Source organism: Panthera tigris, chromosome F3 (genome assembly GCF_018350195.1).
Source record: "Panthera tigris isolate Pti1 chromosome F3, P.tigris_Pti1_mat1.1, whole genome shotgun sequence".
Taxonomy (NCBI): Eukaryota; Metazoa; Chordata; class Mammalia; order Carnivora; family Felidae; genus Panthera; species Panthera tigris.
The window spans coordinates 64,851,978-64,957,010 of NC_056678.1; the positions used below are offsets into that span (position 1 = coordinate 64,851,978).

Below are 105,033 nucleotides of genomic sequence, written 5' to 3' on the forward strand. Positions count from 1 at the left end.
AGTCGTTTTAAGGCAGATCACCGATCTCAACTATTTTCTGACGACACTCAGTGCAACCCCTTGTTCATGGGGTTCGTGGGCAGCAGGTGGTGCCACAGGGTGGAGGGCCCCCTCCACGCCCACCGGTGCACCCCTCCCCCATGTCTCTCTGCAATCCCAGGCCCCCTCCCTCCTGTCTCAGCCGGCCTTCCTCCTTTCTCCGCTCACAGCTCCACAAGCATCAGCCAAGGCGTCAGTCAGGTGGGCCTGTGTGGCTTTTTAGGGGCCACCCGGGGAGGGTACAGGGGCACTCTCCCTCCTACAGGGTGCGTCCCTCCCCCGCAGCGCGGGCGCCTGTGTTGTGTGCATGTGTCTGTGCGTCGCTCTGTCGCGGCGTGTGAGTGACGTCTGCCTCGGTACGAAGCTGCGTTTCTGTGTTTTGGCGGGTGCGGGCGTCTGTCTGCTGCGCGACGCGCCCCGGTGCTGGGCCTGCTCTCCTCCCCCTCAGCGCTGCCGGTTACATAAGCGGGACTCGGGCCTGGGCCCTGGGCGCCCCCTGCTGGCGGCCTCCGGAACTCCCGGTCCAGGGAGGGGCTCGCGGAAGAAATGGGTTCTGGCTTCAGCCCCACCGGGAACAGCAGTCCTGCCCTCAGCATCTACCTGCGCCGGCTCCCTCCCAGCCCCAAGCCATAGGATGTTCTCAGCAACCCGAGTGTCCCCTCTCATAACGCTCACATTGGGGGTGGGTTATTACTTGCTTATGGCCTGTCTCCCTGGCACGGCCCTATGTTCCCTGAAGGCAGGCGACTGGGTCTGCCTCGCTTGTCGCAGCATCTCCGGTGCCCAGCACCATGCCTGGCTTAGTCAGTGTTTGTTGACTAAGTTTATAGGCTGCAGAAGCTTGAGAAGGGAGACAGTGGGATGTGGGAAGATTTGGGGCTCTGGGGACAGACAGGCCTGAGCTCATCAGACACTGGCCACTTAAAAGCTGTGCGGCCTTGGCGAAAACGCTTAACCTCTCTGAACCTCCAGTTTCTCATCTGTTAAATGACACCATCTGGCAAAATATGCTGTAAAGACTAGAAACGATACCCGGGAGGGCCTACTGTGTAGGCATCCCATAAACGGCATTGGGACGATCGGATGGGCAACGTCTCCCAGCTCTCAAGCATCAGGAAGGCAGAGTAAGTGCACTCTGCTCCCCCCCCAAAAGGGAGAGCGGTTTTCCTTTAAAGCTTCCCTATGCCTTTCCGTTTTCACATAGCTCAGTCCCACCCAGGGATGGATTTAGGTGAAATGGATCTGGAGAAATCAGGCTGTGAATATCTCAGAGTGGGAGGGAACAGGCACCCTGGGCCAGTCCTGGAAGTCTTGGGAGGGAGGGCTGTCCTTGGTGAGATCCGCATTCTGCTAAAGAGTTTCTCTGATCTCTGAATGTGGCTTCAACTGAGCACCTCCTCTGAGCCAGGCACTGACTGTATCCAGGGAAGATCTGGTCTGACCTCTGTCACTTCCCCTCTTGGGGCCTCAGTTTCCTCCTCTGTAAAAGGACTGGGAGGGCGTGGGGACTGGGAGGGGCATGGGCTGTGGGGTCACTTCCCGGGGACGGCTCCTTTGACAGCCTAAGCTTTGCAGACCTGGCTGTCCCTTCTCCTACCTGGCCCCATCCTTCCTGCACCTGCCCATGCCCCACCTGCTCCGTGGCTGGGAAGAGACCCTCTTCCCATCCTCCCGCCTCCTGGGCAGGCCCCACCGTTCCCAGTGCCAGCGGAGTCCAGCTCTCCTCGCTGGAGACAGACTCCTTCATGCAATCGCCTCGCTGCTCCTATAAACGCTAAGCAAAACCTCTCTCAGGAAGCGGTTTAAATAATCATTCAAAAACGAAAACTAAACCCCATAAACACCCTATCTCCTATTCCGTGTCATCTGTGCCAAGAACCTCGTGTACATTATGTCAATTAATCGTCACAAAAGCGCCTTGGGGTGGATGTCTCAGTCCAGTGTGCCACCAGGGAAACAGGGTGAAGGAAGTTAACCAACTGGACGGGATCCCCAACCAGGAAGTGATGGCGCCCAGACGGCGCACCCTCCTAACCCACTCCCTCTGGTTCTGCCCGGAGGGGGTGGCAAACAGGTCTCCCGCGACCTTGTGCGGCCTCGCTGCGCCCTTCAGCCCCGGCCCTCCGCATTCCGGAACTCCTGGGTCCCGCCCATCCTCACTTGAGCGGGGTTTGCAGCGAGGCCTAACGGCCCACGGCAAGTGATTGGATCCTAAGTGCGTGGCCAGTCACCTGACTGACCCCAAGGCCCCCTCACCCAACTCTCAGGGAGAGGCCGGAAGGTGCGGGGCGGTGGGACCATGCGGGGTAGGGATTTGGCTGAGCCCAAGTGCCGCCCCCTGGTGCCGGCCGGGGGTCGGGGCGGAGCCCGGACCCAGGTAGGCGGGTCGGGCCCGGGTCCCGGCGTCGGGGCGGGGCTGAAGTCGGGGCTGGGGCGGAGCCCGGACCGAGAAGGGCGGAGCGGGGCCGGGGTCAGAAGTCAGGTTAGTTCTGGGACCGGGGTCTGGGAGGCTCTGAGCGGGTCCGGGGTCCGGGGTCTGAGGGGGCCCAGGGTCCGGGTACGGAGCGGAGACGGGACGGGTCCAGGGTCCGGGGTCTGGGAGAGTTCGGGATGAGGGGTTGGGGTGGGGCTGGGACCGAGATCGGGGCGGGGCGGGGCTAGGGGCGGGGTGGAGCCCGGGCTCCGGGGCGGGGCCAGGGGCAGGCGGGGGCGGGGCGGGGCTTGGGGCGGGGCGGGGCGGGAATGGTCTCCGCGGAAGGAGGGAAAGCGGTAGGAAGAGGAAGGCGGAGGGAGGGGACTTGGAAGCGCCCGCGCCGCTCGGCTCCGTTGCGTGCACCCGCGCCTCGCTGCTCCGCTTCGTGCCCCCTACCCGGGCATGCGCCCCCCGAGCCCCCGTCCACTCAGAGCCCGCGCCGACCCCCGGAGCCTCCCCAAAGCCGGCCGCGCAGGATGGGCGCCCTCGGTCTCTCGCCGCGGCTCCCGCTGCTGCGGCTCCTGCTGCTGCTGATGCTGGGTAAGCCGGCCCCCGCCCCGGCCCCCAACCCTGCCGGCAGGTGCCTGCCACCTGGCGCTCGGCCCGGCCCACCTCCCCAGCGTTTCGGGGCCGCTCGCACCCGTTTCTCCGTCAGGGGCGCCTCGAGCCTCCCCGAGCTCGGCGCCCAGCTGCCCGCCGAGCCAGACCCCCAGCTCTAGGCCCCGGGCTGGGGCCCAGTGAGGACCCACCGAGGTGCCACCCCCAGGCCGCGGGGTCGGCCCCACCTCTCAGTCGGCGTACTCAGGTCCTGGGGTCTCTGCGCCCAAATGCTACGTCTCCCTCCGCCTCACACTGCGCTTCAGGCCCAGCTCTGAGTGCCCTCCCTGCGTGGGCAGTGCTCGCCCGTCTTCGTAATTGCCCGGAGTTGGCTGGAGGCCCAGGGGCCGGTTCTGCCCATAATCTTTGAAGTTCAGTCTCCCCTGATGGTTCCCCTCCGCCCCACTTCATCATCTGATGTTTGGGGCACTTCCGCCTCTTACGCCGCCTCCGCGCGGGGCTGGGTCTCTCTTTGCCCACTTTCTCTCTCTCAGGTCGCACTTGACTCTGTAGCCCCCCCACCGCTGGTCACACCCCCTTAGTCCCCCGACCTTCCCCGCCTCAGGGGAAAGCAGGCTCCGTGGACTGATGCTGGGATCTCCAAGCACCCTGCATCCGTGGGGGTGGGTGATCATGGCGAGGTGTTCTGGCCACCGCTGGGTGGATGCATCAGGGCCCTGACAGTGCTGTTGTTTTGGGCCTGAACTGGAGGGTTCCCTTAGGAGCTTGTCTGGGGAGGAGCGTGGCTTCCAGACAGGGAGGCTGCCTGTACAGATGTTGGGGAGACTCAAGCCCTTGAAGCAAGAAAGAGCACCGCGTGGGGGTGGCCTTGCCACCCGGATTCAAAGCTGCCATAGTCAAGGCGCAGGCTGACGACGTAGCCCCAGCAGCCTGTTTCCAGACCAGAGCCCCACCGCTGTGCCAAGCAGAGCCTCGCCCCTGGCTGCATAGGTCCCTGGGCCCTGGGGAAACAGAATGAGGCCTCTCCTTGGAGCCCTGGGTGGGAGGCAGGAGGGAGTTGCTGTGGGGCCCGGTTGCCTAGCAGTTGGCCCGTTGTCCCCAGTGGGCAGCGTGGAGTGGAAGGGCCCAGAGGAGGTGGGGAGGGGTGGGGCACAGACTTGGAAGAGACCACAGAGATCTGCCTGCCCACTGCGTGCGGGTATTTCCATTCATTCCGAAGATGAGGAAAGTGAAGTGACTTGCCCCAGAGAACACATCTAGTGAGCGCTAGGGCTTGGATTCGAACCCAGATCCGATGGACCCCAAAGCAGGTGTCTGCCCCTCCTCCCTGCTCTGGCTGGGAAGGGAGCTGCCTGGCAGCTGGTTTCCTAAGGCGGCTGGCTGACTTTCCCATGGGGATCTCCAAGCATCAGCAGCTGTGGAGCCAGGAAGGTGGGAGGGGGCCCTTCTGAGCAGAGTCTGCCCGGAGGCCCAAAGGTGTCAGCTCAGCTGTCTCCACCGTCACCTAGATTATGAAATGCCCTAGGGTAGGGCCCTCCTGAGTCACAGGCTCACTCATTGTCAGAATGGAAGCTCTTAGCTCTCCTCCAGTGTGGAAACCAGCTTGGGAGAACAAGGGATGTGTCCATGCAGCTGGGCACGGGACACGGGGCACGGGGCTGGGGCCGGGACCCAACCTGCTGAACCCAAGCGACCGCAAGTGCCTCCCTCCTCCCTGGACTCAGCCACAGGAAAGGGCTAAGAGCCCAGCTTCTGGAGGAGCCAGAGAGCAGAGCTTGACCACAAACTTGGTGTTTTTCTCCAGCCTCTGCAGAAAGGCCCTGGGTATGCCCCTGGGAGTGATGGGAATTCTGGTTAGTGAGGTCAGTCTCCCCGGGCCTCTGCTAGGATTTCCCCCTTTTCTTCTCTGGCTTTGTCGCTCTGCAGGGACCTGTGGAAGCCATCTAAGGATAGTAGGGTCTTGGTCAAGACATTATACTTCTGCCTGAACATTTCTCATGTGTGAAATGGAGGCAGGGGGCTGGCCCAGCCCTCCTTACTGGAGTTCTGTGATCTTATCCAGTGGGGCTACGGAAGGATGGATGCAAGGAGAGAAGGAAGAAGCAGAGCCCTCCAAGGGCCTCAGGAGTATCTGCTGGGGGCAGCGTAGGGCCTGGAGGTGGGGGCAGCATGGGGAAGAAGAGAATTTTGGCCTGTCTGAGGAGAGAAAGACAGGAAGGGGCGGCCCGAGTTTGCGCCTCCCAACACAGAGGGAACCTTATGTAAATGAATGCACACCGTATGCAAATGAAGGCTTTTGTTAGGGAGTTGGGAGGGGGGCTTTGTGCATCCACTGGGTCAGCCTAGAAGATTGGGGGTGGGGGTGGGGCTGGGGGAGCGATCTTCTGCCCCCAGAGGCCAGGGCAGAGGCTGGTTCTTGCCCCATAAGCCTCAGCTGCCTCGGCAGCCCTGTGGGATGGGAGAAGCAGTGAGCTCATGGCACAGCTGGACGGGGTGGGGAGGGCATTGTGTGGTGAGAACTGACTGGGTCTGTGCCCTGTCCTGCTTGGGCCACTGGCTCCATTGTCTGGAGTCCCCTGGTCCAGGTGACACAGCTGAGCCAACCCGCCCTTCTAAGCAAGATTTTGCCAGCTCCCCTCCAACAAAGGAGAGGGACGTGGGGACTGAGTCCCTTAGCTGGAAGGCTCCGCTGACCGGGCCCAGAACGCACGAGAGCGGGGAAATGGGGGAGGGAATCCAGGTACAGCTGGAATCAAGGAGCGGAAGCAGATAGACTTCTTTCTGCCCGTAGGGGCCTTACTTCTGACCCGCCGGAAATGGGGTGTTTCTGGGTCCTGAGGCAAACCCGGGTCCGTGACCAACTCGAGATCCAGGTGTCTTACCTCCCGGCATCCTTTCCCTGGGTCCCAGCTGGGTCCCAGCCTGGGTCCCAGCTGGGTCCCAGCCTTCCCCAGGTTTCCGGTCCTTCATTGGGCAGGGGTCAAGAGCGGGGCTGGTAGTGGGCGATGCGGTGGGGACCCAGGCATCTCCGGCATCTCCCGTCCTTCCCTACAGGAGCCGAGTGCTTCGCCCGGGAGGTGCTGGTCCCACAGGGGCCCCTGTACCGCGTGGCTGGCACGGCCGTCTCCATCCCCTGCAACGTCAGTGGCTACGAGGGCCCTGCCCAGCAGGACTTCGAGTGGTTCCTCTACAGGCCTGAGGCCCCAGAGGCCGCGCTGGGCATCGTCAGCACCAGGGATGCCCGTTTCTCCTACGCTGTCTTCGGGCCCCGTGTGGCGGCCGGTGAGGTGCAGGTACAGCGTCTCCAGGGGGACGCCGTGGTGCTCAGGATCGCCCGCCTACAGGCCCAGGATGCTGGCATTTACGAGTGCTACACCCCGTCCACGGACACCCGCTACCTGGGCAGCTACAGCGGCAAGGTGGAGCTGAGAGGTAGCGGCCCCGGGTGGGGGGGCGAGGCCCACCCACGCAGAAGGCGCAGCGTCGGGGCCAGGAGGGACCTGTCTAACCACCCCTCAGGTTTTGCAGCTGGGGAAACTGAGGCCCAAAGGGGTTACGGGACTCGCGCAACATCGCCCACAGGCCGGTGGCCGGTCTGGGCCTCTAACCGAGGTCTCTTCGTTCCAGCTGCTGGCTCTTCCTGTTCTATGGAGCTACCTCCGGGGAAAGGGGGAGCCAGTCCCCTCCATTCCCGGGTGGGGGGAGCCTGCTGGGGTGAATAGAGGCCATTCCTGGAGATTCCAGGGTCCAGATCTGGGGGCGGAGGGGGAGGAAGTGGAGGTAGGGTAGGAGGAGTGAGGCCACGTGACATTCTTGCTCTCTTATATTTCTTTGTGTTCTGGGAAGGAGGACAGAGCCACTTTTCTGTAGTTCAAACAGGGGTCGGCTCCACACATACGGGTGAGTGGGCGACGGGCTGGGCTGTGAACTTTGACAAGTATTTATTGAGCGCCTGTGGGGTGCCCAGCACCGTCCCTGGCACCACTGGGTTAGAGAAGAGATCACCCGGCCCGGTAGGAGCTCACCACGGTCTATTTCAGGAAGCAGGTGGTACACGGGGAACGGCAACGAGGGCCACCGGCTCCCGGCCCCTCCCCCACTCCGGCCGTTCTCTCCAGTTCTTCCAGATGCGCTGCAGGTGTCTGCCACCCCCCCGGGGCCCCGAGGCCGCCAGGCCCCCACTTCACCGCCTCGCCTGACGGTGCACGAGGGGCAGGAGCTGGCGCTGGGCTGCCTGGCGCGGACGAGCACGCAGAAGCACACGCACCTGGCCGTGTCCTTCGGGAGAGCGGTGCCCGAGGCGCCCGTAGGGCGAGCGACGCTGCAGGAAGTCGTGGGGCTCCGGCCCGACCTGGCCGTGGAGGCTGGGGCTCCCTATGCCGAGCGGCTGGCTGCAGGGGAGCTGCGGCTGGGCAAGGAGGGGGCCGAGCGCTACCGCATGGTGGTGGGGGGCGCCCAGGCCGAGGATGCGGGCACCTACCACTGCACGGCTGCCGAGTGGATTCAGGATCCCGACGGCAGCTGGGCCCAGATCGCGGAGAAGAGAGCTGTCCTGGCCCACGTGGACGTGCAGACGCTGTGTGAGTGCCACGGGCCCACGGTGGGAGCTGGGGGCTGTGGTGTCGCAGTGGGCCCCGTGGCCGAGGGCGGGCACCGGACGGTCCCTGCCCGACTCCAGGGAGCCCGTGTTCCCCAGTGAGCCGTCCCGTTTGCATCACTTCCCTCCCGTGGTGGGTTTTCTCTGCTCCGAAGTTGGGTGTGGAGATGGGAGGGCCATGGCCAAGGGCCGAGAGTCAGGCCCTGGGTGGGCGCCACGGTCCTACCCTGTGACAGTGCCGCTGTCCAGGAGAGAACTACAGGTGGGGAGTCAGGAGCTCTGTGCCCCCTGCTGCCTCCGTGACGCCCCTTCCCCGTCCTGTGTTGCAGCCAGCCAGCTGGCAGTGGCCGTGGGGCCCGGGGAACGGCGGATCGGCCCCGGAGAGCCCTTGGAACTGCTGTGCAACGTGTCCGGGGCGCTGCCCCCGCCAGGCCGCCACGCTGCGTACTCTGTGGGCTGGGAGATGGCCCCTGCCGGGGCCCCTGGGCCCGGCCGCCTGGTGGCCCAGCTGGACACAGAGGGTGTGGGCAGCCTGGGCCCCGGCTATGAAGGCCGGCACATCGCCATGGAGAAGGTGGCGTCCAGAACCTACCGGCTCCGGCTGGAGGCTGCCAGGCCAGGTGACGCGGGCACCTACCGCTGCCTGGCCAAGGCTTACGTCCGAGGGTCTGGGGCTCGGCTTCGAGAAGCGGCCAGTGCCCGCTCCCGGCCGCTCCCGGTGCACGTGCGGGAGGAAGGTGAGGGGGTGGCTGGGGCCTGGCCAGGGTCCGGGGCTGGTGGGACCTCTTCCTTCTGCTTCTGTGCATCCCCCCCTGCTCCGCCCCGGCTGCTGCCATGCCTCGGTCTCCCCGCTTCTCTTCTTCAGGACTGGGGTGTCGCTCGGACAGCAGTCCCGACCCCACACCCCTCTGACCCCACGTCCTCGTCCTCGTCCTGCAGGCGTGGTGCTGGAGGCCGTGGCCTGGCTGGCGGGAGGCACCGTGTACCGTGGGGAGACGGCGTCCTTGCTCTGCAACATCTCTGTGCGCGGTGGCCCCCCGGGGCTGCGCCTGGCTGCCAGCTGGTGGGTGGAGCGACCCGAGGAAGGGGAGCTGAGCCCTGCACCTGCCCGGCTGGTGGGCGGCGTGGGCCAGGACGGCGTGGCAGAGCTGGGCGTCCGGCCTGGAGGAGGCCCGGTCAGCGTGGAGCTGGTGGGGCCCCGCAGCCACCGGCTGAGGCTGCACGGCCTGGGGCCCGAGGACGAAGGCGTGTACCACTGCGCCCCCAGCGCCTGGGTGCGGCATGCCGACTACAGCTGGTACCAGGCCGGCAGCGCTCGCTCGGGGCCCGTCACGGTGTACCCCTACACGCACGGTGAGTGACCCCTGCCCGGCCCCCGCTTCGGCCGGGGCCCTTGTTCTGCCCCTCCCATGTGCCCCTCATGCTCCCGTCCCCCCTTCTCCTGCGTGAAAACCCGCTTTCGTCCCATTCTGGCCCCAGCATCCCCGCTGAACCTGGTCTGGGAGGAGAGGGCAGGGGGCACCGTCTGGGAATGGAGGAAGGGGGCCCGCGACCCGGCAGCGAGGGCGCTGGGATGCGGGCGTGGCAGGGTAGTGGCACCCTGGGCTGAACGGAGCCGTCCGCTCTCTCCCAGCCCTGGACACCCTGTTTGTGCCCCTGCTGGTGGGCGCTGGGGTCGCCTTAGTCACGGGCGCCACTGTCCTTGGTACCATCACCTGCTGCTTCATGAAGAGGCTTCGAAAACGGTGACCCGTTGCTCCCCAGGTGAAGGCAAAGAACCCCCGACCTTGCTGTCTCCCTCCCCCCCCCCCCCCCCCCCCGGCCCCGGCCTCCCCGCCACCGCGTGCTGGGGTGAGTGCCCCTCCCCGGCCCCGCCTGGGGGAGAAGCGGGCACCGGGGCTCCGTCCTTAGCGCACCCCGCGCTCTCTCTCCCCAGTTCTCGCAGGTGTGGACTGTCTTCCAGCCCAGCTCCAAGAGCACTTCTGGCTGCCTGGCTCCCCTCTCCCTCTGTCCCCGCTTCCTTTAATTTATTTGACCTCCCCACCCAGAGTGGGGGCCGTGGCCCCCAGCCCCCACTCCTCCCTTCCTGGCTCCCCGCTCTGGCCTTCTGTCGTTGATCTCGTGCCCATCCCACGGGGAGACCATCCTCTGTCCTAGAATTAGTTTTTCTAAAATGTGAATAAACTTGTTTTATAGAACCCAGGGCTGGCGTGCCTTCCTGCCCTGGGGCCGAGGGGTGTGGCCAGGCGGTCTGTTGGGGGGCTGATCGCCTATTCTGGACGACTCAGGCCTTCCTTCCCACCATAAACACCATCTGGCCTCTGTGGGCCGAGCCACCCACCCCAGGAGGGGACACCTGGGTCCCATCTGCTGCCTGAGCTGTCAGTGCCCTGCCAATCCCTGTCGGGGCTCCTCCTCGGGGAGGGGAGCACAGAGAGGGGGTGAGTGCACCGAGCCGGGCCCCCTCTCCCAGCCTCCTCCCATGTTGCAGGGTAGGGGCTTCTGATGAGCCCTTTTTTGAGCTCCCCACACCCCTCTGCCTTCTCATTCTTGGTCCTCAGGGTCTCGGACCTGACTCCTCCCATTTTCCCTCCGGATCTTCCTTATTCTGTCTCGCAGCCCAACAGATGCCCCAGAGCACAGCCCCCTGGGGGGTGGGGAGGACGGCAGCCAGGCGAGGGCCTGTGTCCACAGAGCACCCCCATAATGTCCCCCACAGCCTGCCTGTACCCCCCAGGCCTTGGCCCATCTCCCTTCCAGTGCCCCAAGGGCCCCTCAAACTTGTCTTTGCTTCAAGAGTCTCCGATCTGAAAATTCTTAGCTGCCCTGCACCTTCGGGGGCACCCAGTTTACCTCTTTTAATGCAGCTGTTTAAACAGTTATCGAGTTTTCTCGACATTACTAGTTTTCTAAGTGTTATTTTTACAGGAGGGGAAACTGAGGCCCAGAGAAGGGGTATAACTTGCCCAGAGTCCCAGAGCTAATTAGCGACCGTGTCGGGAGTACAGTCCAGGTCCCCTGACTCCCTGCGCCGTGCACGGTGGTGCCCTGAGCGGTCACCGGGTGGCCTGGATACAAACGGCCCGCCCCTCCGGTCCAGACCCCGCCCCCCCCCCGTTTCCCCGAATTAAACCCAGCGACCCTATCCCACACCCCAACCTTTGTTCTTGAGGGGACAGCCGAGGCCAGGGCTCAGGGACCTCGTCCTTGACCCGTGGTGACCCAGGTGGCCCTGTGACGTGAGGCAGACGTTTCTCTGAGCGGACCCACACCGGCAGCTCCCTCCGACCCCCTTCCCGGCTTTCCGGAGGCACGGGGGCCCACGGGATCCTGCTTCCCAGCCTGGAACGGAACAGACTGGGGTGCTTTCCTCTGAGGGGTTCAGTCTTTTATTAAAGGACAGGAGCAGGGTGTGGCCAGGACCAAGGGGTGGAGGTCACCGCCGGACCGGTGTCGTGGGAGCGCACGCTTGCCTGGACAAACACTCCTCTCCCAGGAGGCCAGCCTCAGGTCCCCTCCACCTCCACCCTGTCCCAAGCTGCCCCTGCTCTCCCCTCGCCGTCCTGCTGGGCTGCCCCCGGCGACTCGGATGACGCCAGGCAGGGGGTGGAGGTGGGATGGGAATAGCGTTTCCGGGGGCGGCTGGCCCAGCTGGGTGGACAACAGGCCACAGACACATCCGCTGTCTGACCTTCTCGCTTCTCCCTGCAACGGTCACCCACGTTCATCCTGCCTCTTAAGTCAGTCCTACAGGGATTCAGTCTTGGGCCACTGATGCCCTTTCCCCCCAGCACCCCCCACCCCCACCCCCCACCCCCACCCCCCCCCCCCCCGCCGCCCCCGGGACTCCTGACGGCTTCGTCTTCCCCGAACGCCATCTCCAGCTCATCACTGCGGCGTTTCCACTGAGAGGTGAGTTCCCGGGCCCAGGGTTAAACTTGTCAGCCTGCATTTCAGGGTCCCTTTGCCCAGTCATGATAGCCCGCCCTTTGTATTCAGTCTCCTCCTGCTGCGATCTTCAGTTTTTCCTCAGCTACTCCTCAGCTTAGCTACTCCTCCTCAGCTCAGCTACTCCTCCTCAGCTCAGCTACTCCTCAGCTTCCCCTCAGCTCAGCTACTCCTCAGCTTAGCTACTCCTCCTCAGCTCAGCTACTCCTCAGCTTCCCCTCAGCTTCCCCTCAGCTCAGCTTCCCCTCAGCTCAGCTACTCCTCTGCTTCCCTCAGCTCTTCAGCTCAGCTACTCTTCAGCTACTCCTCAGCTTCCCCTCAGCTTCTCCTCAGCTTAGCTACTCCTCATCTCAGCTACTCTTCAGCTTCCTCTCAGCTCAGCTTCCCCTCAGCTCAGCTACTCCTCAGCTCAGATACTCCTCCTCAGCTCAGCTACTCCTCAGCTTCCCCTCAGGTTCTGCTCAGCTTCTTCTCAGCTCAGCTTCTCCTCAGCTTAGCTACTCCTCCTCAGCTCAGCTACTCCTCAGCTTCCCTTCAGCTTCTCCTCAGCTTAGCTACTCCTCCTCAGCTCAGCTACTCCTCAGCTTCCCCTCAGCTTTGCCTCAGCTCAGCTACTCCTCCTCATCTCAGCTACTCTTCAGCTTCCTCTCAGCTCAGCTTCCCCTCAGCTCAGCTACTCCTCAGCTTAGATACTCCTCCTCAGCTCAGCTACTCCTCAGCTTCCCCTCAGCTTCGCCTCAGCTCAGCTACTCCTCCTCATCTCAGCTACTCTTCAGCTTCCTCTCAGCTCAGCTTCCCCTCAGCTCAGCTACTCCTCAGCTCAGATACTCCTCCTCAGCTCAGCTACTCCTCAGCTTCCCCTCAGGTTCCGCTCAGCTTCGCCTCAGCTCAGCTACTCTTCAGCTTCCTCTCAGCTCAGCTTCCCCTCAGCTCAGCTACTCCTCCGCTTCCCTCAGCTCCTCAGCTCAGCTACTCTTCAGCTATTCCTCAGCTTTCCTCAGCTTCTGCTCAGCTATTCCTTAGCTGCCCTCAGCTGCTCCTCAGCTTCTCCTCAGCTCAGCTTCCCCTCAGCTTCTCCTCAGCACTCCTTAGCTACCCTCAGCTACTCAGCTTCCCCTCAGCTCAGCTACTCCTCCTCTTCTCAGCTACTCCTCAGCTTCTCAGCTCAGCTTCCCCTTAGCTCAGCTACTCCTCAGCTTCTCCTCAGCATTCCTTAGCTACCCTCAGCTACTCAGCTTCCTCAGCTCAGCTACTCCTCCTCATCTCAGCTACTCCTCAGCTTCCCTCAGCTCTTCAGCTCAGCTACTCCTCAGCTTCCCCTCAGCTTCTCCTCAGCTTCTGCTCAGCTACTCTTCAGCTTCTCTTCACCTATTCCTTAGGTACTCTCAGCTTTTGCTCAGCTACTCCTCAGCTCAGCTACTCCTCAGCTTCCCCTCAGCTTCTCCTCAGCTTCTCCTCAGCTTCCCTTCAGCTTCTCCTCAGCTTCCCTTCAGCTTCTCTTCACCAATTCCTTAGCTACTCTCAGCTTTTGCTCAGCTACTCCTCAGCTCAGCTACTCCTCAGCTTCCCCTCAGCTCAGCTACTCCTCAGCTTCTCCTCAGCTTCCCTTCAGCTTCTCTTCACCAATTCCTTAGCTACTCTCAGCTTTTGCTCAGCTACTCCTCAGCTCAGCTACTCCTCAGCTTCCCCTCGGCAACGCCTCAGCTACTCAGCTACCCCTAAGCTACTCCTCAGCTTCCCTTCAGCTTCTCCTCAGCTATTCCTTAGCTTCCCTCAGCTACTCCTCAGCTGCTCCTTAGCTTCCCCTTCAGCTTCCCCTCAGCTACTCCTCAGTTTCTTCTCGGCTCCCCCTCAGCTTCTCCACAATTCCCCTTCAGCTCCTCCTCAGCTCAAATGCCCTACCTCCTGACGTGACTTCCAAGTCTACGTAGAGCAGTGGTTCTCAAAGTGTGGCCCCCATACCAGCAGCATCGGCATGACCTGGGAACTTGCTCGAAATGCAAGTTTTTGGTCTCTACCCCACACCTGTCGAGGCCGAAACTCCGGGAGCGGGGCCCAGCCGTCTGCGTTTCCACAAGGTCTGCAGGCGACTCTGATGGACCCGCCAGTTGGCAAGCGCTGGCTTACTCGTTCTCTGTCGTTCTCTGGGCCTTACTCAGCCCCCAGCTTTCCGATCACCGAACCCTCCCGCCCTCTGCTCCGAGAGACGGTCGGGTTCCGTTTGAGCCACACCTGGTGCGGTTGCCTCAGGGACACCGTGTCCCGAGGACGGGAACCAGGTCTCCGAACGCCCGCCCCGCCTGTGCTGGGTCAGTGCCCTGTACCCAACGTGCACCCGGTGAACCCCGCCAGTGGCGCCCGGCTCGCCGTGCCCCAGGACAAACTCCGCTTTCCCACGGGCCCCTCTACCCTAGCTCGAGCGAACTCACTTTCCAGACCTCTCCTGGCCCTTCTTCTTCCCCGGAGCGTCCCTCTTCCTCTCCTGCCGCTGCAGTGCTATTTATGAGCTCTCGTCCCGCTGTCAGAAAATAGCCGTCCCTGCTCCTCCTTCCCCGGGCCCTGTCTCCCTGCACGTGGGGGCAAGGTCACTCACACCCGGCCGAGCCACCCCCGCAGCCTTCCGCCCTCCTGCTCCGGTCACAGTGGTGGGGGCGGGGCGGGCACCCTCGGCCCGGCCCACCTCCGCCCGCCCGGCGTTCTCTCCTCGGGGTCAGCTCGGGCCACCGTGTCCAGCGAGACAGGTGGGCCGCAGCACGGGGAGGCTGGCCGGGGAGGTGAGTGGGGACTAAAACCCAGCCCGCACTCCGCTCCCCAAGCCGTGCCCTCTGGTTCGGGACGGCACCGGTTCCGGAGGGAAAGGGCGCCTTTCCAGAATTCGCACAGAGATGCCCTAGGGCCGAGCAGCGGCCCCGGGCCCGCCACCTGCGTCAGTCCGTCCGTCTACCTCCCCGCCAGCGTCCGTCCGTCTGCTCCCGTCTCCCCATCCAGCCCCGCATAGATCCATCCTTCTGCCCATCCGTCCACCCGTGAACAGACGTGAGGGCCGAACACAGACAGGCTGGCACGTTACCCGTCCCCACCGTCCGTCCTCCCGAAACCAGGCCCCGCGCCGTCCGCTGGATTCTGGGCTTGCCATTCTGAGGGGGCTCTCCGGCCTCAGCGCGTCCCCGGGGGGGGGGGGCTTTGCCTGCCTCCTCCTCCGCCCGCGCCATCCAGCTCCCAGGTACCGGTGTCTGGCCCTGCCACAGGGGTCTGGAGGAAAACTGGTCACACCTTGGACTCGCTCTCCGGGGGCGGCAGGCAGCCGTTCTGCTCCTTGTCCGCGCCAGCCCCTCCGCCCGCGCCCTCCCCGGCCCCCTCCTCCTCCACCTTCTCATCCAGCCGGCTGGGGACGGACCAGTAAAGATGGGCGTCTAGGCGGGCGGCGGCCTCGGCCAGCTCCCGGGCGCTGCACGACGGTGTGGGCACCTCGAAGGTCTGGTGGAAGCTGGCATAGTCCACCTCGTAGAAGCCGTCCTCCAGCGTGAGCACCGACGTGAACCGGTGGCCCCACAGCACCTCGTCCACCAGGTAGGAGCTCCGAGCTTGGCACGTCATTCCTGCGGGGAGGGACGCGCATCGTGGCCGGGGTGGGGGAGGGGCGGGGATCTCAGCCCCAGGCTTCCCTCTCCTGCCTCTCATTCCACGACCCTATTCCACACTCTTCTCTCTGTCCCTCCCCACCCCTCTCTGGCCCAGCCCATCTTCTCCCCCTTCTCCACCCCTGTACCCGCCCAGCTTCCCCTCTTCTGCATCCGCCCTCGCTCTCTGGACCCCCCAGCCCACGCTCTCCCCTCCTCCCTGCCGGAGGTGCCCCATCAGAGAAGCTTAACCTTGAGACTGACCTTGGGGACCATCTATCCAACTTCCCTCTGCACACAGGCCGTCCCACTGGAGCCTGACGACGGGCATCGAGCTTCTACTTCCCACTACCCGGGATGGGGCGCTCACCGCCTCACAAGCGTTGACGCCCCCAACAGGTTGTTTCTAATAAGAGCTAAACTCTGCCACTGGCCATTTCACACCCCTTCAAGTATCTGAAAACAGGAGACTCGGGGCCCATCGCGTCTTTTCTTCAGGCTGCACGTCCCTGGCTCCCTCCATCCTTCCTCATGCGACCTGGCTCCCCCCGATTTTGCCGTCTTGATTGCAAACCTGAATGGCCGAGGGGACCCCTTTCGGCACTTTGAGCGTGATACGTGTCCGGCTGTGGCCCGCGCCACGCATGGAGAGGGCTCACCACCTCTCTCCCGGCCATGAGGCTCTCGCTAATAGGGCCCAAGACTACGTTACATAAGCGTTTTTGGAAGCTGGATCACACTGCTGCAACATTAAGCCTGTGGCCAACTGAAACCCCCGGTTCTTTTTTCGCCCCAGCTCTTCAATGCGGTGCTTACATAAGTGATTTTTTTAAAGCCTAAATGTAGAATTTTATATTTATTCCTTTTAAATGTCATCTCGTTGGGCTTTGGCTCATTTTACTTGGCTTTTCAAAAGCGTTTTGAATCCTGACTCTCTCACCCAAAATATTACCGTCCTCTCCAGCTCTGTCTCTCTAGAAACGTCTGACAAGCTCCCCTCCCGATCTCCTCCAGGCCACCCTCCCCAGTCCTGCTCGCCCTGGGGCTGTGTCCCGTCTTCCCTGGTGGGTAGGCACACCCACCAGGGCAGGCGACCCTCCTCTAGGGTCTCTCCCCCAGCTCCTGTCCACCTCAGGACAAGGGGGAACGGGAGACGGAGCGTTAGCTAGCCAGGGACCGGCTCTCCACATTGCAAGCACTGCCCTGAGACACCTTGGGGACACTGGCATTCTGACTCCTCTGGCCAAGGCTGGAATAGGAAGTGTCCAGTGGGGGAGGGGAAGAAGAGGCAGAAGGGACCCTGGGGGGGAGAGCGGCTGTGAGGGAGGGAAGGCGCAGCAGGGACCTCTCTCCTTAGGGCTGTTGCTCAGGGCCCGGCAGGCGAGTGACAAGTGGCTGGACAGCAAGGAAAGGGACCGGGGTGAGGAGGGGAAGGGGCAAGGGCTAGGGCAAGCATGGCGGGGGGGGGGGGGGGGGGCGCGGTGAGGAAGCCATGGGGCGCATGGGGGCGGAGGGTGGTGCAATAGAGGCTTGGCAGGAAGGGCCAGGAAAGGGGTTTGAGGGCACCAGCCTGGGAAGCCAGCAGAGGCCGCCGCGCAGGCCATACCCCGCAGCCTTCTGCGGCTTTCGTATCCTCCTCCGGCTTCCAGATCCGAGGCCTGGAAGGACCTCATCTGCGCCCCTGCGCTGGCCTCTTCCTACCTGCTCCCAAACCCTTCACTATGTAGGCCTGAGTCGAAGGTCCGGACATCACCCAGGCAGGGGGTGTTGACAGCTCCTTCTGGAAAGGGGCTAGCAATGCTAAGATCATCTAGTTCCTTGGTCCGTGGAAGTTGAGTCTTTGGCTGGCTGGGGAAGCTGAGGCGGAAGTGAGCCCAGCTGTCAGCCTGTTCCTAAGCTCCAGCCCAGGAATAGCTCAAGCCATGGAAGGCCCTGGCCACCAAGTTCAGGGGCCCGGACGCTCTCAGCGATGGAAAAAGCCCTGAAGGTACCCCTTCTTCCACCTTCCAACTCTGGACCACCAAACCCGGGAGCCGGGCTACCCCTGCCCTATCCGCTTATTACACCCGCGACTATGGACACTCGTCTGAACTTCTTGCCGGGCAATGTCCCGTCTGAAAAATGGGCACGGTAAAGAGAACGGGCCCTCCCGGGGTCAGGAGCGTCGCCGGGACCAGAGGACCTCGGGGCCGCGCGGGCCACGCAGCAAGTGTGAGCTCCGTGACCGTGCCCCCACCCCCACCCCGCTCCCGGTGACCCCGACCTCGCGGCCCCCCGGCGGGGGGGGGGGTCGGCCCTCCGTCCGGCCCGCCCCCGCACCACCCCCGGTCCCTCCCCGGGCCCCCCGCGCCCGCGCACCGGTGGCCTCCACCATGCCCTCGAGGATGACGACGATCTCGAAGTCGTCCCTCTCCAGGGCGCGGCGCGACGCCTCCCAGAAGGGGCTGGCGGCGTCGATCTCGTGGCTGATGACGAGCGGCGACACGAGGAAGAGGCGGTCGTCGCCCGTGTCGAAGCCCACGCTCAGGTCGGTCTGGTGCAGCGGGATGAACTCGCCCTCCAGCGTCTGGCGCGAGCGGATGAGCTTGGCGCGGATGGAGGCCTCGACGATGTGCGACGAGCGCAGGTCGCCCACGCGGAACATGAGGCACAGGCGCCCGTCGCGCAGCGACACCACGGCGTGCGACGAGAAGACGAGCGTGGCGGCGCGCTTGTTGGGCTGCGAGATCTTGACGAACATGCAGCCCACCATGAAGGCGTTCACCATGGAGCCCAGGATGGCCTGCAGCAGCAGCAGCGCGATGCCCTCGGGGCACTGGTCGGTGATGACGCGGTGCCCGTAGCCGATGGTGGTCTCCGTCTCGATGGAGAACAGGAAGGCGGCCACGAAGCCGTTGAGGTTGTTGACGCACGGCGTCCACGCCGCGTCGCCCAGGTGCTCCAGGTCGCCGCGGCCGTAGGCCACCAGCCACCAGATGGCGCCGAAGAAGAGCCAGGTGAGCGCGTAGGCGAGCACGAAGAAGAGCAGGCTGAGGCGCCACTGCAGGTCGGCCAGCGTGGTGAACAGGTCGGTCAGGTAGCGGCCCGGCTCGCGCACGTTGCCCTGCTGCACGTTGCACCTGCCGTCCTTCTCCACGTAGCGCTGGCGGCCGCGGCGGCGCGGCGGCTCGGGGCCCGGGGAGCGGGGGGCGCCGGCCCGCGCCATGGCGGCGGCCGCAGGGGGCCTGCGGGACGGGAGCGCCGAGCCTCAGCCCCCGCCGGCCGGCTCTAGGGGGCGCGGCCCCGGCCCCGCCCCCAGCCCCAGCCCCAGCCCCGCCCCCAGCCCGGGGCGCCCCGCGGCCCCCGCCCCGCCCCCAGACTCAGACACAGCCCCGCCCCCAGCCCGGGGCGCCCCGCGGCCCCCGCCCCGCCCCGCCCCCAGACCCACCCTCAGACACAGCCCCACCCCCAGCCCCAGCCCCGCCCCCAGTCCGGGGCGCCCCGCGGCCCCCGCCCCGCCCCCAGACCCACCCTCAAGCACAGCCCCAGCCCCGCCCCCAGCCCCCGCCCCGCCCCCAGCCCGGGGCGCCCCGCGGCCCCCGCCCCGCCCCGCCCCCAGACCCACCCTCAGACACAGCCCCAGCCCCGCCCCCAACCCGGGGCGCCCCGCGGCCCCCGCCCCACCCCCAGCCCCAGCCCCACCCCCAACCCGGGGCGCCCCGCGGCCCCCACCCTGGGGCGCGGTGGGGGCTGCCTCACACCCTGAGCCGGCCCGCTGCCCTTCCCCCCCCACCGGGCAAGGACCCCGGCCCCGAGGACCGTCCCCACTCCCCCACTCCGCTCCGCGCGCGCTCCAGACTGCGCGGGCCCCGTGCCCTCCACCCCCACCGTCCCGTCCCAAGTTCACCGCCCCCCCTCCCAACCCCGCACGCAGCCCTCCTCCTTGGCCCCCGCGCCCCTCGCTCGCTCCGCCCCCTCCCACATCTGTCGTCTTCCCCCCACCCCCACCCCCCCGCTGCTGCCCGAGAAGACGTGGAAGGGGCGGAAGGTCAGGGCAGCATCTCCAGGGGGCAGGGGCTGAACGTTCCCACGTTAGGACGTTCCCACTGGCAGTCCTCCCGGAGGACTGAGCCCGCTCATCGCTGATGGGTGTCAGCCCCACGTCCCCCGGGTTCGTTCCACCGTGGGGACGGCCTGAAAAGGGGCAGCAGGGCTGCAGGGTATGAGGTCAACACGGACCGCCGGGGTAGAGGAAGCACAAAGTTCACGAGGAGTTAGGCTTGTATACCCCTCTAGTCCCCGTCCCCCCTCGAGCCCTGTTCAGTCGCATCCAGTGCAGCACTAAGCACCCACATTTACCTCCCCGCTCCCTCCCGTTCTTTGGCGGCAGCTTCCCACTGGCTACCCTAAGCACAGCCCCCCCACCATATGGCCCAGGGCTCACATTCCAAGGGAAGCCCACCTGATTTCGCTTCAGATTCTTCCCCCCAGGAGCAATCTGGGCTGCGGTGTGCTGAGAGAGAGGTCCAGAGCCCCTCCCCCGGCCCCAGACCCCTGCAAGGAAAGCTTTAGAAGAAGGACGTGGTCCTGTTCAACCTTCCCTTCTTCCTGGGACTCGTTCTCTCCGCCCACTCCAGGGAAACCTGGGTTGGCTGGGATGGGGGAGGGGCGGCTGGACAGGAGGAAGGCGACAAGGATCACAGATGGCCTGGATGTTTGACCAAGGGCCCCGGGGAGAGACTGCTCGGATATACAACTCCAATCCCGGCGCTCCAGAATTTAAGTTCTGGAATGAGGTGTTCGGCTGGAGTCTGTGTGTGTGTGTGTGTGTGTGTGTGTGTGTGTGTGTGTTTGGGGTAGAGGGCAGGAGGAAAAATAAAAAAAAGACGCCTTGGAAGTTAGGGACACCTCCCCCACATTGATTTTCCAAGAGGAGTCAGGGGACACAGGGTCCAGTGCAGATCAGGGTCTTTCCCTCCCCCCACAATGGGCTTCCCTTTCCCTCCTTGCAGCCAGGGACGCCCGCTAGAAGTTCTCTCTAAGCACTGACTGGCTCAGAGACCCCAAGTCATGCAAAAAAGTACCTGGTTCCCACTTTTCCTAGCGTCAGCCCCAGGGAGGCTTCCAGATGTTCTCTCGGGGTCTTAGGTCATCTGAGCCCCCATCTGCCTGCTTAGGCAGATCTCTCTGCACAGGGGTGGGCAGGAACCCCAGGGCCTGATCACCCCCAGAATTCTCTTGCTTTCCACCGCCCCAGGGATCTAGGCGAGCCTCACTTTGTGTCCCCTCGCCTGTCTTCCTGAGCGGAGGCTGCATATTTCTCAGTGGGGAAGTAAAGGTGTGAAATAGACTTGATTTCTGCACCTTCCCTCCAGAGACTCCTGTTCCTCCAGCTTACTCCTTATTTCTTGTGCATGCTGTGACCCCTTTCCGGAAGACCCCAGTGCCACATTTTCCTGGATCTCCCTTTCTCCCCCTGCGGCGTGCTGGCCAGCAGGGGGAGGTTATTTTTTGGAAGGGGCTCTGGTGCAAGCTCCCTCAGGAACGAGCTGTTCCCAAGCCCCCGCTTGCCTTGGATTTAGGGGCCCAAACCCCAGTCCCCCGCAACTCAACTCACAGCGCGTGGAGAGGAGAGTAGCCGGCAGCAGAGACCCCTGGGGGGTAGCGTCCATGCCCCTGACACCACCCCTTCCCCGGCCCCCCTGGAGGGTGGGAGCCACAGGACACCGCTGTTCCTCCTAAACGTAGCGGCAGCTCCGACTAGGGCTGGCCGTCCGTGTCATCCTCACTTCCCAGGCTCCCCTGCTCCTCTCCTGTTTCCACAGCAACCAGTCTGGCGACAGCTCTAGAGCATCCCCCTCCCCTCCCCAGTCCTGGGTACCACTAGAGGCTGAGCCACACGCCATAGCTATTTTTAGCCCGAGTCCCTCCTCCTGGACAACTCAGAGCTCGCCTCCTCACCCCCTCAGGAAAAAAAAAAAAAGAGAAGAGGAAAAAGCTGGCACGCTCCCCGAGAAGCTTTTTGCTCTGCGAAAATACGGGCCCTGGCGTGTTTGGGAATAAGGCGTTTGATCTCCTGGGGATTCGAGCCCCCCACCCCCACCCCCGGGAGCTGGCTGGCATCTCATCACCTCCAGCAGGGGTCTCTGGGTGCAGGCATGACCCTCAGGCAGGCACCATCATGTCGCCCCCTTTCGGAGAGGCCATCCCGATCCAGGAGGAGATCGCTGGAGAGAAAAGAGGTCCACCCAAGGAAGGGAGGCGGGGTCAGGGGCTCTAATCTTTGTCACTGGTTTATGGCGTGACCCAAGGAGTTGCTTCCTTCCTCGAACCACCAGCGATCCACTTTTCACAGGGTACAGACGCAGACAAACCTCCCCTTTGAACCTGCTTCACGGGGTGTGCGGATCACACGAGGCAACCCAGATAGAAGGGCTTTAAAAGTGTATTTTGCTACTAGCGAAAAGTCTGGAAACAACGCAAACCTCCAACGGAGAGAAAAGCCTAGGTGAGGGCTTAAAATTCTCCGTGCAACAAACTTCCGCAGAGCCCGGGTGCTGGGCACAGTGCTAGGTGGGGGTGGTTACAGAAATGACACTTAGTCGCTGCCCACGGGGAGCACGTGGTCCAGTGGGGGAGAAAGACAGGCAGACACAGAATGCGAATATCACTACCGATAATTCCTTGAGCGCCAGCTATGAGCTGGCCACACACCTCTAAAGACCCCGGGAGACACCCTCCGAGAGGGGTATGGTGTTCTCCGTTTAGGGACGAGACACTAAAGCAGAAAGGGGAAGAGAGTTGCCAAGCGTCACAGAGGCAGAGAGAGCAGCCACAGTCCTCCACGTGTGTCCCCGCCTCACTGCGGGGCCGCGAAGATGTAGAAACGGACACTGGAGGCTTAGAAGTTGCTGGAATGATCTGGGGAGGTGGAAAAGGCGGTGACTGAGTAGTATAATCTCGGGAGGCAGTGTCCCGGGTTCAAGTCCCGGCTCTGTCCACTGCTAGCTGGGTGACTTCGAGCAAGTCACTTGACCTCTCTGATCGCTTTCTTCACCTGAGAAATGAGAATTATCCATCTCCAAGAGATTATCCTCCTTTTGGGGGTTGTCATGAGGCAGCGCCTGGAACCGTGTAAATGCTCCGCAGATGCTGGCTACGTCTCTCTTCTCCTTGTTACCCTCATCCGGGGCATCTCCTGATACCCCCACCCTGCGCCGCCTTCCTCTGTTTTGGTGCCACCCAGTGAGGCCTGCAGGGGGCGCTGCGGGTACACCGCCCTCCTCTCCCCAGCCCTCCTGCCCACGTTTCTTGTTCCAAGTGGAAATACCGAGTTTTCAGCCCGAGATTGGCATCAGGAGGGCTGTTAAAGCCCCAGTCAACATCCCCGTCTCCTGGGCCCGGCCCTGTCACCTGAGCCTTGGGACTGCTAGCCTGCCCTTCTCTGTCCTGCCAAGCAGCTGCTCACGTTGGTTCTGCTGTGCCAGGAGCTCAGAGGGAGGAAACCGGACCCCTGGGCAAGAGAGCATTTGCATAGAACTGGCCCCATTTCCTGAGGGTGGGGGGGGGGGCGGGGGCGTCACAGGGCTGGCAGGCCCATCCGGAGGGTGTCAGCCAGCCCCCTGCCTCAGTCCCGCTGACCACCACCCAGCTCCTGAGGTGCCTCCCCCCTCTCCCCAGTGCAGGGCCTGGACTTCACCTGGTCTCTAACTTCAATCCCTTGTTTCTCATTGAGCTGGAGCAGAGGGAGGGAATCAAGTTTTCTTAGGTTCCAGGGTGCAAGATCCCAGCTTTCTGGTATCCCGACAGGGAAAGCAACTTTACGAGGAGTTGGTAAAACATGTCAGTACAGTGGTGATGGTGGGAGACTGGGTTTGGAACTTGAGAATGTGGAGGGCGGGAGGGGCACGGCCGGGGCCACGTAGGTGGTCCCTAAAGAACCTCGTTTCAAGGTAGAAAAAGGAGCCTGCTCTGGGCAGGTGCATTCCTTATGGCATGTGGCTTGGAGAGTTAAGTGGTACTTTGGGGCAAAAATAAAAATAAAAAGAGGAATCCTTCTAGTAGATACAGCTCTGAGTTAGGGTGCAAGGATTGGCAAGCCGAATGCCGTTCAGTTCTCAGCTTGCCCCCTCAGTGAGTGCCTTTGTGCAGTCCACAGCCTGTACAGCTGTATGTGGGAGCCCTGGGACCAACCAGTCTGGGAAGGTTTCCTTGAACGAGATCATGAGACTTCTTGGGTAAAATCTTGGAGGTGGGAGAGGAAGTATGATGGGAAAACAGGAGATGGTTGAGGATATGAATTTAGTGGAGCAGGGAGGCCAATCTGGCAGAAACGATAACAATTGTCATAAATTCAAGGGAGCTGGGGCCCGAGAAAACTCAGAGCAGAGGGAGAATACGATTGAAGCAATGGATGGGGGTGGAGGTCAGAGGGAATGGGGGGAGGGGAGCAGAGCACAGCACCAGGACAGGGGGGACCCCACTGGGCACCCCAGGCTGAGGCACATCCTGGCCTTCTGGCTCTTTCCAGCACAGCTAGGGGATCAGAGCCTTCTCATCAACAGGTCTATTTTGCTTGATAGGATTGGTGCAGATTGCTCGGGATTTAAAAGTCCTGGCATTTAGAGGTGGTCCAGGATTAGTCCTCACCTTCCAGGTCTGGGATGGGTCCTCAGGCAGGATTAAGACCAGGCATCCCAGCTCCTGGTCCCTGGTTGTTTCTTTATTCCCTGTAGTCTCCCCACTACCACAGTGTATTGGGTGTTGATGGGATTTTAATCCGTGGGACCCAACTGGAAAGGTACGAGAGGAGCCACCTAGGTAAAGGAATTCTGGGAAGACTCCGTTAGCAATGTGATCAAGCACCCGTCAACTTCCGTCCTATAAATGTGGGTTTATGTACACTGCATTTCACGGAGGGAGGGGGTATGTATACCTAAACAATAATCCTTTAGTGACTGGGGCGATGTAGCCTCGTCCCTCCGTCTCGCGGTTCTCTGTGGTCTGGATCATCCAGCTACGAGGTGCCCACTACTGATGGAAATTCGTTGAGCTCAAATGTTGCTCGGAGCCCCATAGTGGGCAATGCAATCAATGATCTCCACTCTTTCCAGAGCAAGGTCAAAGAGGAGACGAGGCCTTTGTCAGAAGGAATGAATCTGAAAGGAGCAATCGAGAAGACAGTTGGCTACACTGAGAGAAGAGGGGAGGTCTTCAGAGAAAGATGGTTCCCCTACCCACCACGGAGGGGTGGTCCAGAATTAGTCCTCACTTCACGGGGAACGGATGGGTCCCAGGAGAAGGTGGTGGTCATGGAGGTCACAACCGTGGCAAATTTTTCATACTAACCTGCGTGCCTGTTGACAAGATTACGTTTAACCTACGCAAATTCACTCTAGTGAGAGGAGCTTTGGAGCCAAACACGTGTGGATTCAGGTTCTGAAACTAACACCTTCTAACTATGTAACCACAGGCAAGGCAAGCCACTTCACCTCTCCGAGCCTCGGTTTCCCCATCTCAAGTGATATACATATCTTCTATGAAACAGGCTCCAGGCTCTGAGCTGTTAGCACAGAGCCCGACGCGGGGCTTGAACTCACGGACCGCGAGATCATGACTTGAGCCGAAGTTGACGGCTCAACCGACGGAGCCACCCAGGCGCCCCCCCCCTTTTTTTTTTAATGTAAGCCTTACACCCAGCATGGGGCTTGAACTCACAACTTGGAGATCAAGAGTTGCATGGTCTACCGACTGAGCCAGCCAGGCGCCCTTAGGACCTCTTTTCCGTAAAAAGATTTGAGAAAGTGAGAACTGTTGTTTGACAATATGTACAAAGGAATGTATGCGATGGGTACATGTGTATATATGTTGTAACACATGACTTCAGAACAAAAACTCCATTTAAGTCACTCTTTTAAAATTCGAAAACCACAGTTCCATTTGAGCTATCTGTACTTCTCCACAGTCTTGCACCCTTGCTGTTCTAGAACTTCTGAGCTCTTTCTAGTTGCCCGGTGCCGCCCCACACCGTGATTTTTAGCAAATGGCCCTTCTGCTTTCCAGGGAAGGTGCAGGCCATTTGGAAAGAACTCCTCCAGAGACCTCTCCTTCACCACGAGGTATCTCTTCTGCTCCCGTCCTTGGCTCTTTCCTCCCTGGCCTCTCTCAGGCATACCCTAAAAGCGTCGAGCTGAGGAGCTTGGACCGTGCCCAGGAAGCAAGGGGCACCCTGTTTGGGGGTTGATAGAGGGATGCAGGGACTGACATGGTGAAAACAGGTTGTCTCTTCCTTTGAGAATGGAGAGAAGGGGGAAGGGTGGGTCCAGGGCCTGGGCTGTCAGTGATCTTCCTGATCCTGGCTGTGGCCACGAAATGAGAAGGGACATCCTAGAGAAACATAACAAAGGGAGACCTGGCAGGATTTGGTGGCTTAATTGACGTGTCAAGGGGTGGAGCAGAGGGAAGGGCGAAGAGTGGAGATCAGTTTCAGTTTTTAAATCTGATCGACAGGGAGGGGCGCCTGGGTGGCTCAGTCGGTTAAGCCTCTGCCTCTTGATTTCAGCTCAGGTCGAGATCTAACAGGTCGAGAGCTCGAGCCCCACATTGGGCTCAGCACTGAGAGCATGGAGGCTGCTTGGAATCCCCTCTCTCTCTGCCCCTTCCCTGCTCATGTGTCTCTCCTCAAAATAAACCAATAAACTTAAAAAAAAAATGTGATTGACCAGGAGAAACACAGAAATAAAGAAGTCACGAGGGCTGCCAGCCTTGAGGAGGAAGAAGATAAGCTCGGTTTGGGGCCTGTCCGGGCGGAGTGGAAATCCCCCGCCAGCAGCTGGAACTGAGATGCTCTAAAGAAAGCCCAAGGCTGAACACAGAGATCTGAGTGTAACTTGGAGATGAGAGGCAGAGCGATGTCAGTGATGAAGGCTCCACCTCAGACACAGAAAGAGATCAAGGACACGAAGAGAACACAGGACCAACCCTTCGGCATTGGAGGAGCGAGCGGCTGTAGGTTTGGGCGCGCAGGGCCAGTGGAGGCGGACGGGGCTGGAAGGACACCAGGTCTAAGTCGTAGCGGGCCTTCTGTCCCACGGCGAGGAATCTGGATTTTACTTCTGGCCGACGGGCAGCCACTGAAGGCTTTTACACTGGGAAGGGACACAGTCAGGTTTGTGTTTCAGAGAGCTGGTACCTTGCAGGTGTTCAGCCTTAAATGTAGGAGCTCACGATCTGCAGGACTGTTCGAGTGACGGAAACTGGAGGTAGGGATGCTCGTGAGAGGGCAGCTGCAGAGATCCTGGCCAGAGAGGGGCGGTGTCCTGGGGCACAGCTGAAGGATGCGGCAGAGAGGAGGGGGCAGGCTCTGGTTAGCTCAGATGAGGTGAGAAAGAGAAAAGAATCAAGGCTCTGGCATTGCCGTCTGCCGGCCCCTCCCTCCAAACCATCTCGCTCACCTCCAGATTTATCTTCCTAAAATTCTGCCAGGGCTTCGTCTGTCCTCGGAACCCAGAGCTGACCCCCAGCTGGCACCGTCCTCTCTTTCCCCAACACAGACACCTCACCTGTGGTGCCTGGCTTGCCGCCCACCTCCCTCCCCCAGGGGGGCTAGTTCAAATGTACATTTACCCAGCGAACGGCTTTTAGAGGCAGAACTAAACTAAAACGTTTCAGGTTTATTTGCTTTTGTTTGTTTTTTTTTTCCTTCAAGATGTATATCAACTCAATATGATAATGCCGGTTACTGATTAATAGTTAAATATCTAAATACCTATGATGAACCAAAATGGGGAACTGATTCTTTCCTTGATAAATGCCCAGGGCGGGAGCCTGTGGATTGGAACCCCTGGAAGCACGGATTCGGATACTGAGAGCAGTCCTTGGTGACGGCGGGGTTGAGAAGAACTGCCACCTGCTCTCTGTCTAGTCCAGGGGGCCCGTGTGCCGCCGTTTCCCAAGCAGACTTGTATTTCCATGTGTCCCGGGGACTTGGTGACTGCGTTCCTTCTGCGTCGGATGCCCTGCGCATCATCTCCCAGGACCTGAATCCTCTGCGCTCTTCAGGGCGCTTATCAGATGCCCCGCATCTGCCAGGACCCCCTGAGTAGAGGGACCTGGCCCCCTCTGCGGTCTCCAGCGCCTCGCACCTGCGCCGCGCGCCCCGCCGCGTCGCGGCTCCGGGACCCGGCGGGCTGCTGGCGGGGAGGCTGGTCCGCGCACTCGGCCCCCGGGACCTCACGCAGTGCTTAGGGCCCGGTGACCGGCAGAGGGATAGCGCGCCGGAGCCCAGCCCCAGCCAGCCCCTTGGCGCTGCGCGCAGGGCCACCGGGCCGTCCCGAGTTCATTTCCAGCTCATTAACTCGGCCCGGCCCGCCCCCCGCGCCCGCTCCCCGTCGCTGACACGGCCGCCGCCGCCTCTCCCCTGTCATCGTGCCAGCGCAGCCCCTATCGCTTCGCCCATCGTCTCGCGTCCCTTTTCCTCCCGGAGTCTGTCTGGGTCCCGCTCCTCGGGCGCTGCGCTCGGCCCTGCGCCTCCATCTGTCTGGGTCTCCGCTTCCTTGCCCCCTGCGCCCCGCCCCCCGCCCCGGCCTCTCCAATCCCGGCGGCGCGGGCCTGGCGCTCCACGTCCCCATTGGCCCGCCCGCAGCCCCCCGCCCCCGCCCGCCGGCCCCCTCCGGGCCCCTCCATTCACACAAAGTTTGGCTCCGGCGCTGCGGAGGGAGGGGGCGGCCCGGCCCGGCCCAGCTCTGCCCCCGGCCGGCCCGACCCCGGCCCCGGCCCCCGGACCAGCCCTTATCTGATCCCAGCTCCGGGTTTAAGAGTCCCGGCTCTGCCCGTCGCTCGGCTCGGTTCCTCATTCCTGCCCGCCCCTTCCGTCAGTCCGTCCGTCCCGCTGCCCATCCGAGGGGCCACTCCACCCCGGACCCAAGGTAAGACCCTGGCCCTGATGGAGCCCTGCCCACCTCGCTCCCCAAAGATAGGGGGAACCCCAGCCCTTCGGTCCCCACCCTGTCTGGTCTCAGCGGTACTGTCCTGTTCCCCAGCTTCCCACCTTGGGCGACCCCAAACAGACCCTCCTGGGAAGGGCTCCCCAAGAAAGAAACCTTACCCATGCTGGTCACCTCCAGCTCATCGGGCTAAAGAAGGGGCTTTCCGGATGCCCCTTCCCACCAGGCGGACCGGGCAGGGCATCACAGCCCTCTCAAGGGAGACAGTGACCACCACATACAGGTAACCACGCATCGCCCACTCCGGCACTCCGGACAGCGCCCTCTCTTCCCAAGATGGTCAGGCTACCCCCACTCCCATGCCAGCCCCTTCCCCCTCCCCACACTGTGACACTCATGTAGTGACACCCATTGATCACGAGTCCACACATGGGAGCAGAGACACAAACCGCTGGGATTAGCGAGCCGCGGGAGCCTGGTGTGCCTGGGACCCCTGCCCACTTGGCCTCTTCCTTCCACTCCCACTTGCCCCGCATGTCAAGCCCCCCCCCCATCCCTTGCCCCCTTCCCCAGGTAGGTCACACTAGGGTCCCTGGGAAGCAAGCAGGGCCGCTCCTGCGGGAGGAAGAAGGGCAGGTTGGGTTCTGAGACATTCACGCTCCAGGCAGAGATGCCCCTTCCCCATCCCAGCCCTTGTCCCCACCAGGAAGTGACCAAGGGCAGCGGTGTGAGGAAAGAGATAAGGGTCAAAGCTTCCCGATTTGGGGGAGGAGAGCTGCGCCCCTGGGATGGGTAGAAGGACAGATCTGGGACAAAGTGGGAGGGGGGCCTCTGGTTACTTGAGATGTCACTCCTGCTAATGAAGCACCCAGAGTGAGGCGGGGGTGGAGGGCCCAAAGGAGGCCAGGGCTCAGGCCGTGAATTTGTTGCTTATCAGCACCAATTCTGGCTAAAGGTTTGGGGCCCGTCTGCCTCGGCTGTGGTGTCTGATGTGTTCCCCCACCGGGACTGCTTTTGGGAGTTCCGGGAGGGGGGGAGGCGGGGAGAAGATGAGAGATTTGGGGCCCTGGCATGAGGAGGGTCTGGGTGCAGGGGTGCTCGGCAGGGCCTGGAGGGCACCAAGCCATCGGCCTGAGGAGGGGCCAGCAGCCCCCGCTGCGTTCTATTTGGTTCCATCTCCAGACCCTCTCCCTAATCTCTGCGAGTTTCCGAACGTGTTCCTGGCACAATGGTGGGCACCGTCCTGTGCTGAGGGTAGGGCCTGCGAATCCCTCAGGGTGTGGCCTGGTTGCCGGGGACCCAGTGTCGAAGGAGGCAGGTGTTCTGGCTTCTAGCTACTTCTTCAGGGAGCAGGAAATGAGGGAGGGGGAGGGACGGCGTCACGCCAGGGAGAGGGGCCAGGGCTGGTCTGCGGAGGCGATGGGCATGGCCCGGGCAGGGCCAACCCCCTTTCCCCGCCCCTCTGTCCTTTGGCGGTGGTGGCGAGGGAGGGAGAGAGGGGGTGTTGGGGGGCGATCTGGGCCAGTCCGGCCTCCCGGAGCCCTTGCCAGCCTGGGTCCTGAAAGGAGCTGCTGTTTTCTGAGCCGTCCCCCACCCCCCACCCCCCAGCCGGAGCCCGAGCAGCCAACTTGTCTCAGTCGGTATCATATGGCAATGACTCCACGGAATGGAGGGGTGGGGGGGGTTGGTGAGCAGGGTTATGGGTCCATTCCTTCTGTGGTTCCAATGCAGAATTCCACTGCAGCCCCCTACGCTGAGGGGGGAAAAAAATCTGTGTTCCCAACATCTGCCTCACATGCAGTCTAGGGACGCTTGCGTTCGTATGGGAGGGTTAGCTGTCTGGCCACTGGCACCCCCCCCACCTCTTCCCATGCCCCTACCTGCACCTCCATACATGAGCTCATTTGTAGCTCCAGGTCGTTTGGCTTGGAGGGGAGGGCCCGGCAGAAGACCCAGGGACCTCTCTTCCCTTGTCCTCCCTAAGGGACCAGAGAGGCTTGACATTTGGATCTGGGTGGGCTCAGAGCCCTCCGGATCATCCTGGGATCCACGGGATGAGAGGTTTAGGGTCCTGGGGGGCGGGTCATACCGAGAGACCCACTTCCTCCGAGGAGAAAAGGCCTGTTGGGCCTCCTGGCGAGATGCTCGGCCTCTGCACGCGAGCTGGAAGACGGGCCGAGTCCCCCCGGCATCGGTGGGGGAGAGAAAGAGACGTGGGGCCACGGAGCCCCCAACTTTCCTGCCAAGGGTTATGTAGGACGGAAGGAAAAAAAAAACCTTCCACTCCCCCTCCCCTTCCCGGCCTAGATTCTCCTCTTGCCTGACTGGTCAGTGCCACTGTCCAGGCTGAGGCCAAGCGGTCCAGGACAGTGGGGAGGCCCCGGAAGGGGCAGGGAGGCCGTTGGGATGGAACTACGGAAAGATAGACGGCGGGCAGGTCTGGACTGCCTGGGTTTTAGCGCCCGGGGAAGGGTGGTTGGCAGGGCAGCTCCTGGAAACCGAGCTGTGGGAGTTTCCCCCGTCACCGCGGCTCCCCCACGGGCTGAGTTCAGCGCCTCTCTTCCCTCATTCCAGTTTCTCGTACATGATGCTGCCGTTCTGCATGGGCACGGTGCCTCGGGGTGGCGGGGGGGCCCTCTCCATCCCCTCCCCCGGCAGAACCTTGAAAGGGCAAAGAGAAGGGGATTGTGGGAAAACCTCTCCCGTGGGTGTCCGCCAGCCCCGCGCTGGATTTGAGGCGGTGGGGAGAGGGAGGGGCTGGCTCTGGAATGTGGAGAGAAGTAGGAGCTGGCCCGAGTGGCCCCGGGGAAGCAGGGCTGAGAGGTGGGCCTGAGCACTTCCGGCCTCTTAGGACGTGACTTCCGAGTACACGGCCATGGCGTTCTTTTTTCCAGGGGGCAGAAGGCCCTGGAAAGGGTTGGGGCCGCGGCTGGAAGGACTTAGGTTCGACTTCAGGAAGCGCATCCCATAAAAAAGGAAAGAAATCTGAGATGGAGTTTGGGAAGGAACGGGAGACCACCTTCTGGAACAAAAAAACCCCACCCCTAAGCCCCCAGGCCCATCCAATTTAAGGCTTCTGAGGGGAGCTGGGAAGCACAGGGAGGACGCAGGCAGCCGTCGGGAGGCCTCTCCAGGGTGGCCTGGCCACTCCGCCACGTGGTCCCAGGGGTCCTTCCCGCTCGGGCCCCACCTGGGAGGCCGTGGGTGGAGAGGTTAAGAGCCTGGCCTTGGAGTCAGACTCCCTGGGTTCAAATCCCGGTTCCACCGCTCGGCAGCTACGACGTTGCGTCCCCTCAGCCTTATGATGGCGCCAGTAACAGTTGGGGATTGAAAGAGTCGCTGCTGGTAGAGGGCTTGCAGCGATGCTCAGCACCTAACACGTGTGTTTCCTGCGGTGGTGCTCCCTCTCTCTGGCCCGACTCTGCCTCTCCCGGCCCCCGGGGGCCTTACCACAGCCCGTCCCTGGTACTCCCGAGGCCAAGTCCGGGGCTCTGTCGCTCCACCCTTCCGGAGTTCGGGAAGGCAGAGAATCCTCACCTACAGATGCAGGCGGGACTCCCGTCTTCATTCCCACAGATGGCCCCACGTGGGCCCGGTCTCCTCTCCCGTAGCTTCCTTCCCTGTTTCCAGGCAGGCGTCCCGTCTTCCACTGGGGTCCACGAAGTGTGAACTGAGACGTTGAGCTTTCCTAAAACAGTCTGCTTGCCCATCCGGAGCAACTTCTCCCTTCCAGCCAGCGGCCCCCCACCTCAGCTGTCCCCCCGCGAGCCTGCCTGTCCCTCTGCCGCCCGGTTTACATGCCCGCCCTTTCCTCTGTCCCCCAACCAGCCCGAGTGTCCGCAGCAGCCTCCCTAAAGGCCTCTCTGACTCCAGCCACCCTCTCTCCTTCGTTCCCTCCCTCTTCTTCACCGCCCAATTCCCCCTGGGACTGTCCCCAGGAAGCACCCGTTTTGTCTTGTCCCTTTCCTACCCAGACATCCCTGTTGGTTTTCAGATGAAAACTCCCCATCACAGTCTTCAAGGTACTTTATGGAAGCTTTCCTCGCTCCCCTCCAGCACCCCATCTCTTGGGACTGCCCTCCTGAGAGGGGTGGGGGACGTGTCCACCGGCCATCCCTGAACGCCTTCTCTTCTCTCCCTCTGGGCACTCACGGGGCCATTCCCATTCCAAGGCTGATCCCTCTTGCCCAGCGCCACCCGCGTCTCCCCATGGGCTCTGCCGTCTTGTACCCCTTTCTCCTCAGCAGTCCGCTTGTCCTTTGTCCCTTGTGTCTGTGACTTTGCCCGGATGTCCAACACAATCGAATGGTAGTGCTGGAGGGGACATCCTGTCTCCTTCCTTGCACGGGGGCTCCTCTGGGATGGGGCCGTGACCCTGCAGAGTTTGGATCCCCCGAAGCAAAGGCCTCTCTTCCCTTCCGGGGACCCCTCAGCTCCTAGGAACAGAGTGCCCTCTGACCAGCTTGACTCTAGGTAGGAAACCTTTCTGGTGGCTAATTCTGCGGGGGAGAATCCCGACTTTGGAGGCTTACGAATGTCTGGGAGCGGGGTGTGTATATGTTAGACCCTATGATTGAACTCCCTGGGGAACTTCAAGAGAAGCCCCTCTCCCCGCAACAGCCCCATCCTGTGGAGTTGGCATCACCCTAAGATTGCGAGCAGCAGACCCCAAGACCCCCAGTTTCCAGCTCGTTAAGCATGTTGGCCCAAACCCAAAAACTCCTGTGGGGATCCGCTGAGCCTTTCTCTCCTGGCCAGGGAGGTCCGCTCCCGCCTCGTGCTGGGCTTGTGGGCAGGCGTCCGGGGCGGAAGAGGCAAAGGTCAGAGCCCAGTCTGGGGCATCCCAGTTGTTCTGAGCCTCCCCCTGGGCTCGAGAGCTGGGAGATCTGTGGGGACACATCCCAGGTGGGGCACAGGCCTGACCACTTACCCTTACGTTCTCCCTGGGACTGTCCCCTAGCTGTTCCCTCGCCCCTAGTCCCAAACAGGAGACCTGGGCACAGGCCTTCTCCCCACGTCTAAACCTCCCCACCGACCTTCCCGGGGACAAGACATGGGCAACTGGCAGGAGGAGAGAGCGAGTATGTCTGAGTCTAGGGCGGTGTTCGCAAGCCTTTTGATCGCAGGTCTTTACACTCTTACGCATGATTCAAGACTCCAAAGACCTTTTGTGTATGTGGGTTATATTTATTGATATGTTAGAAATGAAAACAGAGGAGACTTAAACTGTTTATTAATTCATTTAAAAACAACCACAAACCCATTGCATGTCAACGTGTATGATATCTTTTTAATGAAAAGTGGCTATATTATATTTTATTTTTCTTATTATTTTTTTAAATGTTTATTCATTTTTGAGAGAGAGAGAGAGAGAGAGAGAGAGAGAGACAGAGTGTAAATGGGGGAAGGGCAGAGAGAGAGGGAGACACAGAATCTGAAACAGGCTCCAGGCTCTGAGCTGTCAGCACAGAGCCCGACGCGGGGCTCGAACTCACGAACCGTGAGATCGTGACCTGAGCTGAAGTCGGATGCCCAACCGACTGAGCCACTAGGCACCCCCAAAATCGCTATATTTTAAAAACAAAGCAACAAAATGTTCAGCAAGAAGAGTGGTGATGTCCCACCCTTTCACGAGTCTTTGTAACGTGTGGCTTAACAGAAGACAGACAATTTCTCATATCTGCTTCTGCGTTCAATCTCTTGCCATATCATGTGTCACATAGCTTCTGGAAAACTCCACTGAACACTCATGAGAGAATGAAGGCGAAGAAAGCAAATAATGTAGCAGCATTGTTGGGAAGACAGTTTGGACCTCACAGAGCCTCTGAAAGGGTGTCAGGAACCCCCAGGGTCCCTGGACCACGCTTTGAGAATCACTAGTCCAGAGGACTCTCAGAAAACCATTTCAACCCCCGCGCCTCCTCCCCCGCCAAGCCGAGTATCCTGGCTGATCTCAGCTGCCCACACCCCTCTGAGTGTTCTCACTGGGCAGGCGGTCTGGGGGCCGTGGTTAAACAGGTGGGGCTCCGTTCTACCCCTCCCTAGCTGTGTGACCTTGGGCAGATCATCAACATCTCTGTGCTTCAGTTTTCTCATCTGTAAAATGGGGCTTGAAGAAAGTGCCTATTTTTTCGAGTTGTTGAAAATTACATGACAGAATTCTAGAAGAGGGCTTGGCGCAGTGCTACGGAGTGTGAGTTAGTGTGAGTTCTTTCGACGTTCAGGAGCCTTGCCTCTGAAGAATTGCCAGGGCCCGGAAGGCAGGGAGGGAGGGGCACAGGTGATCCTTCCCCTGTGGCTGAGGGGGCTTCCCAGCCCAGGGACGGAGAGCGACTGGGAGGGTTCACGGGGTTGCTGGCCCTGAATCTAGGAGTTCTAACTCCCAGCCCTCCCCTCCTCCCCCGCTGGGGACCCTTTGGGGGCAGGGAGGGCTTGCAGCAGAACCGAAGTCCTGACTGGGAGGAGGGAGCAGACCTTCCCTTTCCCCCAGTAGCAGCAGGTGAGCCGTTCAGGGCCCAAGGTTGTGTAGCAGGAAGCCCCGAGGGCAGATAACAGGCAGGGCCTCCTGCCCTCAGCACAAGTGAAAAGAGAAGTGCCCAAGCCCAGAAGCTTTCTCTGTCTTGCCGGGGGCAGTCCTCTAAAGTGACCTCAGCCCTCTCTCCTGGGGGTTTCTGGCCCAGGGCAGAGGAAGTCTTGATTGGGCAAACATTGCGACTCAAGTGGTGCCCCTTCTCTGCTCGCGGCCCCCAGCCCCTTCCCTGCTCGCTGCCCCCTTCCCAGGTCTGGGCCTGCTCTCAGCCCCACCCCGTGCACTGGCCGCTCCCTCCCAGGGCGGGGGTGGGGAGTGGGGCCGCAGCTGGCGCCCAGGCCACGGAGGGTGCCCGTGGCGGGGGTGGGTGGAGGAGGGTGCGGGGCCCCCCTCGGCAGGAGGACCTCTTGCCCACAGCGTGGGGGAGGCCCGAGGCAGCCGCACACACCCTGCAGCACCGCTGGCCCTGGCCCTCTGGCCCTTCGGCCACGCTCCCCGGAGCCGGAGCTGGGGCTGCAGGTGCCGCCTTCCTCACAAGCCCAGACACCCCGGCTGCCTCACCCCCACCCCCCGGCACACACCGATTTTGCATCCGGTGGCGGTCCCGATCCGACCCTCAGCCCCCCAGCCTGACAACTCGGAGACCCTCAGGCTTAAGTTTGAGAACTTGCTCATGTCTCCTGCCCACACCACTCCCTGGAATAGAGGGCAAGAGATGGTAATAGATGGGGGAAACTGAGGCAAAAAGTGGGTGGGCTCAGACTGCCCACCTGCTTCTTTCCCGGCCCGGCCTGGCCCCCAGAGTGCTCCCCTCCCCCATCGTGACCGGTCCGTGGCTTTTTCCACTTGCAAAGGCCTTTGTGGCCAGTGGCTGGTTTGGGGGCCCTAGGCGAGGCTCCCTCTGTTGTCTCCCTAGGGGAGCCCCCAGGGACTAAGATCTCTCCAGTCTCGGCCCTGCCCCACCCCCTGCCTCCACAGGCAGGGCCAGCAGCCCCCCAGCTCCCTCCTCTGGGCTGTGGGACAGGGAGAGGGCCGAGGGGCTGGCCCTGCATACTAATGGCATGCCCATTGTCAAAGCCCCTTTGTGCCAGAGAGCTCCATTGAGGCGGCTCTGGGGCGGGCACAATGGGGGCTCTGTCCCTGAGTTCCCCCAAACAGTCACCTGCTTTCAGAGCCTCCCCCCACCACCACCCCCACCCGCCCCAGTGTCCGGAGGGCCAAGAGAGCGCGGGGGAGTGGGCCCAGGGCCAGGGGGGATGGGCGGGAGGCGACCCTCCCCCCCCCCACCCCCCCCACCCCCCCCCCCGGGGCAGGCTGGGGAGCTGGGCACTGGTGGGGAGAGGCCCCCAGCTCACGGGGAGGGGGTTGGGGGGGGAGGGTGCAGTCTGTGGATGGAGCTGGGATGCAGGCTCTGGGAGGCCAGCGAAGGGGAAGGGGTGTCCCCAGCGCCCACTCCTCCGTTCCACATGCCCGGGCCGGGCCCGCGGCTGCCCGCCTCCGCTCCTCCTCCGCTGGGCTCATATATGCAGAGACACACAGGCACACACTCATCTATGCAGCCCCAGACACGGATCCCGCACGCACGCTGGAGCGGATGTGCGCAGACCTCGGTCCTCCCGCCACCCACGTGCGTATGCACCTGCACGGCCGCGCCCCACCCCTCATCCCCTTTGCACCCCTCTGCCAGCGGCTGGCGGCTCAGCGCCACCCCCCCTCGCCCTCTCTGCCCCCTGCTGCTCCAACACAGGTTATAACAAGTTTGCACTTGTTGTGACCTCAAGAATGTAGCCCTGGGGCGGGTAATGTCCCGCTGCCCCAGACCTGACCGCTTATACGTTAACCACGGACACGGCCTCCTCTGCTGAACTGAGTGCAGCTCCCACCTCGCCCCACCTTGGGGGTTTCGGTGGCCGGGAACCCCGCCCCACCGCCGAGCCGAGCGCACAGAGGGGAGCTGTGCGCCACGAGCAAACCCAGCCCGCCCGGCGCAGGTCCAGTGTGACTGTCCCTTGCTTTTGCCCAATGCGCCCCGTGTCACAGCCCCTCGTGGCCCGAGAGGTCGACGGGGCAGTGCTCATTGCCCGTCTCCCACTAGGGCTCTGGGAGGTGATGCCACGTGTCCAGGTGGCTAGGCTGGGACTGGTCACTGTCAAGTCCCCACCTTCCCTGGGATGGGGTTGGGGGAGTGCTGGGGGGGTGGTGGGGAGAACAGCAGGTACAGGGACCTTAAAGAGGATTCTGGGTCTAGAAAGGACCTCAGAAAGTCACCTTGGCCCTTCCACTGTCCCAGGGCAGGGTGACCCTACCTCTGTTCACTTCCTGCCCTCACGTCGGCCCCACTCCTGCCATTGATTCTGGATGGCTGGAGGGAGAAACCCCGTGGGTTCCTTGGCTAGGCTTTAGGGTTTGGGATCTGCGTTTAGAAGTCCTTCAGATGCCTGGCTCTGACCTTTCGTGCTAACACCCTCCGTATGTACAAGGATCCGTCCAGGGTGTCTATGCCTCCCTCCCCTGCTATTCTGGTCTGGGGCATCCTTCGGAAGCTGGGACCAAGCAGTCTAAAAAGGGAAGAGACAGAGGGCCCAGTAGGACCCCAAGACCTGGGGCGGCAGATGGGGTTACAGCACCTGCAGCAACTTCCTTAGATGGACGGCTCCTGATGTTGGGTCCCTCGCCTGCGAGGGTCGTTGGACGTTGATCTCCATGATGTTTCCCTTATGTCAGAACTGACAGGACCCTTTGGCTGTTTAACCTCCCCCCTCCAATGCCCCCCCTCTGGCTGCCGGGTTCTGCTTAAGCTGCCTCATCCATCCGTCTTCTTGATGTAGGAGCACCCCCCCCCCCCACCAGCCCTTACTCCCTGGTGTGGTTCTTCTGCCTCCAGACTTCCCTTCACGCGTCCCCTGGTGGAGAAGGAGGGTGCCATCGGCGCCCCGGCTGCACTCAGGCCGTCAGTCCCTGTGAGAGGGAGGATGGAGGGCAGCCACCTCTGAATCTAGTTCTAGACTCATCTAGAATCTACAAGTGTCTCGTTAGTGCCTTCATGCCGCTCCTGCCTCATTCTCGTCTTCGAGTGGGGAAGGTGGGTAAGAAATAAGTAGAATGAGGGGGGGGGGTGGGTAGACAGACTCCCTCTTGGGTGACGGCGGGGCCCCCTTAGGCCCCCTGTGTGAGGGTCAGGGGTGCCTCTGCACATAGAACCAGGAGCCCCAGGGTCGAAAGGGAATGGACCCCTGGCTGGGAAGGTGGCTCAGTCCCTGAATATGCATCATAAGAACGGGGTGCCTCGGGTCCCCATCTCCACCAGGGGTGAAGGTAAGATTAAATTGCTTCGGGGCGCCAGGCTGGCTCCGTCGGTTAAGCATCTGACTCTTGATTTCGGCTCAGGTCATGATCTCACGGTTTGAGTTCGAGCCCCGCGTCAGGCTTGGTGCTGATGGTGTGGAGCCTGCTGGGAATTCTTTCTCCGTTTCTCTCTGTCCCTCCCCCACTCGCGCTCTCTCTCAAAATAAATAAATAAAATTTTAAAAAAATTGCTTAGATGGCAGTCAGTGCATCTAGGCGGAACAGGAAGCATTTCCCGGGTACAAGGTATTACGAGGCAAAGGGGAAGGACGGGAAGAAGTGGTCAGCTCACTGTCCCCGATGACAGAGGGGACCACCTTTGGTCTCCATTAGACAGAGGCTGGTTGGCCTGGGAGGTAGTTCCCATGACACGCAGGGCCCCGGTGCACCGTGGGATTCCCAGGTCTCTCAAAGAAGTCCCTTGACCATTTCTTTGCCCCCAGCAGAGAGCACCCCTGAATCCGTCCCCTCCCTGCAGGCCCTCATTTTCTCTGTTCCTTTTAGCTCTCTCCTTGTTGGCCTAGATGTGGGCTGGCGGCCGCAAGGCCGAGGGGATTCTGGAGGCCTGAGGATGGGAGGGGGGTGCGCCCTGGGCCGTGGCTGTGGGTGGACAGGGGACGAGCTCGGTGGGTCATGTTCCCAGGTTGGCATCTGGCCCTTCGAGACCCCAGGTCAGTGAAGAGTCTCATGGGAAGAGAGGTTGGGACAAGGAAGAAGTCAGCGGTTCTTGCTGTGGTTCTGATCAGAAATCACGTGCGCTGCTGGCCAGCTATGAGGTTGTAGGGAAGTCGCTTGTTTTTCCTAGGCCTTGTTTCCTCTTCAGGAAACCCGGGGAATCCGCCTGGATGACCCGGGGGCCTCCCAGCATGCGCATTCCGTGACCCTAAGGTGGCAAGGTGGGAAGCGTGGACTCGGCTGCAAACACACTTTGGCCTGTGGTCACCTGGGCCAGTCGGTAACCTCGTGGGTCTGGTTTGCACACCATTGACGGGCGGGCAGTGACGTTCCCGGCAACCCACGCGGGGGGCGTGGGCGTCTGCAGAGGCTTCCCGGAGACCTTGGCCTCTCAGCTGAGGCCTGGGAGGAGGGTAGGGATTGACCAGGCCCAGCGGGAGGGGGCAGAGGGTTTCCCAGACGAGGCCCCAGTGTTTGCCGAGAGCTGTTGGTAAGAGGAAGCCATGGCCTATCCAAGGCCTGGGAGAGGCTTGGCGTGACTGCACAGGGGACACCGCGAGGGCGGAGAGAAAACAGAGGACGCTGATGCTGGGGAGGCCGGTGGAGACCGGTTATCCCCGACTCCGTCCCAACTGTAATTCTGGGGCGTTCGAGGTGGGTCTTCTGCTCCCCCTCCCCCTCCTCACCATCCTCTTTCTCGGGCTTCTCCTCCCATTCTTCCAACGCTGAGCCCTCTGGCACTCGGTACTCGCACTGGGCTCACCAGGAGCACGTGGTCGGTCCAGGGAGAAGCTCAAGTCCAGAGTGGTCCGACCCTAGACCGTGCAGAGGGTCTACCTCCCACAGGAGACTCTGGACGTCTGGCGTGGAAGCTGTCCTGCCGAGCACTGTGCACCTGCTGTTGGCCTCAGTTTCCCCATCTGGACCCCCACTAGAGAGAGTCCGGAGGGTGTGACGGAGGTGGGCTGAGGGAAGCTATGGGAAACCCAGCTCTTCACCCCGAATAAAGGCTTAGAGGCTGATGGGGAGACCGGGTCAGTGTCCCCACCTGTTCCTAAGGGAAGTTGGGAGGCGGGACCTCCCAGGGCTGAAGGATGTCACACGCGGGAAAGGGGCCGGAGGGAAGAAAGAGTCACGTGGAGGCGCAATCTGATGGGCTCGTGTAAGAAATAGCCCAGCTCCATTCTGGGCACCGCAGAGCACAGAAAGATGAGCAAAATGCAGTTCAGGAATCAGTTCCGAAAACAGTCCCCTGTTGGGGAAGATGGGCTGCTTCCTTCCTGGAAGGAGGGGGGCAGGTACAATGACCCCATAAGAGCTGCTTCTGATGGGCTTCCACACCGGGGAGCATCTCTTCTGGCTCCCTGTCCCCTACGCTCTCGGACCTTCTAGCGCCCTGGGCCCAGCAACTTCTAAGGCCACAGACAAGAAAGTGCGTGGACGCTTTCAGGCCCCCGTCCTGACTCAGGCAGGGAGCCCCACTGGTCCCTGGGACCCTAAGGTCCCATCAGCTTGGCTCCTGTCTAGTTTCTCAGACCCTGCTGGCGGATCTGGTGACAGCTCTCGGTGGCTCGCCGGCCTTCCCACCAAAGCCCTTATCTCCTGGGGCCTGGCCATCCCGGGCTTTGAGAAGCTTGCCAGCTGCCTGGAGCCACCAAGGCGGGGGCCAAGCAGGAGGGCACAGGGTCGAAGGGAGTCACTGAGGAATGTGGCCCTTCTGCATCCCACACGTTCCCTACCTCTTGGCAGGTTGAAAGGGTTTTGCAGGGAGCCTCATCTTGGGAATGATCAGGAGGTGGGATGGAGAATAGCGCATTGGAAGCCTCTTCCGATTCTGGGGCCACAGCCAATCCTACCCCACGAGTCATGTTCCCCTGAGAAAAGAGCATCATCAAACCCCCTGGCATATGGAGAGGCGGGGCGGGTGAAGGGCCACGGGGCTCGGAGACAGACGTTCGGGCTGAGCCATTGAACAAATGTCAGCGAGACACTTTGTCTCTCTGAGCCCCGCTTCCTCTAATTCTGTGGACACCTTCCTTCATCTGCAAAGTAGGATAATAATAATAATATCTTCATATTTGCATAAGGGCCTTACAGATTTCACGTACTTCATCTCATGTGATCCTGACCATACAATGGAAGGTTTTATTGCCTCCTTAGGTGAGGAAACTGAGCCCCGCAGAGATTAAGAGATTGACTGGAGTTCCCATAGCTAGAAAAGGACCCAGACCAGGATGGCAAATAGTGGGAAAGAATAGGTAGGGACTTTGGCTGTGACCCAGACAGGCCAGGAAAACTAATAGGCTTTGCTTGCGAGGCTAACTCCGCTTGACTGAAATGGTTCTCTGGGCCACCATGTTGAGGAAGATTCCGAGGCTCAGCGAGCAAAGGTCTGAACGGGTGATATCTGCTAGGGGTGGGAGGGGTGGGGGGGGGGTGTGCGATGGCCCCCAGGCTGTGTGGTTGACATCCCCTTCCCCCGGGGTCAGACTGGGGGTTTCCAGTCTAAGTCCTTCCTCGATGTTAAACAATTGGGTTAAACGCAGAGACGGGCAGCTTATGAGATAACTACGGCTGGTCGCCACCTTCCGGGGGCTGGCGGTCTCTGGAGAAGGAGCCGGACGTGCTCCACGGAAGATGTGACAGGGAGACAGCGGGCGTCTGCCGAGGGCTCCGAGGCTGGGGAAGCGCAGGAGCCCCTCGCGGGCACAAGCAGGCCGACTGAAGGCCATGGTCAAGAGTGAACGGTCGCTCTACGGCCAGAAGAGGGGGTGCTTAGGGACAAGTGCTGGAAGAAGAGGCTGTGGCCATCAGAGTAGAATGGGATGGGGGGTGGGGAGGGTATGTCAGGAAGCTGCCGAAGCCGTGGAGCCCATCAGATTTCAGGCAGAACGACGGGATGGGAGGCATCCGTGTTGTTGAAGGGCCTGGGGCAGCTCAGGGGAGCAGGGGAGGAAGGTGAGGCCGGAGGCAGGGAGGCCAGATCACTGCAGCGCCCGGCGGAGGTGAGGGAGAATCCAAGGCTGAACTAAGGCCGCCTCAGGGGAGACGGAGAGACGCCCACCCGGATGTGGGGCTGGAGGGGAGCCCAGGGTGACTCTAACGTTCTGAATGGATGGCAGTTCTGTGAAGAGGGGACAGCCCGAGGGGACTCCCTCCACCCCCTGGAGGAGAGAGGACAGGCGTAGAGCACGCTGATGCTGGAATGCTCCAGATAGAGGGCAGAGGTGAGAAGGGGTGAGGAGGGAGGGCTGGGCAGCTGAGGAAGGGCCACAGAGTGGCGGGAGTTGAACACCAAGGGTGGGGCCCACAGTCAGGGTCAGAGGAGAGGTCACGGCAAAAGGGCTGGGTGCAGAGGAAACAGCCAGGCACGGGTGGCAGAGAGCCTGGAGGACAGGCGGGGAGGGAGAGAGGGCTCCGCGACCCGCAGCCCGGGGACCCTGCACCGAGCTCTCCTGGAAGCCCCCACCTCCACGGGCAGGCCCTGCGCCAGCCTCCGTGCAGGTGAAGGGAAGGGAAACGCAGAGACTTTAACCCATTTGCCCCAAATCTCGAAGCCTGGAAGGAGCAGGGCCATTTAAGAGGGGACCAACGTCTCCCAAACCAGGGGGTGGGGGCAGGGAGGCAAGGGGCAAGAAGGGCCAGAGGACAGAGTGCCAAGAAGGGACCACCGGCCCCGGGTCCAGGTGCTGCAGACTGCTGGCGTCGAGGCCCCGGAAACGCCCTTGGCTGTGGCGATGGGAAGGTCAGCTGTGACCTTGGAGAGAGCTCCAGAGCACTAACCACCGCCAGCTTGCGACCGAGGGCACTTGCCTCTAACGCGCTCTGTGGTGGCTGATGCTTTTACCTTTGTTGCTATTAAGTATTAACAGATCGAACCATTTGATATTGCTGACATGGGACCTGGTTTTTTGTTTTGATTGGCAATTTCTTATGGTTCAACCCAACGGTGAAAGGAGAGGGCCGGGGAGGGGGCCGGAGAGGTTGGATGGGGTGGGGGTGGGAGGGAGCAGGCAGGGAGCACACAGAGCGGGGGAGCCCTGCCCCCTGGTGGCGGGGAGGTAATCTCCCGCGCGGGGCTGAGGGGCACGTCTGGTGACAGCCTGGTCTCCTCCACTCCCCCGCACCTGTCTGCGCTCTGGACGGCCCCTCGGCGCAGCCGGGGGCGAACTCTCCCACTCATAACCAACCTCTCCGCGAGGATGATGCCCTCAGCCAGCATCTTGGGGCATCAGCTGGGTATAGACTCCCCCGTGGAGACTCTCAGGAGCCCCGCAGACCTCTCGGTCCTCGCCCTGCTTCTACCCAACCCGCCCAGACCCTCCGAGGTCTCCCCCGTCGAGGTGAGGAGGGGTGGGTTGACATCTGGGGGCAGTTGTTGCTCTGAGGTGAGGACCCAAGCGGGGCCAGGCCGGGAGGCTCTTGGGATTGCCGGGGCTGGGACTGAGGGGGCAGTGGCACCCCTTCGTCCTCAGCTGAACCCTGCCCGGAGCCAAGTTCCCCGCACAGGACCGGGATGTGCGGCCTCGCGGCCCCAGACGCTGGGTAGGAGCGGACACTGGCCCGCGTGATGAGTCGGGGCGGGAGGTGTGCTCGGGGGTAGGGGTGAAGGGTGGGGAGGCAGGGGCGTGAAGGAGGCGGTGCCCGTTTGCCGCACGTGACCGGAAGTCATCCTCCATCTAGCTGGGGAAAGAGGGGGTCCCCGAGATGCCACCTTCTGGGCAGTTCTCTGCAGGAACATGGTTCCCTGCTTGCAGGGGGCAAGAGACACTGCCGGGGGGGGGGGGTGGATGGGGGCAGAGGAAGGGGCAGTGCTCCCCGATCAGCCCACGCTGACAGGCAGGGGTGGTGCCTGGACGGAGGAGAACATCTGACATGGCCCCATCTGTGTCCCTCCCTCTCTTGACTGGAAAACACACAGAGGGGTCAGCAGGGCCAGACAGGGGTCACAGGCTCCCAGGAAATGCTTTGACGGCTTTTAGCCTCTCTTTTGATCAGACTAGGAGAACTTTCCAAACGTTGACACAAGGGAAGAAAAGCCTATTCTTCCCTGGGCCAGGGCCTTGGTGTCAGGCCGAGGCCAGAGGATGGGAGGGAAGGGGACGGAGGCCGAGGGTGGCGGGCAGAGGCAATAGAGACTCAGCTGGAAAGGCAGGCCCCCGGACACGCTCGCTGCCCTCCTGTCCCCACCTCCACCTCCAGGGAGCATCTGGCTCCCTTTCTATTTGTTTATTTTCTTTGGGGCAGGACAGGAGGGAGATTAATGAATAAAGCCATCCCGTCTGAAAAGAACCCCAAACCAACTCCATTTTTCTTGCAGCCTCGAGGGCTTATGTAACCCGGCGCTTTTCTTACTGGCCTCTCTCGTACCCGTCCCTCTTCCCCTCTCCCCCTCTCTGCGTTAAGAGCACTCGGAAGCCCAGAACTGCTTCTTTTCAGGCCCCAAAGCTGCCCAGCCATCTCCTTGGAAGCCTCCAGGGTCGCTATTCAACTTGGAGTCAGTGTCCAAAGAAGAGATAATATATTTGGGGACAGGAGGCTGAGTGGCTGTTTCCTCTCTCTCTCTCCCGACGTGGGGGGAGGGCTCGGGCCGGACGCGGGGTCTTAAAGCCAGGAGGGACCTTGATAATCCTCAGACACAGCGCCCCGGAGACGGACCCACCGACTGGTCCTGAAAGGCAGAAGGGAGGGAATGTTCCCTGAGAAGATACAGACATGAGCCCTCACCTGTCACACGTCGGATGTCCTTGAAATCTGTTTTGTCTCTTAAATTAGGTAAAATTTTCATTCCACTCTCTGTCTGTTGTTGGTTTAGGATGAAAATAAGATTTCCCCTCAAAGTCTTTGAGCAAAATTGAAACCACAGGAAAAATGCATTTAATCCTGTGGCCTCGAGGACCTCCTGGCCCACTAGTCTGAGAAGTGGGGGGCCAATGCAACAAACGCCCTTAGTCCCCGATTAAGGAAACAATGGTTTGATGGGCTCGGACACTGCCCAAGGTCACCGCTGTCAGTGGCAGAGATGAGGCTGGCCCCTAAGTTTCTTGCTTCCCCGTCGAGCCCACTCTGCACGCGGTGACATTGCCTCTTAGCTCCTGGCAGGGTCTTAAAACACCCTTGCTTTTTGCCTCCTTCCACCTCCAGGATGTTGTGCTCAGACACACGCCTCGCTCGCTGTCCCGGGTGAGCCTGGCCTCGGGTTCTGAGGCCGATGGTGCCCCAAACCCCTCAGTTTGTGTACAGGGCTTGCCCAACACACAGCACTTGAGCGAGGCGGGCAGGTGCTGGCACGGAACGGTGGGTACCCCAAAGGCGGGTTTCCAGCCAGACGCTCATGATGCCCACGCCCCCTAGTGGTGGCTTCAGGGACACCTTTGAGCCTAAAGCGACTGGACTGATTCACAGCAAGAGCGGGTCCCTGAGGAAACTGCCCCCCTTTCTGATCCCATTTCCAGCCCCTAGATCAAGAGGCTCTTTCCTGGAGGGAGGAAGCGGGGAGAACAGGAGGGTAGGGGGCTTACAATGCCTCTCCTGACCCCTGGGCCTCAGGATGTAGACGGAGGGCAGAGTGTGATGGGGAATTCACAGGTCTGAGCTCTGCCTGCACCTTGCCACCTTCACAAAGCACATCTCCAGGGTGAGACACGGGAGGCTGAGGGACGATCCAGACAGATGTGCGCGGGGGGAGCAGACCGACAGGAAGGTGACAAGGACGGAAGGGGAAACGCACGTTAGTATCAGCCGGCACGACGTACCAGGGGCCGAGTGGGCAGCAAGGACGGCGGAAGAGGTGGGAAGGCAGTTGGGAGCAGAGTCCGAGGAGGAAATGGGGACAGTAGGGACCTGCCACGCCAGCCTAAGAGAACAGATCATGGGACGCAGAGATCACAATAAAAGAGCATCGCCGCCAATCATGAGATGCACTCTGGGTGTCACTGCTGGGGACACTGCTGTCCTGCTAACCTGTCAGCAGGTCGAAGCGTCACCTCCTCTGGTGGCTGAGTGTGGAATTTGCCCAGTGGAGGCAAATTCGCTAGTATTAGCCTGAAGCTATAGGAGGAAGGACTTTGGAATCCAGCCAAAAGCTTGGCTCTGTTGCTTGTAAGTTGCGTCTCCTGGCCTCCCCGAATGTCAGCTTCGTCCCCTGCCCTCCCCTCCCCTCCCCTCTCCTGCCCTCCCCTTTCCTTCCCCTCTCTCTCCTCCCCTTCCCTGGAAGCACCTTCTCTCTGACCCCCTAGCCCCCAGCCTCCAAGTGTCTAAATCCTGGCTAACCTTCAGACCCGCCGGTCCCAATGCCACCTTTCTCTGTAAAAGCCTTTCTTGAGTGAGACAGCCAGGTGTGGAGGGAAAACCCAGCTCCTGGCTGGTAGTCACTGAGTTGGTTTCCTGGCCTAAAAGGGGATAATAACATTCTTATGGAGTGCTCCCTTGAGCCAAATGTCGCCTTTCCCTTTGCACATCCCCCCAGTGCCTCACGGATACCTCGTCTGTGGCCCTTACCACCCCTGCCTGCTTTATGGCTGCCTCCCTTTGGGCTTGGCAGGTCCTCAAGGCCAGAACCTACGTCGAATTCATCTCTGTGGCTCCGGGGTCTGTCGTCCTTAGAACCTGGCACGCAGGAGACGCTGAAGAAAGCGTCTGTCGTGTAAATGCGTGGAACTGCCAGGTACTTCCCACGGCGGCCGCGTCATTACACACGAGGACATCTTTTCCTTGCTTGCACATCTGTTAGTGTTGGCGACCAGTTATTGGGGTTTCCGTGTGTTCAGGAGAAAGAGAAAACATATGAAAAGTCAAGAGCAAAGAGGGAGGGAGGATGGAGAGCCTCGGAGGAGAGGCTCTGGGCCCAAGCAAAGTTCTGTCCGTCCGTGCGGGACGAGAGCTCCCACCGTGCGGGAAGGGGCGGTCCGTTCTCTCCCTTCTGCTCATTCACTCACTCCAGAAATACTCCTGGAGCACCTACTATGTGTCCTAATCGTACGTCGGGGTAGTGAAAACGTAGTATGCCTGGATCCTTACTTCAGTAAGCTTATTTGTAGCAGAAGATGGGCGCTATGCCAGATCGATGTCCCATAAAACGTACAGACGGTGATATATATGCGCGTGTATATGGAGGGTCAGAGGAGGGAGGTATTAATTGAAGCTGTGGGGATCAGGGGCTTCATTTATCCTGGGCTCTGAAGGATATTTCGGTACGTAGGGACAAGGACAGAGGGGAGGCGAGGGAGGGAGAAGAGCACGAACGCATGGGTACGTAGGGCAGGGACCAGCTGGTTTGCCCAAAGCCATAGGAGAAAAGAGGTGGGAGATGAGGCTGGAAAGGAGGTTTGCAAACAGATCAGGGAAGGCCACCTGTGCCCGGCTGAGTCTGGTCTCTCCTAGATCGATAACGCAGAGACACGGACATTTCCTGAGCTGGGGACGGCACTGAGACGGTGACACTATAATGAAAAGCCGGTGGGCTCGGGAGACAGGGGACCCGAGCCTGAGACCAGCCGCACAGTCCAAGTCAGTCACCTCCCCCAGCCTCAGGTTCCTCCGCCACGAGACAAGGAGTCTGATCTTAACCCTCCGTAGGTACTGAACCTGGGTAAATGCTCTCGGGTTCGTGATCGGAGGTGTGTTTCGGGGAGAGAGAGCGGGCGTCGCAGTGTGGGAAGGACTCGGGGAGAGAAAGAGCGGACAGGTGAGTGGGAGGCCGAAAGGCAGAGAGGACCCGACGTCAGGCCGGGAGATGAGAGGAAGGGACACGAGTGGAAATTGGCAGTTGTGTGACGCATGTTGGCGTGGCGAGAGTCTGAGTGTGGTAACTCAGGATGATGGCGTCCTCAGCTGTTCGGGAACCCAGGATTCGTTCACATCGGGGAATGAACACAGGTGGTGTTAGGGCCCAAAGCTCCTTTCAGGCAAGTCGTCACAGAAAACAGATGGAGCCTTTGCCCAGGGTCCCTTCCCTGCCTCTCCAGCCTGACCGGTTTTAGAAGGTGCACGGCTCTCCCCTGTGCCTTCTGCCACGGCCCCGGGTGGGGGTTGACGCATCTTTTCCAGGCACGTAACTTGGCGTAGCTCACTCCCCTGCCCACCGCCACAGCCAGGCTCAGTCTCTCTCTCCATCTGGCGTGGCCCACTCCCGTGTCCACGGCCACGGCCAAGCTCAGGCTCTCTCTCCATCTGGTGTGGCCCACTCCCGTGTCCACGGCCACGGCCAAGCTCAGGCTCTCTCTGCATCTGGCGTGGCCCACTCCCGTGTCCACGGCCACGGCCAAGCTCAGGCTCTCTCTGCATCTGGCGTGGCCCACTCCCGTGTCCACGGCCACGGCCAAGCTGTCTCTCTCTCCATCCTCCCGCTGACCCAGAGGGGAGATGGACGGGTGCCTTGGGACTTGCTTTCTCCTGCCTTTGAAGCTCGTATCTGTAACCCCCTGCAGCATTAGTGGAGCCAGGGTAAGCCTGGGTCCCTCCCCCTGTGTCGCGGCTCCACCTCGAGGTCTCCGGAGGCTCGGCGGCCAGTCTCCCGGGAGCTAAACCAAGGCTGCAGCCCTCACTCGGGCCTCTCTGGATCCGGATCAGCTTTCGTCCCCTTCCTCAGTCTTTGGTAATAAACTGTACCCGGTGCTGGGGAAACAGGCGAGAGTCACGGTCCACGGCCTTAAATGAAGACCTCACAGCTGACAAACCACGGCAGAGCGCTCAGATGGTCTAACGTAGGAACGTGTACAAGGCCCAGGCTTCACGGACCCACGCTGGGGTGAGGCCTGGGGGATGGGGAGCACCGATTATTTCTTGGATGGTCAGGGAAGGCTTCAAAAAGGGGGCAAGTCACCCTCGAGTCGAGAGAGATCGGCAGGAGGTCCTCAGGCAGGCACGGAGCCAGCGACGCCACGGCAGGTCCAAAGGCAGAAAGGGTGAAGCGGTGAGGCCCTCCGCGGAGCTGGAGCCCGGGGTGCGGGTGGACAAGCGGCAGGAATCATGCCGCCAAGTAGGCAGAGACTAAACCATGCAGGGCCTTGAATGCTAGGCTCAGAGGTTGCATTTGATCCCCAAAGCGGTAGGATTGATTTTAGTCACGACGGTCACGACAGCTGGGTGTCCTCGCTCCAGAGCAGAGCTGTGCTCCAGAGGGGCTCTGACAAACCCACCCATTCTGGAGAATAACTGACTCCCGAGCTCGCAGGCGAATCCAGGTTACCTGCAGCGTGAGTCTGGACCTGGGGGGAAGCGGGCCGGGCACCCCCGTGGGTCTGATGGCCCTGGTCTTAGAAAGAATCATTAGTACATTCCTTAGAGACGGAAGTTGATGGTGTCCCCTTCCCTCTGTTCACCACTTGGGGTCTGGTTTCACCGTCAGACTGTGTCCCTGGGATCTGGCGGGGACCGGGCTGGGGACACAGCACCCCCTGGAGGCAGGACTGTGTGTGTGCCCGGCAGGGCTGGGGCTGCTCCCTTCCCAGGAGCCCGGCCAGCTTGGGGGTGGGGGCGTGGCGGATTGTTTGTCCGCTTCTGCCTCTCGCCCCCTCGGAGAACAAAGCTGCCTGGCCGTGGGAGGTGGCGTGGCAGCTGGGGGACAGCCGGACGAGGCGGAGAGAAAGGCTGGCACCGCAGGCACGCAGCTGGAGGCGGCTGTCACAACAGAGTTCCAGCCAGTGGCCAAAATCTCCGTCCGGTGCCGTGAACGCCCAGCCCCGACGCCGGGCTCCGTGTTCCCTGCACAGGGCCCCGCAGAGGCGCTTTCCCCAGACCACGGCACCCGTGAGAATGGACCCGGGTACACGGAAGCGGTTGTTGCAAAAGTCCTGGGGGCGCCTGGCTGGCTCGGTCGGTGGGGCGCGTGACTCTTGATCTCGGGGTTGGGAGTTCGAGCCCCGCGTTGGGTGTGGAATCTACTTAAAAACAACAACAACAACAACATAACTAAATAAATAAAAAGAAAAAAAAAAGCGTTCTGGACCGGATCCCAAAGCCCTGGGTTCTGGTTCCAACTCTACCATTAATCTACTTGGGGCAAATCTCCTGAGCCTGTTTCTGATGACTTCTGTACTTACTTCATAGTGTGAGGGCCAAATTACATATTTTACGGACTGCGATGGGATAACATCATCACAGGCTATTGTTTGGCGAGGATAAGCGAGGCTTCCCTTGGGCCCCAAGAGCTTCCGTGCCTGAAGTCAGGCGGAATCTTTCCTCAGCACAAAGCTAGGACTTTGAGGATGGGTCCCCGAATGTCGCCCTAGGACGTCCGGGGTAGCGATGGCGCGGAAGGGGCAGGCATCCTGTCCCCCGTGAGGGTAGGTGAGAGCCTGCACCTCCTCTGTGGACTCTCTGCGAAGTGCAAGTCCATCCTGCCCTTGGACACCCCCAGGCACGGAGCGCTGTCTGCCTCCCGAGAAGCTCTTTCACGTTTGGCTGTCCTGATTGTTACATTGTGCCTTGTTGTCTGGATCTGGAATCTTTTCCTCTGTGGTGTGGATTCATCGGTGCTGGCGGTTCCTCTTGGAGCTCCAAGAGCAGGTCCAAACCCCTGTTCGTGTGATCGCCCTTCAAACCAAGTATTTGCGATCCGGAATTGCTCAGATAATCTTTGGGCCCAAATACGCAACCCAACATTTATCCTTTTTGTTAGACTTAGCCCATTCCTCTGGCTCCTTTTGGGTCCTAATTCTGCCCCAGACCTTGCATTTGCCATCTGTCCCAGCTTTGTGTCACCCTCGTAACTGGCGGCCGTGTGTTCTATAGTTCTGAATAAAATTAATGTTGCAAACAGGGGCGCCTGGGTGGCTCAGTCGGCTAAGCGTCTGACTTGGTCTCGGCTCAGGTCACGAACTCGCGGTTTGTGAGTTCGAGCCCCGCATCGGGCTCTCTGCTGACGGTGAGGAGCCTGCTTGGGATTCTCTCTCCCTCTCTGCGCCGCCCTAGGGGCACCTGGGTGGCTCAGTCGGTTAAGCGTCCGACTTGGGCTCAGGTCATGATCTCACGGTTCAAGAGTTCAAGTCCCGCATCGCGCTCTGTGCGGACAGCCCAGAGCCTGGAGCCTGCTTCCGATTCTGTGTCTCCCTCCCTCTCTCTCTCTGCCCCTCCCTCACTCGTGCTCTGTCTCTCTCTCTCTCTCTCAAAAATAAATAAAAACATTTAAAAAAATAAAAAAAAGAAACTAAAATAAAAAAGTTATGTTCACTCATCCACAGCTTTCCAGGGCTTCCTCCATCCGCTGATAGTTCCTCAGAGTCTCTCAGGAAGGTTCCACATCTTTTCCAGTTTGAGGATCAAACGAGAAGGCACGCTAATGGGCGAGCTTTAAAATGGTAGAGGTGTGGGGGCTGTGCTTTGTCTTTACTGCTGCTATTGAGTACTGAAGGGGGCTATACCTGGGCTCGAATCGTAATTCTCCAAACCTCAGAATTATAAAGCTTCCCTTTTGCTCCAAAGTAGATAAGGGTATTGGGAAGTGGACAAAAGTCCCAAGTGGACGAGCGCTGGTTAGCAGGCTCCTGGCTGCCTCTGAACATTCCGGGATTCCCATCCATTGGTGACCACCAATTCAGGGTCTACTTGGGTGGGGGGTTTAAACGGGCCCAAATAATTTAGTTTTCCAGATGTCGGGCTGTGGGGAAGATGGGGTAAGGGAGCAGCGTGAAGAATGATAATGCGATGGCCCAGATATTTTGGAATGGAGAAGGAGATGAGGTTCTCTGTTCTCCAAGAAGGACCCAAATCCCTGGAGATCACCCTCCTTCTTCCCAGAAGGTCTGGTCATCAGATCCAGAGTCCAAGGGTTCAGTGATTGGAATCCTATCTCTGCTGGAAAAGTACAAGCTACTCCTTGGGCAGAGCTACCGGCACCTTGCGTGAAGCGAGCTGGCTCCTATTTCAGAGCCTTGTCCCACTTTCTTCCATCAGGACAAACAACGATCCTGAATTTGAGCTTGTGCGGACGTGACCGCTAATCCACACCAACTCTCCTACCTCACCCAGTCAAGGCCACTCTGCCGCCCCTGACCTGGCATTTCCCTCTGCACCGCCAGGAGGCCTCGGCGTGGTGGTTCCCTCCTCCTTTCCCATCGCTCAGCTCTTTCTGCTCAGGTCCTGCCCGTGCTATTCCCAACTCCACCTGACCCAGACCCAATTCCCCCGGATGATGCAAATAGATGACGGTGATGGCGATGATAAAGTAGTAATAATAATATGCAGTGAAATGGTCCAGGTCCTTAGAAAACATCTCAAAGGGTAGCAGGTTGGGCAGTTTCCGCTGTTTTCTGAGCCAGATGAGTCCCCTGGTTGTCACCAGTGAGTACTGCCCTGGGGCTAGGGGAAAGGCAGGGAAATGAAGGGTTTGTGTGTTTTCGGGGGGGGGGGGTGGCCTGGAAGGATTTCAACAGGATAGTCTTTCTTGCCCTGCCATTTATGAGGGTGGGGAGGGATCCTATTTCAGAATGAGAGATCTTGACAGAACTGGTTTTGCGGGGAAGAGAGACCAGTAGAACGCTTTCCTCTGGCCCCACCTTCCAGGACCTGTGCTTGTTACAGAGAATCACAAAGATCAGACTTCCCTGCGATTATCTGCTCCCTGAATGTGTCTGGCTCACCAGGCTGGGAGTTCTTGGAGAGCAAGGGTGAGGTCATTTGCATTGTTGGCTTACCAGCGGCCTGCACGGCGCCCGGCGAATAGCGAGTGCTCAGTAAATACGCGCTAACGGTAAGATCGGTGACCCCGAAACGCACGTCACTTCTTCCTTCGCCGTGGGCGGTGGCCAGGAGTTGGCTGGCCTCCTGCAATAACCCCCGCTGTGCCGTCTCGCTCCCTCCAGATGACGTCGGTGGCCAAGGTGTACTACAGTCAGACCACTCAGACGGAGAGCCGGCCCCTCGTGGGCCCAGGGGTCCGACGGCGGAGGGTCCTGACAAAAGACGGCCGCAGCAACGTCAGGATGGAGCACATCGCCGACAAGCGCTTCCTGTACCTCAAGGACCTGTGGACGACCTTCATCGACATGCAGTGGCGCTACAAGCTTCTGCTCTTCTCCGCGACCTTCGCGGGCACCTGGTTCCTCTTCGGCGTCGTGTGGTACCTGGTGGCCGTGGCCCACGGAGACCTGCTGGAGCTGGGCCCCCCGGCCAACCACACCCCCTGCGTGGTGCAGGTGCACACGCTCACCGGGGCCTTCCTCTTCTCCCTCGAGTCCCAGACCACCATCGGCTACGGCTTCCGCTACATCAGCGAGGAGTGCCCGCTGGCCATCGTGCTGCTGATCGCCCAGCTGGTGCTCACCACCATCCTGGAAATCTTCATCACGGGCACCTTCCTGGCCAAGATCGCGCGGCCCAAGAAGCGGGCCGAGACCATCCGTTTCAGCCAGCACGCGGTCGTGGCCGCCCACGACGGGAAGCCCTGCCTCATGATCCGCGTCGCCAACATGCGGAAGAGCCTCCTCATCGGCTGCCAGGTGACAGGCAAACTGCTCCAGACCCACCAGACCAGAGAGGGCGAGAACATCCGGCTCAACCAGGTCAACGTCACTTTCCAGGTCGACACGGCCTCGGACAGCCCCTTCCTCATTCTGCCCCTCACCTTCTACCACGTGGTGGATGAGACCAGCCCCTTGAAAGACCTCCCCCTCCGCAGCGGGGAGGGGGACTTCGAGCTGGTGCTGATCCTAAGCGGGACGGTGGAATCCACCAGCGCCACCTGCCAGGTGCGCACCTCCTACCTGCCCGAGGAGATCCTCTGGGGCTACGAGTTCACGCCCGCCATCTCGCTGTCAGCCAGCGGCAAGTACATAGCCGACTTCAGCCTTTTTGACCAGGTCGTGAAGGTGGCCCCTCCCAGCGGCCTCCGCGACAGCGCCGTGCGCTACGGGGACCCCGAGAAGCTCAAGCTGGAGGAGTCCTTGAGGGAGCAAGCGGAGAAGGAGGGTGGCGCCCTCAGTGTGCGTATCAGCAACGTCTGATGGCCCGCGGCCCCGCCCACCCCGTCTCTCTGGTCTCTCCTCTTTCGGCAGCCCCGGGGGACGGCCGTCACCCAGGCCAGCTGGAGAGCCCCCGGAAGCACCCATTCTCCACTCCCTCCGCTTTAACCTGGCGGCCCGTGGGTGGGCGAGGCCAACTGGGGTCCGAGCTTTCCTTCCATCGGCCCCTTCGGCCCAGCCCACCCCTCCCCAAGATACGCAACTCCCCGACACCAGGATGGGGGAAGGAGAGGGAAGATTAAGGCTGAGGTAGCTCAGGACGCATCGGCCACGCTTGGAGACTCACATCAGGAGGACCGCGCAGTTGGATGGATAGACTCCCCCCCCCCCCTCACCTCCCACCGCCACCACCGCCACCGTGAAGTTTGGTGACCTGGGGCCGGAGCCCCCACCCGCCTCTAATTTCCCACCCAGCTAGTTCCCTAAGGCAAGACTCCGATGGTTGTTTTGGAGTCCGCGCCCTCAGAAATACGGGAATCCGGAATTAATTGATCCTGGGTTCTCTACCAACCCCTGTTGAAAGGAGTCAGGGTTTCTCATAGCGTAATTTCTGCTGGCACATTCTGACTAGAACCTTGGTCACCCCCGTTTTCCTTTCTATCTTCTCCAGTGGACCCTGTCTTAGGGTACCCAGTTTTCTCACAAAGCCGCCTCTTCTCTCAGAGAATAGAGGTTGACGTGCGCCCATCCCGGAATCTGAACCCTTCGGTGTGGAGTGACGAATGCAGAGCCCTCGTCCAAAGCCCTGACCCTATCCTCCAGACAGGAGGGGGGGGGATCTGTCTCCTGTGACCCGTGGATGGGATGGCCCTTGCCGGTATGTTCCCAACCCCCACGGAAAGGTCTGGAAATGGTGCTCCAGGTACTTACAGGGCACAGATTCCCAAGGAAAGCGACATTAACCCTACCATGCAGGATGAGTACATTCTCAGACCTCCAGACTGCTGTGTGGAGCCTCTGGGAATTGGGGGTGCTTTATGAGGGTTTGGGCTGGGGCAGAACTCTGGCTGGCGGACACCATTCTCCCTGTCACCCTTCTGAGGTGTCAGCTGTTTCACTAGGCAGTGCTGGGAGGGAGGGAGACTATACTTCCTGACCCAACCACCGGGGTCTCCCTGAGCCATTCCCGAGACTTGGGCAAAGTGGGCACGGGTCCCATCTCCACTCCCCTCTGCCGTGAAGAGGAAGAAGTTAAAGGGTACGCTTTAGATCAACCTCAGGCCAGTCCTTGTTCCCTGGTGGGGACTGTGGGAGGGGCCAAGAAGGGCGTTTGGGCACCAGAACATTCTCTAAAGCCCCAAACCCCAAGAGTGCCTCCTGGTCTCACGTAGGTGCCAAGGAACTGCCCCCGTGCCCCCACAGTGGCTTGGCAGAGAGTCCTTGTGCGAATGCAGTGGCAGTTTAAAGTGGACTCAGCCAACCGTGATGAGCTCCAACACTCGCACAGGCCGTGGACACGCGTCTGCGTGCCGAGCTTCGGAGAAACGCACGGTTCTGAGGCTGGACCTGTGGTCACAGCTCACGCGACTGCACCAGGCCCCCTTCTACGCAGCTCTCCTTGAACTCAACTCCGTTTTGAAACTGAAGACCCTTCGTTCTTCCCTGACCGTAAACCCCACCAACGCTCCCTAGCTCTCAAGAAAACGAGAACCAGAAAAACTTGAAAATCTGATACAGAGAACAGAAGGCAAAGAGCCAGTTTCTGGGCTCTCGACTTTATTCAACGTTAGACTTACCTGATTTCTTTCTGTGTGTAAGGGCCCAAAATACTGGAGTGTGTGCGTGTGTGTGTGCGTGTACCTTCTCCATCAGCAAGCCATCCTGTGCTAGTTTCTTCTGTGCACGGCTGTGTCCCTCCTGAGGGAAATCCTCTCTCCCGAGTGCCCCGCTGTCTATTCTAGGCCCCCAGACTCAGATTCTTGCATAACAAAATAAGGACATTTTCTGCCTTAACCTTTTTGATTCTCCTCCCAGACCCCAGACTTTGCTCTAAGCTGCACTTTAAATCATACTGTCCTTTTAACACAACCTGGCTTCCTCTGCCATAAGCCTCCCTGGAGGACAACGCTTCCCCCCCCCACCCTAACCGGCTCTTTGTATCACCCCCTCTTCCTCGGAGCTGAAATCCTTTCTCCGGCTGTCGGACAAGCTTTATAAGCAGCCACGTCTGGTGAGCAGTGGGTCCCCTGACCACAGCAACCATGGACTTGGGATGTCAGGAGAGCACTGGGCACCCATGTTAACCGGGAGATTCCAGACGGGCAAACAAGAGACAGGGAGGGTACTCAGGGTGTGACGAAGACAGAGGGTGGTGCTGAGGGACCTGGTGAAATCACGAAGCCGGAGTCTCCCTTGGACTAGCGGACGAGTCGTAGGCGGAGGCTTGGGAAGTAGCACATGGTACAAATGGAAGGTTTACCTAAGGAGAAAGCGACAGAGATAATATATATATGTAGACAGATGTATGTATATAGATGTTTATAGGACCAAATATACTGAATGTACAGAAAGGAGATCTTAGCATGGGGGCAGTTCTGTTGCTCTGGTTCGGGGGGAGGGCTCCCCAGATTTCCAGACTTCTGCCCAGTGATCCTGGTCTCCATGCGGAGACAGCTGATGAGGCTTTCAGGTTTGAGGACGGGAGAGGGAGGCGTGGAAGCCGCTCTTCAGACGTCCATGAGGCTGCTGACAACCCCTACGTGCTGAGGCCCGGGAGGAGGGGGACAGGAGGACACGGGGGGAGGACGCTTGGGCCACGGGCATCTAGAGTCCACTTAACGCTGCGCGCTCCGCCCCAGCAGTGTCCTGTCACTGTAGCACTTTTTTTTTTTTGGTTTTAAAATAAAAAGCACCTTCTGTTTCCTGGTCTTGAAGTCCGCTGTATTTCCTTCTTCTACAGGGGTGGAGGGGGGGGGGGGACTGCAGTCCCAGCCCCGTGGCGCGCGGGCGGGGTGGGGGGGCTGTCACACCAGAAGCTGACCCCCCGGGGGGGTGGGAGGCACGGATGGGGACGTCCCCACCCTAGACCCCAAACGCTGCTGGGACTGCACAGATGTCAGGCTGCGGACGAGCCCCGAGGCAGAGCCCCAGCCCTCGCCCTGGCTGCATCCGGCCCCAACACTGTCTATGCCGGGAGTCCTACTACCGGCACCGGGCACCGGGGAGGGCGGGATGAAAACGGGGAATGGGGCCACCCGCCCCACGGGAGGCTTCTGAAATCCTGACTCTGTGCTTCACCTCGTTAGCCACGGCCCACCCCTGCCAGCTAAGACCTTGCAAAGATTTCCCTGTGAGGCCCCAGCAGGGAAGGGCAGGCAGTTCTCACACCGCTGCAAGTCGGGGACGCTGCCCCCTCCCCTCGGCTGCTACCGGGTCCTCCCCGCGCCGGTTAACCTAGTGTCTCTGTAAGAAAACCCACCGCCCGGGCTGTAGCGTCCGCACGGCCCGTGGGCTTCGGATCGGCCGGTTCTGCCGAAGCACACGTGTCCAGGGACGGCTTTTCCGTTCCCCGCATTCAGACGAAACCAGCTCTTTTTACCTGGTTAAAAAAGACGTGAGCTTCTTTGGTTTATTTTATTTTAGTCTGTTCACAACATGCTGCTAAACAAAATGGGACGAATCTCTGCTCTAAGTCGAAGCCAATCCTAGTATGGGCCGAACTCACAGGCCTGAGGGAAGGGAGGGTGGAGTGAGGCGGGGACAGAAGAAGGGAGCATGTGGCCAGGCCCCTCCCCTTTCCCACTGCCCTCCCTCCTTCTGGGATCTCCCTTCATCAACCTCATCAACCTCGGGGGCCTTTAGTTTAGCAAATCCCTTTCACACTCGACTTTGGTTTTTTTTTAAAGACCCAGAAATCTGGATATTGGCTCAGCTCAATCTGGGAAAGCCCAGGTGCTTTGGGTCCCGGGCACTGTGCCCTTCCAGCCGGTGATTCACGAGCCCGATTTCCCTTCCATGCTACCGTGTGCGCGCACTCCTTACACATCCTCGAGGCTCTCCAAGCCCGTTCATTTAACTGTGGGGCATCTTGTCCCGACATTCAGAGAAATGAGTTTCTCTTCTACGCTTACCCAGCACTCACCCGAAAAAGATCTGGTTGTCGGTCCCCGGTCCCGAACCCTCTCTGACAAGAAGTAACACATCCCGGACTCACTGACTCCTGTTCCCTAGAAATGGAAGGACAGAGGGAGGAGGAGGGAGAATACGGGTCTCGTATCATCATCAACAGATGTTTTACCCGTGACATTTTCCGCAACACTAGTTTAGGGACGAGCCAGTCGTAAGACACGGGAGACAGAGGATGTAGGAAACATCCAGTCCCTCAAACTTTGAAGAAACTTGCAAACTTGTGTGGAAAACAAGACAGAGCCACAAGTCACGGGCACCGAGGCCAATGGCAGGTGGCATCCGCTAAGGACCAGGTATGCCATTTACAACACGTGCTAGAGAGTGAGACCTCGGGGGACAACAATACTTCACAGGGACAAGCACCAGGCAAGGGAGGATAACAATCTACGAGGTCTGGCTAGAACACATTTGATGGAACGTTCAAGAAACATCAGCAAATGCTGAGTTCCTCTTATGTGGATGGTAAGAGTACCGTTCGAGGAACAGGGATAGAAGACATGACACCTGCCATGAGGGATGGACGGCCTCACTGGGCTTTGCTCTGCTCTCCTGCGCAACTCCCTCCTGTCCGCCAACCCCAAGCCTTGCTAACTCTTACGACGCCCTTCTCAGACCAAAACGCCTGTTAAAACCTATGGCTTGGGGCGCCCGGGTGGCTCAGTCGGTTGAGCGTCCGACTTCAGCTCAGGTCATGATCCCGCGGTGTGTGAGTTCGAGGCCTGCGTCGGGCTCTGTGCGGACAGCTCGGGGCCTGCAGCCTGCTTCGGATTCTGTGTCTCCCTCTGTCTCTCCGCCCCTCCCTTGCTCATGCTCTGTCTCTCTCTGTCTCAGAAACAAATAAACATTAAAAAAAAAAAAAAAAAAAAAAAAAGCTATGGCTTCGCCACATACACCCCTTTCATAGCACTTATCAGGGTGGCAACTTCACTTGTGAATGGATCTCACTGATGTCGGTCTTGCTCACCAGACTTTAAGTGCCATGTGAATGGGACTCATGTCGGGGTTTGGTCACGGGCACGGCTGGCACTTAGCCCAGGACCTGCATGTATGCTACTCAAGAAGGGAAGAGGGAGGGAAGGAACTTGCCTGGAGTTCACACCGCTAGTATACAGTGGAGCTCATACGTCTGTTAAACACCCACGGAAGACTTAGGTAGCAGATTTCCTAAGGCATGACGCAATTAACTGATTAAAAACAAAAAACAGAACAGACACTAAACTCTACTGTTCTGCAACGAGAGATCATTCCCACTAGTTAAGGTCTAGGGCGAGTTGACATAGGAGTAGAGGTTGGAATCCGGCATCCAAGGACCAACAGTAGGTAAGGAAGTGAAAAGAAATTCGGCCCTTTGTAGATGGTACAGCATGAGCAAAAGCATGGCAGGAAGAAAGCACAAGGCTTAAGTAAGGGATGGGTGATAAAGCCGCAACAGAGGGCTTTATAGGTGAATAGATGGCAAAGGTAGGGTAATGGAGGGACTGAATGGCACGTTAAATGGCCCATTATTTTTTTCTGTAGGCAGTTGGGAGCCATTGAAAATGTTTGAGGAAGGAAAGGATCTAATTAAAGGGCTGTTTATGGCTATCAGCCTAGCAGCAGGATTGAGAGACAGGAGACACTAAACCAGTTAAAAGACCTACAAAAGCTTGGGGGGAGGGGCGGGGCGGGGGAGGTAAGCACCACAGACCCTCGTGTAGTGTAGGTGGTCAGGACGTATGATTAAATGGAGTTGTTGGAGGTCTGGACTAAGGTACAGGATGCTGAGCCTGAAAAGAATTAGGAATCGATCGAAAAGAAATGACAAAGCGGGAGATATAAGCAAGATCCATGCAAAAGAGTGACTGAATCGGTCAGTATTCCAGCAGAAGCCAGATGGTGCACTCCAAGGGCTAATATGGAGAGGACTCAGTGAAGGGATTTTTACAAAGGTGTGGGCAGGGCTAATAAACCAACAAGGGCTGGTGAGGCACCCAGGGACTCCCGACAGCAGGAAGCCTTTAGCAGTCTTAAACCTGCCCGGAAGGTTACTGGAACCTGGTGAGAGTTGGAGCCAAAGGGAGGGGGCTGGAGTAGCTCCAGTGGAAGTCAGGGTCTCAGGCAGCCGAACTCAGCCACTGCCAAAGATCTGCTAGTCCCCCCCACTGGCCTATTCTGATGGGGAGCCAGAGGGCAGGGGAGGCCGCGTGACGCTGCCCAGAACAGGGCAGAAAAGATGGAGAGTAGATCTGGAAAGGTAATGAGAGCAAGAGATCAATGAGAGGAGGCAGAGAGGGAGATCAGAGTTCACCAGCAACATTTTATTTGCAGGTTAGCCACACGGTAGTTAGAAATGATCTGAGCCGGGGAGCCTGGGTGGCTCAGTCGGTTCAGCGTCCGACTTTGGCTCAGGTCATGATCTCACGGCTCGGGAGTTGGAGCCCCACATCGGGCTCTGTGCTGACAGTGCAGAGCCTGGAGCCTGCTTCGGATTCTGTGTCCCTCTCTGGCTCTGCCCCTCCCTGCTCAATCTCTCTCTCTCTCAAGAATCAATAAACATAAAAAAAAAAAAAAATTAAAAAAAAAAAAAAAGATCTGAGCCAGATAGAATTGCTTTTGCTTTCCAGCTCTGCCTTTAGGTCATGATGTGACTTAGGAAAAAAATTACTTGACCTTCGTTGAGTCCTGCTTTCTTCATTTGGGAAGGCAGGGTATCCACCTTGCGTGGTAAGTGTCGAGCACGATGCCTGACACACTGCAAACAAGGCCTCAACAAAGCCGGCTGTTTGAAGTCATCATCACCACCATCACCAGCAGGGCAATGCGCTGTCACTATAGACGCAGCCACGGTACCAAAACGACGGTTAAAAGGAACTATCCACATAAGGCACGTCGTTACACCGAGGCACACAAAAGGAGAAAAAGGTATCGGGATATAAATATGGAGTGTCCACGATTAACACGGTTCATCCAAAGGATAAATGTACATTGCGTGACGGATGAACGGGGCAAGGGAGAGCAGTCCTGGGAGCTGCACGCTGAGGCTGAATGGACTCACCTACTCTGTAAAACCTGTAAGTCAATATCTGCCCGACATTTCTAATGCGCCTAACATGGCAGTCAATTATGAGTGACTGAAAAGAAACTAAGGATAAGGTATCATCCCTAACCTCAGAAACCCAACAATCTCATTGAAAGCTTACGAATAGAACCTGAAATACATGAGGACATCCTGTGGTTCTGCAGACCAAGTGCAGTGAGTGTCCAAGAAGGGAAAGAGCTAACGGGCTGGAGTCCTTGGTGAGAAATTCAGGGGAGCACGGTCGGGGGAGGGGGGGGCGGGGAGGAAGGGGGCGGAAGCTGAGACAGGTGAAGGACATCAGAGAGAGAAAAGCGCTGGGAGTAGGGAGTCCTCAGAGGATGCCACCCTAGAGGGACTCTGGTCAGAGGACGATCCAGATTGCCCTGCAGGTGCCGGACCTGCTGTTCTGCTGCACCTGTGACGTTGGGGCAAAGAGGAAATGGCTGTTTCCACGCTCAGTGCTCACAACAGTGAGCACTAAGCACGGTCTGTAGCCCCACGTGCCCCACAGCTGCCGCGGAGGCAGTTTTTATGTGCACGTGGCAGGAGACCTACCTTTGGGCTTCTAGCTGGGAACGCCGAGCAAGGCACTAACCGCTTTGGTTTTCAGGTTCTTTGTCTACAAAAGGAGACTTGTCGTGAGGGTTACAGGAGATGTGCATAGAGATGAGCATGTGACCGGCCTCTGGCACAACGGGGACTGACCAGGAAGAGGGTCTCCCCCTCGTGGAAGTGCTCATTCTGTAGGTCTGTCTGGGGTAGGGCTTTCTGGAAGTCTGGGCAAGTGTGTTGTGTACCCCCGGCTGCTGTGAGTGGCCTGGGTCCTGCCGTTGCTCCCTGCGGGGGCTTCCAGGCCCTGTGCCCACACACCCTGCTCTAAGGACACTTGAGACAAACAGAGAACTCTTAGCTGAACAGGAGGCAGGCTGGGAAGGAGAGAGACAGCAGAGGGCCACACCTGGCTTTGTCCTGCCAAGGAGACATGATGGGGCGACGGGCAGCCAGCAGTGGGCTAACTATAACCCTATAAGCAGCCCTCTAAACCAGGGCACTGGAGAGTGGAGAGGGGTTGGTTTTGGTAACCCCACTGCGGGTAGCGGGTGTGACGACGGCTAAAAAAATAAAAAATTTAGATTTAAAAAAAAAAAAAAGAGGAACGTCCAAAATCAATTCAACTTGTACAGAATGCCTACTACCAGCCTGCTAATGTGTTAGGCGCTGAGGCACAGAAAAAGAACAAGATAGTCTCTGTTCTCAAAGAACTCAAGGCGGCCCGACGGAAAACGAGGGAAGCGAGAGGAACAAAAAATCGGGTATCACAAGGCAGTGCGACAAATGCTGTAACAGAGACTGGTCATTCCGTAAGAGAGGGCCGGAGCACCGGGATGGCAGGCACCGGCCAGGGCTTAGGTAGCAGGCAGGGTCTCGTGCGGGAACCACCTAGAGCTTAGAGGCCCCTGCACCCCAATCCGTCCACCCTCGGCGGAAAGGAGGCAACTACATCACACTGCGGATGAAACCATAATCTGAGAGCCAGGACGTGCTTTTTAAGGCCGGAAGGGTCGAATTGCTGGCTGGGGACGGGAAGGCCACCTTGACACAAGGAAGGGCCAACTCCGCAGCGGCGAGACCCGGGGACACCTTCCCCGCTCCCTCCCACCCAGGGCTGCCGGACAAAACAGCAGCCGTCCAGTTCGGTTCCAGTCCGGGCACACGAGGCATAGTTTCAACATATAGGCGCTTCCCGAGTACTCACGGGGCACGCACGCTGGGCCCGGCCCACACGCCCCGGTTCCCGGCGGGCTGGCGGAGGGACGCCCAACAAGCGATCGCGGGTCATCTTCCCTTCATCCGCGGGTCTCCGGCCCGGGGGACGCGGCCCGAAGTTCGTCCCGTCCCAGGCTCCGTCTCCGCTGACCGGAGATGCGGCGGGGGAACAGGCGGCACGCGCAGAGCTAAGCCGCCGCGACTCCGGGACCACGCCGGCCGCCCTCCGTGAGCCAGGGCACCACGCCTCCCTCAAGGACCGGAGGTCCCGCCCCCGCCGAGGGAAGGCGCGGCAGCGACACAGCCAATCCGGAGGAAGGCACGCTCGGCCGGGCCACTGAGAGCGCGGCGCGGCGCCTCCGACCGGAAGCGGGGCGGGGGCGGGGCCTCCTGCCGGAAGCGACCGCCCGGCCGAGGTTTCGGTTGGCGGCCGGCGGTGGGAGATGCGCCCGCGAGCGAAGGGCGGGCGTTCGAAGGCAGCTCGGCGCTGGGGCTGAGCGGCTGAGGCGCCGCGCGGTCATGGCCCCCGCCAAGCCCTGGGGAGAGTGGTTCCTGGGCCTGCGGGTGCCGCCCGCCGGCGTCTTCGGGGTGGCCTTCCTCGCCCGGGTGGCCCTGGTTTTCTACGGCGTCTTCCAGGACCGGACGCTGCTCGTGCGGTACACGGACGTCGACTACCGGGTGTTCACGGACGCCGCGCGCTTCGTCACCGAGGGGCGCTCCCCGTACCTGCGGGCCACGTACCGCTACACCCCGCTGCTGGGCTGGCTGCTCACGCCCAACGTGTACCTGTGCGAGCTCTTCGGGAAGTTTCTGTTCATCAGCTGCGACCTGCTCACCGCCTTCCTCCTCTACCGCCTGCTGCTCTTCAAGGGGCTGGGCCGGCGCCGGGCTTGCGGCTACTGTGTCTTCTGGCTCCTTAACCCGCTGCCCATGGCGGTGTCCAGCCGCGGCAACGCCGACTCGATGGTCGCGGCGCTGGTGCTGGCGACGCTGTACCTGCTCGCGAGGAGGCAGGTGGCGTGCGCCGCGGTGTCGTACGGCCTCGCCGTGCACATGAAGATGTACCCGGTGACCTACATCCTGCCCATCGCCCTGCACTTGCTCCCGGAGCGCGGCGACCCCGGCCGGCCCCGCTGCCCCTTCCAGGCCCGCCTGTACGAATTCCTCAAGAGGCTGTGCAGTCGGGCCGTGCTGCTCTTCGTCGCCGTCGCCGGGCTCACGTTTTCCGCCCTGAGCTTCGGCTTCTACCAGAAATACGGCTGGGAGTTTCTGGAGCACACCTACCTGTACCACCTGACGAGGCGGGACATCCGGCACAACTTCTCGCCCTACTTCTACATGCTGTACTTGACCGCGGAGAGCCCGTGGAGCTTCTCCCTGGGCCTCGCCGCCTTCCTGCCGCAGTTCCTCCTGCTGTCGGCCGTGTCGTTCGCCTACTACAGGGACCTCGTCTTCTGCTGTTTCCTGCACACGGCCATCTTCGTGACTTTTAACAAAGTCTGCACCTCCCAGTACTTTCTTTGGTACCTCTGCCTGCTGCCCCTGGTGATGCCGCTGGTGAGGATACGGTGGAAACGCGCCGTGGTTCTCCTGATGCTGTGGTTCATCGGGCAGGCCCTCTGGCTGGCTCCTGCGTACCTCCTGGAGTTTCAGGGAAAGAACACCTTTCTGTTTATCTGGTTAGCGGGTTTGTTCTTCCTTCTTATCAACTGTTCCATCCTAATTCAAATTATTTCCCATTACAAGCAGGAACCCCTGGCAGAGAGAATCAAATATGACTAATTCGGGCTCCCGTTCTTCTGCCACTTCTAGTACATTCGGATGGTGCCGAACGGGCCAGAAGAGAGCTTTGGAGACATTTTTGAACATCCTGTGCACGCTGGTGAAAGTTCAGTTGGGAGCATGAATCCCGGCCCCGAGGGAGATTAAAGCGAATGGTTGCCTTGTATATAAAGGGGACTCAATAATTGAGGTCCACCTCTAGGAATTCTTAGGCCTCATTCATCGGGAACACGATGGGAAGGAAAGGTTACTTGTTTCAACACCGAAAGGCTGATGAAACTATCAGATGCCAAAAGGTTTTGGAAGAAAAATAGAGGAATGTAGTCAGTCCCGGGGTCTAACCCAGTATTCATACCAGCTACACTATGCTGCAGTCTCTAAAGCTGTCTTTTCAACCCCCCCCACTTTTTCTTTTGAAAGCTTTCCCAAAAGCTGTGAAAACTCGCGGAATGTTCCTAAAGTACAGCTTTTAGATGTAAAGTGGTAAATATTAACTCTTGTGCTTAGGTTGGGAAAGTTCATTCTGTATTAAAAGTGGGGGCTTAGAAAAGAGCCCAAAGAATTTAAACTGTAATCATGTTTCACATATCTGTTTCATTACTTAGTTTTTCAGCACTTAGTCTCATGGTATTACACTACCATTTGGTTTTATGCAGAAAGGATTAAATTAAAATTCAGCCATCTTTAAACTGAAGTCATTACATTATTTTAAAATAGCATCTTGCTTTTGATGTTTGAAGTCCACACACTATTAAGGACATTTTAGTGTTCTTTTATACCCCTTTGTTTTTAATTTTCTGATTGCTTTTTTTTCTAGTTTTCTTTTTTTTTTTTTAAATGTTTATTTATTTCTGAGAGACAGACAGAATGCTAGCAGCGGAGGGGCAGAGAGAGAGGGAGACACAGAATCCGAAGCAGGCTCCAGGCTCTGAGCTGTCAGCACAGAGCCCTACTTGGGGCTCGAACCCATGAACCGTGAGATCATGACCTGAGCCGAAGTTGGACACTTAGCCTGACTGAGCCCCCCGGGCGCCCCTAATTTTCTGATTGCTTAAAAATATTTTTCGTCTGGAATTTAAGTGAATCTTGTGTCATCTGTGTTGCGAAAATGCAAAGTAGTAGATTTTAAGTGATAAAAAAATTACATTGTTAGTAAAGTGTTTTCCAGCTTAAAAATACCCCTCTGAAGAAAATTCTATGATGGAAATGGAGACCTGTGTGGGAGGCTCTGGAAAGCATTAAGAAGCATCATTAGTCTTCAGACCAGGAAATTGAGGGAGAGACTGTGGACCTGAGGCTTTGCTGGGCAGATCCATTTCCCTTATTACTATCATATTTCTAGGAAAAAATGTTTTCTGAGTTTCAAACAAGCAACCTAAAATTTTTTTTAGTCCCCATCTAGGTTGGGGACTCCCTAAGAAGCTAAAATGTAGGAGTTTGCTTTTGTGGTTTTAAAAGATGAGTAATTAAGTGACATTGTTCTTTCATAGTACAACACACACACACACAGAAGCACAACTTTAGAGAAGTAGTATATTTCATATCAGTTCCGGCCAAAAAGAGACTTTGAGAGTAATGTCTGCGGGCTGGTCATAAACAAGAATGCTGTTACTGGGAGCACTTCTTTGATGGATGTGTTTTGGGACCTGCCATTAGAAGGAGGGAAAGAATGGGTGGTTTTGCCTGGGTTGTCGTTCAGTGAAAATAGCAGAGACCATTAATTGTTGGAGATGGTGACCGTTCTTAGAGCATCTAGTCTCATATCCCATGTTAGGTCTTACCTTGAGTACTCTTCGTATGTGATTGTTCATTAGTTGCCTTCCAGCCATGACTTTTTTATCCTTTTTTTTTTTTTCATTCTTTTGTAATAATAATTAAATTTTTTTTTGTAGAGAGGCACCTGGGTGGTTCAGTCGGTTGAGTTTCCGACTTCGGCTCAGGTCATGATCTCACAGTTTGTGGGTTTGAGCCCCGCATCAGGCTCTGTGCTGACTGCTTGCTCAGAGCCTGGAGCCTGCTTCGGATTCTGTGTCTCCTTCTCTCTCTGCCCCTCCCCTGCTCACGCTTTGTCTCCGTCTGTTTCTCAAAAATAAAAATAAATGTAAAAAAAAAAAACAATTTTTTTTTGGTAGAACTGGTGGGAAAGGGGTGGGAAACATGGAATTCCAGTATCCCAATATAATTGTCTTTTTGGTATTCCAGACTATTTTTTAGATTGTCATAAGTATATTCACTTATTAATTTCCCAATTTGTTTACTTTAATATTCTGTTTTTGTCGCGGCTCACTCTGTACTTACATGGAAGTTGCTGAGTAACACTCCCATCGCACGGATGTTCACATCATAAATAGGTCAGTCTTCCACTGTGAAACCTCGACAGTTGCCTCTAATCTAAGACTTTAAACGTTTTCCATGTCTTAGATCATTCCCTTAACATTCTCAGAGTGTCTGATATTCTTAGAAGTCGGTGGAGTTCTGCTGGGATCTTTGGACAGAGCTTCAAGTGCGGAACCTGCCCTGGGGGGACATTCTCTCCCGAAGAACTGTGGGCATTTCTCAAAAGATGTAGAGGCTGTTTTGCAGCTCGTAGGCTGCAAACCATTTATAAATTCATGAAGTGATTTTATTTTGTCTCGAGGGTTTTCATTTTTTTCATTTTTCTTCCTGGTTTTATACAATCTCTTCTTGTCTTCTTTTCACTTGCAGTCTTTTTGGTGTCTTTAGTAGTCCTTTAAGAACACCTTAAAATCGTATAGGACTTTGCCTTATTTCCTACACAATTCTTTTTGTTCTAATGATCAATGTACCTTAAGATCAATGTACCCATTTATAGATAAGCGCTAATTATTAGCATATGAGGCACCGTACTTAAGAGAATCTGTTCTAAACCCAGCAGACCACATGGCTTATTTTCTTCAGTAGTCGCCTTACTGTCTTCAAAATGTCCTTAAATATCTCTAGATAAATTTCCTGGATTAGGTACATTGGAAAGGCTCACATTCTCCCGGCCCCCACACAAGACTCTTAAAACTGTAGATTTTAGTTACTGACTTCTCACCATTTGGCTGAATGACTCTGTGGCATAACATTGTGTCAAAAGTTGGATAAAACTTGGCTTGCAGTTAGTTTTCTGCACCACCACCCGGCCTCAACCATCTGTACAGTGGGTGGAAAAGGGAAAAGATGGAAAATTTCACATGGGACAGTCTCTAAATGCAACCTCGTGTTTTTGTTTGTTCCCCAGTGCTTTCTTATGAACACTTTAAACACGGCCCATAAACCTACCATCAAAGTTCAACAATTAGTGTTTTGCTGTATTTGCTTTATTTACACGTACTATTTTTAAATTATTACTATTATTGTTTTTAAATTAATGCTCATTTTTGAGAGAGAGCGGGGGAGTGGCAGAGAGGGAGACAGAGGGTCCGAAGTGGGCTCTGTGCCGACAGCAGAGAGCTGGATGTAGGGCTTGAACTTAACCGTGAGATCATGACCTGAGCCGAAGTCAAATGCTTAGCCGACTGAGCCACCCAGGCGCCCCTTATTTTTATTTTTATTTTTTAGAGAAAGAAGGAGAGAGAGTGCAAGCGGGAAAAAGGGGCAGAGAGAGAGAAACTTAAGCAGGCTCTATGCTCAGTGTAGAGCCTGACGTGGGGCTCAGTCCCACAACCGTGGGATCGTGACCTGAGCTGAAAAAGTCAGACCCTCAATAACTGAGCCAGCCAGGCACCCTATACATATTATTTTTATTATTTATTTGTATATATAATTTTTTTCTGAACCATATGAGGTTGCAGACATCAGTGAACTTCACCGGTAAATTCGTTAGACATCTCCTAGAAATAGTCTTTTCTTACAAAACTGTAATGTTATATCATTTAACAGCCTGTCCGTTTTCTAGTTTCTCGAATTATTTTGTGTTTAATCTTAAAGAATAGACCTTGGATTCTCCAGAAGAGCGTGCTAGAGAACCTGTAATTAAGCATTTTGGATCTTTTCCTGGTCTTTACAACTAAGTGAGGAGTAAAGGAATTTACCTCCCATCGAAGTCGGACAAATAATTCTTTGGTGCGCGTCTTTCTGTCTCCCTCCTAGGAAGACCCAGGGTGGGCATCATCCCTAAGAAGTTTTTCAGATAAAAGATTATACGTGTTTAGATTCCTTGTATCCATCCCTCCCCCACGACAACCGATGAACTGATTTTACAACGTGGTGATGGTTAAGTTGTGGCTTTTCATAATTCACCGATTCAGGATCCCTCTTCTGCCGTACGTGGCTTCGGTTCATTTTCACGGCAACACTTTGGTGTTGGAGTTGGAGCTGGCATTCGTACTCCCGTTTTACAGATGAGCAAAGAGGCTCAAAGATTAGATGACTCACTAAGTGTCCGGGCTAGAATCTGACGAGAGTTTTGCCTGACTGCCCTACTCCTTCCATTCTGTTATGTTTTGGATTTTCCCCGGAGCACGCAGGCCCGGTAGATGGAGATTGCCGCAAAATAAACAGGACTCGGCACTGTCACAAACGTCGGCCAGTGTGTCCTTCCTAAACTTGCAGTATCTGCTCGAGGGCCAGTTCTCACTTGTGCGGAGGTTCCCGCTGGCCCCAAACTTCTTTTTAATCATCCCAGACATGTAATAATCCCCTCCCACATCCAAATCCTCTCACCAGATTTTATTTTCTTTGCGACGGCTGACTTGATAATGCCCTTTCTCTCCCTGGCCTGGGCTAAAGCTGATTTGCAGAACCGCGCGTTAGCCCCGCTGTGGTAGATCAAGCTATGGAAATTACGTGACCGTAATTTCCAAAAGGTAACTGATCATGATTAGATTCCTCTCGCTCTACCGTGTGCGTCGATTCATGCATTTATAACTCATGACCAAGACTTGAGAGTTTGGCATAAGAGGACACAGGTTCATATAGCTGAGGTTCAAGTTCCAGTGTGTGACCTTGGGCGAGGTCCTTTTACCTACGCGGACTAGTTTTCTGTCTGTGAAGTGAGGACGATACCATAATCTTCAGGATCGTCTGCAAGGATTAAATGAGCTACTATCCCGGTGTTGGCACAGAGCTAGCCATTCCACATCGCCTCCCCAGCTTTAACATCTGTTTACAAGCATTTAAAGAAGGAGCTAATGTGGAGTCTAGATGTAAGCCTTCCTCCCCTCCCCCGGCCCCTCACCCCACCATCCCGGTCTAATGGATATAGGAAAATAACCTGGACTTATACCAAATAATTGTTTAAACTGCCCGTTACTATGACTTCATTCCTTGTAACGTTGATCTGGTTCTTTGAAAAGGCAGTGGTTATATGTGAAAATGTACGTGCAGAATTTTCAGAGGCCTGGTTCCGTCTTGACAGTTGACTAAGCAGTGGAGGTTCGGCTCATGCCCCTCGGTTGGCACTTATGACCCCATCGTGTGGAGGTGTCACTCACGGGGCCGGCGCTCTGTCGTGGGAGCGTGTCTTCTGCCTGGGTCGAAGCATCAGAATGGCATAAGCACTTTTTCCGCGCTGACCCGGGAGAACCATTCATTTAGTAAAAACAAGCGTTTGTATTCTTTATCCTAAACAAAACCCAGACTGACGGAATATTCCTAGCTGCTCAGACACATTGCCAATGGTTTTGTCTGCCATAGGAAATGAAATGACACAGTGGCTATGTAAAGATCATTTGGAGCATGACTGTTTGAAGCTCGGTTCATTTCTCAAAGGAAGTTTTTCACCTTTGCTCCCTATTTTTTCACAATTATTTATAGATCCAGGCCCGTGCCGAGTCCTATAATAGACGAGTAAGACTAGGTCCATGCGCCTGGAGAGTTAACGGTAAAGTCAGAAACATACCCTGTTGATAAAATGCTGTGTGAGACCCCGCTAAGTTCCACAGCAGTCCTGTGATTTGTGCCACGGGGAAGTGGAGGGCATCACTGCTCTTTTACGGGGAAGAACATTGACGTTCAGAAACTGTGACTTTCCAAGGCCAAATAGCTTGTTACTGGCGAGGACAGGTCTGGTCTGATTCTGCTGTGTTTCATTTTGCAAGTCCTTCTTGATTCCACGTGATGACAGGTGATGACAGTGAAAAACTTCCTTATGCGCCCCACACCCTTCATTGAGCAAACGACCCGGCACGAGGCGCGGAGCGTCCCCTGTGTGCCAGCCGCCGTCCTGGGTGTTGGGGAGGCCGCTCTACGTGAGGCACTCTCTCCACGGGGCTTGTGTTTTCACGGGAGGCCATGGAGTAAACACGATTGTGGGGATTACCGGAAGGAAAAGAAAGGTGGGCTAAGAAGAGGGGAGCCGCGGCAGGGAGGAGGGGAGGTGGTGCTCCTGTAGACGGGGCGCTGAGGGACGGCATCTTTTTGTTGTTTTTTTTTCTATAAAGTATTCATTTTAAGTTTATTTATTTTGAGAGAGAGCACAGGAGGGGCAGAGGGAGAGGGAAAGAGAATCCCAAGCAGGCTCCACACTGCCAGCACGGAGCCCAATGCGGGGCTCGAACTCACGGACCGTGAGACCATGACCTGAGCCCAAACCCGGAGTCGGTCGCTCAACCGACCGAGCCCCCCAGGCGCCCCCAGGGAAGGCAGCTTGGGGGCGGCTTCCGAGCAGAGGCCTGAAGGAAGTGAGGAAGAGACGTTGTTGACGCAGGTGTCCGGGAGAGAGCGAACAGCAGGGCAAAGGCCCTGAGGTACGGGCGAGCCTGGCGTGTTGAAGGAGGCGCAAGAAGGGGAGTGCGACCGAGTGGAGCCCACCAGGAACAGCCAGGATCTCACTTGCGGTCGTCAGCAGCCCACCGTGAAGGCGAGTTGACAAGCACCTTTAACGTCGGCGTTTTAACGTCGGCGTTTCCGCTGGCCTGTAATCCAAGGCCTTAAACTCAGCCTACGGTTTCCTGACTTTTGAGCACAGGCTTATTTGTAAAGGAGAGGATGACATACGATGTATACAACGTAGGTTTGAGCAGTGGTATGAAGTTCTTTTGCGCGCTGTTTCGAGACGCGAGGATTTTGTTTCAAATCCCGTGAAAACCCTGGGATTTGTTTCAAATCCAGTGAGAACCCTGACTCAGAACGTAGGCGCTTTGCCCAAGGTCAGCGTTAGCATGAGACAGCAGCACAGCCCGGATCCCCTGGGGCCAAAGTCGCCCCCTTCTCGGGGCTGCCCGCGTCCTTTAGATGCGGTGAGATGGCCAACGGGACCTTAGAAGGCAGGACATTCAGGAACAAGCGGCCCAGTAGGTCATTCATTCATTCAGGCCGTCAGCCAACACGTGTGTTAGCCACTCTGTGCCAGGCCCTCAGCCAGACTGGGGGTACAAGGGCGACACATGTCCTGGCTTCCAGAGACTCACCGTGTCTTACAGAGGACACAGCTGGGAAGGTGCTGACGCCCCCACGTGACGCTGGCTGGAGCACAGCGCCCGTAGAGTTGTCGGGAGCGCTTCGCTGGCCCATCCGTCGGACGAGGCTGGCGCAGAGCTTGGTTCATAGGAGTGTTCGTTAAACAAGGAGGCCAGTTGTAGTGTCTCTAATACCCTGTCTAAGCAAACCCCAAGCTATGCCGGTCAGTGCCTCAAGGTTAGGAACTCAAAACTTACGAACGACCGATCACAAACAGCCATGTAGGCTTTCCCAAATAACGCAACAGCTTTTTAAAAATGTTTTTTTTAAGATTTATTTTTAGGGAGAAAGAGCATGAGCGGGGGAGGGGCAGAGGGCCAGGGAGACAGAGGATCCAAAGCCGGCTCCACGCTGCCAGCATCGAGCCTAATGCAGGGCTCGAGCTCAGGGACCCGAGTGAGATCATGACCTGAGCCGAAGTCGGAAGCTCAACCAACTGAGCCACCCAGGGACCCCTCCAAGTAATGCAACAGCTTAAGCTATAGCCAACCAAATACTGTCCTTGCTTTGTTACCACCTCTTGTCTGTGAACGCCTCTCCCCAGGCTCCTGTTGGCAGAACGTGCCTCAGCCAGTTTCACGCTGCCCGCTTGGAATTACTTTTTACTCAAAATCTTTTTTTTTTAATGTTTATTTATTTTGGGGGTGGGGGAGAGAGAGACAGAGTGCAAGCAGGGGAGGGGCAGAGAGAGGGGGAGACACAGAATCCGAAGCAGGCTCCTGGTTCTGAGCCGTCGGCACAGAGCCCGACGCGGGGCTCGAACCCACGGACTGCGAGATCGTGACCCGAGCCCAAGTCCATCGGTTACCTGACGGAGCCACCCAGGGCGCCCCTTACTCAAACTCTTAAAACGTTTGACATGACTTGGTTTATGTTTTAACACGAGGCACTGAGATATTTGTTGGCTTATCTGCTTTCCTCCAATACTGGGCAAACTCTGGGAGCTTCGTCTGAAACTTGCCTGCGTAAAATCACCCGGTGGCTCATTACCCCCTGGATAATCCTTAGTGCCCTACGCCTTTTATGCTCTGGCCCTTGCCTGCACGGCTAGCATCACCTTCTACCTCCCCGCGCCCCACAGCCGTGCCTTTGCAGCTGTTGATACTCTGGCCAATTCACTCTTCTCCCTTGTCTCTCTCACGGCCGCCCCTTTCCAGATGAGCTTCTTTGTGAGACGTTCTCTGATGCGGTTCTCGGGCACACAGCGCGGGGCGCACCGTCCCCGTGCCTCTCCATGTGCGGGTCTCTGGCGTGTGGCCTGTGAGCTCCCTAGGAACAGCGATGCTTCTCCATTGCTTTCGTTTTCTGGGGTCTTCCCAAAACCGGGCGGAGCCCGACAGGGGGCACCTGTCACTGGGCTGCTGAGCGGGCCACGCCCAGCCCCAGGAGGGTCGAATCGAGTCGGGCCCCATTCCATCAAGGGGGAGCCAGGAGAGTGGGCTTTTTTGCCCAGCGCCTGTGGCGCCAGGCGCGGAATAGGAAAGGAGCAGTTTCTGGGGGCCTGTCATTTCCAAATGCCCTCAGGATCCAGCTAGATTCCTAAGCTAGAAGCTTACACTGCCCTCCCCCCGCCATTCCTCCTTCTTCACTCACTACCCACCTCCTCATCTAATCCCTCGATGACTCTTGCCGGTTCCACATTCTAATGTCCCCGGGGCCTCCTGGCACCTCGCCATTGTGGTTGCGGAGTCCGCAGCTCGTCTGGAATCAACAGCTCCCGACTGGTCTAGCTCCCAGCTCTCCCAGCCTTCATTTTATTTCTCCTCCCTTCCCTTTTCTTTCTTTCCTTTTCTTTTTTCATTTAAACAAAAATTTTTTTTTAACCTTTATTGATTTTTGAGACACAGAGAGAGAGAGCATGAACAGGGGAGGTTCAGAGAGAGACGGAGACACAGAATCTGAAACAGGCTCCAGGCTTTCAGCACAGGCTTGAACTCACGGACCGTGAGATCATGACCTGAGCCGAAGTCGGACGCTCAACCGACTGAGCCACCCAGGAGCCCCTCTTTTTTCATTTTTTAAATGTTTATTTTTGAGAGAGAGAGAGAGAGCACGCACGCAGGGGAGGGGCAGAGAGAGAGAGAGAGGGAGACACAGAATCCGAAGCAGGCTGCACCCTGTCAGCAAAGAGCCCAATGTGAGGCTCGAACTCACAAACTGTGAGATCATGACCTGAGCCGAAGCGGGATGCTTAACTGACGGGGCCACCCGGGCGCCCCAGCCCTGCTGTTTCTAAGCCTGTGTGCTTCTCCCGTTCTTGTCCCCGAGTGGGTTAGCTCCTGGAAGACCAGAACTGTGTCGTGTTTATATCCTTCGCTCACAGCCTATGTACTCAGTAAATATTTGTTAAGTAAATGAGGCTGGAGTTGGGAGGGAGCAAATATTTGTTGAGAACCTATTGTGAACCTATATGCTTCTCCCTTCGTTTCACTCCCCAAAACAACTTTTCGAGAGAAATGTTACTGCGGACAAGCCTCAAATAAACAGTGGGTGTTTTCAAGGTCATGGGCTTGTAAGGGATGGAGTGAGAGTCGGAACGTAAATCTGTCCAGGGGAAACTTTCCTCTCTGGGTGGTTCTCAGCCGGGCAATTTTGTCCCCGACTCTGGGTACGTTTTCAGTTGTCATAAGCGGGAGGCGTTACCGGCATCTAGTGGGCAGAGGTCAGGGGTGCTGCTAAGGAACCCACAAACTCAGGATGGCCCCCTTGGCAAAGGTGCATGTGGCCCCAAGTATCAGCGGCGCCCAGCGCCCAGGAGAACCCTGCCCCAGACCCTGTTGACTCTACTGAAAAGCAAATATGCAACCAAAATGGAAGCTGCCGCCAGGAAGTGAAGCCTTAGGGGCTGGTGGGCAATCCTGAGCCGGGCACTGGTTGGGAATGAGGGCTCCTCTCTGTCCAGTCCTGACCCGCCTCTGCGTCTATGCTGCTTTCTCTACGGCATCCCCGCGTCTTTCTTCTTTCCACCTTCTCTCTTTTCTTTTCCTCGGCGCACTCTACCTTAGCTGGGAGAAGGCACCCAGGACACCCCCAGCGCTTTCACACCTCTTTCCTAATGAGAAGGTAGAGTCGGTATATGAGAAGCCGCAGGTTTCAGATTGACAGTAACCCCGGAATCCGGGAACAAGGCCAAAAATGTCAACTTCTGAAATTGACAACAAAAAGTGGACGCGATTAATCACTGTGATAATCTTCCCAGGGAAGAACCCACGAGGACAACCTTGCTAGGGCTGCTGCTGATAAGGCCTGGCAGTTTCCTAATCTCCTCCAGGGTCCAGGGATGCCTCCCCACGAAGGGAAGCATTTAAAACCCACTTGTGTGAGATCAACTGTAATCTAGGAAACTTGAAAATGTTTGTCCCGGGGAAGAGCTCTGATGGGGAAGCTTTAAATGACTCATAAGTGTAACTGCCTGTAATTGTTACGGATGCGTGTGTGTGTGTGTGTGCAGGCATGCATGCGCGTGTGTTTTCTCAGCATAATAAACCCCAGGGGGGGAGGAACCAGCTTTACTTTATTATTACAGGGGTGCGGGTGAGCCATTGACAGCGGTGGGAATTAATGGTGGTGTGTGTGCACAGGGGCAGAGGGAGGGCACAAAAATACTATTCCTAGTGAAGTGATTCTTTTTTTTTTTTTTAACTTTTTAAAATGTTTATTTATTCTTGAGAGGGAGAGAGAGACAGAGTGTGAGGCAGGGGAGAGGTAGAGAGAGAGAGAGACGTAGAATCGGAAGCAGGCTCCAGGCTCTGAGCTATCAGCACAGAGCCCGATGTGGGGCTCGAACTCATGAACTGTGAGATCATGACCTGAGCTGAAGCCAGGCACCTAACTGACTGAGCCACCCTGGTGCCCCTCGATCCCACAGACCCCTTAGTAACCGAGAGTCACTGGAAAGAGAAGGGTCCGTGAGGCTGAGTTCCAGGAAGCAGACGAGGCAGTTAAGATGGGGTCCTTCGATTGTTTTCCTCAAAGATGATTTCAGTTGTAAGTCACAGAACCCAACTTTAGCTAGAGGACTTATTCCAAAAAGCACTGGGAAGTTCATAAACTCCAAGGAAAAAAGCTGAATGGGGACGCCTGGTGCCAGAAATTGGACAGCTCGGGGACTTCCACAGCAGGTGACTGGCTCCGGGGACCCCCAGTTTCTGGATCTTTATGTCCAGGTTTTAGATTTCCAAGAGAGAAGGTACGTGTGGGGACGGGTCCCAGAGAAGAGGAGACCGTGGGTCAAGGAACCACCTCAGCTGTTGCTGGCCGCAGTCGTGACCATCGTGGCTTGGAGGCGGTGTCCTCTCTTGAAAATACTGGAAGTCCGGTCTCCAGGGCTGCTGACTGCTGGTTACACGGTGGGTGCCCTCAACGCATATTCCTAATTCCTCACTGTTTTAAAATTCCAATTCCCATTGAATGGGGTGGAAGTGAGGTGAAAGGACTTTCAGGAAAAGGAAACAGAAAAGTGCAGCGGCCCTCAGGTAGGATGAACTTGGAATCCCAGAATAATTTGTGAGGAAATGGGGAGCAGAGGAGGGGCCTCCGTAGATCCTGTGGACCAATGGTGAGAAGTTCAGGGCTTTCCCAAGTGCAACAGGAAGCCATTGGAGGGATCTCAGCACGTATAAGTTACATTGAAAAAGATCCCTCTGCCAACCCAGTGGACAGCAGGTTCTAGAAAGACCCACCCGGAGGTTATTGCGGTCATGAGGATGAGAGGCGACGAATGCAGTCAGGATTGCAGAGCCCGGGACCGTGAACAGAAGGTGGCTTCGGCACATAGTTTTGTGTTCTGGAGACAGAACCGACAGGGCTCACTGAAGCATTTGGGGTCGGGTGGAGGAAAAGGGAAATCCCCAACGAAGGCTGGCTTTTGGCCGGGGCAGCCAGGGGGATGTGACCCCTTCCCCGAGCCGGGAAGACTGAGGGAAGGAGTAGGAAAGGGGTGAGGACAGGGTGTTGAGTGGACACGTCAAGTTTGAGACGTCAGAAGTCTCGGTGGGAGAGTCACAGGACAGCCACGAAATTCCAGATGTCCCTCGAGACACGGGGTGGGTGCCTGCCCCGTGGGAGAGTCTAGGTGGACGGTGGCAGGCAAAGGGGACAGGAAGCGGTCAGCCGGGTCAGAGAAACGCCTCTTTGTTTTTAGAGCATGGGCTCTTAATTTGTAGCTTCTGGACGTCCCTCTCAGTTTATTTTGGGCACTGGCATTTTATTTATGAGTACACTCTCGGATTCATCTGTGGCACGTCATACCCTTCGCAGCCCCACACTTTTCCGTGCCCAAGTCACTGGCAAAATCTCTCCGGCCTCTCGGTGTGTTTGAAGGGCTGGCAGGATCTGACTGTTAACCGGGCCTGGAAGGAAGGCCGAGTCTGTCAATAAATCTCTCTCTGGGCCTATAAATATTTGTATAAGGTCCATTAACTGTATTAAGTTGCTGTGGATGAAACCAGGCACTTACAGGCAATTCTAATAAACCACATGCAGAAAACCCACTTTGTGGATTATCTGCAATAAAATTTTAGTTTCTCAGAGTGTGGAATGAAAGCCTGCCTAAGCCGTCTTCTGGCAGTTTGCATGTTTCTGGAGTGGTCGTCTTGACCGCTGTTCAGCGCACGACTCTACGTTAAAAGCAGTCTGAGTGGGGGCGCCTGGGTGGCTCAGTCGGTTGAGCGTCTGACTTCAGCTCAGGTCATGATCTCGCGGTTTGTGAGTTCGAGCCCCCGCGTCGGGCTCTGTGCTGACAGCCTAGAGCCTGGAACCTGCTTCAGATTCTGTGTCTCCCTCTCTCTCTGCCCTTCCCCTGCTCGTGCTCGGTCTCTCTCTGTCTCAAAAATAAATAAAAATATTAAAAAAAATAAAAGCAGTCTAAGTAAAGCTGAAGTAGGAAGGGAAGCCTGCCGGGGCGCCTGGGTGGCTCAGTCGGTTAAGCGTCTGACTCTTGGTTTCGGCTCAGGTCACGATCTCACGGTTCGTGAGTTCAAGCCCCGCCTTGGGCTCCGGTCTGGCAGCGTGGAGCCTGCCTGGGATTCTCCCTCTCCCTCTCTCCCTCTGCTCCTCCCCGGCTCTCTCTGTCTCTCAAGATAAACTTAAAAAAAAAAAAGGAAGGTAAGCCTGCTGATTATATACGGTACATATATTTATATACACACACAGCAAGCTAAACCGTATGAACTATGTCTAATACAACTAAGTTGCATAATAATCAATGAGTCTACCTGAGAACCCCAACTTCCTCCATCTTTTAATTAAAAATCAAGTTTTCCTCTTTTTGAAATCAAAATGGTATGTCCGTTATGGACAAACACGACGTTAACAAGGAAATTCGGAACACAATAATCGTCAAGTGCACAATCTGGAGGTAACCACTTGGGGAGCTTCCTTTCTGATCTCTCTATAGGCCGTGTAGTTTGGAGTTGCTGTAACATACAATTAAAAATAAACTTAACTTTATTTGTTTTAATTTAAAATAAACCTGATTAGGGGCGCCTGGGTGGCTCAGTCGGTTAAGCTTCCAACTTCGGCTCAGGTCGCTATCTCATGGTCTGTGAGTTCGAGCCCCGCGTCGGGCTCTGTGCTGACAACTCAGAGCCTGGAGCCTGCTTCGGATTCTGTGTCTCCCTCTCTCTCTCTGCTCCTCCCCCATTCATGCTCTGTCTCTCTCTGTCTCAAAAGTAAATAAACATTAAAAAAAAAGCATTTAAAAAAAATAAACCTGATTAAAAATAAGCTTTAAGGGGCGCCTGGGTGGCTCAGTCGGTTAAGCATCTGACTTCGGCTCAGGTCATGATCTCATGGTTTGTGGTTCGAGCCCCCCATCGGGCTTTCTGCGGTCAGCACAGAACGTGCTTCAGATCCCCTGTCTCCCTCTCTCTCTGCCCCTCCTCTGCTTGCACTCTCTCTCTCTCTGCCTCTCTCCAAATAAATAAATAAACTTCAAAAAAAATAAATTAAAAAAAACCCTTAGCAATGTATCGTATTTTTCAGGGAGCCTGGCTGGCTGGGTCAGTGGATGGTGCTGCCCTTGATCTCAGGGTTATGGGCTCGAGCCCTATGTTGGGTGGAGAGATTACTTAAAAAAATAAAATCTTTAATTTTTTTTTTTTTTTACATTTATTTACTTTTGAGAGACAGCACAATGCAGCAGAGAGGCAGAGAGAGAAGGAGACACAGAATCCGAAGCAGGCTCCAGGCTCTGAGCTGTCAGCACAGAGCCCCACACGGGGCTCGAACCCACAAACCGTGAGATCATGACTCTAGCTGACATCAGGAGTCAGACCCCCAACCACTCAGACGCCCCACCCTCAAAATAAAATCTTTGAAAATAAATAAATAAAGATAATATTTTTCAAGACTTCTTGGGACTTCAAACCACGGCCAAGAATCGCACAGTGTGGACGGACTAATTTAACTATTTTTCACTCAGTGTTGGCATTGTTCCGTCTTTGGTTTTGTGCTCTGCTCTGATATCAGCAATGGCATTTTACAACTAAGTCTTTGTATGCATTCTGATTTCCTTAGATTAAACTTCCAGAAATAGACCTGCTGAGTGGGAGTTTTTGACGCATATTGCCAAATCGTTCTGCATGTTGTTTGTGTATACTTCCATCGGTCATAAATGCCGTTTCAACCTGGACCCAAAGACATTTAAAAAAAAAATCTTGGTCCGATCAATAGGGGAAAATGGCACCATGTCATTGGTTTAATTTGTGTTTCTTTAACTGCTAGTGAGACCGAATGTCTACCTCGTACTCATTGGCCGTGGGCGTTTCTTATCTTGTGACTGGATTTTCCACATCCTGTGCTTGATATATTCTGGATATGCTTGATATTGATTTGGAGGATCTGGCTCTCTCTTTAAGGGATATTGGTCTTATGTGTTTTAAATATTTTTCCTACTTTGCCACTGACCTTTTATTTTTTGACCCGAAATGGTTAAAAAGTGTCTATAATCAAGGTCAGTCTTTTCCTTTTATGATTTCTGTCTTTGTTGTATTTTTTTGTTTGTTTTTTGTTTTTTGGGTTTTTTTCCTTTTGGTTATTTTTAGAAAGGCTTACCCACCCTAGGATCATAGAAATATTTAGCTATTTATATTTTCTTATTTAAAAATTTGTTTTAATGTTTTTTATTTATTTTTCAGAGAGAGAGAGAGAGTGACAGAGCGAGAGAGCAGGAGAGGGGCAGAAAGAGAGGGAGACACAGAATCCGAAGCAGGCTCTGGGCTCCGAGCTGTCAGCACAGAGCCCGACGCGGAGCTCGAACCCACGAACTGTGAGATCATGACCTGAGCCGAAGTTGGACACTTGACCGACTGAGCCACCCAGGTCTCCCTTAGCTATATATTTTTCCCCTGTGCTTGTTTACTTTCATTTTTTACATTGAAATCTTTATCCTGTGGACGTTATTTGGTGTCACATAAGGAGAAGTTTAATTTGATTTATTTCGAACGGTTGGTTGTTCAAAAATTAGTTAAGTTTTGTCCTGTCTTACATTTGCTCCCATTATATTTTCAGATGAATCGTACAGGAAAGTCCTGATCCAAAGTTGTCCACTGGAGGCCCACGGTCACATCTAACCTATGGTTAGTTATCTGCATATAAAAACGAGGAAATTTGTTACAAAACACTGGTTTCACAAATTCTCTTGAACAATCAGAATAGCGAGTCTGAGCTCACTTTCCCTCTTGAACAAAACGTGCAGCCGTCGCCTGCGGTATTCACGAAGGTCCCACTGAGTGAAGTCCACTCCGTTCGTTTTGTTGTCTGCCTGAAGGCATCTGAGGTTGTGATCACCACTGTCAAATCCTGTATATTTATTTTGCAACCGAACATATCACAGAAACTCTCTATTTAGTGCTAATTATGTTTTAGTTAATTTTCTTGATTTTTTTCTTTAATTAAGTAGGCTTCACGCCTAGCAGGGAACCTAATGCAGGACTTGAACTCACAACCCTGAGATCAAGACCCGAGCTGAGATCAAGAGTCAGATGCTCAACTGACTGAACCACCCAGGCGCCCATAATTTTCTAGATTTTTAAAGTAATTACGTCATGCTAAAAATTATAATTTTGCCTTCTCTCTTCCATTATGTATATTTCCTAATTGTCTTTTTCTTACCTTATTATACTTGCTTAAAACTTCTTAATAATTTTGAATAATGATCATGATAGACATCTTTATATTTTACTAGATTTGAATAGGAATGCCCCTAATGTTTGACTTTTAATTTTTTTTTTTTAGTGTTTATTTATTATTGAGAGACAGAGAGAGAGACAGAGCATGAGCATGGGAGGGGCAGAGAGAGAGGGAGACACAGAATCTGAAGCAGGCTCCAGGCTCTGAGCCATCATCAGTATAGAGCCCAACGCAGGGCTTGAACTCACGAATCACGTGATCATGTCCTGAGCTGAGGTTGGATGCTTAACCGACTGAGCCACCCAGGCACCCCATGAAGTGAACATTTTTTCATTCTGTCAAGGAGGTATACTTTCGTGGGTCCTTGATGTTTTGATTTCTTGTTAATACCAGTAAAATATGTTGAATTTGACCAAATGAATTGTCAGCATTTACTGATATTATCCTGAGACTTTTCTCTGAATTTAGTACATTATCATAAGAGATCTGCTAATGTCGAACCATGCATGTATTTTTATTATAAATGCTAACGATACCTGCCTGTATCTGATGAGCTCTAATAATATACTTCTTAGGCTGATTGCCTAAAAAAAAAAAAACAATTAGGAATTTTGCATCTATCTTCATGAATGAAGTTTGTCCGTAGTAATTTTTCTCTCTCTTTTTGGTGCTTTGTCAGGTCTTTTCTTGAAATAGACTGCATGTAATATTCCTACCACTGCCCATGCTTAATTCTTTTTTATTACATCAGCTGATATATTCTTTAAGTCTGCTAAAAGTTACGTTTTCACTTGTGTATTTTCTTTGTTTTCCACTTGAGATGTCTTTGTTCAGTCTGTTTTACAGTTTTGTTGGGAACATCCTCTATACGCAGAATAGCGTACGACAGGTATCTGTGCGGTGTCACAGGATATCACCAAGACAAACGCCCCTGCGGCGGCCACCGAGCCCATTGGCCACCTGCAAGTTCTTTCCACTGGCACCCCTCCACTCCTTCCCCAGCTGAAACCGCTGTCCTGCATTTTGGGTGCCCTCACTTTTGGCCCGTGGTCCTCCCTCTCAGCTGTGGATCCCGAAATAAGACGTTGCCCAGTTTGACTGCGTCTGAGCCCTGCACATACGGAATCAGACTGCTGTTCTAGAACATTCCTTTTGCCCAGGATTTTGTGTGTGTGTGTGTGTGTGTGTGTGTGTGTGTGTGACTCCTTCTCGCTCAAGAGTGAAGGTGAAGCACACTTACGTTCACTGCCCTATCCTTTTCCATTACACACACTTACTATCTGTCCTCTGCTGGATGACATTTTTGCGTTCAAGGTTGCTACTTCTCAGCCTAAATAGCCCATCTGTTTGTTTTCTCCTTGGATGGCTGTAGGCCTTTTTTTTCTTTATCTTCGGCGTTTCAATCTTTGCTGGACTGTATCCGAATGAGCCTTATTATATTGAATTTGCCTGGCACTTCTCACATTGGCCCCTTTACTTCTGTATCTGGTCATTTTTCTCCAGGTTCTAATCCTAACAGAGGAAGATCTGTGTTTGTCCAGACAGGGGATGACAGATGTTCTGTTAGAGATTGTGTGTTCCATCAAAGTGTTTTAGTGTCAGCAAAGGAAACAAGTTTATGTCTTCTTGACTTGAATCATCTTAGAAATGCCATGGCATGTGAGGGTAACAAGGGGGTCCCCAAGTGTAGGCAGTCCCCCTTCTGGCCAGGAGGGCTCCAGCGTGGCAACGTCCTCCACAAACGAGAGAGTCTCTGAGGGTCACTCGGGCTGGACCGGGTCACCCTGAGGCACGGAAGTCTTTGTCCCCTTCTGTGCCAGACCTCATTCCATCTGGGACTTGTGAAGGGAGAGTGCTAAGTGCATTGACTCGGATGGTCATGTTGGACCAGGAAACGTTGCCTATCTCACTGACAGTGAGTCTCACACTGACACGTGGACCCTCGGTGCGTTTGTGGGGCCTCTCAGAGCCGGCGTGGAGGACAGGGGTGGACAGGTGGCTTCGTTTCCCAATCCACACCTTGAGAAAGTCGTAGTCTATTCAGCGGGTTACAAGGGAGCCCGCCTGAAGGTAGCCTGGGGTTTGTAGCTGCCCCCACGGCGGGGGGGGGGGGGGTGTAAGCGTTTGTCCCCAGTGTCGAATTAGACATCTTTCTCCTTAGTTTCTGGACAACACAACAGGAGGCCGACCATTTGCCAAGGACATTGTGGATGCATGGGAAAAACGCATCGGACGGGAGGCCAGAGGTTTCCTTCGCATCCTCCCTGTCCAGAATTTCTGCGACTGCCGTTTTCTCTGGCTGTTAAGCGGAGTCCGTCTCTCTAATCCTGGAGTCCTGAGATATGTCGTCCTCGTTCAGCGTCACCTACGGTTTTGTACCTGGGGTTTGAAGGATGGAGCCGTCTTGCGATCACATAGATACTTTTATTGCCTTAGGGCCTCACAAATCAGAGATGCCTTCCCTTTGGGAGCCCTCTGGTCACATTGCCCTTTATGGGCCTGAAGCCCCCCCCAATGCTCATCATGGGGTCACGGCTTTCCCTTTCCTCCTGGGAAACCCATGGGGGTAGCAAGCTGTGACTTTGTTTATTGTCCGTAAGCACAGTGCATTAACATTTATACACACCTTTCCTAGAGGAGATAAATGACACATATTACAAGAAGGGTTGACAATACAGTGATTAGGATGTTCCTTCGGCTGGTCCCAGACGTCGTCTAGCTGAGATCGGGAGTCTCAAGCTTACACTTCCTGCTGCTGCAAAGATGCTTTAAGGGTGAGAACACTTCCCCTTGGGAGCTTTCCCGTGGTGCCCGAGGGGCTTGGCTGGGGTCTGGGTGTCTTGCTCCTCGCCAGGACAGAGGCTGGAAGGGGAGGTGGGGAACGTGGCAAGGGAGCTCTCCGAGCTTCGTCTTCAGGCAGAGTCTGGAGACCTCACAAATTACAGCCGATTCTCAGATGGAGGAAAAAGGGGACAGTAAAATAACTCTTTGATTCGTTTGTGCCTGTCGGAGTGTTGAAACTCTCACGTCTTCGACTTGAACACCATACAGGTGGGCCCAACCCAAGAAGGATTAGATAATCCTCCTTTATCTAACCTAAAGGAGGATTAGATTAGATAAATCTAATCTGATCACATTTAGATTTGTGCAGGATGCCAAGAGACGGAGACCGGCCCCAAGGACTTGACTGTCTTTTTAAAGTTGTTTTTTTGTTACCGGAAGCAATGCTAAGCAATATTCAGGCACCGACCATGCCACTTCTGGCCCTGTGCAGAAGGCGGGGTTCTTCAACTGTCCAAATAGTCCCTGAGCCCAGAGCTGGGTGCCAGCTGCCCACAGCAAAGCCTCTGAGAGTAAGCAGTGGACAGTGGGGGGTGCTGTGAGCCCCGTTTATACTTCCCCAAGGGCAGAAAGTCTGGATCAGCCGTGTCAGCCAATCATAACTTCCTTAGTTATTTAATGACCCGGTGCCTCAGTTTCCTCTTCTGTAAAACGGGGATAAAAAATAGAAGGTACTTTCTGGGGAAGTTGTGAAGATCTGGGCCAGAACAAGTGCCTAATCAATACTAATTATTCATAATATTCTTATTACCTTATTTGGATCAATAAGAAGTAAATTTCTCCCTGTACTCTGATGGAAATGCTTAAATATTAAACTTGATTCATTCATTCAGAAATGAAGATGAATAGGAAACTCATCTAATGGGAAATTCAAAGATGTCTCCTACGTGCCTTCCCTTGTAGATATATAGCCTGTCTTGTGGGTTGGGACGCCCAGAGCCTTCTGTGCTTTGCTTAAGAACAGTAGATGATGCTCACGAAGTCTCTTAATCCCGCGTGCTTCCCATGAGAAGGGCGCTGTTCCATAGTGACAACAGTGGATCTCAGCGCCGTGAAGGGTCCTTCCCGAGAGACTCCCGAAACACTCATTTCGCAGCGAAGATGCCTGCCAGCAAGACCGACTGTAAAAAGAATTTTCTCTCCCATTGACTTGGATCATAAAATCAGAGATACGATCACATGGAAAAAATATCCCAATTGCTTTGGCAAACATTTTTGTTCGGGAAGGAGTAGATAATGTACCTGTTTCATTCCACGGTGAAATTGTAAGTCCTTTAAGAGCAGGGGGCTGGGACTCCTGTTTGTAAAGAGTCAGTACAGGGCCTTGCAATGCAGGGGGGGGGGCACAGTACATGTCGTTGCTGTCGATTGGCCAGGTCTCCGGGGCAAAACCAGAATTTTTGGAAACTTAAAAATATCCGCGGAATTCTTTTGGAAGTCAGAATATTATTTTAGAAATTTGTGTGTAAGGAGACAAAAAGAGGAGTGTCTAGATCAGAGGAAGAGGAGAAGAGAAGGAGAGGAGCCTGTCTTGGCCCTGCCTCTCTGACATGGCCCGGTGGGTACCCTTAGTGCTTCAGGGACACAAGGATAGAGCCTCTGACGCGGGCGCCCCCCACCCCTGTGATTCAAGACGAGGCTCCTGTGGCCAGGACGCCAAGTCTATACAGCTAATGACGGCAAAGACAGGACCATAACTTGGGCTTGTAACTGTTTTTGGACGATTCCAAGATCGCCCCTCTGCTTTCTCTGTACGACAGGAATTTCTCCTATTTGGATTTACTCGGGAGCCTAGTGGAATTAGCCTGAACTGGCTGATTGATTTCCCGTGGAAGGAAACTGAATGCAATCCCACAAGCTACCAGTAGATGTCACTATGTGCCACGTTATCGTGCTTGCGGTCTCCCACCTGACTTTCCCTTGAATTTTAAAATTCCCATCCACAAACTCCTGGGAATCCCTGGATTTATTGGGGGGTGAGGCCGGGGGATGGGGCTGGGGGAGGGGGGGAGCCCAAGAGAGCTATGAGAATTTTCATGTGTTTTAATCATGGTGAAAAATTTTAAAGAGTTCTCTAACGAGATATAATGGCAAAACTCTTAGTTTTAATCCATTTTCACAGAAGAAAATGGGTGTTTCTTAAACCGAACTCCTGGGATGAGAAGTAGGGTTCGTGGGGCTCAAGGAAGGCTCCACATTCTTTGTAATCAGCAGAGCTCCCTTCTTTCCTTCACAGGAGAGGGCTTCACACGATTACGGAGTGTGGGACAGAATCGGGTTTGAGTTCTGGCTCTGGGGGTGGCGGTGTGGTCTTGGGGACGGTGCCCTCTCGTAGCCTCGGATTCCTCAACTGCAATGACAAAGGCAATGACAATATGGTGTTGTGAGGGCGAGGTGAGCTGGTATGTGAAAACACAAAGCCGACTCTCATTAAACGAGCTATGATCGTTTCACTCGATCAAAGCATTTTTAGAGCTAAGATCGTTTGAAAACTACCAAGTATTCCAAGCTTTTGTTCCAAAAGTTGTGGGAACTGTCACTGAAGAGGTCAAGTGACGGACGTCTCAACCGCTTGACTTACGCGGGTTCTCTGATTTTCCCCATTTCATAACAACGCAATTATTTATGTGAAACAAGACACATAATCTTCTGCTAATCTTCTCCAGGTGTGCCCCTCCCCACTTGGGGAAACTTGACGTGTCACTGTTTGAATCTGCAACACGGACGAAACAACAACTCCACCCGATGATTTAACAGGCCACACCGTTCAGTTTCTTTTTAAATTTCAATTTTGCCTTTATCCGTTCTGCTTTCAAAAGTAATCCAGAACAAGTGTGTGAGATTTTAGGAAACCGAACTTAAGTGACCATTCCGTTGAGGAAAAACATCTCCCCCAGTCTCCCTCCACACTCCACCTAGTGAAAGGGACCCAGGAGAGGACCGTCGCTAAGAGCGGCCTCGTGCCCTCGGGGCGCCAGGCTCCCCAGCAGTCAGCTAACCAGGACTGTCACCTACTCCTAGGACCCTGGTGTGATGGGCAGAGCCTGTTCTCCAAGACGTGGGTGGCACTGGCATTGCCCCCAGAAAGGGGGGATTCCCCCCACGTGGATCCTAATCCTACCTACCCGCCCCTGTGTCCCCTCCACAGCCAAGGTCGTCCCAGCCCCAGGCTCGCCGTGAACGGCTTAGGCTTCTGCCCTCCTCACCTCTGCGGCTCCTGTGTCTGGAGCGAGCTGAGCGCCAAGCCTGAAACCCCTGTGGGCAGAGCCTCCCTAACCCACCAGGCCCGGCCAAGTTCCCTGGGGTGGGAGGGGCCGCTGGCCACTGCCCGGTGCCTCTGTGGGTCAGGATCCCCCCAGGGAGCCCCCGGAGTTCTCTCCTGCCCCAGCCCTCTCTCCCTGCCTGGAAGACAGTCCTAGAAGACCCCAAGCCATGAGGACTGAGGTCCACAGACACTGATTCCCAGCCAGTGTCCATGGTGAGCATGGGGCCAGAGGCCTGGTGGTTCCAGATCCTTCTCATACCCCTGTGGCTCCAGGGCACCCAGCAGAGATAGTCCACACAGGGCTATCTTCCTCCAAAGGTCTCTCTCCCAGTTTCCTGGGGCCTCTCCTGACGCCCCAGATTGGAGTCTGGCAGGGATGAGAGGCTATGAGGAGGTCGTGGTTATAAATGGCAGCAACATCAATCAACCAAGTGCCTCTCACACCGTAGTGTGCATTAGATTGGCTGGGGGCGGGGTGGGGGGAGGCGTTTAAATAATGATTTCCAGCTTCCCCCCAAATTCTGACTCAGCAGGGCAAGAAATGTGCCTTTGAGACAATTACCCCAGGACACTCCGACTCAGGCGGTCCTCAGATGCCCGCCCCATGTCAGAGCTGCTCAATGAGACTGGGAAGGCCTTGCTATCTGGGAAGGTGGGTGGGTGGCTCCCAGCCCCGGGGGCGGGGCGGGGGGTGGCATAGGGTCTGGGAAGAACCAGCCTTCCTGGGCAGCCTCTTGGGCTCCCCTCCAGCCTCACTGTCTTTCTCAGCCAGGACCAAGAGGGAAGATTCTTGGCTTAATATAGAGAAGGTCAGGCTCGCTAACCAGGATGCAGAAAGTCATTTATATTAAATTATACTAAATTAAGGCACCTCCCGGCTGCCTTGAACTGAGCTCCTTCCCTTCGTCTTGTATGTACCCCTCCTCTTCAAAGCAGTTAAAGCCTCCTGTATTCTTTGGGGCTCTCCAGAGAGACAGGACAGTAGGAAACAGACAGATGTATGTGGAGATTTCTTGTAAGAATTGGCTAGTGCGATCATGGAGGCCAGGAAGTCCCACAGTCTGCTGTCTGCATGCCAGAGAACCGGGAAGGTGTAATTCAATCTGAGTCTGAAGGTCGAGAGCGTTCGAGGGCCTTATCGACACAGCTGGGCACCCTGTCTGCCTGGTCCTGGGGCCACTGACTTCGGTCTCCAATGAAGGGAGGAAGGTTTTCCATTATCATCATTTATGCATTGAATACTTCCCATGCAGAATGTATTGAATATAAAAATAGCATCTGACCCTGAGTTATTCACAATCTTTTCCGAGACAGGCAAGGCAGGCGGTGAGGCGGATGGGTCAGATTCATGGGCCCTCGGATTAGTTTCAAGTTGGCACACGCCATGCTAATAATGTTCGGGCTGCACCTAGAAGCTGGCCACGCTGGCTGCATCGGCGACACGCTGTCCACACACCTGCTCTTTCTTCTCTGTGATGGGAGTCTGGTCTTGGGTCACCCATCGATGCAGACCCCGGAGGCCTCAGCTCTCTCATCCAGAGGCCAGGGCCAACCCCTATGCTTTCCTCCTTGAGGCGTATGGTAGCGTTGGAGCGTAACTGGCTCCCAGACCTGAGCCCGAGTCCCACTTCCTCTACCTCGATGGTACTCATGTCAATTCAACTGATTCTCAGTATAGTCTCTCCTGCTGATTAACCACATTTTCGTCTCACATTTACTCTCTTCTATGCTCACAATACATTAACCACATCTGCAAGGACCCCGTTTCCGAATAAGGATGCATTCTGAAGTTCTGGGTTGACATGAATTTGGGGGGACACCATTCACCCCACTGTTCCCTCCCACCAGAGTATGGACATCATCTACATATTTGATCTCAGCCTGTCTACTGTCTCTCACATGCCTGATCTAGACACATGGCTGATATAAATATTTTTGAAAACTAAACATCAAGATTGAGAGATTTTATCAAATTGTACCTTAAAATTCATGGGCCGTGAATCTGGCCAAACGTCTACAAGTTTGATCGAATGCTGCCGAAAGGCGACCCACAGCATAAATCCAAAAAAAATGGGTGGTATAAATCCTGGACAGTTTCCATCCACATTCGGAACCTGAGGATCCATGTTGCACATCAGTTAATAGTTGCTTTTTTGTTTTTATTCGTCTTTGCCTGTCCACATCTTTGAAATGCGTATTTTATACTCTGTAGGTGTTTATAAACTGTTTCTCCTTAAGTGTATTGGTGAGTGCAGGGGAGGGGGTGGGTAAAAGAACTCAGGCGATGTAAAAGGCATTTATATTTGAGAAGTAAAATTCTGTAACAAAAGAATTTTTTGTCGGTACCTTTGATTACCTAAAAATAAAATGTTCGTAAGTATAAACTTAATATATACTCATTGCAAAAGACTTGGGAACCATATCAACATGAGTAGAAAAGAAAATGCTTTGGGTGCCCGGGTGGCTCAGTCGGTTAAGTGACCGACTCTTGGTATCGGCTCAGGTCACGGTCTCGTGGTTCGTGAGTTTGAGGCCCGCGTTGGGCTCTGTTCTGACAGCTCAGAGCCTGGAGCCTGCTTGGGATTCTCTCTCCCTCTCTCTGCCCCTCCCCTGCTCGTGCTCCCTCTCTCTCTCTTTCAAAATAAATAAACTTTGATCTCAGCCTGTCTACTGTCTCTCACATGCTTGATCTAGACACATGGCTGATATAAATATTTTTGAAAACTAAACATCAAGATTGAGCTCAAGATTGAAAAGAGAAAGAGAAGAAAATGCTTTCGTAATCTCGACAATCAGAATTAATCATCGTTAACATTTGGGGTACGCTTTGTAGTCTTTTTTTGTAACCAGAAGCACATGTAAATATGCAGCGGAAAGGAAAAGACATCCACGTTTACACACATGCAGGCACAGGATGACGGCTGCTTCTGCCTTTACGAGGACGATAGAATTCATCCCAGGGAAGATTCGTTTTAATGTCGAGACATGCCTCGTGGTCTGTATACTGTGCGCGGTGGGCTTCTGGAAAGAGGAGGCGAAGCTAAAAAGAGCCATGAGTTACTCCCCACCAGAGCAGGAGGAAACTTTGAGCTGGTGGCTCAAGGGACTGGGGCACCTGAGGGCCCAGGGGTAGAGGGAAAGGGAATGGAGAAGACGCTCTGCAAGACTGGGAAACGGTAGAATGTACGGAGGTGCGCAACCAGTGAGGAAGTCCCTGTTGCCGGGAACGTCCCATGTTAACTGGCTGTTGGTTTCCTGCCCTGCGCCGTGGACTGTACCCTGTGACTCAATGGCCAGTAATAAACGGGTGCTCCTAACGACACCCTTGGGCTGTGCTGCTGGGCTTGAAACGAAGCATGGGCTAGAGTGGAGAGGCGCGAGGGAGCCCAGGAGCCGGGACGGAGGCCGGGAGAGGACGTTACGGAGAATCAGACTATACTGTGGGTGTAGAATCTTGTGCCCTTTTTTCGCGTGGGAAAATCTTGTGCCCTTTTCAGCATCATGCCCTCACGTGGCGGACAGTCTTTCACATCGCCGGGGTGTTCACCCTGATACTCGTCTCACGCTTTCCAACACGAGCATTTTCGGGGGCACCTTTGAAGGGAGGACAAGACTCAAGGTGACGTTAAACCGATCAGCACCACTTACGGTCCAGTCACGAGTGCGGCGAAGTAGCATCTACAGTTTCTCTCCCCCAGAAACTAGGTGGAGACCCGGTTCCTACACTATCCACGCGACGCTCTAATAAACAGCCCTGTACCCACAGCGTTGCCCACATCTCAAATTATTTCCTTTAGACCCCCAACGGCGGAATTACAAGGGTCCGAAGACCATTTCAGAATGTTTGACTGGCATGGTCCAATGTCTTTCCAACAAGCCACGTGAGTTTTACTTCAACCCCCCAATTATCCTTCCCAAGACTGAGTGATAACTATTATTTCATCCCCCTCCCCCCATGTAATAAGACTATTTAAAAATAGTCTTTTTTTTTTTTTTTTTTACTTTTGTTTTTTGGTCACTCCTTGTTGAATGCTATTTTGCCCACCGGCGTTTTACTTCTATGGATTGTCTGTTTCCGTCCGATTAGGGCGATCATATTTTTCTTACTGACTTTTGTGATCTCGTAAAACAAGAATGTACCTCTCCTGGTTAGTACTGCATGCGTTTTGTCCTGATTTGGCCCTTGCCTTTAATTTTAGTTGTGGCATTTTGGGACCGAGAGATGTTTTAAATTTTCCTGCAGTCAAAATTGTTTATCTTTTCCATTATGGATTCTATATTTGGCGTTAGAGTTGAAGAGTTTTCCAAACCCAAGATGGTGTATTTTTGTCTAGCTCTTTCATGGTTTCATTTTTTAACATTTATTTATTTATTTTGAGAAAGAGAGAGAGAGAAAGAGAGAGCAGGGGAGGGGCAGAGAGAGGGAGAGAGAGAGAGAGAGAGAATCCCAAGCAGGCTCCGTGCTGTTAGTGCAGAGCTGGATGCAAAACTACGTCTCATGAACTGTGAGATCCTGACCTGAGCTGAAATCAAGAGTTAGAACTTTAACCGACTGAGCCACCCAGGCACCCCACAAGTGTATGTTGGTCTGTGCTTCGCTGCCGGAGGCATTCCAATATCCCTTCTTCCCTTTATCTTTAGTAACAGAACTTCCTAATTTGGTGGGGCACGTTTCCCCCAAATTGAAACAATGCCCTCCAATCTCCTTTGCTGGGAGGTACGGTCATGTGGCTATGTGAGATATAAGGCAATGTGTGGTATGTAACTTCCAAGACCATCCTCTTCTTTATGTCTTTTCCTCCTTTCTGACAAATGTAATGTCATCCTGATGACAAGAATGCTGGCAGCCATCTTGGACCATGAGTAGAAGTTACTTGTTGAACGTTATTGCCGAATAGAAGTCTTGGTGCTGACGGAGTTCTTGATGACGTTCTACCAGCTGCAGATTGTTTTATCTTACCTTGTTTAGTCTTTAATAAATAAGAGAAAAATAAACTTTTATAGTGTTTAAGCTATTGTTATTTTTATTGGTCATTGCAGGTGAGCCGAATTCCAACTGATGGGGCATCTTATTAATTTCCATGAGCATCTGCGTATTCATGTAACAAGATTAGACAATTTGATCTTAACACTGTAACACATTTTCGTAGGTGACAATGCAGATACCTCTCTTTCTTCTTTTTCAATATTTTCTTGGTTATTTTCATTTGTTATTCTTCACGGTGGACTTTATGATCACGGTGTAGATTTGCAAACAAAAAAATTCCCTTGGGATTTTTATTGAAATTGCATTAAATTTATGAGTTAATATAAAAGCACTGACATTTTTACAATATTGAATTTTATCATCCAGAAATACAGTATGTCTCTCTTAAACCTTTTTTATATTCTTCAATATAGGTTTATAATCTTTCTTTATATCAGTTCAATATACTTTTTATATTTATTGTTGAGCATCTTTTTTATTGTTTATATTGTAAACAGAATTTATCACCATAAATTATTACACTAAAATATAGTTGATTTTTGCAAATTCATATCGTGTAAGAGAGCAGACAAAAGTAGATTTAAAAAATAACTCTGCCTCCTAGATAAATATCATAACTCATCTTTCGAGTTTATGGATCTGTGTCTTAAGCAACTGCCTTGATGGGCATTTTTGCTTGAGAAAGTCACGGCCTCATATTCGGTTTGGCAAGACTCAAAGAGGCCTGAATGACATTATTTTAAAGTGAGAAGAAGTTGAAGTGTCTGCGAGCAGGCTGAGAGAGGGGGCGAGGGGTCAAGAGCAGGAAGGAGAGAGGACAGTGAGGGATGTCTGGAGAGGGAGGAGGAGGACTGGAGAGAAAGCGGCTGAGATGCTATTGTAGACTGGCACCCAAGGATCGTGGCCAGTGGGGAAGTCCCCATGTTGAAGAATCAAAAATGCATCTTTAAGACAACGACGCCTTCCAGTCAGTGTTGTCACCTACACTGATGTGCCACACAGAAGCTTCTTTATTTTCCCAGTTGCTTTGGTAAGAAGTCTGCTGTATACAACAGGTTTGGACTAACAGTGCTTTCAAGGATGAAGGAACGGGGCAGTATCCGGTGTGGAGCTAAGGGATGATGGAAGAATAAAATTGTTGTGGAGGCAAGTTCAGGGCAAAGACTAAGAATCCAGGGAAATCTAGGAGTCGCGGCAAGAGATAACTGGGAGAAACATAAAGTCCCCTGAGAATCTTATTTAACTGGATGCTGGGTTTTCTACATGGGGTGTAGGATCAAGCTGTTTTGTTTGAATTAATGAGAAAGGTAATCCAAGATGCTGAACAGCTTGAAGATGCTCCAGCAGCAGAAATCCAGGTTACGAGTGGACTTCATTACCTTCTTTTGTCATTGGCTTTCATTTCTTTTCTTTCTTTCTTTTTTTTTTTTTTGGCTGGTATTGAAAGACTAGTTATATAAATGAACAACAGTCATATCATATATGACCATGTGACACACAACCTTTGCAGCAGCTGACCGGAGAAGTCAAACCAAAACATCTGTGGCAATCACCTCAGCAAAGTGAGGACTTGCCCAGTGACAGCCAGCTCCCCCATTTCTCCCCCTGATTCCAACTCAGGACCAACCAGAGAAAACCAAATATGCTCCCCAAACCAATCCCATGAGATGCATCCAGCTAGCCTGCCCGCAGCCTCCTCTCCAAACATACTTGATTGAACCCTTCCCTCTGTTCCCACTGTTCCTTGCCTGCCTTTGAGTTTCCACCAAAGCAAGTGAAGGTGGCCGACTCCTCTGCTCTGAGGAAATAGCCCATTTTCATTAGGATGGTCTTCATTTATTTTCAAAATATTCTGGGATTTTACAGATAGCAATTGCGTGAATGGCGGTTACAACTTCCTCGTTTCAGATACCCATACATTTTTATGTCTTTTCCTGTCTTATTGCATAGGGTTGGAACCACCACAACAGTGTAACCTGATGGGGGCAGTAGCAACCACAGTTTCTTACTCTTTTTTTTTTTTTAATTGATTTTTGAGACAGGGTGAGAGTGGGGGAGGAGCAGAGACAGGGGGACAGAGGATCTGAAGCAGTCTTTGCGCTGACAGCAGCTAGCCCGATGTAGGGCTCAAACTCCTGAACCTCAAGATCATGATCTGAGCCAAAGTCAGATGCTCAACCAACTGAGCCACCCAGGCGCCCCACAGTTTATTACTCTTTAGCGTACTGGGAACATGTCTAAAGTTTTGTCTTTAAATACAACATTGCCTATTGGTTTGAAATGGATAGTCCTTCTCTTATTACATAAGTATGTCTTCATCTGTAGGTTATTTACGTTTTTCTTTTTTAGTATCAGTAAGCAATGCTTATAGTATCTATTGAGCTAATCTTTTAATTTTTCTCCTTATGGGTAATAACATATTAATAGACATTCTAATTTTGGTCCTTACATTATTCTTACAAAAATAAGCCCACATTATCGCAGTATGTTATTCTCTCAACACCCTGCTGCATTTAATTGGCTAATATTTTATTCAGAATTTTTGTATCTATATGCATAAGTCAGGTTGGTCTGTAATTTTCTCCTTTTGGTGCTATTTTAGTCAGATTTTTGACTTGAAATATATCTCATCAACTATTAATGTTGTAGAGGCTACTTCCTTTTTTCACTAGCATTAACAGCTGGCTGCTGGCTTGAAATACAGATTTTGTTTGTCATGTTCAGGGACTGTGTGGAGACCTACTATATTTGATTAGTTTTTAATGTTTATTTATTTTTGAGAGAGAGAGAGAGAGTTGGGGAGGGGTGGAGAGGGGGCCGACAGAGGATCCCATTGGGGCTCTGTGCTGACAGAACCATGAGATCATGACCCGAGCCAAAGTTAGATGCTCAACTGATCAAGCCCCCCAGGGGCCCCTAGACCTACCATATTTGGAAGATGCAGTTCTTTGGCAGTGATTTACAATTTATTCCATGCTTCTTAGTTTTTTCAGACGTACCTTTTTTTGACTCAGCTTTGACAAGTCACAGCTCCCCATAAATTTACCGTTTTGTTCCGATTTTCAAATAAGCTGGCCAAAAGCTTTACATAGAACTTAAAAAAAACAGTTACTCCCTACCTGTGCGGTTATAATCGTTAGTTTTAATCTGTGGCTCTCATCCCTAACTTGGGGTAGTTTGGCTTTCTTTCTTTTGTTTTTTCTCCCTCTATAGGTATAGATTTTTATTTGTGTGTGTTGAGTATTTATCTGGTGTGCAGTTAGGGTTTCCCCAAGACAAGGATTTGCATTCAGGTAGGGTTTTTTTTATTGTTGTTGTTTTTGTTTTGTTTTGTTTTTAAGTCAACTGTACGCCCAGTTTGGGGCTTGAACTCACAACCCTGAGATCAGGAGTCACGTGCTCAACCGACTGAGCCAGCCAGGCGCCGCTGAGTTCAAATAGTTTATTTGGTTGGTGCAGGGAAACACGGGAGGGGAGCGGGGAGGTGACCCTGGGGAGGGAAAGGCAGTCCAAAAAGGAGGAGTTGTCGAGTCGGCCACCACTGTTGGGACTGGAACGTGATCCCCAGGGACTCTGGGCGGTAAAAGCAGGTGTCAAAGGCATCCCACCCGAGGGATGGTGGAGTGGGGTCATTCGCGCACAGCTCCGGCAGGTAGTGGTCAAGGGCTACTGTGTGGGGCGGTGGGGTATGCTGGCGGTGGGGGGGAGGGGTCCCGGCGATCATTCCCCTGCACTTACGGCCTGTCTTAGGCACGCGCAGAAAGGCCTGCCACAGTCTCAGAAACAGCTGTCGTGCAAAAGAGTGCAAATGCTGACGCTGAAATTTCTCCAGAAGACACCACAGCCATGATGCCCGGGGTCTATGGGAAGCTGCTGTTAGGCGCCCTCTGGTTCTTAATTGTCAACTCTGCTCTTGGTGTCCCGTTCAGTCCATTTTTTATTAGCTTTATTTCTTCTGTTTTTTAAGCTTTAATTTAATGTTCCTCTTTTAACCTCTTCAATTACATGCTTGTTTCGCATTGGTTTTACTTTCCTGTGTGATCGTAAGAGCCTTCTGGATCGGTTATGAGACATAATTGAGAAACTCCTTGTAAAAGTGCTTAGCCCACCCAGTGCCTGTCACGTAGTAACACTCCACAAATGTTAATTATTATTTTTGTTGAACACTTTGAAGTCGCTTCTAATTACCGATTTGGCTATCTCCACTTGAGGCCGACACGCGGTATTTTCATCACCATTATTGTCCCAAGGTTCTGAAAATTGCCGTTTTGATTTCCTCTTTGATCTGGGAATTATTCTGAAGAGTGTTTTTATGCCAAGTAGTTGGACGTTTTTTGTCTACATATTTTTTCTTTTTTAAAATTAATTTATTTTGAGAGAGAGAGAGAGAGAGAGAGATAGAGAGGACAAGGGGCAGAGAGAGAGGGAGAGAGAGAATCCCAAGCAGGTTCCTCACTGTCAGCACAGAGCCTGATGCGGGGCTCGAACCCACAAAGCCGTGAGATCACGACCTGAGCCGAAGTCAGACGCTTAACAGACTGAGCCACCCAGGCGCCCCAGTTTACATATTTTTCCGATTTCCAGTTTTACTTTATTGTGGTGTAGGACGTAGTCATGTGTAAGTTCTGGGTTTGGAACTTAAAAAGGTGTTGGTGGCTTGATATGTAATCCAGTTTTAAAACTCTTCCACGGGCGTTAAAAAGACAGAGTGGATTCTTTGTTATTCATTCCATATTTGCCAACCGTACCCCGGCACTGACTCTTGCTGGAGGTCCTCTACTTCCCTGCGTGCTTACTTGGTCCGTAGGAACTGACGAAATCCCCATCCTAGTTGTGTTTTGGCCACTTGTCCTGTTGTTCAGAAACTTTAGGTTCATGGCAAACATGTCCTCGTTGCACGTCGTGGTTCTCGGAAATCTCCTTTATGTTACTTCAAGTCTAGGCCTTTAAGTCTCCTTCACTTACTATATCTCATTCCCCCTTTTTCCTGTCGAACATGGAGTCACTTTGTTTCGCATGTGTCTCCTGTGGGCGGCATAGGGTGGGTGAAGTATGAGAATCTTTGTCACTAAAAAGGGCGATATAACATTTAGATGTACCGTCACAACTATTATGTTTGGCTTTCTGGTGGATGTGCCTGGATCCCTTGGTGTAGTATAGTTAAAAAAAAAAAAAAAAGATACCTGATCGTTGTCCCTGGTTCCCGGCATAGAGCTGCTAAAACCTTTGGGTTCTCTGGAGTCATAGGAGTATCTCTTGTTATTCACAAGGAGCCCCCTCACCCATGAGAGTTTACAGGAATGAGAGGACATTAGAAAGCTTCAGGATGGGAGCTGGCCACTAGAAGCTTGGACCTTCCCGCCCCATCTGCACCCCCAACCTGCAGGGAGGGGGAGGGGCTGGAGATCGAGTCTATCATCGATGGGCAATGACTGACCAACCGTGCCTGCGAAACAAAACCCCCATAGGACCCTTAAATGATGGGATTCGGGGAGCCTCCCAGTTGGCACACACATCCACGTGCTGGGAGGGTGGCACCGTGCGATACAAGGGGACAGAAGCTTCTGCACGCGGGACTCCTCCGGACCTCGCCCTCCGCACCTCTTCATCTGCCGTTCACTTGTGAGCTTTGTGGCAAAAGAGAAGCCGGAGCATATTAACACTTGGAAGAGTTTATTTGAGCAAAAACCTTTGGAAGTGGGAAGGAGCGCTCTGCGGAAGCTGGGGAAAGACACACAGGGAAGGTGCCGAAGCAAGAAAGGAAATTATAGACTGGCCGGAGCTTAAAGCTCATGGGCTCTCTGTGACTGAGTGCCCTTCAGGCTTTGATTTCCTAACGTTGAGGCATTTACAGGCTTAGATTTGGGTTTGCTTGACCAGTCTGCCGTCTCAGTCTAACGGCCTCCTTGCTCAGTTAACTTAACAGTAATGAATTGCCATTGTAGATATAGAGTTTCCCTGAGTTCCAGGGGTTTTTCAGCAAACTGTGGGACCTGTTTGGGGGCAGGGTTGTGGGAATCCCGGATTTTGCAGCCAGGCTGGACGGAAGTGTGAGGGAGCCGGGAACCCGAATCTCGAGACCGGCGTCTGAAGCGAGGGCGGTCTAGTGAGACTGAGCCCCGACACCCGTGGGGTCTGGCAGTAGCTCCGTGCACCCACTCTGTGCACTTAGTGTCAGAATCGAAGTGATGGGGCGCCTGGATGGCTCAGTCGGTTAAGCGTCCCACTTCGGCTCAGGTTATGATCTCACGGTTCGTGGGTTCCAGCCCCACGTCGGGCTCTGTGCTGACAGCTCGGAGCCTGGAGCCTGCTTCGGATTCTGTGTCTCCCTCTCTCTCTGCCCCTCCCCCACTCGTGCTCTCTCTCTCTCTCTCTCTCTCTCTCTGAATAATAAATACACATTTGAAAAATTAAAAAAAAAAAAAAAAAGAAGCGAATCGCAGGGCACCCGGCTGGTGTCAGAGAAGCAGAGAATGGGTTGTCGTGAGGACAAAAACCTTGTGCTTGGCAAAGACGGATATTTACTTTTAGTGTGTGTGTTTGCCCCTATTAAGAAACACTTGCTATGTAGACTGGAGACCAGTCCCTGCCCAGCCTTATGGATGGTGGTGCCGCCCGGGGATCAGACCGGCTTCGTGTTGATTCTTTGCTGAGGCTGCTTTTTGTTTATGGCGGCTGCTCATGGCAGGCCTTCCCCCCTGCCCCTCGGGAGGCCTGCTGTGCTTCTGGGGGGGGGTGCCCCACCTGCGGCCCTCCTGGCCTGTCCCAGCGCCCTGCTCTCCTGCCTTCGCCTGTGCAAGGGCAGGGGGAGTGGCCGAGCTGGGGGAGGAGGGAGGCTCACACTTGTTCGGGGTTGGGGGGAGGGAGAGGTGACAGCCACTCCGAAGTCTTTCTCCAGGCTTGTCCCCCCTGCCCTCTGTCTCCCGTAGCCTCTCTGAAGTCTCCGACCCGTGCGTTTGGCAGTCTCCTGTGGACATCGGCCGGGGCAGAGTTTGCAGACAGATAGAAGCCGCATTCTCGTGGGAAGAGAAAAGAAACCACGTGGAAAAGTTTATGCAGCCAACTCATGAATTAATGCGGGGACCAGTAAGATGTTCCAACTGGTCCAAAGAGCGTGTGAGAAGCAGACACGGATATGTAGATACAGATTTGCAATTTAATAAAGAAATGTCAGGCTGAGATCGATGGATTAGATACGAAAAGGGTTCAAGTGCTTCAGGGCAATTCTGCCTTCCTTTAGGGCTGGTCGTGTGCTCCACCTGACGATGGATTATTTAAAGTTTTTTTTTTTTAACATTTATTTATTATTGAGAGACAGAGAGACACAGAGCATGAGCAGGGGAGGGGCAGAGAGAGAGAGAGGGAGACACAGAATCCAAAGCAGGCTCCAGGCTCTGAGCTGTCAGCAGAGAGCCCGACGCAGGGCTCGAACTCACAAACCGCAAGATCATGGCCTGAGCTGAAGTTGGTTGCTTAATCGACTGAGCCACCCAGGTGCCCCATGTTGATGGATTATTCAAAGTGTTTTGTTTTGTTTGAGAGAGAGTGGGAGGGGAGGGGTGCACACACACACGCACAGAGAGAGAGAGAGAGAGAGAGAGAGAGAGAGAGAGAGAGAATCCCAAGCAGGCTCCACATTGTCCGTGCAGAGCCCTATGCGGGGCTCAATCTCACCACCATGAGATCACAACCTGAGCCGAGATCAAGAGTCAGACGCTTAACCCACGGAGCCACCCAGACACCCCTGACAATAGATTATTTAGTGGATGAAGAGTTTTGAGTTAGCGTTTTAAGAATTGCCAAATGGCCCAGTCAATAGAAGTCAAGCCCAGTGCTGCACTGGAGACACTCAGAAATCTCTTTGGGGGGCCTCTGGGGGGCTCAGTGGGTTAATTGTCCGCCTCTTGGTTTCAGCTCAGGTCACGATCTCACAGTTTGTGGGATCAAGCCCCGTGTCGGGATCTTTGCTGACAACTCGGAGCCATCTTGGGATTCTCTCTCTCTCTGCCCCTCCCTGCTTGCGTGGGCTCTCTCTCTCTCTCTCTCTCAAAATAAATAATCTCTTCGGTCTCAGTTACAGATCATTTTTGTGACAGACACACTGTTTTTCCCTTTTCGCTATTTCTGGCCTGAGTGGAGGTGCAGGACCGGCCCCAGTCCTTAACCATTCGGGCTGTGCTGCGGCCGCCTCCCAAGAGACACTTCTCATTTCTCTTACTAATGGATTATTGGCGGGCTCAATATAGTCTTGGCTAAACGAGGTGTCTTAAATTATACAAGAAGCTTCTCCAAAATGTATTACGAATGTCTTATTCATTTGAAAATGCAAACACACACACACACACACACACACACACACACACACAAAAGAAAATGCAAACACAAAAGCTCAGATAAAGGAGAATTGCACGATATACATGTTGAACGAGTAAATCCAAGCATATACTGAGCCAGAAAGCACCGTGACTAGGAAGGGGCTTGTACTCGCGATCTCCTCGGCGACTTTACCACCGGGGAGAAGGTGAGAGGGAGACCCAGATTCGCCTGCATCATTAATCTCAGCTTTCTTGGGTGAGCATCTCGGCATGCTGGGTGCGATGCCGGTGTTTAAAATCACATATGTTTTTGAACCACATGGTCCCGAAATGAAAGCCACGTACTTCAACTTTTAGGGTAAGTTCCAGCTAGGAGGGAAACACCTCGCTTTCTTAGGGGATTTCCTTGAGTAATTTTCACACTGCATTTCGTTTGCCTCGTACAAAGCCTGCAGGCGTTGTATTAGTGTTTTGACTGCCTCATAACACGTTGTCGCACATTTAGCAGCGTGAAAAACACACACAGTCGCCGACTCCCAGTTTCTGAGGGTCAGGAAACTCCGGGCGGGGTTTAGTGGAGTCCTCCGCCAGGGGCTCCCAAGACCGCAGTCAAGGTTTCAGCCGGGGTGGGGGGGTGGTGGTGGTGGTGCCTGGGTGACTCAGTTGGTTAAGCGTCCCGACTTTGGCTCAGGTCATGAGTTCGGCTCAGGTGGCGATCCCACGGGTTCGTGGGTTCAAGCCCCACGTCGGGCTCTGTGCTGACAGCTCAGAGCCTGGAGCCTGCTTCTGATTCTGTCTCTCTCTCTCTCTTTCTCTGCCCCTCCTCTGCTCACATTCTCTCTCTCTCAAAAATAAACGTTAAAAAAAGAAAAAAAAAAAAAAGAAAAAGCTTTCTCCGGGCTGTGCTCTTACCCAGGGGCTCCACTCGGGGCAAATCTGCTTCTGAGCTCTTTTGGGTTGGTGGCAGCATTAACTCCCTTGGGGCCAGAGGACTGAGGGCCATGGTTTCTTCCTTGATGTCAGCCGGAGGCTGTTCTCAGTTCTTTGCCGTGTGGACCGGAAGCATCTCCACGGCGCTTTCCTCATCAGCTCAGCGAGGAGATCCCTCTGACCTCAGGAAGGACCTAGTCCTTCTCTTGAGGGCTTTCACCTGATTAAGCCAGGCCCACCCCCCCACCCCACCCCCTCCAGATCCACGTCTCTTTTTATTAACTCCATGTCAAACGCTCTGGGACCGTAATTACATCTGCGAAATTCCTTCACCTTTGCCATGTTCTGTGGGTCGGAAGCAGGTCACAGATCCTGCCCACACTCAAGGGGACATTATTCAGGTCCTGCACACCACAGGCCCGGAGTCATGAGGGCCACCCTAAGGGTCTATCTGCCACGGACCTTAACCCCCCCATAGCAGTCAGGGTCCAGCCAAAAAAACCACCACCACACTAGGTATTCTAACAGAAACTAGTTAATGCAAGAAATTGGTTAAATAGCTATTGGAGGACTAACAAGCATACAAACGTGAGGGAGGGAGGCAGCAAAGACAACAGGTGCGGGAAGCAGCCTCCCTCCAAGGCTGGGGGATGAGGGACGGAGAACGAGGTCAGGGTTAGCGGGAGCTGTGAGCTCAGAGAAGGGGCTGTGCTTAGCCTCGGAGTAGAGCCCCACACTGACGAGCTGGGCTTGCGTCGCGGAGAAGATGTTGTGTGGCCGGGGCTGGTCCCTGTCAGGTGGAGTCACCAGGCTCGTCCCGGGAGTCTGCAAGAAGCTGGAGACCCGCCTGGCAGCTGCTGCCAGGAGGGGGGCATCGCTGGGCTCACGTGCAGCGAGCCTTGGGAAGAAGAGGGCTCCCCCCTCGTGCCTTCCGGCCTCCGTCCCGCCCCCCTCCTGGCAAAACCCATAACAGTCACGGGCCGGCAGAGGAACAAAACTCAACTCGCGGAGCCCTGCAGCCAGCACCACAAAACAGGCAGGTAGGGGCACACTTGGGACTTAGAGACAATAGCTCGGTAACCAGCAAACGCCTTCCTTAGATAAGCCTGCTAGAACCGAGGTCCCGTAGAAAACCCTGCCCTTGGCCTTCTGGTCTAACACTGGCGGTGCCGGGAGTTTAGGTGGTCATTGGAGAACACCTCCAATGTGAGTTCTGAACCAGCCACACGAGCATCAGGGGTTATAAGAACAGGGTACCGACCTTGGCTTCATCACTAACAGTCTCAGCGGTCAGGTGCACAGCCAAATGTGTTTGCTAACATCCCAAGAGCTGGACTTACTGCCCCAAACTGCCGGCTTCCCCTGTGGGTTCACGAGATCGCATGCTCTCTGCTGGGCAGGGGGAGGGGGTCCCAGGGCAGGCAGAGAAGTATCCAGGAGGAGCGCCTGGAGGGGCAGAGGGAGGCCTGGGGGGGCTCCCCCATGGGGGCTTCTCCACTGCGGAAGGGGAGGGGCGCCCATGGAGTTTTTCTGACTGGTAGGTTTGGAGATACGCTGGGTCACAGCCGGGCTGTGGCTTGAGATCTAGAAACTCCGATTTTTTTTTTTTTTTCTTAATCGGAGGTACTTTTGTCTTTTTTAAATTGTGGTAAAATATCCGTCACCTAAAGTTTAGCATTTTAGCCATGGTTAAGTGCACAGTTCAGTGGCCTGAAATGCTTTCCTAGTGTTGTGCAACCCTCTCCACCATGAATCTCCAGCACTTTCGCATCGCCCCAAATTGAAGCTCTGAGCCCATCGGACAGTAAGTCCCCATCGCCCCCTCCCCTCTCCCCTGTAACCTCGGACCTACTTTCTGTCTCTAGGAACTTGACTCCTCTGGGGACCTCGCCTAGTGGGATCATACCGTAGCTGTCATTCTGGCTTGTTTCACTGAGTACGATGTCCCTGAGGTCCATCCATGTTGTAGCAGGGGTCAGAACGTCCTTCTTTCCTTCCTAAGGCTGAATCACACTCCATCGCGTGGATGGACCACATTTGTTTCTCTGCCGATGGACACTTGAGTGGCTTTCACCTTTTGGTGACGGTGAGTGACACTGCCGTGCAGACGTTATGACCGTGGGCGTACAAATATGTGTTCGGAGATGCTGCCTTCGGTTCTTTCGGGTGTATACCCAGAAGGAGAATTGTCAGATCTGCGGTAATCCTCTGTGCATTAGAAACACAGACTTCAGGGGCGCCTGGGTGGCTCAGTCAGTTAAGCGCTGACCTCGGCTCAGGTCATGATCTCATGTTTGTGAGTTCGAGTTCGAGCCCCATGTCGGGCGCTGTGCTGACAGCTCGGAGCCTGCTTCGGATTCTGTGTCTCCCTCTCTCTCTGCCCCTCCTCCACTCACGCTCTCTCTCGCTCTCAAAAATAAGTAAACATTAAAAAAATTAAAAAAGAAGAAACACAGACTTTAATGGGAAGGGGAGGGGGGTCCCAGGGTAGGGGCAGGGCGTCTGTGAAGTGCACATCACCCAGTCTGGAAGCTTCCTGGGGCCTATGTGTGGGGAGTGGGCTCATCGAGTAAAGAAGCCCGCACACCCCTCACCTCCAGGCATGGGGTGGTGAGCCTCACCCTGAAGAGTATGGGCCGTAGCCGACGCCCACGTCGGTCCCACAGCCGGGACTGGTCGCAAGAACCACGTGGGACCCTGGAGCCTCTCTGCTTGCCCAGTTCCGTTACTTCTGCTGTGCTTTGCGGTTAGCGCACCGGAGCCTTTGGCCTGGGGCTGTGTGTGCGTCGTCAGGGACAGACTGGACACAGGGGCTGGGAGGCCTTTTCTGGTCTCAGGCCCCTCTTGGGGCCAGAAAAGATAAGACAGCAAGCGGAGGCCTGATGGCTCCTGAGGTTTAACGGTTGTAAGACCCAGGCACCGTCTCCAGATGGGGTTAAACATCCTCTTCTAAAGCTTCACTCACCTGGTGGGATCTCAGCACTGGGGCAGGCTGTTGGGTAAACATTTTGGAGCAGATGGCAGGGATTAAAAGAACAGTCTGCCATGGGGGCCCCCCCGGCACCTGCCGAACCGCGTATGAGTAGGGTGCTCCCGGCTCACCGGGCGTCTCAGAGACGAAGTGGTTATGTCCTTCCGTCCTGGGCCGGGACCCACGTAGCCGCACTTGGCAGTCACGCGTCGAGGGCGCCCCCGGGAATGTCCCTGGGTCAGCATCGTGGAAATACAAAAGCAGGAGCAGACGAGTGCCCGAGTGTGTCCCTCTTCCCCTGAACGCATAGGGCTTGTCAACGGACGCTTCCCAGCGAGGGTCAGGGTCTCCAAGAACACCGTCTAGTAGAAGTCTATAATGAGAGCCACACACAGAAATTCAAATGTCCCAATAGCTACTTTACGGTAAGAGCAATGCAAAAGTCAAAGGAAACAGGTGAAATTCCTTTTGATAATACATTTGACTTATCTCATGCGGCCATAATTTGATCATCTCAATATGTAATCAACATAAACATGATTGAGCTATTTTACATTCTTTTTTTTTTTTTTTGGCATGGAGTATTTGAAATCTGGGTATCCTTTATGCGTGGCCTACCTCAGTTCAGACTCGCCACAGTTCAGTACTTACCCGGCAGGGGAGATACCAAGATCCAGCCAGCCACGTTTCAGGGGCTCGAGGGTCACACGTGGCCTGTGGCACCGCTGTGGTTACTGCAGCTCTAGAAGCCCCGGGGATAACTGTAACGGTGAGCATTTACGGCAC

At 55.5% G+C, this 105,033-nt stretch overlaps 4 protein-coding genes and 1 non-coding gene across 5 annotated transcripts; 4 read left to right on the forward strand and 1 right to left on the reverse strand.

The window, feature by feature from the left end:
* The first annotated feature begins 2,783 nt into the window (after nt 1–2,783).
* IGSF8 (immunoglobulin superfamily member 8) lies at nt 2,784–9,865 on the forward strand. Its single transcript, XM_042976223.1, has 7 exons — nt 2,784–3,052; nt 6,125–6,502; nt 7,189–7,650; nt 7,997–8,404; nt 8,607–9,020; nt 9,301–9,431; nt 9,604–9,865. Exons 1-6 carry the CDS (start codon nt 2,989–2,991, stop codon nt 9,414–9,416), a joined length of 1,842 nt encoding a protein of 613 aa, XP_042832157.1. The 5' UTR covers nt 2,784–2,988; the 3' UTR covers nt 9,417–9,431; nt 9,604–9,865.
* Nucleotides 9,866–14,604: 4,739 nt separating this feature from the next.
* Nucleotides 14,605–18,440, reverse strand: KCNJ9 (potassium inwardly rectifying channel subfamily J member 9). The gene is made up of 2 exons (XM_042976224.1): nt 17,594–18,440; nt 14,605–15,214 (listed from the first exon to the last, which is right to left on the reverse strand). The coding sequence occupies exons 1-2, from the start codon at nt 18,438–18,440 to the stop codon at nt 14,883–14,885; spliced, it is 1,179 nt and encodes a 392-aa protein (XP_042832158.1). The 3' UTR covers nt 14,605–14,882.
* Nucleotides 18,441–36,281: 17,841 nt separating this feature from the next.
* On the forward strand, nt 36,282–53,649 carry KCNJ10 (potassium inwardly rectifying channel subfamily J member 10). Its single transcript, XM_015544767.2, has 3 exons — nt 36,282–36,314; nt 37,572–37,769; nt 52,510–53,649. The coding sequence occupies exons 1-3, from the start codon at nt 36,282–36,284 to the stop codon at nt 53,647–53,649; spliced, it is 1,371 nt and encodes a 456-aa protein (XP_015400253.2).
* A 7,581-nt stretch (nt 53,650–61,230) lies between these two features.
* LOC122236055 lies at nt 61,231–61,357 on the forward strand. Its single transcript, XR_006214261.1, has one exon. It is a non-coding gene; the product is annotated as a small nucleolar RNA SNORA43 (small nucleolar RNA).
* A 1,685-nt stretch (nt 61,358–63,042) lies between these two features.
* PIGM (phosphatidylinositol glycan anchor biosynthesis class M) lies at nt 63,043–65,196 on the forward strand. The gene has a single exon (XM_007098235.3). The coding sequence runs from the start codon at nt 63,140–63,142 to the stop codon at nt 64,400–64,402; it is 1,263 nt and encodes a 420-aa protein (XP_007098297.2). The 5' UTR covers nt 63,043–63,139; the 3' UTR covers nt 64,403–65,196.
* The last annotated feature ends 39,837 nt before the right edge of the window (nt 65,197–105,033 follow it).

Bases quoted from the DNA above. Each gene is read 5' to 3' on its own strand.
- IGSF8 (XM_042976223.1), top strand. From the start codon at position 2,989: ATGGGCGCCCTCGGTCTCTCGCCGCGGCTCCCGCTGCTGCGGCTCCTG. The intron at 3,053-6,124 runs GTAAGCCGGCCC...CCTTCCCTACAG, and splicing joins CCTGCTGCTGCTGATGCTGG to GAGCCGAGTGCTTCGCCCGG. The intron at 9,021-9,300 runs GTGAGTGACCCC...GCTCTCTCCCAG, and splicing joins GGTGTACCCCTACACGCACG to CCCTGGACACCCTGTTTGTG.
- KCNJ9 (XM_042976224.1), bottom strand. From the start codon at position 18,440: ATGGCGCGGGCCGGCGCCCCCCGCTCCCCGGGCCCCGAGCCGCCGCGC. The intron at 15,215-17,593 runs GTGCGCGGGCGC...CCCTCCCCGCAG, and splicing joins GGGCATGGTGGAGGCCACCG to GAATGACGTGCCAAGCTCGG.
- PIGM (XM_007098235.3), top strand. From the start codon at position 63,140: ATGGCCCCCGCCAAGCCCTGGGGAGAGTGGTTCCTGGGCCTGCGGGTG.
- KCNJ10 (XM_015544767.2), top strand. From the start codon at position 36,282: ATGTGCGCAGACCTCGGTCCTCCCGCCACCCAC. The intron at 36,315-37,571 runs GTGCGTATGCAC...TTCTGCCTCCAG, and splicing joins TCGGTCCTCCCGCCACCCAC to ACTTCCCTTCACGCGTCCCC. The intron at 37,770-52,509 runs GTGGGTAAGAAA...CGCTCCCTCCAG, and splicing joins CTCGTCTTCGAGTGGGGAAG to ATGACGTCGGTGGCCAAGGT.